Here is a 144,179-nt window from a genome sequence, read left to right on the forward strand (position 1 = left end):
TACTCATCCATTCTGGGCTGAATTCAGTCCTGGGGCTTGAATTTGGGGCCTGGAAACTCCTCATGGGCCTTTTGTGAGCAAGACTAAAACATGAACCACAGCTCTGCTTCTGGCTTTTTACTGGTTCATTGGAGATAAGAGTTTCATGGACTTCCCTATGCTGGCTGGTTTTGAACTGTGATTCTCAGATATCAGCCTCCTGAGTAGCTGGGATTATAGGTATGAACCACCACACCTGGATTCTTCCTATGTCTTTACTTGAGGAAGAGAAGTTGGGGAAAGAATAGCAGAAAACCCATCTGTGATATCTGGTGGTGTCAGTCTGATTGGCTGAAGTGCTATTTTCATTCTATCCTTCCAGAACAGAACTAGAACCTAAATAGCTGCTCTGGCTAATGAAGAAGCCTGACCCAAGTACTTGTTGGGACAATCTCAAAACTACATTACAGCCTTCCCAGGAGACTTGGATCCACAAGAGCCCCTCAATAGCCTAAACCCTGCTTTTGTTCTTGAGACTCCTATCCATAACTGTCCTCCTGCCAGACTTCTGGCAGACCAAGTGTGTCAAGAAGAAGAAACCATTAGCACTTTTCTTCAAATAATGCTCAACCCATGGAGATACTAATTCATTTTGAGATGTATCAAAACTCAAGAGGGAGTTTTCTGAAACAGGGATATTTGGTCCCCATGGTGCAGGGAGAAAGTATTGTCTCTTTTTCTTATTAGTTTCCATTTTTTTTTCTTTACACTACCTAAATTCTCCCACCACAATCTTTGGAGGAGCAAGTCTCATAGAAAGGAAGAAGGAGGGAAGGAAAGAAGGAAGGAAGGAAGAAAGGAAGGAAGGAAGGAAGGAGGGGAGGGAGGGAGGAAGGAAGGAAGGAAGGGAGGAGAGAGAAAGAAAGAGAAAGAGGAAGAGAGAAAGAGAGGAAAAGGAAGGAAGGAAGGAAAGAAAGGAAGGAAAGAGAAAGAAAGAAAGAAAGAAAGAAAGAAAGAAAGAAAGAAAGAAAGAAAGAAAGAAAGAAAGAAAGAAAGAAAGAAAGAAAGGAAGGAAGGAAGGAAGGAAGGAAGGAGAAAGAAAGAAAGAAAGAAAGAAAGAAAGAAAGAAAGAAAGAAAGAAAGAAAGGAAGGAGAGAGAAAGAAAGAAAGAAAGAAAGAAAGGAAGGAAGGAAGGAAGGAAGGAAGGAGAAAGAAAGAAAGAAAGAAAGAAAGAAAGAAAGAAAGAAAGAAAGAAAGAAAGAAAGAAAGAAAGAAAGAAAGAAAGGAAAGGAAAGGAAAGGAAAAGAAAGAAGGAAGGAAGGAATAAAAACACATTCTTGCTTTCTACTGGTCTTTGGGAAAGTGGTTGCCATGTTGAGACAGACAGACAGACAGATGGAGAGGAGCCCGAGCTGCTTAAGGTTTGCCATTGTTAATATTGGTCCCGCCAAAAGGTGGCAATGATTAGGGGATGGGATCCACAGCCCTCATCCTCCCCAACTGACCACAGGGTTGCAAATGGCATGTCTCCTGGACACTTTATGAAAACCATCCTAAGGAGCTTGTGAGAGTTTCTTCCATTTTTAAAGGGCCTGTTAACACTGAGCCACATGAAAAAATAATACTCGGGAGGGTTTTCCCTCCCTCCATAATGTGACTAACATCTGAAAGCACTCAAATTATTCTCCAATGAGGAAAACTTAAACAAGAAAATCAGCTCTCTTGGACATTGAAAGAATCTACTTGTTTTGTAATCTGTTCTTTTATTTCTCAAAGCCCTTCCATTCCAGGTCTAATTCTGATGGGGCCTTCTACCACAACCTTTTTTCTTTTTCTTTTTGTATTCAGGCTGCACACTTTGATGTGAGTATCAGTCTTATAGCTGGATGGTCACAAGTTTTTGAAGTATTTTGAAGGCAGCTTTCTACTAACTGTGGAGCCATCTCAGCTTTGCATGTCGATCCTTTGATGGAGAAAAAGTCTGACAGGATTTGGACACAGACGGTTTTGCTTACAGTTCTTCTGCCAAGCGTCTGCATCTACATTTGGCAATTTATCTATTTTTTTCCTATTTTCCTTTTTTTCTTTAATTTTTTTCCTCTTCGCTTTGATCTCTGAATGCAGTTATATCAGATTTTACTTTAGTTGTTATCTATACAAAAGAGGAGCTATTTAAAGCTAAAAAAAAGAGAGAGAGACACCAACACATCCACACAGTGGCAAAAACCTTCATATATAAAGCAGCAGAACAAATCTGACTCTAGGGTTTGAAGAAGCTACTAAACTCTCTGAGTTACCCCAGAGCCCTCATCCACAAATTGTAGTTAATCTCAACTAGAGAAAAAAAAAAAGAAAGAAAAACAACCACTTCCTCACCTTAATTGGTTCATGAGCTACATCACCAGACCACTTATATTTCTTTTTTTTTAATGATTTAATATTACCAGACAAATCCAGTTCCACTGAGTAATTGTTTTTATGTGATCATTTAAATTACTCCAGTAGGAAAATCACTCTCTTTTTTTGGTCTGTTCTGGGGCCTGAACTCTGGGCCTGGGCACTGTCCCTCAGCTCTTCAACTCAAGGCTAGCGCCCTACCACTTGAGCCACAGTGCCATTCCCGGCTTTTTCTGCTTATGTGGTGCTGACGAATCGAACTCAAGGTCTCATTCATGAGAGGCAAGCACTCTACCACTGAGCCACCTTCCCAGCCCCCACTTACATTTCTTATAACAGCTCTTTAGTCTGCTACTACCAAAAGAGTGCTGCCTAACTGAAACACCAGAAAACTCCTTAAAACTCATAAATACAAGCTGGGTTGGAAGCATATCAGTTCTGGGTTGCAAGTACATTCAGTTCTATTTCCTATGTGTTTGACCTGGGATCAGTGGCTTCATGAGCTAGGCATGGCTCCATTCTGTTTGAAATGACTTAACACAAGATGGCAGAAGCCAAACCAGCCTGTCAATGCCACTTTCAAGCTTGGTGGGGCAGGGGAGATTCACTGTTGGATGCATAGCAAAGTCCCCCTGGCAAAGGGCATGAAGGAAGAAGGAAGGGAGTGAAGAATTGGGAACTATAGTTCATTCTACCACAGTTTCTTTTAGGTCATAATGATCTGCTTTGCTCCCATATATAAACACAAAGGTATCTCTCATCTTTGTGAGGTGCCCCAAAAGCCACACCCAATCTACACTGGAGACCAGTAGGGATCTCCTTGATCAAGATATTCTTAAAATAAAAAGATGAGGGCCAGGTGCTGATGGCTCACACATGTAATCCTAGCTGAGGAGGCTGAGGTCTGAGGTTTACAGATCAAATCCAGCCTGGGCAGGAGAGTCCATGAAACCCTTATCTCCAATTAAACACCAAAAAGCCAGATGTGGAGCTGGGGCTCAAGTGGTAGAGGGCTAGCTTTGAGCAAAAAAATATCAGGGATGGTGCCCAGGCCCTGACTTCAAACCTAGGCCTGGCACAAAGATCATTCATTCATTCATTAACTTTTTTCAAATGATGAGGAATATGTTACCCTGTACACCAATGGATTATAATGAGACAGAGCTGAGGAAGAGCAATTAAAAGGAGAAGACTGGGGAGGCATTTTGGTCACTGGGCCATTGGAATTTTGAAATCCTATTATAAGAAAGTATTGGCCAGCTTTTCTACTGAAGTAGAGAACAGTCCTTTATTCAGCTCAGGCTGGACCTCTCTCCCACCTCATTGTTCTCCATGGCCCAGCTATCTACCTGAGATAATCTTTTTTTCCCCATCAGCTCTCTTGTGCACCTCTGAAGAGAATAATGGAGAATCTGAGAGGAGCTCATGTTCTTAGACTATGAGCTTAGAATCTTTAAATTCTTTTTTTATTTCAAAGTCAGTATATTTTAATCTAGAAGTTCTGCAGACATAGTTCTCTCAACCCTATCAGGTTTTGATGCATTTAGTGATGCACAATGTCATTTGCAAAAAGGCACACTTGTGCTGGGGTTCAGTGGTGCATATCTGTAATCTTAGCTATTATGTGGCTGAGATCTGAGTATAACAGGTCAAAGCCAGAATCAGCAGAAAGGTCCATAAGATTCATCTCCAATTAACCATCAAAAAGCTGTGGAGGTGGGCTAGGAAGTTGGCTTAGGGGTAGAACACTTGCCTTGCCTGCATGAAGCCTTGGGTTTGATTCCCCAGTACCACGTAAACAGAAAAGGCTAGAAGTGGTGCTGTGGCTCAAGTGGGAGAGTGCTAGCCTTGAGCAAAAGAAGCTACGGGACAGTGCCCAGGCCCTGAGTTCAAACACCAGGACTGGCAAAAAAACTGTGGAGGTGTGGTTCAAGTGATAGAGTTCCAGTCTTGATTGGGAAAACTAGAGGACAGCAGCTAAATCTTGTGTTTAAGCCCCAGTACCAACACACACACACATACACACACACACACACACACACACACACACACACACACACACACACACACACCACACACACACACACACATGCGCGTCTTTGTGAAGGATGCCCCTTTTTCTACACTTAATTGAAAGTACTTCTGTTGTATCATCAACAGTGCCTTAGCAAGCGCATGAAGTGAGCCACTTTTCTACAAGTCACTTTGCCCAAATAAATACATCTACTTTTGGCTTTGCCTTAATGAGCTTGTACTTACATTTTGTCATTTTCCTGAGGCTGTGTTAGTAGACCTTTCAAAGGCAAAACGTTTTTTTCAATTTTTACCTTTCTCTGATTGGAAATTAGAAGCAGATTTCTTTATCAATGCTAAGCTTCTGGAACTTCTAGGCTCTCTGCTGTCCTTACACAATTTGCTTGCAAGCTGGCTGCTTCGGTTCAGTGTGTCTCTCTTGCCATTGCTTTCAAAGGACCATTCATACCATCAATACTCATTCAGAACCTCCTTGTCTAGTGCCACAGCTTATCTTTTTGCCTTCTGTGTAACTAAAATGACAGTCCTACCAATTTTACTACCATATGATACAGGCATCTGTCCAGCCTCCAATAACATTGTAGCTTCTCGCACGAGAGGTACTACAGAAGCTCTGGATAAAAATATTGGCTGCATAATTCTAGAACAGAGAGGCAGTGAAGAGTTTAGAAGAATAATGAAATACACCAAGACATTTAAATCCAAGTAAATGTATAAAAACCAATATAGAAACAATAAAACTCAGGAATGGATGGGAGGCATGGTTCAGATGGTAGAGTGCTTGCCTAGAAAATGTGACAACTTGAGTTCAAGCCCCAGTACTGCCCAACAAAGAGAAGAAACTCACAGAAATTTTTCAAAATGATGCTATTTTCTTACTTACATCAAACATAGCTCAAAATATGAATAGAACACCAATGTAATGCTTGTCTGTTGGATTGTCAGTACTAGGTGATGGCTTGAATCTCTTAGCTATAATCTGAAATTGAACATCTGGCAACCCATCATTCATTTTACACACTATGTGGTCTTTTGGCCTCTATGTGGCATTCATGTCATTAACACAGTAAGCTGCCTCTGTCCCTTCCCTATTAGTCTACTTCAACTAAAGTAGCCCAAAGGCTACTGTGAGTGGTGCTCTGGTTATAAGTGTTTTGATTATAAACTCATCTTGCTGGTCATCCACTTTAATATTATTTTTTGATTAAAAAAAATTCAAGCATTTTAGTACCATACTGCTTTTGCATTGCTCGAGACTCCCAAGCAAAGAATAGATTCGGAGGTTTACTAGCACTTTTAAATGACATGATACTGTTTGAAGAGCTAACCACAAGACTGGAGTAAGTGTTCAATAGTTTCCTTCCCTTCTCTTTCCCCTTTATAGATTAGCGTTTCGTGGTCCACTGTGAACACTAATTCTTTCACTCTGCCTCCAGGTGGAACAGCTGCCTGAGTCCAGTGTGGTGAGTATTTTTAAACCTAGGGATTTTTCCATCTGTTTTGGAGTTATAGCAGCCCACATTATCCTCACTTGAGCCCTTAATGATATCGATGTGATGGAAACAAGACGTTTTAATATGTAACTACTCACAGCCTCCCTCATTCCTGTCTATGGAGACTCCACCCCTCCCCCACCACCTTAGGAATTCCTTCTTTGCCAGGCTGGCTGGTTCTTGGTATTTTTGTAATACAATATTTGGAGACAGAGAGAGCAACAGGGCCAGAAGTGCATGAAGCAAGGGAGAAGGATTTTTAGCTTTTTGGGTCAGCCTAGCCCCTGGATTCTCTCTTGTGGTGAATCCAAGTAATGAACAAAGCAGAAACGAAACAATAAAAAGTAGCTCCAATTTTAAATTCATATAAATAAGAAAGAGCTTGAGGTGGGGGCATAAGGGAGAAGGCAGAAAAGCCTTGGTAGATTGAGGTGAGGACAAGTTGGGGCGTGGGGAGATGCCTGGTCACATGTGGAGGTGGAAAAGTGTGGAAGAAATGACTTTGTTTTAAGGGGAGGTACTGGGGTTTGAAGTCAGGACCTCACACTTGCTAGGCAAGCACTCAAACGACTGAGCCACTCCTCCTGCTATTTTTGTAAAGTATTCTTGTGGTTTAAGTCATAGATTCTCTTTGATGCTGCTTGGTAAACACACACCAGATATTAAAATTCTTCATCAGTTACTGGGGGCGATTGGAGTATGTATTTCTTCAAATGGGACATTGGTGAAATGGATTCATGTGAACCAGGCATACGTATATACACATACACACAAATATTCATGCACACACACATATATACATACACACTTGATATAGTCTTTCCTAACTACAATATCATCATCATAATGGCGTATTGATTACTCACTAAAGCCAACTAAATCACTATGGTTCATCATTTCATCGAAAATATTTAGTGTAAGGTCTCCATTTGAACATATGATTCAGAAATAGTTATTATTAATAATATTACCTGTTTTGCTTTGTGTGTGTATGTGTATGTGTGTGCGTGTGTGTGTGTGTGTGTGTGTGTGTGTGTGTGTGTGTGTGCACGCGCTACGGCTTAAATTCAGTGCCTGGACATTGTCCCTAAGATTTTTTGCTCAAGGCTAGCACTCTACCATTTGAACACAACTGGCTTTTTTGGTAGGCAATTGTATATAAAAGTGTCATGAAATTTCCTTCTCGACCCAGCTTTGAACCTCAATAGCTGGGGTTACAGGCATAAGCCACTGGCACCCAGCTTGTGTTTGACTTTTTATCTGACTTCAAAGTAAGACTTGTATACATATAGAGTTCCATGGTGTTGAGATAATTAATTGATTCTCGGCCTGTTCTTCCCTTGTCTGGTCACACAGTTAGAAACTAAATTTCCCTGTCCTCCCTTGTACTGGTTGGCCACTGGACTAAGTTTGTGTCTGGGAGTAGGCAGAAGTAATTGTGCACATTCTAAGTCAGATACTTGTAAGAGAAATCTTGTTCTCTGGATTTTCTGTGCCCCTTTCTTGTGTCCTAATTGTGAGCAAGTACTGACCCGATTCCAGACTCTTAGATGGACACAGTACCATAAGAACTACAACACAAAAGCAACCCACGCTCCTATCATGCTCTGCATTTGTTAGTTGATTGCCTGACATTGTAACAAATATTGGAAGTAATCAGTTTAGAAGTAGAAAATGTTTATTTGGGTTCTCAGTTTTGTAGCTTCGTTCCTTAATTGGGTGGCTTTATTGTTTTGGGGTGTATGGTGAGACAGTTCATCATGGTGGAACTTGTCATCTCCAGGGCAGGCCACAATGAACAGAGAAAGAAGGCACACACCCAATAACCTAAAAACCTCCCATCAGGCTTTACCCTTACAGGCTCCACACCCCAGAGTGACAATAGCACCCAGCTGAGACTACTAATTCTTCACCAAAGCCCAACTGACCAGGAGAAAGCCCACTCTAGCTCATAATCTTCTTGTCTTCCTAAAAGGCAGGAAGAACACAGAGAAGTCCAAGATCCAAGGTCACTGAAAGATATCTATTTCAAGGTATAGAGAATACCCCTTCCTCCACTCCTTACCCCCTTCATCAGTGAAGGTGACAGAAGTGTGCACTATAGACAATATTAATAGACAGTTCTATTAAACACTAAGTCTATTAAACACTAAGTCTATTAAACACTATTAAAAACACTAAGTCCCTATTACATACTGAGCAATAGTCTATTTGTTGAGGATACAGGGATGTTAAACAAGAATGCTTTTTTTGATCAAGAGCTTCTGTACCTATGGAGAAAAGAAGAGAAATAAGATCATTTCCATTAGTGATAAATGACAGGAAAAAATAAGGTCAGGTACCAGTGCCTCACACCTATAATTCTAGCCCATGCAGAAAAGTCTGTGAGACTCTTATATCCAATTAACCAGCAAAGAGCCAGAAGTGGAGATGTGGCTCTAGTGGCAGAGAACCCGCCTTGAGAGAAAAAGCCAAGCAAGAAAGTGAGGTCCTGAGTTCACTGAGTGTCACTACTGACACACACACACACACACACACACACACACACACACACACAAAGACAGGGCTGGGAAGGTGGCTCAGTGGTAGAGCACTTGCCTTGCATGCCTGAGGCCCTGGGTTCGATTCCTCAGCACCACATAAGCAAAAAGGAAAAAGCCGGAAGTGGCACTGTGGCTCAAGTGGTAGAGTGCTAGCCTTGAGCTGAAGAGCTGAGGGACAGCGCCCAGGCCCAGAGTTCAAGCCCCATGACCGGACCCAAAAAAAAAAAAAAAGACAGCAGAGAGATGAAGAATGAGAAGGAAAAGGAGAAGGAAAGGAGAAGACAGAAGTAGACTAAGGAGGAGATGAAGGAAGAGAAAGAGGAGGAGGAAAAAAGGTAGCTTCTTGTGCCAGTGATATCAGCCCCAATGCCTGAAAGGATCAAAAACTTCCTTTGCAAAAGCAGAGTCAACATTCAGCAGTTCCACCTTTCACCTTTGGCTCCTGACCTTGGAGACTTGCGAGAAAAAGCACTGACCTCAGAGTGGCTGAGAGAAACAGAATGAAACCTGACCCAATATATCAGGAAGATCAGCTCCATGATCTCTGGTGCCTACCATGACTCCAGGGAAGGTAGATGTGAGACTCAGGGATCCATGCCAAACATCTGGGACCCAAGTGCCCCCAAAGTGCTCATCAACTTTTTTTCTGAAAGAATTCCATCAGAATTTTGTGCCCTCTTCATTCAGCTTACTTTTCACAGAAGGGATGGTTGGTTTATTATGTTGTATTTTAATAATGCTCTCTTTTTGAGACAAATGATTCATGTTTGCTGTCATAGGCAGATCTTAGGTGTAAATTATACACATTTGAAAATGACATACAGGGTCATATGCATATATACACAAAAGCGTGGTGTGCACCAGAGAGGAATCTCCTGGTTTTACTCATTGGAACAACTAACTTATAGTTTGACAAAGTGAATACCAGGGAATTGAAGCACGTGTTGGCTGTGGGGGAAGAGCAGGGAGGGAAGATGAATGACGAGGGGAAGGGTGGGTAAATGCAGTCATAACATTTGATGTACATATATGAAAATAGAATCAGGTAACTTGAGGGTGGGATTGGGAAAGATAGGGGAGAATGATGGGTGACATTTATCAAGATGCATCGTACCCATAAAATAGAATGTGTTGAAACCCCTTTGTACAGCTACTTACGATAACTCTAAATAGAAGAACGTTCTCTCCTTTCAACAAAATGTTCTGCAACTTGTTCATGGATCTTCCTGTTGAGTTGAGTTGTATGACTCAAGTGATTTCTCTATGCTAATCACATAGTCTATTTCTAGCTGGCTAAACATGGCATCTGTAATGATTTTTATTTCAGAATTTGTACTTTGAGTCAGCAGCCTTAGTCCATTTTAACATTGTTTGTATGGAAAAGTCAGATTCAAGCTATATCCAATTATATCACTGACAAGTAGCTCTTTTTAGAAAAAATAATATGGGAATATATATATATGTGTATATATATATATATATATATGTCTGAAAACAATGGTTTTAATACTCCTTCCCAGTGATAGGAGTAACATATAAATAGAAACTCAGGACTGTTCTCAATGACATATGATGAGAGGTTATCATCCCTGGGTTTCTATGTAATTAGTTTCTCATACAATTCACTACATTCCCAAACTGGAAGCTTAAATGCCACATATACTGGTTTATAAATGCTTCTCCTTAGAAATAGCTGTCTGAGGTTGGAAAGAAAGGGAGGGGGTGATGAAGCCCATATTTGTGAACGGAGATAGGTTATGTGTTATCCTATAAATGTTACTTCTCATTCCACAAACTGGTACCAGTCCAGATAAAAATCCACAGCCTGGCTTGATGTCACCCTGCCACTACAAAAAGTCATCCATAGTCACTGCAATAGGAAAGAAAGAAATAAGGGGCTAGCTCAGAAGTGACATGTTCCATCCATCAGCATGTGGCCAACATGATCTCCACTTAAATTCAAGACATGTTAGGAGACATAAAATGTTCACTTGTTTACAATAATTCTGAAAAGCATTCTTTTTTTTTGGGGGGGGGGTCCGGTCGTGGGGCCTGAACTCTGGGCCTGGGTGCTGTCCCTCAGCTCTTCAGCTCAAGGCTAGCACTCTACCACTTGAGCCACAGCGCCACTTCTGGCTTTTTTCTTTTTTGCTTATGTGGTGCTGAGGAATTGAACCCAGGGTCTCAGGCATGCAATGAAATGCTCTACCACTGAGCCACCTTCCCAGCTCCTTGAAAAGCATTCTATTTGAAAAAGGCTAAAATAAAATTATGAAATCATTGATCTAACAACAAATAACTATTTCAAATCTAAGATGGACCAATTTGAGTATCTGGAGCATGTAAAACTTCCATGCTTTCACAATTTCAGCAAGTTGAGGGAGAATTTCTTTTTTATTTTGTGGTACTGGGATTTGAACATGGGACCTCATGCCTACGAGGCATGTAGTCTACCATTTGTGCCCTGTTCTCAGTCAGTTTCTGTGTTAGTTATTTTCAGATAGGACCATGCATTTTTGTCCATGGCTGGCCTCAAATGGCAATCCTCCTACTTAAGGTCTCCAGTGTATCTGGGATTATGAGCTCACACCACCATGTCAAGCCTAAGAGAAATTGTTGATAATGTGTTGGTTTGTCAGAATCAAGAAAAAAAATCATCATACATATGGATGTTGAACTTAGGCAGCAATTATTTTCCATTATCCATCATACTCTGTTTTTCTTCTTCCTTTCTATAGTCAGAGCTGGAAACTCAGATCTGCATTTCTCAGATCCTTACAGTTTAGATTCTGAACCTGACCTAAATTTGACAAATAAGAGATACTCCATGTATGATCTGGTATTTGGAACTAAGATAGTGTTATTACCTATGTGTTAGTCTATGACAAAGCACCTGAAATAAACAACTTAAAAAGAAGAAAGGCTCTAGCTTATGAGTTCAGAGGTTTCAGTCCACGGTTGCTTTGCCTTGTTGCCTTTGTGTCTGAACCAAGGCAGCACATCAGAGCAGGAAATGGGTGGTGGAGAAAACCTGTTCACCTCATGGCAGCTGTAAGACAAAAAGAGAGAATTAGGGCTGGGCTTCCAATATCCAGTTATTATGTCTTTCCCAATGGCCCAACTTCCTCCCACCAGGTCCCATTCCTAAAGGTTCCCTCACCTCTGTCTAGCACCTCAAGTAACCAAGCCTTTAAAACATAGGGGCCTTTGGGAGACACTTAAGGTTTGAACCATAGCACCTTGCCTATGTTGTTTGGCTGTTTCCTCTGATGAGCTTTCCTGTGAAGACATTTCAAGTTTTTCATGCCAGCATTGACAGATTCCAGGATCCCCGCACAAACCCCATAGGTGGCAGAGTTCGAGCCATTGGTGCTGTTAGTCTGGAGGATAGGCCTTGTTAACCATAGGCCAGTCAGCACACTGTGGTGATGGCTCTGCAGATACCTCCAGGAACGAGATAGAAGCCTTTGGGGTGTTCTGCTTGGTAGCATGCTTTGCAAGTCTTCTGTGAAAACTACCAGAGTTTATTTATTTAGTTCTTCCATTTTCCTAAGATCTCAATGGTTTTATTCGCCATTTCATACGAATTCCTTGCCTGACTAAACCAGCTAGAATAGACTCTGGTAACCTTTGGCTGATCCATAGCCCACATATGGGACAATTGTAAAGAAAAAGCAATTTGTGAATCATGTCAGTAACTTACTCAAATGATCTCCCTAACATCTTGCAGCAGGATAAGAGCAACTGTTGTGGAATCCTAAGCATTTCTTATCATTTTGTGGGAACTGCTGCATTTAATAAATGAGTTGAGCCTCACGTAAGATGAGAAAGGAGGAAAACAGTATCCCAAGAAATATCACAGAGGCCGCAAGCTGTCTCTCCATCTCTTTTAAGGCAGAGAATCAGCAAATATTTCCTATAAATGGCCCGGAGAAAATATTTTAGGCTTTTAGAGCCATATGATCTCTTCTGCAACTACTTTGGTGGTAATTTTAGTGTATAGCAATTATAGCCAAGGATATTACATAAATGAATGGGTGTGATGATGTCTTAACAAAATTTCATCTATAAAGAGAGACAAGGTGGTAGGCTAAATCTGGCTTGCAGATCATAGCTTCGCTGATCCTTCTTCCTTGGTAATAGCATCTGCAAATTTAGAAGGGCACAAAGGAAGGAAAACTACATTTCCCAGGGTTCCTTGTAACTAACTGATGTGACCATGTGATTAGAAGTGATCTGTGGAATACTAGTAAAAGTCAGTTGAGCAACTCCCAGAAAGGACTACTAAAAGAATGGTAGGGATGAGGAGAAAATGTATGTCTATCTCCTGCTCCTCTTTCTACCGGTGGGATATGGGTGTAAGGATAGTGGAAGCTCCAACTACAATTTCAAATCAATTGTGATGTCAAAACAGGAAGAATTAAAGAATGTACAGACAGAGGTGTGGCTAGATTCTTGACAGCAGAAATGTCAGGTAGATTACTTGAATATGGGAAATAAACTTCTCTGTTGCTTATACCATTTCTAAATAGTCATGAATCTGAAGTATTCACAACATGAAATAAAGTAATTGTGAATTAGCCTAAAAGATGTATCAACTTGAAGTAGAAAATACAAAGTTGCATTTGATTTGTGGTATTTACAATGCCAAATTTCTGTACATAAACTTTCCTAGTAGAAAGGTACTTGGTTCTTTCATGATATAAAATGGAAAAAAATTCCATTAAAAGGAAGCAAACGAAGTGTAAATCTAGACACAAAGGGTAGATTAAAATTTATAACTGAATCGCAGGACATTTACACAGAAAGCTGCCACTGTATGCAGCATTCCAATTTATATCCCTCTTGTAGTCATGGGGTTACAGAAATAGCTTTCTTAGGCAGGTTTACAAATACAGCAAATAATAGAAGAAAAATAGTGTTTCCCTTCTATACCTCTGTCCTTATCCTTCCCTATGATGAAATCATCTCATTGAGTGCTATTTTTTTTCTAGGTTAAGAAGAGAAAGACTGAAGTAGGTTAGAGCTGAGTTCCTAACAGCCTTGCTGTTCAGAGAGTAGTCCTTCAACCATCAGCACAACCCAGAGCTTGCTGGGAATGCAGAATCTTGGGCCACACTGACTTTAATAAGATCTGACTTTAATAAGATCCCCGAGCTAATCTGCTTTGCAATTGTTTGCCACTGGCATCAAGAAACATACTGTGAGCTGCTGGTGGCTCACTCCTGTAATCTTAGCTATTCAGGGGGGCTGAGGTGTGAGAATCTATATTCAAATCCAATGAACTAGCAAAAAGCCAGAATAGAGGCATGGTTCAAGTGTTTCAAGTGGTAGAGTGCTAAAAAAAATAAAGCTGAGGGAGAGCATGAGCCTCAGTTGAAGTCCCAATACCCAGTACCAGCATAAGAGAAGCAGGGGAGGGGGTGAGGGAGGCAGATACTCTTTAACTTCTATTAGCTCTTTCAATCTCAAAAATACTCTGAACTCCTTGATAAAATTATTCTGTATTCTTAAATACCAAATACTAAACCAGAAGGGAGACTAAACGTAAGATAGATGCCTCAAAAAATTATCTCTATCGCTTTTATAGGCTCAAAGCATTCTTTTTTACTGGAAAGCACCTTAGATTAGGTTCATCTCTACTCCTGCAGATAGAGAATAAGGTTTTAGTGTCAAATCCTATCAGTAATACATCATGCCTGTAGAATCCTTTGGGGATCCTACAGAATCTATTGAACGTTGATACATAAAAAGTAATCATTTTACTCCTTGAAGCATCAAGTTTATTAACAGCCCACAATAAATTATTACATAATATCATTTTTCACTTCATACATATCTGTGTCATGAGTGCTATGAAGACAATGAAAACTAGCCAGGTGCCACTGGCTCACACCTGTAATCCTACCTACTTGGCAGCACCAAAGTTTCAGGCTGACCTGGGTAAAAAGTTTGCAAGACTCCCTCAATAGAAGAAAGTTGGCACGGGGGTATATGCCTATCTTCACACCTCTGATGTGAAGCTGAGATTAGGTAAATCAAAGTCTGGGTATACAGCAGGCAAGAAGGAGACTCTATCTCAAAAACTAACCAGAGCAAAAATGGGGTTGGAGATGGGAATTCAGCAGCAGAACATCTACTTAGTAAGTAGTAGGCCCTGAGTTCAAATCTTAGTACTGCAACATAAATAAGTAAAATTTTAAAAAGGAAGGAAATAAAACTTATATTACAAAGTACAAATCGTTTCTCTCCCAAAGTCCTACTTGCTTAACTCTGTGGAGAACTAGAAGAGAACCATGATTATAACTAAAAATGTAAAAATACAAACTTTGAAGAAATGTTTAAAATTTGTAGAATGAAAATCTTCAAATGAAATGTAAAAATCATCTCTCATCTTTGTCAAAGAATGATTTCAAGCTATTCACAGTTCCTAACATCAACTTGGGGGAAAAAAAAACTTTCATATAAAGCATAGGAATGTTAAGTAAGCTATAAAATCAATGAAATAACACCATCCTCAAGAGCACTTAAAAAATATATGAAGGAGATGGACATCCGTACTTCTGTACTCTTAGCTACTTAGAGAGAAATTTGAGGATCCTGGTTCAAAGCCAGTCCCTGGATGAAAAGTCTTGTGTGACACCATTTCTAGTTCATCAGCAAAAATGTCAGGCTGGAAACATGGCTTAAGTGATAGAGCCCCAGGGGAGAAGCAAACACAGTCAGCCCTAGGCCCAGTACCAGTAATGGCCTTGAATAGATGTAGAAAGATAGATTCTATAACGCCTCACGATCCTTTCAAGGAATCTCTGTATAAATAGTACTACTGTAAGTACCTCTCTTCCCCTCACTTTCGCCCTCCTCCCTTCCCCGCTTCCTCTCTCTCCCTCCCACTCCCTCTCCCCTCTCTTCCATTACTATCCAGCACTTCCAGCAGAGTCCTAAAGGCAACGGATCTGCAGAATCACAGACTAGAACCTCTAAAACTATGAACTAACATACACTGTTAGCAACCACAGAAATGTTGGCAACCCCACTTCCTTTTTGGAAGAAGAAACAGGCAGAAGCTTCTTGGGCCCGTTTACACTGGCAGTTTGGAATGCATTTTAATGCATTCCCATTAACTTCTTAGAATTCCTATCCTTATGTGCTTAAAACATTATTTTCCTGTCAGTTTGACACACTTGCTAGTGTCTAAATTGCAGATCTGCTTAAATGTTTGGATCAACTTTGGGAAGAGTCACCAGAGGTCTGTTGTTTGAATTGCATGATGTCTCTTTCTCTCTCTCTTTTTTTTTTTTTATGTGCAGTCCTGGGATTTGAACTCTGGGCCTTGCATTTGCAAGGCAGGTACTCTGCTAGTTGAGCCATTCCCTCAGCCCTTTTTCCTTTGGTTACTTTTCAAATAGAGTCTCATATTTTTTCTGGGCCAGCCTGAACTGCAAGAAAGCCAGAATGAGCTATACTTACCAATTCATTGAAATATAAAAACCTAAAATTAGCTGGGTGTCGGTGGCTCACACCTGTAATCCTAGCTACTCAGGAGGCTGAGATCTGAGGATCGAGGTTCAAAGCCAGCCCAGGCAGGAAACTCCATGAAACTTTTATCTCCAATAAACCACTCAGAAAACCGGAAGTGGTGCTGTGGCTCAAGTGTAGAGCACTAGACTTGAGCTGAAGAGCTGAAGGACAGCACCCAAACCCAGAGTTCAAGCCCCACAAACAACAAAAACAAAAACAAAACTAAAGTTCAATATTTGTATTGTTAGGTAATACAGAAAAATTCCCAACTCAGAGATATCTCATCTTGCTGATGGTGCAGATAAACAGTTCTAAATGTTGCTTCCCTTTCAGCCATAGCCAAGCCATTTTTTTGTGTATGATATCTCTGGGACTTGAACTTGTGACCTGGGAGCTGTCCCTCAGTTTCTTCTTTATCAAAATTTTGCTCAAGGCTAGCACTCTACCACTTGAGACATAGCTCCATTTCTGGCTTTTTGGTGGTTAATTGGAGAAAAGAGTATCATGGACTTTCCTGCCCAGGCTGACTTCTGTCATCCTCATATCTCAGCTTCCTGAATAGCTAGGATTACGTAAATGTACTTCTAGTGCCTGGTTCAAGCATTGTTCAAGAGTGAATTCTTTAATCATATGAGACTGACAGTCTGAGCTTGACAGATCACAGGTCTTTTTCTGGGCAGAGGAGCTCCTCAAATGTAATAAAAGAGATTTTTCACTTCTCAATTATTTGGCAGTACTAGAGGTGAAATCCAGAGCCTCATACAGAGTAGGCAAATGTTCTATCACTTGAGCCATACCCTGGTCAATTTGCTTTTTTTATTTTTCAATTAAAAAATTGTTATTATAAAGGTGATACACAGAGGAGTTACAGTTATATAAGTCAGGTAATGAGTGCATTTCTTTTTGGACAGTGTCATCCCCATTCCTTCCCTAACTCTCTCCCAGTTTTTCCCTCCTGTCCTCATTCACAAGTTGTATAGTTCATTTCAACAGTGTCTAGTGAGTACCACTGCTGCATTTGTTCATCCTTTGTCCCTTTGTTTCTGTGCCCTTCCTGACCCTCCAAAGAAAAAATAAACAAATAAGACAAAAAGAAAAGAAAAGAAAACCAGCAATAAAAGGGCTGGAAAGGTGGCTCAGTGGTAGAGTGCTTGCCTCTCATGCATGAGACCCTGGGTTCGATTCCTCAGTACCACATAAGCAGAAAAAGCCAGAAGTGGCACTTTGGCTCAAGTGGTAGAGCTCTAGCCTTGAGCTGAAGAGCTGAGGGACAGCGCCCAGGCCCTGAGTTCAGGCCCCTTGACTGCCCCCCCCCCCAAAAAAAAAATCAACAAAGAAAAAATCCTCTTAAATCCTCTTGTTTCAATTCCTGGAGTTTATTTTGATAAATATTTTATATGATCAGATGCACATAGGTATTGTAACTTCATATACCACCCCTAAGAATATCCTGCTTTGGTCTCACTGTGTGTGAATTTAGAGTCCTGTATAATTTATCATGTCACAGTATATTTTAGATCGAGTTTCCACATATGAAAGAAAACATTTGTGCTATTTGTGTGTTTGAGCTTGGCTTATCTCACTTGACATGATGTGTTCTAGGTCCATCCATTCCAATTTGCTTTTATTTATAAGATACAGTTTCACATACTTTGCCTCCCAAACTGGCCTTGTACTCACAGTCTTCCACCTTCCAGGAATCTGGGATTATACTACCACTATGACCAGCTTCTTGTCAATTCATTTCTTAAATTGTTTATGAAACTGCAGAACTGGCTTTACTTGTTTTATCTAAAAAAAAAAAAGTTTAGTATAAGTCAATTGATTCTGAGTTGTTCAACTTTAAACTGTGTGTGTGTGTGTGTGTGTGTGTGTGTGTGTGTGTGTGTGTGTGTAAGTCCTGGCATTTGAACTCAGGTCCTGGGTGCTGCCCCCGAGCTTTTTTGCTCAAGGCTAGTGCTTGATCAGTTGAGCCCCATCTCCACTTTAGCTTTTTTGGTTAGTAATTGCTATTCATATTAAAAATCCTCAGTTATGCCCAAAAGCTTCTTTTATAGCTAGTCTGTCCAAGCTAGAGTTGAATTCAGAGCCATATACTGAATATGGTTGTCATTTCCGATTTCATTTCTAACTCAATATCATCCCAATGTTTTCTATTACACGTAGACTTGTTGGGTGGACCTCTCCACTGACACCACAGAAGAATGTTTAATTGATCTGGAACTGTCATTTCACTTTTGTTAGCCCTTCTATTTCCTGTCAACTGCAAGTTCCATCTCAATTTGCTGGATTTCTATGAAACGCTTTGAACATAACTGAGGATTTTCAATATGTCTAGATTACAAGCTAAGCTTTTCTTACCTCAGAAAGGAGAAGGACATCCATTTAGAAAAACAGGCCACAAGATAACATCCTGGTAGAATCTCATTTTGATAAAAATTCACGTGTGTAAATTTTGTGAAAGAATAATCAAAATTGTGTTAACACAGATATACTCTGTGTGTGTGTGTGTGTGTGTGTGTGTGTGTGTGTGTGTGTGTGTGTGTGTGTGTGTGTATGCTAGTCCTGGGGATTGAATTCAGGGCTTGGGTGCTGTCCTCAGGCTCTTTTGATCAAGACTAGAACTCTACCACATGAGCCATAGTTCCACTTCCAGCTCATTTGCTGGTTAATTGTAGGCAAGTCTAGCAGACTTTTCTGCCTAGCTTAGCTTTGAACCACTCCTCATATCTCAGCTTCCCGAGTAGTTAGAATTAGAGGCATAAGCTACCAGCACCTAGCTTCATGCTTTTATATTCTATTTTTGTTTTACAGCTTTCTCATTGCACATATGTAACTTTTGTAACAATAAATGTATTCACTTATTAAGAAAGAATTGTGAGTGGAGTGTGAAAGTGCCCAAGTTTAATACAATTAGGGCTTTAGTGCTTTCTGAAACCAGCAACTGATAATTCTTGATAATCTGATAATTCTTGATTAAACAGACAATGGTTCCCACCCTGCCCCCTGTAAAATTTTTTTGTTTGTTTGTTTTTTGCTTGCTAGGCCTGGGTGCTGTCCCAGAGGTTTTTTAGTGCTCTTCCACTTGAGTAACAGCTCTATTTCCAGCTTTTTGGTGGTGAATTGGAGTTGAGTTTCACAGACTATCCTGCTGGGGCTGGCTTTGAACCATGATCCTCAGATCTCAACCACCTGAGTAGCTAGGGTTAAAGGTGTGAGCTACTGATGCTGGCCTAGGTAAAGATTTTTTAATCAATCCATTAATCTCTGGTGAAAAATTGTTCATCCCCCCTCCCAACTTTTGTCTTTTTTGGTGATACTGTTTGGGTAGGCATTATACTACCTACATCATATCCCAGCTCTTTTGGTTTGTACTTACTACACCTAGAAGTCTTCAAATCATTCTTCTGAACCTTCCTCTACCTCTCCAAGTCTGCATAGTGACTGATAGTTTTATAAGTGATCTCAACACATTATGCTGATTGCCTATCCACTCACCTGTTTCTAAACTTTAAGCTTCCTGAAAGTAAGCAGAAATTGGAAAGCATGGTTTTGTGAAAATCTAGCACAATCCCAGGAACAGAAGATATGGCTCTACATGGGCTCCTTCAGATGAAGACCTCCAAGAGGACCCAAACAAATATTTGTAACAGTCCAAGAATATGCCCTAGCCACTAAATATTCAGTCTCTACACATTGGAAAAATTAAATCAGCCATAAAGCAAATAATATCCAAAACAACCCAACAGACGACTTGGCCAAGATCTGCACAGACTTCAGGAAATCAGTGCTCCACTTGATTGGCTGATGTCCAAGGCTGGTCCTAACTCAGTTCTGTTCCCATACCTGAGCAGGAGGGAGATCAGAGTCCTAGGAATATTGGAGTAGACACTTGGGAATCCTGGTACGACACCCCCCGCCCCACCCCCGCCCCCCATCTCATTAGGAGGCGACAGTTGGGACATAATTGGCAGAGCAAGGACTGGCCAAACCAGCACTTGAATGCCTCTCCACCATCAGACTTGCTGGATTCCTGGCTTCTTCATATAGTGACTGTAGGATCTTGAGCTCAGATTCACATCTATGAAAGACAGATATTTTGTGAATTTTAAATGAAGAGACACACGAAGTCCTAGAGCTATGTCTGGCACCCTGGTGCTCCTGGTGTTCCCTTACAGTGAAGGATCTCATTACCCACCTGCTTATTCAGGGCCCTTGCTAAAATGAATTAATGGCATTCATGAATGGCACCTATGATCCTTCCTTCCTTCTTTCCTTCCTTCCTTCTTTCCTTCCCTTCCGTTTGTCCATCCTTTCTTTCCTTCCTTCTTTCACTCCCTCGTTGTTTCCTCTCATCTTTCTTCCTACCTTTCTCCGTTATTTCTCTACTCTTTGTATCCTCCCTCCCATTTCTTTCTTTTGCAGTTCTTATCTCTTTCTTTCTGGGGTGGGGGACAGGGTTTCCCTACGTAGTTCTGGCTGGCTTCCAACTAAACACTCCTACCTCAACCTCCAAATGTACCACCAAGCCAAAGCAATGTATTTCAGATACAGGCCTCCCAGTTGGCAGTCTGTCCGGTTCCTGGTCATCCTATTATTTGTACATTTCCATTTTGTCTCCTAAGCTTCAACATAAAGCGACAGTAATTTCTTCATCTTTCAAGGATGAGACTTTCAGTGAAAATCTAACTTACAATAATTTTAGAAAAAAACAAAACAAAACAAAACATAAACATAAAACATTCTCCTTCTGCCCCCTTCAGGTAATGGTGACATTTAACCATCATCGAAAAACATCTGCCTTCTGGTAGATTGCGAATGGTTTTAATCACTGCACAGATTTTGTTTCTGAAAATAAGTTAGACCACCTACTGAAACTGTTCTAATTCTTTGATCTACTTGAAACATCTCTCCAAGTGTTTCAGTGAAGTATTAAAAATCTTAAAAAATAAAAATACAGGGTCTGGGAAGGTGGCTCAGTGGTAGAGCGCTTGCCTTCCGTGCATGAAGCCCTGGGTTTGATTCCTCAGCACCACATAAGCAGAAAAAGTTGGAAGTGGCACTGTGGCTCAAGCGGTAGAGCACTAGCCTTGAACTGAAGAGCTGAAGGACAGTGCCCAGGCCCAGAGTTCAGGCCCCAGAACTGACCTAAATAAATAATAAACTTAAAAAAAATAAAATACAAGCCAGGTGCCATGGCTCATACCCATAATCCTAGCTACTTAGAAGGCTGAGATCTGAGGATTGTGGTTCAAAACCAGCTCAGACAGGGAAGTTCATAAGAATCTTACCTCCAGTTAATCACCAAAAAGCTGTAATTGAGGCTTTGGCTCAAGTGGTAGAGTACCAACTTTGAGTAAAACTGCAGGGACAGTGCTCAGGCCCTGAGTTCAAGTCCAACTACCTCACCCAAACAAATCAAAACAAAAGAACCCAACCTTTGCTCACTAGTTTACAAGAAAAATGAATTGATGATTTAAAAAAAAAAAGACTTGAAAACAAAATTTCAATGAAACCCTTTGCACCATTTGTGGTAGGCGCTGAACACTGTAAACTGTTAGAATAAAGTCAGGAATAAAGTCAGAAACCCCTTTCTGTGTAAATCTGAGTCTTGCCCTACCAACTCGTTTAGAGATGACAGCACTATAGAAGAAAAGTAGGCTAATTAGTGACATGAAGACATACAGACAAGTGCACAAAGCTGGAGGTGAGCTGTGGTTTAAGTGATAGAGTGCTAGAGCTTTGAAAAAAATGCTCAGGAACAGTGCCCACAGGATCAGCACCAAAAAACAAAACAAAACAAAAAGACTGTCAACAAACCAAGAAGCCATTGCTTGGATCTGGTTCTTTAAAGAACCAGAAGACGCACGTGCACACACATACACATACAGACAGAGCATTACAGAACACACAGGTGCCTTTGTTGTTTGGGATTGAGTGACCCAGCAGAACTCTGTACAACTTACAACCCAAACGTCTGCTCCTGTGACTAACACCATTCAAGCTTCATAGAAATGCTTCTATAGCTCATTGGTCTTCTGTGCCCAGAATCCAAGGTGATCATTTTTAAATGCAATGCTGTGTTTGCACCACGAAGAACTCTGGAGTGAACACTATTTCTGAGAGTAGAGAAGCACTCAAATCCATCAACCTGCTTCTCACAGAGAGCATGAACAATGTAGCACAACTCTGCAACTCCTGCAGCCTGGACACTTTGTAGTCCCTGGTATCGTTTTTTTCTGCTTTTTGGTACCTGCATCAAGAGGCATGTAACAAATCTTTGCAGTACTTGCAACAGTCCATCAAAGCACATTTTGTAATATTGCACCACATCACCCTTAAATCAATATGTGCATAAATCCAGACAAATTCACTCATGAAATCATGACAGATTCATGAAAATCTAGAGAGAGTATAATAGAGGAGGTGCATTTGATAAAAATGTGTTATTGTATTAATGAAGCTATAACACTGAATTCCTTTTGTTCAATTTACATATGCCAAATAAAAACAAAAACCAAAAAGAGACGGTGAAAAGAAATATGATAGTAATACCAATATATGACAATGTAAATCTGATACTTTGAAGGCAATTGTACATTGACTGCTAACATTTGAAAAACAAATCTTTAATAGACAAAATACATAATAAATTATAATTCACATCCCCTTAATTTTATTACTGATCTACACATCCTATCGCAAGATAACAAGACATTTGTGATAATAATTGAACTTATTTTTTTCTTTTTTTGTTGTTGTTGTTTGCCAGTTGTGGGGGCTGAACTCTGGGCCTGGGCGTTGTCCTTCAGCTCTTCAGCTCAAGGCTAGTGCTCTACCACTTGACCCACAGCACTACTTCTGGCTTTTTTCTTGAACTCAGGGCCTCATGCATGCAAGGCAAGCACTCTACCACTGAGCCAACTTCCCAGCCCCTTTTTTCTTTGATATTATGCCAAAAAAAATCCTAACTTTACAGTCTCTGATTTTTAGCACAATGGCTTATTTGTTAAGGTAGGACAATGGGATCTCGTGGATGTTGTGGCAGTTTAGCATGCTCACTATTTAGACCTATGGTATGGGAACATTCATTTCTTCTCTTGCTGAGGACACCATAACTGTTAGTAAAAGGCCCGACAATTCTAATGAATAAAGGCAAGACAAAATAAAAGACAAAACAACCCAAGAGAGACCCGGAGGCTGTGGGAGAAACTACTATCTCCTTAGGTTTCTCCACCAACGCTACTGGTTTGCACTCCTCTTCAGATAATAGTCACAATCATATTGTGTGTTCACCAGGAGACACCATTTTGGGATTGCTGGGTCTCTTCCAAAATAAGGATTATTTTATATTGCAAAATATGCTCTCCGGATGGAGAGAACCCTGACCATCTTCAGCAACTATATTGGCCTGTGTGTGAGTTCACACAAGAAATTAACATGGCAGATGCGCAGCCTTGGAGCCACCTCAGGGAAGCTGCATAAACCTATCCTATTCCACGTGATTCTACCTGATTCTATCTGATTCCCTCCTAGGGACGAGGCCACCTGCAGCGTAAAGAAGAAAACATTGAACTTCCTGCTGTTAAACACAAAGTTCAAAGGCACTCAACTGTGTATTTAGTTCACCTGTGCCTAGAGTAGTCGAAGTTTAAACTTCTCTATCTCTGTCCTTTCTGTGTATATTTGTTCACAGAATTGCATAGTTCGATGACTCAGCCCACAAGCTCTGGAGCCTGCCTGATTTGGATCAATGCTCAGCCCTACTGAAACTCATTTTGGGGACAATTCTATACCTAGGTGTTCTTTTCCCCCCAAAAATTAGGTACTAAGCATTTCTTACCTGAAAAGGTGGCTGTGATAATTTCATAAGTCGTGTGTACATCCAATAGTAGATGAACATATAATAAAAACTTCATGCAAAAACATACCTTTAAAAGCATCTTTAATTGTCTCCTTTTATAAGAATCTACAACAGTATCAAGGTATAGATTTCAAGTGACATTTCTACAAGTTCAAGAAGAAGTCATGCCATTTGGATATTGAAAGTCTATAGAGTCTAGACTTTATGACCTTTCAAGTACGCGATTAGTTGGTATACCACCTTTTCCTTTTTGGTTTTTGTTTGTTTATTGTGCTGGTACTAAGGCTTGAGCTCAGGGCCTGGGTGCTGATCCAGTCAAGGCTGATGCTCTACTACTTGAGCCACACCTCCACTTCCAGCTTTCTGCTTGTTAATTGGAGAGAGTTTCACAGACTTTTCTGTCCATGATGACGTCAAATTTTGAACCTTGGATCTCAGCATCCTGAAGAGTTAAAATTACAGGTGTGAGTCGCCAGTACTCAGCTCACTTTATCCCCTTCGTAAAGTAGCTAAACTAGCTTCCAAATCCTCTTTGTGGTAGACTCTGACACCATAGCACATTCAATGGAGGTCAGTTGATCACTTAGGATCACTTGATGAGTCCTTCCATCTCTGCTACTTGCTCTTCAGGTCTATGCCACAAATACTGGGATGAATGGAAATGAGTCTTTGTAAGCCTTCTGAGTCATATCACTGCTATATGCAACAAGTCTCCCTTCTACACTTCTCCAGCAGAGAAGTAGCAAAAGGAAGCAGGGTAGAATGAGGCAGGGACTAGAGAAGGAGGGAAAAAAAAAGTTCAGGCACTCACTTCAGTGCATTTACTGTTACCCTATTTTCCCCCCAACGGAAGCCCTAAAAAAACCTCTCTTAAAATTCAGAGTTTTTTGGCTCTGAACTTGAAAAAAGCCTGATGTAATAGGTGAAAATACTTTTTTTCAATCAGGCTCAGGTTTCTGAAATAATGCTCTCTCTTTGCATGTTTTCAGGAAGGATGCTGGTAATATGGTCGCAAAACCTTTAGCAGACACATAAAATGGTCGTTCTGTTGTCTTTGAGCTCCCTTGTGCATTTCCACAGATGATTTATAGATTTACTGGCTTTAAGCAATCTTTATGTCAGATACCCCGAGACATTTTAGATGAGGTATATTTGTTTTCCTGTGTTGGCTTAACAGGGTTGTAAGCCAGGCAAGGATCATGACTTTCACATCAAATCTGATCCAGTTCTTGGCACAATAATTTGTATGCAGGTGTCTTATAAATATTTATTGTTTATTGCTAAAAGAGAAAACAATAAAATAATAATTTAACTTTTGTGGGTGTCTTTTTGGGAGGAAGGGCAAAGTACTATGATTAGCCAAAAAAATAATTCTTGAAAATGAATCACCATTATCCATGATTACTAAAAGTATAAACATCAATAGTCAAATATAACATCAATATTGTGCTAGAAGGTATATTGCTAACAAGGAAAATAAGAGGAAGAGAGTGAAGGAAGAAGGAAAGGAGAAAAAGAGGGAAGGTAGTTAAGAATTAAAAGAATAAGGGCTGCGAAGTTGGCTCAGTGGTAGAGCACTTGCCTTGCATGCCTGAGACCCTGGGTTCGATTCCTCAGCACCACATAAGCAAAAAGAAAAAAGCCAGAAGTGGTGCTGTGGCTCAAGTGGTAGAGCGCTAGCCTTGAGCTGAAGAGCTCAGGGACAGTGCCCAGACCCAGAGTTCAGGCCCCATGACCAGACCCCCCCCTCAAAAAAAAGAATTAAAAGAACATAAACTATAACAATGTAAAAATACTTAGTCTGAGTCTCTAAACACATGCAACACAGTCTGAGAAGTAGAGAGAAGAAAGCACTTTTCCTTCTCTTTCTTTTTCACTTCCCTTAAGTCATGTAAAAAGCATTTTTCTCTCAAATTGTTGTGACAGTTGGTACTGGGCTTGAACTCAGGGCCTGTGCTCTCACTTGACCTTTCCACTCAAAGATTGGAGCTTTACCATGAGTGTCACAGCTCCACACTTTTGGCTTTCTTGCAGGTTAATTAGAGATAAGAGTCTTGTGGGCTGCTTTTCTTCCCTCTGGGTCTGCCTTTGACTTCAGACTCCTGAATAGCTAAGATTACAGGCATGTGCCACCAGTGCCCAGCTAAATAGCATTTTTCTGAAGTATATCTGTGGCCACCAAGATCATTTTGGTACAAGTGTGTACTATTTAAGTTGCAGGCTAAATTCCTTAATCGAGGAAGCCCTCAAAACCAGTGATTAATGGGCTGCTCATTTTTAGTCACCAATACCATCTTTCCTTGGGCAAAAGCCACCCCACTCCACTGCTTGTTTCTGTTCTTGAGATGATGATAGTTTTTTTTTTTTAACATTGTTAAACAGTTGCAAAAAGTCAAAGGAAGAATAACATGTTGTGGCAAGGGAAGAAAACATTGAATCCTTGGTGTCTGTTTAAATAAAGTTTTATTGGAATGCATCAACATTGATCCATGCACTAATAGGGGCAATGGCTGCTTTTGTTTACAGAGGCACAGTTAAATTAGTTTCTGTAGAGATTGTATAGCCTCCCACTATAGAGTAACTATATATATAGTACATAGTATGTACTATATATATACTATTTATATATAGTATATATATAGTGTGTATATATGGTAACTATATATATAGTATATATACTATAGCACTATAGTAACTATATATAGTATATATAGTAACTACATATATAGTTACTATATATATAGTATATGTGTGTATGTATATATACACTGTGTAGTATATATAGTTACTATATATAGTATGTATATACTATATATATAGTATATATAGTGTATGTGTGTGTGTGTGTATATATATATATATATATATATATATATATATATATATATATATATATACTGTGCAGTATATATAGTTACTATATAGCCCATTTACACAGCTGGTTTCTGAACCTAGTTCTATGACAGCCCTTAGCAGTATGATTCCTTCCTTGCTTTTTTTTATTGTAAAGATACTGTACAGAGGGGTTACAGTTATAAGACTAAGGCAATGAGTACATTTCCTCATGAGCATTGTTACCCCTCCTTTGTTTTTCCCCACCATCCCTTCCCTCCCCACCTCCCCAAATCCTTCTATCTGTTGTTTTTTATTGATGCATTTTGTTCTCTCAAAAGTTCTCCGTTGAAGCTCTTAACCCTTAATGCAATTGAACTTGAGAACAATTTTTAATAAGATAATTACGTTAAATGAAGTCTTAGGGTGGGACTCTAATCTGGTAGCCCCCTCCTTTATTTCTCTCTTGACATTAGCAGGAAGGAGAGGCCATGAGAAGGGAAAGCAGCCAGGTGGAAGAGAACTCTTTAGAAATCACCAACATGTTGCATATGTACATTGAGTTCTCTGATGAGCTTACTCAGATATTCTACACAGAGACAATGATAAAATTACAAAATTAAAGCAGGAAACATGCATTTGGTTAATTGAGAGCTTCACACCACTTGAAATATTGATGGAAATTAAACTTTAAAAATCTGATTACAGGGGCTGGGAAGGTGGTTCAGTAGTGGAGTGCTTGCCTTGCATGCATGAGGCCCTGGGTTCAATTCCTCAGCAGCACATAAGCAGAAAAAGCTCAAAGTGGTACTGTGGCTCAAGTGGTAGAGCTCTAGCCTTGAGCTGAAGAGCTGAGGGACAGCGCCCAGGCCCAGAGTTCAGGCTCCATGGCCGACAATAAACAAACAAACAAACAAATAAAAATCAGATTATAGCCAGTGGCTCATGAATGCAATCCCGATACTCAGGAGGCTGAGGTGTCAGGATCACCACTGGAAGCCAGCTCACAGGAGAATCTGTGAAACTCTTATCCCAATTAAACAACACAAAGCTAGAAATAGAACTATGGTTGAAGTGGTAGACATCGGCCTTGAGTGAAAAAACCAAGGGATAGTGCTCAGGCCCTGAGTTCAATCCCTAGTACTGGCACACACACACACACACACACACACACACACACACACACACACACAATCTGAAGTCCATAGAGTCCCATTAGCCTATGATGAGAAACTTTTACTATCATTATTAAAGTAGCCACTTCATAATTTTATTAGAGCCAGAATCTTACTATGGTACCCAGGCTGGTCTTGAGGAACTTCAGAATTTCAAGTGATCATCCTACCTTAGCCTCAGAAGGAGTAGGACTACAGACTCAAGCCACTGTGCCCAGTGAAGTGACTACATTTTGACATAAAGGTAATTTGTTCTTTCCAGCTATAGACTACCGTTCCAGAAATAACTCTAATTTTGTTTTGTGTTTCGTTTTGTTTGTTGGTCAGTCTTGGGGCTTGAAGTTAGGACCTGGGTGCTGTCCTTGAGCTGCTTCTGGATTTCTGATGGAGATAAGAATTTCATACTTTCCTGCCTGGGCTGGCTTTGAAAGGGGATCCTTAGATCCCAGCCTCTTGAGTAGCTAAGATTACAAGTGTAAGCCCCAGCACCCAGCAACTCTGGTATTTAAATGCACATTTGACGTTCAAATGCTCTCTAGATTCCCCTGAGAATCCCAAGAGAGAGTATTTTCATGCACCTAGTCTACTAGACTCAGCAATTGGTGCTTACTAAAGACATTTTGGTATCAAGGAAAAGTGATTATTTCAGGTCCTCTTTTAATTCCTATGAAGTAGAACAAAACAACCCGTGTGGAGCTCAGCTCTATTGCATGTGTTTTCTGCACATGTGCACGCACACACACACATTTTAAATCACAGTAAGAATATATTTGCATTTTCTTCAGGTCGAGGGTGAATTTGATGCATGCATGATCATTGCCAAAGGTTCCTGTTTTCCCTGGCTGTTTTGTAAAATCATAGTTCAGATTCCGTAGAGAATGAAGCAAGGGAAAAAATGACACTTTTACACATGTCTTGTGCTGCTATGGCAGGTTATAACTTCTTTGTTATGTGATGTGTCTAAAAATACTATGTGTAGCTTATACCCATGGTTCTAGCTACTTGGGAGGTAAGGAATGGGAGGATGGTAGTTCAAGGCTAGCCTAGGCAAAGAGTTATAGAGATTTCATCTTAATCATTAAGCTTGTGTGGCTAGTGCCTGTAATTCCAGTTATGCAGAAACGGAAACTCTACCTGAAAAATAACGCAAAAGAAAGGAAGAGTTGTAAGTATAGCTCAACTGGTAGAGCACCTGTCTGATGAGCACAAGTCCCTGAGTTCAAACCCCAATATTATGCCCTCCTCTAATTAAAAAAGAAAGAAAGAAAGGAAGGAAAGCTACATGTGGATGTATGGTATTCTGAAGAGCCTGGCTGCCCAGAAACTGCTTTCCTTCTTGAGCTGACGAAGGGTAAGTTTATTCTAGAACATTATTGAATCTGCCATTTTCTTAAGCCATTCCTAGACAAAACATTCTTATATCAATATGGACAAGTTCTGATACCAGAAACAATATAATGCTGGAAATCCTATAATATAAAATGGTGTTTTTAACAATTAAAGATTAAACTAATTAGAGTAGGTGGGTATTCTGCAATCTCACAGTCTTTCTTGACCAATCTACATATGAAGAGGAATTCATGTATAGGAGAATAATTACTTCAAGTTATGGGGAGAAAATTCTTTAATACATTCCATATGAATAAATTACTTGTCAATTGGTAAATCTTAAAGTTCAAGATAGATTTTTGTTTTACTTTACAACCTATAAGAATGAAAAAAAAAAAGAATGAGTTTCAGAAGGACTGAAGAACCACGTGAAAACAAAAACTTTAAAGTATTTAATAGAAGAAAATATAGAAAAAAGGTTTCATCTTCATAAGCAAGACAGGAAACCAAGAATCCAAAAAAGATTTTTAAAAAACTAGCATCTCAATCTATGTTTATGTTTAAACCTCCTAGAAGACAAAAAAAAAAATAGAACAGGTAAAAGGCAAGACACAGAAAAGACAAAAGATTTGCAGTATGTAAAGCACATGTGTCATATATAAGTATTCTAGATCAATAGAACATCTAATAAAGACATAAGCAACAATTCACTCAAGAAATACAAGTGGGGCTGGGAAGGTGGCTCAGTGGTAGAGCGCTTGCCTTGCATATGTGAGGCCCTGGGATTGATTCCTCGCACCACATAAGCAAAAAGAAAAAAGCTGGAAGTGGCGCTGTGGCTCAAGCAGTAGAGCACTAGCCTTGAGCTGAAGAGCTGAGGGACAGTTCCCAGGCCCAGAGTTCAGGCCCCATGACCGGACCCCCCCCCCAAAAAAAGAAATACAAGTGCCTCATAAAGGAATATGTTCTCCATGAGGCATTATTCTACTCACCCATCTGGACAAACACAAATACTGAACACGTGCAATGGGTGTGAGGAAATGCATCTATCAATGGGGGTGAAGGCTGAATGGAAGTTTGGAAGTATCTTAAAAAATTTAAATACCAAGTTTTATTCAACTCGGCAATTCTATGTAACTGTCCTTAGATAAATACTGTCCTTAGAAAAAATCCTATACAAGGAGGTTTAATAAGTTCATATTAATAAGCCAGGCACTGATGTCTCATGACTGTCATCCTAGCTACTCAGGAGGCTGAGATCTAAGGATCATGGTATAAAACTACCCTGGGCAGAAAAGTCTGTATGATGCTTATCTCCAATCAACTATCAGAAAAAAAGCCAGAAGTGAAGCTATGACTGAAGTGGTAGAGCATTAACCTTGAATCAAAAGCCCAAGGACAACACCTGAGCTCTGAGTTCAAGCCCCAGGATGGACAGAGGAAAAAAAAGTCTAAATGAGTAAGAATTGAAAAGGGAAGTATTGATGGAGAAATGATTAAACCGATGGGAGAACATTATACAATCAAAAAGAACAATCAAAAGCAGAGTTACCGTTTTTCACGGGATGAGAAAGCTTAGTTTAATACTGTGTGTGTACAGTTATATACAGTATGACCATATTTACTTAAACTCAGAAAGCAAAACTACAATTTGTTGTTTATAGTCATGTATGTGAGTGCATGGAAAACAGTCACAAGGATTTATATCCCATGGAGGGGGGGTGTATCTTGGTGGCTTTCTCTGCAAAACATGACTGAGTAGAGGTGGCCTGGATGGACTTCCATCTGTACTGTGTTTTTTTAGTTAATCTATGGAAAACATGCACTCTTATAGAAGGCCCTACTTGTGCAACTACATTAAGTTATAAGCAAAGCCTAGTGAGATAATTTTGGGTCACCCGTCCTACTAGCTTGCTTACTATGTTTCTGTGCCTTTCACTATACTCACTTTGTTGGACTTACACATTCCAGTACATATGACACTAAAAGTTAAACTGGCTAAGTGAGAAGTGATCCTGTTAATTGTCCATGAATTTATCATTGTATAACCTTTGAGCAAAAACTCACATAGTATAGCATTTTGACAGTACCTGTATATAAGCAATTACTGGGAAAGGATGTTGAAAATCACTCATTATTTTCAAACATTCTGGGACTAATATTTACTCTGAACTGTCAGGATACCTTGGTTAAAAAAATCAATATGCTAAAACTGAAACTTTGTTTTTCTTTATACTATAAAGTAAAAATAGCATGTATGCTATGCTCTAAATCAAGACAATAGATTACAATTTCTGCCAAGTGTTTTTTAACATCTTTCAAAAAACAAAAAATTACCACAATAATAACGTAAGGCAAGTTCATGGAAAACTTATTGTCTTCATTTTACACTTTAGCAAATTCAGGCTAAACCAACAGAAAGCTTACCAGAATTAGGGATCAGGTTTTTCCAACTTCATACAATATAGTATTTCATAGACTGAGACTGAAATACAGCATATGAAGTTGAGAAAAATTCAATTTAGAACAAAGGTAAATTTCGGAATAATAACAAATGTATTTGAACTGTGGGTAAAAAAGAAACTTCCCTCTTGCATTGAGGATGAAACTGGGAAAAATAAAATTTAGATCTGTCACATAATAAATGCCCATTTGGATATTAGAAGAGGATTCCTCATGCCGTGTCATTTATAAAATGGATTCTCCACTGCTTTCATTTTAAAATGCATTCTAATTATTCAACTATATATATTAGTTATCTTTTTAATATATATTAGTTATCTTTTTAATGGCTGCACATGAAAACACACTCAAGTATGCAATATTCTGACAGCAGAATATTGCAGGATTCTTTTTGCAGATTTTTTGCTTTATGTTTTATTTCAGGCTGTATGAAAATCAGCTTACATTTCAAGATATCTCCAACGTCTGAGTACATTAAAATTACTTTCAGTACTGTGAATTACTAACACAATTTATTTGTACTAGAATAATGTTTAACATAAATAGAATATTATGAAACCGCACGCATCTACATACATAGTTTGTTGTATACTACCTGGGTCATTTTATCAAAATCTGTCAGGCATGTGTGAGACAGCTGATTTCACTATGAAGTCTGGTGATGTCGTTCATAAGGGCTACAAGAGTATGGGACTCTTTCCTGCTAGGAATTGTCAGACCTGCTTCTGTTTTGAAACTCACTTAACTGAAAATCAGTGGCTAAAACTGTATGACGTGATCCTGTCTTTACAGCGAAGTCTGAAGCTTGCCCTGAACTCATCCACACTTGCAGCTCTAGACAGGAAACACAAGCGAGTTCTGCAAAGGAGAATGTGGTCACAGGATAGTCCGTGTCTGTGCGCAAAAGTGTAAAACGTGCTCTCCTTCTGTGCCCCTGCTTGGTTTGCGATCAAACAATTTGGGGAAAATAGTAGATTTAGAAATTGGAGAATATGACTAGTCCTGGAATTAACAGCGTTGAGTACATATTTTAAATCACGTCCAGATTACATATAAATAAAGTTGATTTTTTTTAAGGTGGGTCATTACTCCCAGTGCTGATCAGTCATCTTTAGAGGAGAAAAAGAACCAATGATGCTATGCGTTCAGGTTTGAGAAAATCTACTTTCGCTCTTAAAACACACACACACACACACACACAGAGAGAGAGAGAGAGAGAGAGAGAGAGAGAGAGAGAGAGAGAGAGAGAGAGAGAGAGAGAGAGAGAGAGAGAGAGAGAGAGAGAGAGAGAGAGAGAGATGAAAGGTGACAGGCAGGGCCTCAGGGCCCAGAGCAAGAGCGCTGGCGGCTTGGTGGTAGGCGCCTTGGGGATCTTCTCAATCGCCAGAAATTCTCCAGTTAACACCTAAGCCGCGCATATTTGGTGGGTAGCAAGGTATCACCCGTAAAAGACTGGGATAGAGCCTTCTCTTCTTTGGGCCCTAGATTCCCAACTCCAGATTCTCCCAAGTTCCTTCCGCTTCGGTGCATGCAGATCGCCGACCCCCCGAAGTTCCAAGGCTTCTACACGTGGATCCCCGCAGCTTTGGGAGCTTGAGGCTCGCTTGGTCCCCCATCTTTGCCTCCCCGCATCTCCATGCTGTGGAGCGAATGCAATCTCTTCTGCACTAGTGCCAATAGGTGCGTGTATGCGTGGCATTGACCGAGACCGGACCACCGAAACCCAGTGACACCCTGAAAAGAGGCTTCGGGGGATGCAAGCATCTCTAGTCCTAAGGCTCGGCCGTGGTAGTACTCTAACGCCACTCCAGCTAACCGGGAGGAAAATCTAGGGCGCGGCCCAGTGGCCTCTCCCGCCTAGCCACGCGTGGTGAGATTTCCGGCGCTCTGTTCAGCTAAGACACCGGATTTGCACGGCAGCCTCTCGGCTCCCGGAGTCGGAGCCCAGAGCTCCCGGCGGCCGTCTCCAATTTCGCCGCTAAGTGCGAAGGAAATAGCCCCGTTTGCGGGGCTAGGGTGAGGCCAAAGGATCTGGGAGCTGCGCCCGGCCGGGGAGGACTCGGCGGGGCCGGGGAGCTCTCCAGCGAGTCCCCGGCGGCGACTGCTCTGCGAGGGGGTTAACGGCAGCTCCCGGAGCCGACGGGCGCGGGCGCTTCCTCTCCTCCCGCCCGGGAACATGGATACGGCGCCGGCAGGATGTTCGCCGGCTGGGCTGGGCAGCCAGGAAACATGAGAAGGCCTGGCTATCCCTGTTCCCGGGCCCCGCACGCCCGTCTGGGTAAATAAAGCCGAGCCGCCGGCGGTGGCGACGGGGAGCGCGCAGGAGCCCGCGCGGAGAACATGCGGCGGGGATGGGAGTGCGCCTAGCCTCGGGGCGGGACAGCCAGCCGCCCAGCCGCCCGCCGCGGGCCCCGCCGCCACAGGTACGGCCCCCGCGTCGCCGCGGCCTCGGGGAGGGGTCCGCGAGACTCGCTCTGGCTTTCTGAGCGGCTTGCTTCCTCTGCCCAGTAGAGGCTTGCTTCCTCTGCTCCCCCTGGCTCTTCCTTCCCGACCCCCACCTTTTCCCGAGGTCCAGTAGGGAGACGATCGATTATTTGGCGTCCAAGGCTGGCCCGGGGCGGAGGAAAGGGGGGAGTCTACGAAGAGGCTAGGGCCGGTCCTTTGCTTTACAATTACTCATAGGCGTTGGGCGGGACGCGGAGTAGGCTCCTTGGCGCAGTTTGGAGTGAATCGGGGTAAGTCAGGGCGCACTAAAGTGAGAATAGACGCACTGGGGACCCCTCGAGGGAGTCCAGACTGGACGAAGGAACCGCGGATGACAGGGTCCCCAGCGTGCTGCAACGATCCCAAACTCTTGGACCCTTGCCACCTCCGGTCCCCGCGCTGGCCATCCCGGGAGTGTCCCCCGCCATCCGTGTAGGAGAGATCCGAGATGGCAAACCTCGCGTGACCGCGCTAGGAAAAGGATCCTAGGTCACGCAGCAGGTCGGGGCTGGGACCAGGAGAAGGAGGTCTTGTACAAGTAGAGCAAGCGCGAATGCAAATCACCGAGCGCTCTGATTTCAAAAGAAAACAAGACTATTCCACTGGGGAAGCAGGCACGGACATTTGCTTTGACACTTATCCACGTGGCTGTGGGCACACTCCGGGCACCTACCTGTCTCTGCGCGGGAGCATTCGGTCCTAGGCAGAGGTCTGAGTTTTACCATCCATTCGACTTGGAACGTCGTTTAGTCGCTGTGGCCACGACCCTAAAGGTCGCGCGTGGTCCCCGCTGCGGTGGCCGGAGGGCGTGGCCGGGGGCGTTGGCATTCGGCGGGGTGTGTGTGTGTGTGTGTGTGTGTGTGTGTGTGTGTGTGTGTGTGTGTAAGGAGGCGGTAGCCACCTGGCAAGACTGGGAGAGGAAAAACGAGCTGCCGGGTGTTTAGTAGGGAGATGGGGAGGGCCACCAGGCAGGTGCTCCACGGCCGCGCTGGGGCAGGTTCCTGACGTCCGCACGTGGCGCACGGAGGACCGCGTTTGTCGCCACTCTGGGGAAAACTGCAGGCGTTTCCAACCTGAGCAGCCGCAGTCTGCAGAGTGTGGACAGCACTGCCTCCTGCCTTAGACTTCCCATACCTTTATAAACCCTGAAATGGGACTTGAGATCGGGGCTTGCACCCGCACTGCAGAAGAGCACAACACTGCTGACACTAATCCCTGGGAACCTGGGGGGGAGGGGCGGGGAAGACCCCTTTGGACCTGCCAGGACTCTGAGAGCTCGGAAGGGGGCTGGAAGTAGATAGGATGATTGGAACAGGAATGAAGTGCATTGTACCTGTCGGCCAGTTAACTCCAGTCACCTAGTCCATTCCTAATTTTTCTTGCCGTTGCCCTAACCCGGACGCATTTAGCCCCGAAAGACTCGGGAGGTCTCAGGCAAATCATCCAGGTCTGGAAAGAAGAAGAAGAAGAAGAAGAAGAAGAAGAAGAAGAAGAAGAAGAAGAAGAAGAAGAAGAAGAAGAAGAAGAAGAAGAAGAAGAAGAAGAGGAGGAGGAGGAGGAGGAGGAGGAGGAGGAGGAGGAGGAGGAGGAGGAGGAGGAGGAGGAGGAGGAGGAGGAGGAGGAGGAGGAGAAGGAGGAGGAGGAGGAGGAGGAGGAGGAGGAGGAGGAGGAGGAGGAGGAGGGGGGGGGGGAGGAGGGGGAGGAGGGGGAGGAGGAGGAGGAAGGAAGAAGAAAAAGATCATCTCTGGAACCCCAGGACTGGGAGTCATTAATTGGGGGCTGTGGATACTCTTGTCCCTATTACCCCCAAATCTGCCCTTCCCTCCAATCGTTCCTGACGGCCCAAAGCCTTATGTTTTAATTGAAGAGCGCACGCCGGTTATTGCCTCTCGGGCTAGGCGATCTCAAGCATGCTTCTCCCGGAGACCGGGAGCTTTGTTTGGTGTTTCCCTTTGCTTCTGTGCGTAATTATTCCTGGTTGAAGTTCCAGGAGGTAGGGGGTGGGAGTTTGATCGCCTGGGCAACAAAAAGGGCAGCGATCCACCTGGGCTCTTTAGTGTGTGGATGGTGGTGTCGGTAGTGGATGGTGGTGTCGGTGGTGGATGCGGTCGACCAGGTGGGGACTAGTCGGGCGTTCCCTGGTTCGGAAGCCACGGTTCTGCTCCGCCCCTCGGCTCTGCAGCCCCGCGTCCCTGCCAAGTCCAGGGCGCGGGGGACCTGCAGGAACCTGAGCCGTGTCAGCGAGTAACGTGATGCACCTTCATCTCCTAGAACCCGAGCCCTGCCACGGAGCTCCCGGCGGCCCGGCCCCGAGGCGCTGCGGCCGCGCGGCGCATCCCCGTCAGCCCGCACCATGAACACCATCGTCTTCAACAAGCTCAGCGGCGCGGTGCTGTTTGAAGATCGGAGCGCTCAGGAGCGGGAGCGGGGCGGCCGGGCCTTTGGCGGTGTCTTAGACAGCCCCCATACCCGCCCCGAGGTGGGTATTCCCGACGGCCGGCCCCTGAAGGACAACCTGGGCCTGAGACACCGGAGGACCGGGTGAGCGCACTCTCCTGGGAGCCCTGCCCGCCTGCAGCCGATGGGTGGAGGGCGCGGGGAGCCCATGGGCACGGGGACCTGAAGGTTGGGGGTCCAGAGTGCCCGTAAAAGGTCAGATCCCCACCTCCAGGCTCACGCGTCCTCGCTTTAAGGATCTGGCTTTCTAAAACACGGGATTGGTCTCAAAGAGGCTTGTTGGGAACCGAGGGAGTTGAAACTGCCGCTAGGTGCTCCGCTACCTGAATCTTAGGTAGTTTCTTGTCCGTCCGAGCGGGATGCGTTGGAACCGGGCAGAGCGCCCTACTTGGAGATGCCCAGCTCAGGCCTCGGGAGGCGGGGAGTGGGGGCGCGGCTTCTTCTTTCTCATCAGAGACGAGACCCTGGCCGTGGCCTCACGGATCTATCTATCGGTCTGGGACTAGGGTGTTTGGAAAGGTCGGATCCCGCTCCGTGTCTGTCCTGGGCGCGCGCGCAGTTCGGCGAGGCCCGCGGCGAGCCCGGAGGGGTAGGCCGCGGACCCGCCGGCTCGGCATTCGGCTTAATAGGGTTGGGGGAGCTGGCTGAGGGGCAGGAGATCGCCAGTGGCCATCTGCCCGGGCTCCGGGAGGTAAAGGGCAGTCGGTGACCCGGTCGGTTCTGATGTGTCCTTGGGGGGAGGGGAGGGGAGGGACGGCCGTCCTGGCCGCTTCCACCTGAAAGATTGCATCAGCTGCTTGTTCTGCGGAGTAGCTGGTTTGTAAAATAGAGATTGGGTTTCGTTAAAATGCTACTGCCACTTGGTTCGGCTGGAATTGCATTTCAAAGGGTTTAAAGACACAGAAGTCCCGCAGGCAGCGGCGCAGGCGCGCCAGCTTCGGGATGCACAGGGGAGCCCGGGCGGCAGCGGGCGACACCTCCCGGAGCCTCGCGGGAGCGCAGCACCCGAGGCTTGGGCTCCAGGCTTAGGGATGCTTCAGCCACCTTCAAGTTTCCTGGATCTTTTAACTTTACCCGATGAGACAGAACTTTCATCACTTTAACTCTCGCTTCGTAGGGAAAAGGCTCCTAGTGTTTTTTTAAAGGCCTGTGCTCTGCCACAAACCTTTCCTTTGGAAAATATCCTCGTTGTCCAGAAGATGGAAGGATTAAGGCGGGGAGGGGGCAGCTGGGGTGGCTGTCATCTCTTGCTTTATTCCTGTCGTTGAGCGGGTGACCTTTCCCTGTGCACCCACAGGGTGCTACATTGGAATTCCCTGAAAGCACGTTGGAGAGGCGGCCAACCCAACCCCGCTCTGCAGACGGTGGTTGCGCGGGCTGTCAGCTGGCGCTGAAAGGCTTATAATTAACCTCGCTATCCACACCTGCAGCTTGATGAATCATTTCTTTCAAACCATTGAACTTCCCTCTCCTACAAGTTTTCAGTGACCGAGTTCATGGTATAAACCTAGCATCCTGCAGTGACTGACGACACGCAATTTCAGAGACACTTAGAAAATGATGTCCTCCCCCCCCCCCACACACACACCCAGAAACTCCGTCCTCACTGTGGTTTGTCCCAACCTCTGGCTGGTTGGGGATGGGGCGCCCTGCGGAGCTAGAAGCCCCTGGGCGGGGGGCGGCGGGGGGAAGGATGCAAGAGGGACTTGGTGATCAATCCCTCCCTTGCTCTAGATTGCAACCCCAGAAATGTGCCCTGGCGCGGAGGGTCCCGACCTTCACCCTCTAGACCATCTCTCACCCTGGCCTCCTCTTCTCCCCGTGTCCCAGGGCCCGGCAGAATGGCGGAAAGGTGAGGCACAAGAGACAGGCACTGCAAGACATGGCGCGGCCCCTCAAGCAGTGGCTTTATAAGCACCGTGACAACCCGTACCCCACCAAGACCGAGAAGATCCTCTTGGCCCTCGGCTCGCAGATGACGCTAGTGCAGGTAATCAGGAGGCCCCGCGGGCTCCCAGGCGCACTTCGTGGGGGGTGTGGTCGAACAGGTGACCCCCTCCCCCAGTCCCTGGACTGAGAGGCGAGGCCAGGAGGCTCTGGCTCGGGATGCTGGCAAGGCGCAGGTGCACAATTCTGCCCAGGGTGGGAAAAAAGTGTCCGAATTTCCTCTCATCCCTATCTGTCATTTCAATGCAGATGATCCCGCCAGGAGGAATTGCAAGTTGTGTCTTTAGGGGTGGAATGTGAAGAAGGCAGATTGTAGCTGGGGATGGGGATTCAGGAACGAGGCAGGATGGACACAGATGATAAGTCCCCGCATGGATTTCAAACTTCGGGCTACACCAGAATCGCCTGCAGAGCTTGTGAAAACACAAATAGTTCATCCCACCCCCAGAAGTCTTGATTCAGTAAATATGAAATAGGGTCAATCATGTGCATTTAACAAGTATAACAAGCTCTCAGGTAATGCTAAAGCTGCTGGCCCTGGACCTCCCTTTCAAAAAGTTAGAGAAAACTATTCCACCATAAGCCTACATTAAAGCTCAAGTACAGAATAACATTCAAAGTTACCATCATTGATAAATGGGAAGATGGAAAGGTAGGAAGGGTGTGTGTGTGTGTGTGTGTGTGTGTGTGTGTGTGTGTAGGTGTGTTCACTCACGTGTGTGCACGCGTGTTCTCACTAATTCTGGGGCTTGAACTCAAGACCTGAGTGTGGTCTAGCTTTTTTGCTCAAGGTTGGCACTCTGCCACTTGAGCCATAGGTCCACTTCTGGCTTTTTGGAGAGAAGAGAATTATAGACTTTCCTGCTCTGGCTGTCTGTTATGATCCTCTGATCTCAGCCTCATGAGTAGCTAGGGTTGTAGACATGAGCCATGGTGCACAGTAGAAGTGTTTTTTTTTTAATGCAGAAAGAACAGAAAAGGAAAGGAAAATTTAAAAAATACTATTAGCTGTAAGTAACCACAGCTCCTGTTGTGGTATTGGGCAGGAGACAGGAATCAGATCTCAAATGGTTGGGTCACATTGTCTAGTGTAGAATGATGGCACAATCTTGCTTCTTCCCTAATGAACACATACTGTATTTAACGTTTTCATGTGTGCCCATCTTGGGGTTTTAACTCAAGGTCTGGACAATGTCCCTAAGCTTTTTTGTTCAAGAATAGTGATCTATCACTTGAGCCACAGTTCCACTTATGGCTTTTTTGGTACTTAATTGGGGATAAAAGTCTCAGGACTTCTCTGCTTAGTCTTGCTCTGAATCATGATCCTTAGATCTCAGCTTCCTTGGTACCTAGAATCACAAGCTCTAACTTCTTTGATCATGATTTTATTTGATATTTTCCAATCTTGGTGATGTATATCAGTTATTATTGGCACTTTACTGATGATATAACGAAGGTAAATGGAAAGGGGAGAGGTAGGCCTGGAAATAAAAACAAATAATAATTATTATTATAATGTAATTCCCAACCTAGTGCTTTCTCCATTATACCACAGGTTCATTAATAAGTCTGGTGATATGAACTTTTATACATGTGGCAGAAGAGATAGATTTAAAAAAGAGAAGGAGCAGGGTGGGCTGGATATTTTATATATTGCAGTAGAAATTTCAGAAATATACATTACAGTTAATTGCACAAATTATTGCATTACTTATAGTAAGGAGCTTGGTTTTATATCTGCTTAACATAAAGCTATGAGTTTTGCAATGATATACCTATGTTGTTGCTAAATAAATTACTACAATTAGGAAAATTTGACATGAAAATAAATGCATAACCCTCAATTTCAGTTAAAACAGGCATGCTATTTATTTTTAACACATACTAATTTACAGGGTTATTTGAATATTTAACAATGATGTCACCAACAAAACATTACATTATTTTGGTTGATTATATGGTTTTATATTTAATGCTTGACATGTTTATACATAAAGCAAAAATTGGCATATTTTAGAACACTTAAAAATTATGGAAAGTAGCACTTCTTATGAGGAGAGACATAAATTGTGTTTTTCTTTTGGGTGGTATTGGAGTTTGAATTCAAAGCCTGGAGCTTGCTTGGCTGGCACTCTACCACCAACCTGAAATATTTAAATTTTCATGCAGTAGTTTTATTGAGCTACAAATATAAGTAGCTAACATTTCAATACAGAATTAACTTTGAGGGGCTGGGAAGGTGGCTTAGTGGTAGAGTGCTTGCCTTGCATGCATGAGGCCCTGGGTTCGATTCCTCAGCACCACATAAGCAAAAAGAATAAAATCCAGAAGTGACGCTGTGGCTCAAGTGGTAGAGTGCTAGCCTTGAGCTGAAGAGCTGAGGGACAGTGCCCAGGCCCAGAGTTCAGGCCTCATGACTGGACCCCCCCCAAAAAACCCAAACAAACAAACAAAAAAGAATTAACTTTGAATGCAAATAAGATGCTTTTGCATTTATGGCTTATTAAAGTTATTTCATTTTTCTAATTTATGTGACTTTTATTCAAACTTATTTTCTTCCTGTGACATTAGTTCTCAGAAGATAAAAACACATAAGATACCTAATTTTTAATGAGATGAAGATTATTATACTACTAATATAAAATATAATATAAATTTTACTGTAAATGAAGTTGATTTCGTAAACTTTAACATGATAAATGGAAAAAGATTTGGAATTCATATAGGATATCTAAGGCAATTACATCTAATCCAGTTATTTTCAACTAACTATGCACAATGGTATGTCTATGTAAAAAATATACATATGTTATATGTACCTATATGCACACATTTTGAAATATAGAAGTTTGTAAAAGTCAAACATAAATTAGACATCTAAAGCAAATTCTAGCTGTATGGAACATTGCATAAATTATGGAAATATTTTTTACTTCTGGGGAAAATATATAAAGCTGTGATCTAAGTAAAGCTTTTGATCCCTGGAAATTAATGAGTCAGATTCTCCCTGTGAATCAGCTTCTCCTATGGAGTCAGACTTCTAGAGCAAGCAATCGTGTGTGATGCACGGGATTTAACCCATGGCCTGGTGCTTTCCATATGGTGAACTACCCATATATATTTGTTGAGACAGTAGCTTTGTTTTGTATAATAGCAGGAAAATCACCACATAAGTTCCAGGATGCCTATCAACTGAAGAATGCTTGCACCCTGAAGTGTTCTAGTTTGAAAACCCATTATATTGTAAGGAATAGGCAGAAAATAGTTTATGTTTCATGCTGGCTGATAGTTCCATAAAACCAGACACAAGTATAGCTCATTTTAGTTTCAAAAGGTCTGAATGTATGTCATAGATCGATGTCTGTAGATAAGTAAGGATTCCTTCATTTATTTCTGTCCAGGCATTTCTTGTTGACTGCAGTATTCCTAGCTCCTATTCTTCATGGTTTAGATGAACAAGTTGTCAGTGCAACTGTTTTATTTCTCAACTGCAGTACGAAAATACTTTATATTTGGGGAATTTCTTTTACACTTAACATTTTCCTTGTGGTTATGTCTCAGATTTTGCATACAAGGTAATTTGACCTTCCTTTGCTAGAAATGGGAAGGATGGAAGCCTAGAAACAAAAAGATGGGGATTTTTTTTTATAACTTTGAAAGCTATTTTTTTCTGACAAATACAAACTCTATGGACATTAACCAACACCTTCTTTTTGTCTCCCTGGAAAATGAAACCAAGGGAAATGTTATACAGCTTTTACTTATTTCTGTTATTTGACTTGGGAGTATGTCCTAATTTATTAGAAGTATGTGTAACTCTCGTATGTATTACCAATCTGACGTTTTCTTAAAGAAATAATGAGTATTTTTAATCAAATTAACAGGGAGTTGGTTCGTGTATGTGCATACTTTGACTAATTGTGTGTACGTGCATTCATGTGTGTGTGTGTGTGTGTGTGTGTGTGCATGTGCCTGTATGTGCACACGTGTGCAGGCCCTGGGGCTTGAACTCAGGGCATGAGCACTATCCCTGAGCTTTCTTTACTCAAGACTAGTGTTCTATCACTTGAATCACAGATTTATTTCTGGCATTTTGGGTGGTTAATTGGAGAAAAAAGTCTCATGGACTTTGCTGCTCAGGCTGGCTTCAAATTGCCATTCTAAGATCTCAGCCTCCTGAGTAGCTAGGATTACAGGCATAAGCCACCAGATCCGCCTCTGCTTTGATTTTTAACTGACCAACCAACATATTCTGTTGTGCTTGATTTCTATTGACCACTGTTCAAACATTACAAACGTCAAACAAATAGAAATGACTTTGCTGTGCAATAACACACTACAGTATAAGATTGGAGCTTTGTGTTACTGCAAGATATGCAGCTTACCAAAAATTAATGACTGGAGTTAGTATTTCCTCTTCCTGTAAAAGAAACTCTAAACTACTGTGCCTTGTGCTGCTGGCCTTGTAGCTTTTGGCCAAAATGAAAGTGTTACAAGATTGCTACCCCTATGTACAGATAGCTTTGTTACATCTGAGCATTAAGTACTCCTGCTGAATAAGTACATCTTTAACAATAGCAAGGCTTCATTCATACATCTGTTAAATGTTCAACAGAGTCTCAGATGGGCTTTTAGACATTAATCCGAGTGTTATTATACTTAGTATAGAAATGAAGTAGTCAATATTTCAGCTGAATAATCCAGAATACATTTGTTAATTCTGTATATTGGAACGATGTTGGCTTATTATTTTGGATTCATTGGAAAGATGTTGGCTTATTATTTTGGATTCATTATAAATTTAACGATTGTTCTCTCAATATGATGAATGTACACACTTAGGTTTAAGTTGTATGAAAATTATCTAGTATTTCTTCCAACTTCTAGATATTTAGTAATTTAAATAGCCACCATAAAATGTACAGTTTTCAAAGCATTTAACTTGCCATTAACGTGGGGTTCTGTCTTTTGGTAAGAAGGCCTTTTTTGTACAAAATACAATTTGAAGAGAAGATGAAGGATACCTTGAAGGAATCTATAGTAGATAAAAGGGAAAACTTGAACTGGTATTTTTACCATCAGTGTGATATGGAGTTTGCATTAATCAATCAGAAAACTATGCAAAAATAAGTTATGCAAATTAATTAACCAGCGATTTGTTTGCTGCTGCTTGCTGGGTGATGTGCAAGTAGATATTAAAAGCCTCAGACTGAGGCGGAGATCTGAGGTTGCAGTTCAAAGCTAGCCTAAGCAGGAAAGTCTTGTGAGATGCTTATCTATTGTTAACCATTAAAAAGTTGGAAGTATAGCTGTGGGTAGATCACCAACCACCCATAAGCAAAAAAGCTCAGGGACAGTATTTAGATGCTGAGTTCAAGCCCCAGTACCAGCACACCAAAATTAAAATAAAAAAGCAATCAATTAATAAGTGCCTCAGACTGTATCCAGGTGTTGGGTTATACGGTACACTTTTGGCAATACAATACTGGCAATGTAGATATATTAGCAGAGTGGGTGTCAGTCTAATTTATGAAATTAGTTTAAAAATAGGCTGTGGTAGATATCAACAAACCTCTCTTGGAAAATCTCCTCATAGGTTTCTATTTTAATATGCTAAGAACTCTGAGTATATAAAACATTGAAAAGGATATGACCCCTGTTTATGAAAGGTTAATTAATCCCCTATGACATTTAAAGGTCTCCCATTTTTGTACATCACGACTGTAGTAGTCTCATGCTTTCTAGGTTAGAAGACAATTCTGTTTTCATTACATAAACATTGTTAGGCAACTTAGGTTTTACACTGTATTATTATGTGGGTACAGTGTAAGCTAGGTACACTTAAGATTAGTTAAGATTTAGCTAATTCCATCTGAATTATATGCTATTTACTCAAGGAAGCAAGAAAAAAAGACTGGGATAATATTCAATGTACATATGTGAAAATGGAGCTAAGTAATTTGAGGGGTCAAATGGGGGTTAGGAGAGATGGAGAAATGATGAAAAGGGGTGACATTGATCAAGACGCGTTGTACTCATAAACTGGCATGCTGAATTGAAACCCCTCTATACAATTACTTAGGGATAATAAAAAAAAGTGTCTTGCAGATGGGTTTCTATGAAATATGAGTAATACTGACATAGGGGAAATTGCAGCTGTCCAAGATGTGAAAGGAACAAAGACAGCATACCGCAATCTGACTGCTAGAGCAAGCAATGGCAAGAACAGAGTACCAGCCTAAGGGACTTAACACTGAGACGTGACAGCTTGAGCTGTGTTCCCAGGTTTTAGTTCTTACAGGTGGCAACAATATCAGAAACTAGTCTTGAGAATCAAAATAACCTTGCACATGCCATGCAACCTTGCTTTGTCATTGAGCTACACCTCCAGCTATTGGTTGAAAGATCTGAAGTTCAGAAACGTTAAATGACAATTATAGGTCCTGAGCGAGAATCTGAAAAAGCTCAATAATTAGTGATGAGTGCAATGGTTCACACCTGTAATCCCAACTGCTCAGAAGCAGAGGGTGGGAGGATTTCTGTTCAAGACCTACCTGGGCAAAAAAAGTTAGTGAGATCCCATCTCAATAAAAAAGCTGGTATGTTTGTAACCCCAAAGACCTGTGAAGTGCAGGAAAAAGGATCACAGTCTGAGGCTAGTTGGGGGAGCAGGTGAGGGTGGGGAGGAGAAGAAATTCAAGAATCTATTTGAAAAACAACTAAAGCAAAAAAATCTATAGCTCAAACAGTAGAGGACTTGGCCAGCAGGCCTCAGGTTCAATATCTAGTACTGAAAAGTAAGTAAATAAGTAAAATATATAAATGAATTAAAAAATCGTGTAGGCTTGTAATCCTAGCTACTCAGCAGCCTGAGATCTGGGGATTATGGTTTGAAGCCAACCTGAGTAGACAAATCTAAGAGATTTTGATCTTCAGTTAACCAGCCAAAAGCTGAAAGTGGAGGTGTGGTTTAAGTAGTAGAGCATCAAACAAGAGCATGAAGCCCTGAGTTCAAGTCCCCATTTCTGCACACACACACACACACACACACACACACACACACACAAAAGAAAAGAAAAGAAATCAAGTGATTTAATTAAAAATGATACACGCAGACTTGAATTTGATGCTTTTGGGGGGGGGTGGTCCAGTTGTGGGGCCTAAACTCTGGGCCTGGGCACTGTCCCTCAGCTCTTCAGCTCAAGGCTAGCGCTCTACCACTTGAACCACAGCGCCACTTCCAGCTTTTTGCTTATGTGGTGCTGAGGAATCAAACCCAGGGCCTCAGGCATGCAAGGCAAGCGCTCTACCACTGAGCCACCTTCCCAGCCCCTTAAGGCTGTTTTTTAAGATCCATTTAAGAGGCACAGAATGGAGGTAGAGAAGTTTAAGAGGAAAGAATAGTAAGGGGAAAACAGGAGGAAGCAACAATGCTGGATAGGAAATGTATTCATTATCTTGCTCATGTAACTGTAACCCCTCTGTACAGTATTTTCACAGTAAAAAAACTTAATTAAAAAATAAAAAGAAGAGTGGTATGAAGTTCTTGGTTAGCAATTATGTGGATTGAATGAAAGTTTTGGCCATGAATTAGAGAAATGTACTTAGGGAAGACGGGGTGCTTTGTGCCTCCATATTTAACGACTCTGTATGTATTGCAGTTATTCATAGCTGCTTGTTTACGGTGATTGTTTATGGTAGTCTTTCTAGGGGTGCAGAGGACAAAGCCACCAATACAGCAGTTACATAATAAATTATCTGTTGCATGAGTAGTCCTGTCTGCCTGTGGAGGGTGGAAAGACAGACAGAAGTCCCCCTGATCCATAGGAAGACATGCTCAGCTTGACTGGCAGAGAATCTCAGGAAGAATAAGGTTTAGGGTGGGGGAGGGGTCTGGTGAGATAGGACGGCATCACGCTCAAATGTCAACAGGACAGTTCCTATTGCTTAGGATGAATATTGATTATGTATGGGAAAACTACCATGCATTAGCCATGGGGACAAGGAAAAAGAAAATGTACTTTTGCTTTTTAAAAAAATATATAATTCACTACAATTTCATCCACTAGTTATGACTTGAATAGTGTGCATAACCCTAAAAAAGATAGAAAAAATGAAACTTCTAGTGAAAACATTGATACACAAACTAGTATAGTAATCTGAAGGGAGGGGGTAGCTTATTCTTTTCCTATGGATCCTCTGTGTGTGTGTGTGTGTGTGTGAGTGTGTGTGTGTGTGTGTGTGTGTGTGTGTGTGTGTGTGTGTGTGAGTGTGTGTGTGTGTGTGCCAGTACTGGGGCTTGAATTGAGGAGGGCCTGGTTGCTATTCCTTAGCTTATTCACTTGAGGCGAGCTTTCTTCTACTTAAGCCTAGGGTTCACGTCCAGCTTTTTGGTGATTAATTGGAGATAAGTATCTCACAAGCTGACTTCACATGGTAATCCTCAGATCTCAGCTAGGATTGAAGTAGTGAAGTAATGTAGCACCTGGCTACCTGTATGTCATCCTAACATCTCAGAGTAGCCATTCCTCAAAGCAAGCACATCACCTCGTTCTCAGAAAGTTATAGCCTGATTTTTCAAATAGTGCTTCCCTTCTCCTGGGTACACAGTTTGATACCTTAAGGCTTTTCTGTCTTCCTTATATTTGCTTACACATCCTTTTTATTATTATAATTGTTACATTAGTTATGTCTGTACTCTCTTAAGTCTCTTCCTAGACTTCTCACTAAACTTTTTTTTTAAATCATAAGGCCTCTTTATTTTTCTTCTTCCCAGATGTAGAAAGAACTCCAAAGAAATGTAGTACGTGTTTAGCATGTTGAAGGAATGAATGAATATGAAAATCTCAAGCCATTATGTTCTAAGACTAATGATCAAAGATGGAGAGAGAGGCTTACATCATTTATGAGGAAGTACTTGCATACGAGATCGTGTTTGAATATTTTCATAATGAAAAAAATACCGTTTTAGGTCTCAAATTGGTTTGCTAATGCAAGACGTCGGCTTAAGAATACTGTTCGGCAGCCAGATTTAAGCTGGGCTTTAAGAATCAAATTATATAACAAGTATGTTCAAGGGAATGCCGAGCGGCTCAGCGTAAGCAGTGACGATTCCTGCTCTGAAGGTTGGTCAAGACTTTTCTTTTGCTCTCTTTGCTTTGCCTTTGTGAGAAGGAAGTCTCCTCAGTTGCCGGCTTTAAGATGAGCCCTACAAAATATTCTAATGCCAAAACTGTCCTGTAGATTGCATGAGGTCACTCTGTTTTGACAATCCTATATTTACACCAACAGAATTACACATTATAATGCCTATCAACAGAATGACGACTGTTTCTTCTTGCTTATAAATTTATCTTGTTAGAAAAAAAAAACATTTTCTGGGGAACTCATTAACATGGAAATATGAACTGAGATTGGGAGGATTGAGGTCCAAAGCCAGTCCTGGCTGAAAGTCTGCACAAGTCCATCTCAATGGACAATGTTGTCCATTTCAGTTAGCAAATAGCTGTACTGGAAGTGTGGTTCCAGGGAGAGATTGCTAACAGAGCAAGCAAATTCATTAAGCATTAAAGCCTTAAAGATCAAACGCCAGTGCCCGAAACAAAACAAAGCAAAACAAAAAAACATAGTGAAAGATGACAGAAATTGCTGCTTTCTTTTGCCTGAAAGGTAATCTTGTTTATCAATGATAATTTTATACATTCCGTGTTCTTTGTCTGCATTTATTTTTAATGAATCCGTGTGATAACAACAATTGGGGAAAGATATGTTCAAGGACATCTTAGTGGTATATTTTTTCCCCCTTAGATGGGGAAAACCCTCCAAGAAACCACATAAAGGAAGGGGGCTACAGTACTCCTGTTCATCCTGTGATGAAAAGTGAGAGTTCAGTGATCAAAGCTGGAGGGAGGCCAGAGTCTCAGGCTACGGAGGACTACGTGTCACCTCCCAAATACAAGAGCAGCTTGCTGAACCGTTACCTTAACGACTCTTTGAGACATGTCATGGCCACAAACACTGCTATGATGGGAAAAACAAGGCAAAGAAACCATTCGGGATCATTTAGCTCCAACGAATTTGAGGAAGAATTGGTGTCGCCATCGTCATCAGAAACCGAAGGCAACTTTGTCTATCGCACAGGTAAGTCTGTGGCTTTTTGTTGTTGTTTTGCAATCACTGTGATATCCTGTATAAAGCAGGTATAAAAATCATTGGATTATTCATCCGTTGCTCATAATTCAGTGTTAAAGCTTTTGCTTTTTCTTCAAATTCTTAATATATGTATTATTTTTATTTTTTAATCATGTTTGAGTAGTTGTATAATAGTTTCATTTTTAATTGATGACATGTTAGTAGATGACAGTCATAAAGATAGCAGAGATTTCCAATGTTCATAATAATAAATATAAGCTTTAATTCTGTGTGTGTGTGTGTGAGTCCTGAGGCTTGAACTCAGGGCTGATGCATTTTTCCTGAGCTTTTGTGCTCAAGGCTAGTGTTCTACCATTTTGTGCCGTAGCTCCACTTTTTTCCTTTTTGTGGTTAATCAGAGATAAGCATCTCATAGACCTTCTTGCTTGTGCTGGCTTTGAACCATGACCCTCAGATCTCAGCTTCCTGAGTATCGAGGATTATAGGTGTAAGCCACTGGCACCCAGTTTAGGTTTTCATTCTTGATGACAACTTTTAATCATAATAACAGCAATGTTTAGAGAGGCTATATGGCCTTTACTTAATGGAATAACTTATGATGGAAGAATGTTCTGGATTCTAGCCAGTTATGCAAATACCTCATCTTTATTCCATCTTTTTTCTTACATACTTTGATGGCTAATAGTAATGCAGAGTGAAAACAAATTCACATGAGTGCCAATTTTTTTTCTGAGAGAGAAAATATAGGTCTGGCTTCAATTGCATTGGAAATTTTACTTTCATTCCTGGAAAGCAATAGCTTTGAAAATTTTACATTCACCCCAGAAATACTGACTCAGTTTCTACCTCTCTAAAACATTTTGATGGAATAGCGGGTTGGTAAAAATTCTTCTCTCTTGATTTCTGCTCCCAGGCAGATTTGCTTCAAAGAAGTACTGGAGCAGGTAGCTTTAGAATAAGGGATATGTATAACCTAAATCTGTTGTAGTCGAGGCTGGGTCCCGAAAACACCAACAAAATGAGGCTTTAATGTTAGATCTGAAAATAACGTCAGGAAGCATTCAGTCCAACTACATGGAATCATAGATAAGAAAACCCAGTCCAAGAACACATTGGAGTTACCCTTCTACTGAATGGTCCAGTGGGGCCAGTGTGGGAGGCAGGAAAAGCACCCCTCTAGGCAGCTGCGTGTGTGACTATTCTACTACAACCAATCATTAACCAGTAGCTATGATGACATTAGACACCACACAATCTATTCTATACTCCATCTCTTGATACTGAGGAACATAACAAGTAAGTGAAGAATAGAGGTTTAGGAAAGAATCTATATGTGGACTATTGAATAGAATATCCATATTATTTACCAAGATACCACATTTTCAAGTGTCTACAAATGTAATGAAGATTATTTTATCTAGACTTAGACTGAGTATCAGCACAGTCTTTGAGAATTAAATCAACCTCATTTTCTGTTTATATGTCTATTCTCTACATTATATATATTAAAAACTCCAAACAGGGCTGGGAAGGTGGCTCAGTGGTAGAGTGCTTGTCTTGCATGCATGAGGCCCTGGGTTTGAGCACCACATAAGCAGAAAAAAAGCCAGAAGTGGCGCTGTGGCTCAAGTGGTAGAGTGCTAGCCTTGAGCTGAAGAGCTGAGGGACAGCACCCAGGCCTAGAGTTCAGGCCCCACAACTGGCCAAAAAAACAAAAATACAACAAAAAACTTCAAATATTCAGAAATATAAGAAAGTCTTACTGGGTCTAGGAAGAAGTAAGAGTCATACAGGCAAGTAGAAACTACATTAACATGTAACTAAGCTGAGAGCTTAGGTCAGAACTTAGGAGTCATTCAGAGCTTTATGAATTTCTTCTCAGAGAAAGGAAAACAAACCAGGTCATTCAAATGACTGAAAGAAGAATAAAAATAAAGTTAAAACAAGGTGGAAAGGAAAGCTGAAAACAAACAACTAACTCAAAACTCGACTCTGAAAACAGTAATAAAATTAACAAGCAAAATGAACACAAATGGATGTTGGAAATAACAAAGGAGGTATTGCAACCCATGCAGTCACTAAAAATGATGTTAAAATATAAAGTAATATTAATTCACAGTATACCATATTTAAGTGTATACATGAAATTAATTGGAATTAAACACACAAATAAATTACACATTCATAATTAAGAAATATTTTAAATGACCAATCACTCAGGAAAAATTGAGTCTAAAACACATGACTTCATCGATCCACTGATTTTTAAACTTTTTCCAAATCTTTAAAGACATAATTAATTCTTGAGTTCAATGCATTTTTCTGGAACATATAGAATTACAGGAAGTTGCTCAGTTTTCATAAATGTAAATGTTATCCTAATCTCAAACAAAATTAAGATAATTTTGTGATATTATTATGAAATAATATAGTCAATATTTATGAAGTAGTAGGAAATAGAAAACAGTTCAAAATTATGGAAATGAAAGACACAATTATGGAAATATCGATGTGTTTAAATGAAAACAGCAACGTCTTCTGGGAAAAATGTAATTAATCGTAGAGCCAGGTTAACTGCCAATTGATTATTTAACAATAATTTTTCTTATAAATTTCTTGCTGTTGCAAGTGAAAACCGATCATATACCTGTAGAATATACCAGTATGTCGAGTCTTCTGAAAATGCATGCTCTTTTCAAAGGCAACAAAATATAAAGTCAGAAAGAATTAGCCTGTCTTCAGTTGATGCTTTTCAAAGTTAAATATTTTGGCTGTTTATTTTTATTAAAGCATTCCAAATGCACTTGGTCCATATTAAAGACTATTTATTTGCCAAGTTCTATTTTTAAATAAAAGCCTTTTTTTAAAGTTATGCAACCAATGAGAAAGCAACTTGGACATGCAAAATTCTGTTTGGGTTTTTTCTTTTCATGCATGTGTATAAACTTAAAAAGAACAGTCTGGATTTTTAAAAATTTTATTTTTAGAGATGGAGAATTAAGAAAGCCAATGATGGCCTAAAAATGACCTGTTAAGTTTCAGACCAAACAATGAATGAGTGTCTTGTCTTCTGGGGACACAGCGTGACAACATGTACTAGAGATGGCATGCTTTCATAAATAAGAAGATAGCAGACTTTAAGAAATACTTTCTGAGCAACTGTTATGGTTGTGTTTGGGATTCGGGCTCATGCTGAATTCCTTCAGTTCCTTCAATTTAGAACTTTCTTTCCACACCAAAATAGAAACTTTCTAACCCTGCTATTAGCTCATGCCTTTACCCTTACTGTGCTTATTAGTAGAAAGATTTTAGCTTTAAGTGTTTTAAAAGAATTATTTATTTTTTTATTTGTCAGCGTACAAGGAATTTCAGTTCAACATGTCTAATTATGAATACAAGTATCCTGATGATTTTTAAACAGAATATATCTAAGTATATATTTGTTCATATATCTTTGCTAAGATATTTTATCTATCCATTTTAGTACAAGAGTTGCTAACTAAGAGCACATTCTGTTAAATATGAAGAATTAAAAAAAAGAAAGTTGGCATGTGGAAGGATAGTGAATCATTGGATTTTGCTTCATTTATTAAATCTTTGGAGAATTATTAAATAGTAATCCTAATTGAGGGTATTATTAGGAACTGTCAGCTCAGATAAACATATTTTACTGACTTCACGTAGACCTTTCTTTTCTTCTCTGTACTCTTTGGTCTTTTCTTTCTTTCTTTTTTTTTGGGGGGGGGGTGTCTGGTCGTGGGGCCTGAACTCTGGGCCTGGGTGCTGTCCCTCAGCTCTTCAGCTCAAGGCTAGCACTCTACCACTTGAGCCACAGCGCCACTTCCGGCTTTTATTCTTTTTGCTTATGTGGTGCTGAGGAATCAAACCCAGGGCCTCAGGCATGCAAGGCAAGCACTCTACCACTGAGCCAACTTCCCAGCCCCATGTACTCTTCAGTCGTTAGCCTCATGCTAGAGTATGGTAAGCCCTCAGTCAATACTGCTTGACACATTTCTGGCAGCAGGAGTTATGATAAACATTATAGCTGATCAAAATCCCTTTGCTTCCAAATACAATTTAGGGCAGTAACACTCAAGGGATTACAGTCATTCAGTCTGTCCATTTGCACCACGTTTGATTAAATAGTAATTTTCAGATGTTTGATAGAGTGAATTTCCTTGGAAATAAACATCTAAGCCTCTGGCATCTACGTGGATCTGAGGTGTAATGTCAGGATAGGGGCTCCAATCATCATGTCTATTCTGTTCCTGTCCTTCTTCCTCATTTTCTACAAGTGAGACCATCTATGCTACTGTATAGACTGAGCCCTCACTGCAATCTTACTTAATCTGCATTTGAGTCTTTGGACCAAGTTCACTGACTCTGTAGAAGAGACAGACATTTCTAAGAAGTAAACTGATAGGGAAAAATCAAGCAGGCCTTGAAATAAAATATGTAGACTTCTACCTTTCTGCTTGGCTTGAGCATAAGTCCTCTGTGTGTGTGTGTGTGTGTGTGTGTGTGTGTGTGTGTGTGTGTGTGTGTGTGTGTGTGTGTGTGTGTGTGTGTGTGTGTGTGTGTGTGTGTGTGTGTTTTCTCAGCTAAAAAAAACAAACAACAGCTTCCAAGTAGCTGGAACTATTGTCTGCACCGGGCTGCCAGAACATAATTCACAAATGGAACTTGCTCTCTAGAGGCTGAATATTTAAACTTCATGTTGTTACACTGGCATAATTAGACACCTCTGTAGCCAACACATATAGGCAGATGGGGCTTATTTTTTGTGTTAGTATGAATTTAACAGGCTAGCTTCCCTTCTGCTTGACTGATGTCCCTGAAGAAATGGAGATTTTGAGGGAAAGAAGGAAAAGCTATTTACTTTGAACAGGGGATGCTTTGGAAACTAGGATCTGTTTGGACTGCCTGCTGTGGTAGGAGAACTAGAATGAGAGAGAGAGAGAGAGAGAGAGAGAGAGAGAGAGAGAGAGAGAGAGAGAGAGAGAGAGAGAGAGAGAGAGAGATTTGGTGTTAATAAAGAAGAAAGAACTAGGAAGTACAAAGTACATGAGGATGGAAAAGTTCAACTGCAATTTCTAATCATTCTTTACTGGCTAACGATGGCTCTCAAAGGGAGATGTTTTTGTCTTCCTCACTCTGCATTCTTCTGTAGTTCTGAATTTAAATTGGTATCAATCTAGGTGTGTTCATAATTCAACACACCATTGATCAGCAAATAGCATAGTTTCTCTGGAGAAATACACTAAACAGATGGAACAAGTACTCCTCAGGACCAGTACATTTTTGCACAGGGCATGCTCTCATTTTTATTCATTCATAGACTGTTAGGAATATTTTTTCTTTTCTTTTTTTTTGTGCCCATCCTGGGCTTGAATTCATGGCCTGGGCACTGTCACTTAGCAAATTCCCTCAAGGCTGGCATTCTACCACTTGAGCCACAACTTTGCTTCCCACTCTAGTGGTTAACTGGAGATAAGACTCTCATGAACTTTGTTGCCAGGCTGACTTTGAACCATGATCCTTACATTTCAACCTCCTGAGTAGCTAGAATTACAGACATGAATCACCATTAATTATCTGGCTTTACACATAGAATATTTGTAAGCCTCCATGCTGGAGGCTGACTACAGTCCTGAGATGTGTGATAGGCTACTCATCGGTGAAGCAGATGTGATAAACTGGAAGAAAGCTTTTAAAACACATCTTTTGTTTATTTGTTTTTGGTGGGTCTTAGGACTTGAACGCAGGGCCTCAGTGCTGTCCCTGAGTTCTTTTTCTCAAAGCTAGTGCTCTACCACTTTGAGCCACAGCACCACTTCCAGTTTTCTCCTGGTTCATGGGAGATAAAAGTCTCATGGATGGGGCTGGGAAGGTGGCTCAGTGGTAGAGCGCTTGCCTTGCTTGCATGAGGCCCTGGGTTTGATTCCTCAGCATCACATAAGCAAAAAGAAAAAAGCCGGAAGTGGTGCTGTGGCTCAAGTGGTAGAGCACTAGCCTTGAGCTGAAGAGCTGAGGGACAGCACTCAGGCCCAGAGTTCAGGCCCCACGACCGGACCCCCCCTCAACAAAAAAGTCTCATGGACTTTTCTGCCCAGGATGGCTTTGAACCTCAATCCTCAGATTTCCTCTGAGTAGCTATAATTACAGGTGTGAGCCATGGGCACCCAGTACACCTTTTGAACCAGTAAACAGTCACCTCTGATTGTCCTGTGGCGGTAATTTCAGGATTTGTGTTTGGAAATAGATTAAAGAAATCAGAAAGGCCTCAAGAGGGTCTGTGAGTCGATTGTACACACTAGGTTTCTCTTTGGGATCTTGTTGATTAGTGAGTCTACTTTGGATACTATTTTCTTATTTAGTTCCCTTTTTGATGTGTCTCTTTCTTGTTTCTTAGCAAAAAATATTATGCTTTGCCATTTTGGATTATTCTAAATATTCTTTTCCTGGCATGCAAGTAAATGTTGACACACTTTAGTAAAAAATAATAAAATCCTTTTTCATCAAGCCAGCTAGTGACATTTAAAGGACAGTTGCAAGACAATCCAATTTCTTGTCTTGTACTGACCTATCAAATGCCATCTGGGAATGAGGTGTTCCACATAAGTGAACTTTCCAGATAGAAAAAGTTTAAGCAGCCATTTAAAAATAATAGTATTTTATTTTGCTCTCCTAAATCTACCAGCTTCAACAATGCTGCTGGGATATACTTTAAAAACCATTCTAATGTCAGTCACTGGTGGCTCATGCCTGTTACCCTAACTACTCAGGAAGCTGAAATCAGAGGATCACAGTTTGAAGCTAGCCTAGGCAGTAAAGTCTATGAAGCTCTTATCGTCAATGAACCACCAAAAAGCCAGAAGTGGAGCTCTGGCTCAAGTGGTGGAGGACTGGCCTTAAGCAAAAAAGTTAATAGATAATGCCCAGACCTTGAGTACAAACCCCAGTACTTTGCTCCTGCCTCATAGTGTTTTGTAAATTCTCTTTACTCTTTCCATTCAGAACCTTTAGAATAACCCAAACTTGTCCCTAAAACTTTTGAATAAAAACCAGTCTTCTCAGTCTTCCTAATGACTTATTTCAAGGCAGTAGTCTTTTAAATGAGATGTATTAAATTTCTGCCTTGTAGGGGTGTGTTGAATTACTTGAGAAATATAAAACCTGAAGCACTACTTTGAACACTATAGGTTTTGAGTAAATAGTTGGTAGTGATGATGGTAGCAGGGCATATTTATATAGGTTTTTCTCTGAAATTGAAAGCCATGTGATTTTGACAATGACATTTACTATATGGATTTACTTGTGAAATCCAAGTGGAATTAAACCAATATTCCCACTTAATATGAAGAATTGAGAGATTTATGGCCAACAATGTGTGTGTGTGTGTGTGTGTGTGTGTGTGTGAGAGAGAGAGAGAGAGATAGAGAGAGAGAAAGAGAGAGAGAGAGAGAAAGGAAGAGAGTGAAAGAATGAGAGACAGAAAGACAGGTACGTACACACACACACACACACACACACACACACACACACACACACACACACACACACACACAACCAGAGATAGAAAAAGACAGAAAGTCAAAGACAGAGACACAGAAACAGAGACAGAGAGACAAAGAAAGAAACAGAAGGAAAAACAAAGTCAAAGTCAAAGATAGAGACACAGAAACAGAGACAAAGAGACAAAGAAAGAGAAACAGAAGGAAAAACACATGGAAAGACAAAGACAAAGAGAGAGAATATGAATATTAAAAGAGAGAGAACACAACTATTGGTAGCCTGAGCAACTGCTGGCTTTTTTTCCCCCTTTGGAAGGGGACATAAGTTTTTCACTAACTTTTCTGTTACTTGGTATCAAGTTAGAGCTTAAAAAAGCTAACTTAAAAAGCTGATTCTTTCAGCCTCAAACAAAAACATGGCTTCAAAGCACAAGGCAACTAGTTTAAGAATGTACAAGATTTGTTTTTCAGAGCTGTATTTGATCTGGGTATTTCTGTCCCCTTAAGAAAGATAGTGACACTGAGGTCATATTTGTCTGGATGTAGACAAGTTGTTGTCTGCAGTGCAGCCTCTCCCTTTGGTACTGATTTTCACTTCTTGTATGTAGCAAAAGTTCCTTGTGGCCCTAAAATAGTGTTATATTAATTTAGTTTTATAGTCCCTCTAGCACTCAATTTGGTTTCTTTCACATATTTGTAACATAAATAGTTTTTAAGTGAACAAGTTAGTGTTTTAATTAGTCTGTTCTTTAAATCATATAAGAGACTTTAATACACATGGGTATATGTTGACCTATTTTTATCAATATAATACAAAAAATACCTTAGTAAATGTAAATTTTTTAAGAAGGAAAAAGCAATTAAAAGAAAAAAAGCCCAGTGTAGATAACCTCACACTTATAATCCTAGCTACTCAGGTGGCTGAGATCTGAGAAACATAGTGAGTCTATGAGATCTTGATCTCCAATTAATCACCAAAAAGCCAGAGGTGGACCTATGACTCAAGTGGTAGAGAGCTAGCCTCGACTGAAAAAGTTAAGGGACAACATCCAGGTCCTGAGTTCAAGGCCCAATACTGGCACAAAGAAGGGGTGTAAGGGAGAGAGGATTAAACAAAATGAAGCTGAAGATAATGAAATGTTTAAGAGATCCCCAAGTGAAATTAAGTTGATTTTAAGTAAAAGAGGGAAAGTTGTGAATGGCAAGTGGAAAGATTAGCTCGATTCAATTAAAAAAAACAATCTACCAAAGAAGAAAAGATCAAATGAATAAACCAAGTGCCGGTATTTATTGCCAACCTCATCCTACTAGATAGCCTTGTCAGTGAAACTCGAAGCACAAATTTAGATCCTCTCAAAGTCTCCTGCCACATGGATTTCCAGGGTTCATGAGAGCCCTGAGATGTAGCTTTGACTCTAAGACCAGCTTCAACTGGACACTAGTGGCTCACTCCTGTAATCCTAGCTACTCAGGAGGCTGAGATCTGAGGATTGCAGTTCAAAGCCAGCCCAGGCAGGAAAGTCCATGAAACTCTTATCTCCAATTAACCACCAAAAAACAGGAAGTAGAACTGTGGCTCAAAGTGGTGGAGCGATAGCCTTGAGCAAAACACAGCTCAAGGACAGTATCCAGGTCCTGAGTTCAAGGCCTACACCTACCTGGAAAAAAAGGAAAAAGAAAAGACAAAAGGATAGCTTTTAACTGAGAATACAACTCAGTGGTGGATCACTTGTCTAGGATGTGCAAGCATCTAGGATGTGAATGAATTTTTAATCCCATCTCAGAATAGGATAAAGACTTTATAGAAATCTTATACTTTTTCTCTCTCTTTCCCATGTACGAGTAGAGATCTCAAACATTTTATATGTTTTTTCTTACAACGCTGCCTGACATTAGTCTGTGCTTCTGAAGAGTGGTGCTCTGAATTCTGGCCTTGTTACTCTACTGGTGTTCATTAGCGAGCCCAGTGCAAGTGACTTTCTCAATGCACTTCATTCTGGCAACAGCAGCCAGATGCACCGCGGTACGCTCTCACAGAAGAGCTTGCTCGTGTCACCGTATTTAAGACTGTGTCAATGTTTCCATTAAGAGACTTTTTCATTCCCTGGGGCTTCTAAATAAGTCATAAAAATTCAAGCCAAACTCAAAGCTGGCCTAAAAGAGTCCTTTTTCTTCTCTGTATAAGGGATATAAGTGTGTAACTCCTACGTTGAGTTAGGTTTGTAAATTCTTTATACACTAATGAGACCAAATAAGATCGATTGACACTTCTGTGGCCTGAGACAGAGGATGTGAGAAAACTTTTACTATGAAATGAGACCTTCTACTTAATGAACTTGAATGTGCTTTTTCTTTTCTTTTGTACTTCGCTTCCTTCTTCCTTTTTGCTCAGTTACAGTTAGTTTTCCTTTTCATTGCCTCTTCCCTACCCCTGTTGTTTCTAAAATTAAACAGGCATTTTTCTGTGTCAAAATCCATCTTGTCACTGCTAACTGGAATATTACTTGGGATAATTATGTGTTTGCCTCTAGTCCCTAATTTTGGCGCTTTTCAATTCTAGAACCTGTGTTCTTGTTTTCTATGATAAATCATTGCAGGGATAATTGTGAGCTTTGAGGAAATGAGGAAGGTAATAAACTTGTCTACCTTGCCTGATTTCTTTGAAAGAATTTGATTTTTGTCTTTTCAGTTTAAATGGAGGATGACATGTTTAACTAACAGTTGCATAATGAACCTTTTTGCCCTTTTCACTGACAGCTTTGTGCTTAATGTTTCTCAGTTCCGTTGTTCGAAGAGTGAAAAATAATGAGGGATGTTTGCAAATCCAGCAGGCAGTTTTTCAAATGTCTTTCAGTTCAATCCCTCATTTGGAAGATGAAGAAACTGCTTTATGCTCTACCAGAGGCATTGTAAAGTGAAGTGTTTTTTGGATAGAAATCACTTAATTGCTTGGAAATGTGATTCTGGTCTTCGGTACAATAAATCTAATTATTTTTTTTTCCTTGCCACATTTAAACCTTTAGTTGACTATTAAATTATTAAATCATTCATGTTGAACTTTTGAGAATTTAGGATAGGTGTTTGTGTGCATTTCTCACAATTTCTAAGCCAGTGTTTTAAGTTGCAAGATGATAGCTATGGGGTGTTTTGTCAGCATCCTTTAAATAGCATGAAATAGGATTCCTAATATTTGCCACTGGTAGCCAAAAGTCTTGGGAGTGTGTGCATGTGCACGCACACACATACATATACACGTACATATACATGTACGTGCGTGCGTGCACACAGGCATGTGTGTTAGTAGTAGTCATAATTATCATTGTAGTAGAAATAGAACACAGTTGAAAAAACACATTAGCTTTGGAAAGTGATTAAGGGGCTCATCCTCTGCCTTTGCATCCCTGGAGAGTGAAGTCCTTAGTGGGAAGTGGGTGAGATGATTTGAATTGAACAGCATCTCCAGTGGAAATCAATTTGGGGGAGAAGGATTCTTTAAACAATCCCATGCCAACTGGCTACTCATAGTCTTGAGTTTCCCCATCAGAAGTGAATTGTGCATTATCTTTTGTAACCCAGTAGGATAGTGCAAGAATTCAAGGCAAGGGGATGGTTACCTGGCAAGAGTGAGAATTCCTTAATTGTTACTGGGTCTTACATTTCTAAGTATAAAATTCCTGGACAGAGGTCATTTGGTGCCAAGTAACCTTTGCCATGATGTCTTAGCCTAGTGTAGAGCTTGATGGCTAGGCCAGAAGCGTCTTCAGCATCCACTTAACTATGGCTGTTGGAAGCCAAAGTTGAGTTATATTATTGTGCTCCATGATCTCTCTTTATTTTGGTTGAATTTGTTTGTGCTATATGTTGTGTTTATGTTAGAATTCTCTTCAGTGCTGCTAAATCTACCTGAGGTGTTGCAGGTGGGATTCATTGGTAGTATTTCCTCTGTTCAGGCATCTAATGAGAAACAAAATCAAAGTGTTGACTTCACTATCTTGTGAATTTCCTGTTTGTTAACTATGGGCACTGTAGTCTGATGTTCTTAAGAGAACATTGTCGTTTCAGAATTTCTGTACTTCATACAGGATTAGAACTATTTTTAGAACTGATTTTTCTTTTTCTGTGCTGGGACTTGAACTCAGGGCTTTGTGCTCTCAATTGGCTTTTTGGCTTACAGCTTGAGTTCTACAATTTGAGCCAGCTCTCCATTTCCAGCTTTTGTCTGGCTAATTAGACATAAGAGTCTTGAAGTTTTGTCTGCTTAGCTGTAATTATGAGGATTTTACGACCTCAGCTTCCTGAGAAGAATTTTATAGTCATGATCTACCAGCACTCAGTTTGGGACCATTTTTTATTTTTATACAGTGATGTACATCTCTTGTGGAGAGAATGTGTACACACCACACACACACACACACACACACACACACACACACACACACACACACACACACACACACATATTCATTACAAAACAAAATTTGCCTTTGATCAGTCCTCATTTAAATAAATAAAACGAGATCTTTTCCAGTAACGATTCAGAGAGGAATGTTTTGGTAACGTAAAATTAAAACACACATACACACACACACACACACACACACACACACACACAGAGTAAAATGAAACCTTTGAAACCACTGAAAGGTGTTCAGAGACAGCCATTCATAAAGTGAGATTTCCAAGAAACAGTTTGCTCTTTAAGTTTTCACCCACACAGCTGCCTGTGTGTTAAGAACTGGTTGTCCTTTAGTGGAGCCAGGTGCAGGTTGTGATGGACAAAGCTCAGTATGGCAGAGACATTTTCAAGTAAGAATGCCCTGTTCTGCCAAGACTGTCATTATGACACTGAAATGTACCCTTTTGCTAAGAGCCAAAACTCAGAGGCTACTCTTCCAGTTTCTACACTGATTTAGACAACAGATGCATTAAAAGGGCAAGTGGTATTTAGGATCATTTGTCACATGGCTTCAAGGCAAGGGGATGGTTACCTGGCAAGAGTGAGAATTCCTTAATTGTTACTGGGTCTTACATTTCTAAGTGTAAAATTCCTGGCCAGAGGTCATTTGGTGCCAAGTACCTTTGCCATGATGTCTTAGCCTAGTGTAGAGTTTGATGGCTAGGCCAGAAGCTACTTTAGCATCCACTTAACTATGGCTGTTGGAAGCCAAAGTTGAGTTATATTATTGTGCTCCATCATCTCTTTTTATTTTGGTAGCATTTGTTTGTGCTATATGTTGTGTTTATGTTAGAATTCTCTTCAGTGCTGCTAAATCTATTGAGTTCCATGAAGAAATTTTTACAACCTTGTCTGAGTGCAGTTGATTTTGTTTGGGGTTGGTTTTTTTTAATCAGTTTCCTGTATTTATTTTAATTTTAGACATTTTTTTTGCAATACTGAAGTTTTTGTTGTTGTTTTTAAATATTATTTTATTTTTATCTAGAAAATAGTTGTTTTAGACTTTTAACAAATATGCCATTAATTAAAATATTCTTATAACTCATCATGGGGCCTCCAGTTTATTAACCTCTATACGTTTTTTCACTTTTAGGAGATTTCTTTTTAATGCGTAGTTTTTTTTTTCTTCAAGTGCATTTGGAAAAGTATAAACATAAATCATCTGGAATAGTAATTCCCAGTGATCTTGAGAGGTATTTGAAGAATATTTCATGGTTACTATGATTGAAATAGTAAAATTTGGTTTATAGTTACAATAACTTTCCTCTCACTAAGAAAATAAAAAAAAGCTCAACTTTATGGTTTCATGACAATTACCAACTCCTAAATACTGTTTCTAATCCTCACTCCCTGACACACACATAGACTTGGTGCAATGCCAAGAGGAAGCTGGGGGAAGAACCAAGGGGTACCTGGTCAACGTGGGCTCTCTCATCTCACCTGTTCTTCTGCTACTTTCATCAAAAGAATAGTGTTAGAGACCCAAAGGCAGGCTCCCTTGAAGTACTGTCAGTTCAATCTATGTTTTGACTATAGTTAGATTTCTTCTACTTCAATTATGACTTAGGAAAAGATTTTGTTGAGACCACATTTTCTCTCCATTCATCTTTCTGACCTGGCAAAAACATAACCAGGCCATCCACAAGCAGTTCTAATATGGAAAGTGTAGAGAGCAATGCCTTAGGTAACGGAATCTGTGTTCAGCCAAAATGGCTACCAATCAGATCTGTGTCCCACAGCAAGTCCCATTATTAACCAGGATCTCCATTCCTTAAAGGTCTATGTCCAGACAATCTGTGACTGAGTGAAAAACACAGGAAAAGACAGAAGTCCAGGGCTTCCAGAATGTCATGGATAATTACATATCATATGATCTTTATGAGGAACAGAACCTGGATTCTAAGAAACAAGGACAATGAGAGGGGACCAGGGTAGCAGTGAACCTCCATAATAGTTCATTTCTATGTAGTTCAATCTACCTAGGGTAGGTATCAGGTGTCACAGTGGGCTAGGACACCAAAAGAAGTTAAATCTATTGTCTTGTGTTGGTGTCATTTTAGAAGATCTATCCACTGGGTGTTGGTGGCTCATACCTGTAATCCTAGCTACTCAGGAGGCTGAGATCTGAGGATCACAGTTCAAAGCCAGACCAGGCAGCAATATCTGTGAGATTCTCATCTCCAATAAACCACTCAGAAAACTGGAAGTGGTGCTATGGCTCAAGTGGTAGAGCACTAGCCTTGAGGTGAAGAGCTGAGGGGCAGCACCCAGCCCCAGAGTTCAAGCCCCATGACAGGAGGAGGAGGAGGGGGGGGAGGAGGAGGGGGGAGGAGGAGGAGGAGGACGTGGAGGAGGAGGAGGAGGAGGAGGAGGGGGAGGGGGAGGAGGAGGGGGGAGGAGGAGGGGGGGAGGGGGAGGAGGAGGGGGGAGGGGGAGGAGGAGGGGGGAGGAGGGGGGGAGGGGGAGGAGGGGGAGGAGGGGGAGGAGGAGGAGGAGGAGGAGGAGGAGGGAGGAAGAAATGGGAAAAATTGTAGCACTCGTGATCCTGAATCACTACTCTGTACTATATTACTGTGGTGGTTCTAGGGATTAAACCTAGGGCCTCACAATGCTAATCATGGGCTCTACAACTGGGCTGCTCCCCCGCCCTCTCTGCACCTCTGAATGGCTTCAAAGCCTTCTCCAGGAGTCCTCACAGAATTAGCAACCATTCCATTTCCCCTGTGTGTATTACTAACATTTACTATTTTCTGCATCCTTGAAATAGCTCTTATTCTGCTCCAGTTTTGCCCTCTACCTGCTTTGAGCTGTGCTTCTCTGTTTAAATGTTCCTACCAACATAATACCTTATGTCTTTCATCTTTCATGAAGTTCTCCACTTTTCTGATTTGGCAATGATAACTATCGTTTTCAACCCTGCTAGACATGTTTAAATTTAAAGATACATCTTGTAATTGAATGGGATTTGGAAGGAAAAATTAAGTGTGTTCAGTGCACTTCAAACATTTCACTATGGTTTTATCATAGGAAACATTTCCTTTGTTTCTGTTAGTTTTCAGTGAGAATTTGCACACATTTAAAATTATGCATAGATTCAAACGTCAAAGAATATTACAGACTTTCTGCAGGGGGAACAGAGGGAACACTTGCAAAAGTGCCTTATGATTTTTAATCTGCTTGAACATGACATTGTCATGATAGGTAAGACTTCCTAGACTACAGAGCTTGAAGTAAAGATCTAGATATAATTTAATTAAGTTTAAAAAATACCTATAAGTATAATAATACAATCTGGTGTTACTTGGCAGTTGTACATCTAATAAACATAACACTTTTGAAATGTGTCTAGAATCCCTGCAGATGCCATTTTCCTCAGTAGTCCAGCATGTGGCAGAAAATGCTAGGCACTAACTTTTCTTTTTGTCTCTCTAGAGGAAAACTTAAGTTCTTTGTTTGAGTGATTACTGGTGGGAATTTTTAAGTGAAAGCAAAGAGCTAAGAATTCCAGTCCTTTTTGCCAATCTTTCCTTCAAGTAAAATGTTCAATTAATGGAGCATTAAATATTGTATGCTTCATGGTGTTTTTATTTACCCTTTTGTACTTGGGCTACTTTTATGATTTTTAACTAGTGCTACAAATGTAGTTGATTGAAAATGTTCTTGATTGAAATCATATATAAGAATGAAAACAACACAGTGGGGGAGAAAAAGGATTTTTATCTTCCAAGCACATTAATGCAATTACATACCAAAAATTATATGTGTGATTTATTTTGCAAATGTCAAAATATATTTGCTTTTCTCTAATAACTTTCCATCTTTCTCTCCTCTTCCTTCTCTCCTCCCTCTTCTATCCCAATATAAAGTACACTTGCCTTGCTCAGAGTACTCTTGTTTAGATTTCCCTCTTGGTATGTTTGTGACTGAACTGGCTGAGTGTTATTTCCCAGGACTTACATGTCTCTGAGCATTGGTGGACTGATCACAGACAATTTTCCTTCGGAATAGATTTAATTGTCCTTTACTATCAAAATGCAGAAATTGTGTTATGGAGATGGGATTGATTGATTGATTGATTGATTGATTGATTGATTTCCACTGCTGAAGCTTGAAGTCAGGGCCAAGACACTGTCTCTTAGTTTTTATTGCTCAAGGCTGGCACTATTCTACTTGAACCATACCCTCACTCAGCTTTTTTTGTTAATTGGATATAACACTCTCACATACTTTCCTGCAGGCTAGCTTTAAACTAGGTTCCTCAGATCTTAGCTTACTGCATTGCTAGGATTACATGTATGAGCCACCAGTGCCTGGCTGCGAATAATTTTAAATAGTCCACTGTTTGTAAGATCTTTCTAAGGACCAGTAACCTCTTTTGTTGGAGCCATTAACATTTCTTTTGCTTGCAATGGATTTATTGTCATCATATTAAGTAAGATCTATTATGCAGAGTAGATATTTACCTGGATAATGTAACTAATATATAATATATTAAACATATTATCACACATAATGTATATATTTATATGTAAAAATTCTCATTCTTAGCTAATAATTGCAGCAGCATCTTCACAAGGCTTCTCCTTTATAAGTTAGGCTAACCAGAATATCTGCAACCTCAACTATTTATCACATTTTAATGTGTTATCAGTTGAAATCCTCTCAGTTATTTAAAAAATAAAATAGATTATTATTATTAGTAACTATATTTAATTTCTTTGGGACTATAGCTAATAAGGGAGAATGGGAATGTGGGAAAACTTTGCTTTTTTATTTTTGAGGGATCTTCATACTGTTTTCCATAATGGCAATAATACGTTACACTCCTATCAACAGTGCAAAAGGGTGTCTTTACACTACAGCATTGCTAATACTTACCATCGTTCATTGTTTTGGTAATAGCCAATCTGACAAGTAGAAAGTGATCTCTCATTGGAGTTTTAAATTTGTATTTATTTCATGATTAGAAATATAAAATATTTTTTCATATATCTATTGCCATTGCCATGTCTTCTTCTGAGGAATGTCTATTCAGGTATCTTTCTTTTACTTAGAGCAGGAAAACTTTGTTTTTCTTGTTATGGAGTGGTTTTGAGTCCCTTGTCTATTTTCTTGGTATGTGATTTTTTTTTTCATTTGTGAATTGAGATTTCACTCATGCATTCATTGTTTCCTTGATTGAACAGAAGCTACTTTTATTTGATATGGTCCCATTTGTCTGTTTCTTGTGTTTAATCTTGTGCTTTCAGTGTCCAGTCCAGTAGTCACTGCCTTGGCCAGTGTCACCACGCTTCTCCGCTATATTTTCTTCTAGTAGTTTTATTGTTTCAGGTCTTACATATGTCTTTGGTTTTCTTTTCCAATGATCCTACGTACCTTTGTTGGGTACAGCAAGCTTTCCACTTATTCATTCTTAAGAAATATTAAAGTGCACTAAATAGGACAAGAAAAATGCTAGAAGGCCAGTCTCAGATCATGGTAGGTACACTGTCAGGAGTGTGTTCAGGAGTAGGAAATGTGATACAGTGTTTTCTTCATTCAATAACAATTTCTCAACCATAACTGGTGACTGTAGCTACAAATCAGAGATCAGGTTTTTAAAAAAAAATTTTATTGTCAGCGGGCGCTGGTGGCTCACGCCTGTAATCCTAGCTACTCAGGAGGCTGAGATCTGAGGATCGCGGTTCAAAGCCAGCCCGGGCAGGAAAGACCGTGAGACTCCTATCTCCAATAAACCACCAGAAAACCGGAAGTGGCGCTGTAGCTCAAGTGGTAGAGTGCTCGCCTTGAGCTGAAGAGCTGAGGGACAGCACCAAGGCCCAGAGTTCAAGCCCCACGACCGACAAAAAAAAAAAAAATTATTGTCAAGGTGATATACAGAGGGGTTACAGTTACATAAATAAAGTAGTGAGTGCATTCATTGTCGAACTTACTACCCCCTCCCTCATTTTTCTTTTCTTGGGACTTGAACTCTGGGCCTGGGCGCTGTCCCTCAGCTCTTCAGCTCAAGGCGAGCACTCTACCACTTGAGCCACTTCCAGTTTTCTAGTGGTTTATTGGAGATAAGAGTCTCACAGACTTTCCTTGCCCAGGCTGGCTTTGAACCATGATCCTCAGATTTCAGCCTCCTGAGTAGCTAGGATGACAGGCGTGAGCCACCGGTACCCAGCCTCCTCCCTCATTTTTCTCCCATATTTTTCTTTTCCCAAGCTTGAAAAATGTGACAAACAACAGTAGTTTATCTTTCTATAGGGTCTTCTCACCTCCTTTTCTAAGCCTCCTTTTTCTTGCCCCACAAAAGAACCTGGTTCCTTAGTCTTGGTTCACTTCAACCCATGTCAGGAGGTCGTTTGAGCCTCTGGCATTGATGGTTGGCCCTGTTGTGGTCCTATACTGCAGGCTCTTACCTCAGATAACAATGAAGCATGGAAACAGCAGTGTTAACCTAGTTTACACTGGGGCATATTAATGACAAACGTAGCTGAGGATTTTTGAGCCCTCTAGAGCTGCACGCAGCCCTGAGCTTCCTACACACATTTCCCTATTTCATCCTTTTCTGACTCTATGATGGAGGTGCCATCTTGAGCACCCTTATTTTGCAGAGGGTACTATACCAATCTCCAAGGGACCAGCAGTATGATAGGATGTCACGCCCCGTAGCTATTCTGAGCATCCTCACCTTTCTTCATTGAAGATTAGAAGCAGAAGTATAGCTCCCCATCTTTGGTAAAGACCCTCCACTTCAAATTTACTTCATTCTGCCTTTACTTTCCTAAAAAAATATCCTGTCATAGCTCCCACGTGGGTATTTGCATCTGCTCGTGATGTAAGACCAGCCTTATCTGGAGGACATGCCAGTGGCGATCTCCATCACTGGGACTCTGGGGACCTGCAGCAGAGCCAGAGTTCAAAACTGTGAGGATGACCTGCAAAACCAGTCAGGAGACCTGCCTTGACCTAGGGAGCTAGGGTGGCAGGCCCTTCACTTGGGAGGCTGATCCTTTGCAAGGGGCAGTGAGTCTGTTGAGAAAGAGGGCTGCAGTCAGATTCCTTCAGGAGGCAGAGGGAGGGAGAGGAGAGGCTATGCCTGGAGCCTGAGGTTGTGGCTCTACTGATTTTCCTTCTTACAGAATTGACTTAAGATTTCTACTTCATGTGCCTCTATAAATCCACAGTAAACCAGACACTGGTGGCTCATGCCTATCATCCTAGCCATGCAAGAGAGTGAGATCTGGAGGATCTTAATTCTAGGCCTGGGGAGAAAAGTCTGTGAGACTTCATCACCTTCAAAATAACTAGCTAAAAGCCAAACAGGAGGCAAGGCTCAAGTGGTAAAGTACCAGCTGAGAACATAAGTGAGAGCAAGGTCCCGAGTTCAAATTTCAGTGCCACCGAAAGTACAAGGGAGAAAAATTAAAGGAATCCACAAGACACATAAAGATTTGCGGAAGAGATGTATTCCAAAAACATGATTTAGAATGAATCAAATTTTACAGACTGAGTTTCAAACATAATCCTGCAGTGTGTCCTGGCGTTGAAATGTTATCGCAGTTTCTGCGTTTTATAAGTTTAGATTCTAAGATATTGGGGGTGTTTCTTAAATTTAGGGCAAACCGATGCTAAAAACTGTCTTTTATTAGATTTATCATTGTTTCAGCAGTAACACCTATTAAAATATTCCATCTCACTTCCAAAATGTAACTGAAATCACTGGAAAATAGAATACTCAGTGGACAACTAAGACTAGCGTAGTTTGAAAGCCACAGAAGCTTTGTCTTTGTGTGTGCTTTGTGTACCCTCTCAATTTTTCCTCTTCCTGTACCAATGAAGATTACTACATTAAGAGAAGAATGAATTTCGTTTTAATTCAAATGATTTCTCCAACCCTGGGACATCATAATATTCCTTTCAAACAACTTTCACTCTTCATCTATAATGAAAGCCAAAGTTTTAATTTTAAAAGCTTGTCCTTGAACTAAAATAACATGGAACATTTTAAAACATGGCTCCAAGCTGCTGTAGATACATTTTATTTAAACCACAGAGACTGCAGTTGGATTTCCCAATGGCAGACAGGCTACAAATTATAACTGTAGCAGAACTGACTGAATTTCTGGAGGTTAAAGTATCAGCAAGTCTGGTTGTTTTTTTGGAGTTCTTCCTCCCTTTTGGGCTCTACCCATGAATGACTTAATTCCTGCATAAGATCAATTATCATGCCCATTGCCATACAGAGAGGAATTCAATGAAGCTCTTTTTCCTGTGCACAGATTTTTGTGCTTACAGACAGAGAAGAAAATAGGTTAAGAAAAGGTCCCTCCAGAGCAGTTGTAAAATGAGGTTAGAACACAGTGAAACTCCAAAAGTTGGAATGTAAGATAAAAATGTCAATTGAAAGTAGAATGTCATTGTTTATCATGGCACTCAACGGAAACAGTATCTGTGATCGAACTGTAAAAGTATTTTTACGAAAGTTCATTTTTGTACTTACTATTCTGGTATTAGATGAGCAAATGGAATGCCAGATTAGCTCTAATAATATATTAGACTGTGTTGTACTGCATACTGAAGAGTACATGAACAGCTGTTATTTTATTTGATTCTCATTACAGAGCTATGAGGTAAAAATAAGGATAATTATTCCTACTTTCTGCAGGGTAGAAGGGAGCAACCTGCTGTGGCACAGTTAACCTAGTGGCAGGGCCAGAAAGAGAAGATCAAGTTTCTCAGCTGCTGGTTTAGACTCTTTCCACTGGATTTTTACAGTGCTTTCCATCCCAAAGAAGTGCACTTAACATAAAAGAAATTATTTGCTGAGTAGAAATTTCTGGAAGAGTAAATTCTTAACTTTTTTGGAGTTGTGTTTCCTTTTGTATGTGGACTGCTTTAAACATTGGATACAAAAAAAAAAAAAAAACCTTTGGAGCTAAGGTCTCGTGGCTCATGCCTGTAATCCTAGCTAACCAAGAGGCTGAGATCTGAGGATTACCATGTAAAGCCAGCCCAGGCAGAAAAGCCTTGGAAACTCTTTGTCTCTCATTAACCAGCAAAAAGCTGGAAGTGGAACTGTGGCTCCAGTGGTAGAGCATCAGCTTCTAGGGAAAAGGCCAAGTAAGAGAATTAGGCACCAAAGTCAAGGCCCCGGTATTGGTTAAAAAAAGAAAAAAAGACATTTTGGCTTCAGAAAAAATATACAACGATCTCCCTCCAACCTCCAAACTGATGTGTCAACCAGATGATAATGAGGGTATATCTCAGCCTTTACATCTAAGCAGGATTTCCTCACACAGATTAGCCAATGTTGTGAATGCTGAGCACTGCTGATCCCTTCGGGCTGGGTCATCACACATAGGGTGCTACGCTGGGGCACTGGTGGCTCCTGCCTGTAATTCTAGCCACTCAGAATGCTGAGATCTGAGGATGGCAGTTCAAAGCCAACCTGAGCAGGAAAGTCCCCAAGAGACTCTTATCTCCAATTAATCCCCAGAAAACCAAATGTGGAGCTGTGGCTCAAAGTGGTAAAGCACTAACCTTAATCAAGAAAGCTCAGAGAGGCTGGGAAGGTGGCTCAGTGGTAGAGTGCTTGCCTTGCATGCATGAGGCCCTGGGTTCGATTCCTCAGCACCACATAAGCAAAAAAGAAAAAAGCCAGAAGTGGCACTGTGGCAAAAGTGGTAGAGCACTAGCCTTGAGCTGAAGAGCTGAGGGACAGTGCCCAGACCCAGAGTTCAGGCCCCACAACCGGACCCCCCCCCTCAAAAATAAAGAAAGAAAGCTCAGAGGCAGTGCCCAGGACCTGCATTCAAGCCCCATTGCCGACTAAATAAATAAATAAATAAATAAGGTACTGTGCACTTTCCAGTGCTTATTCCCTTTATTTATTGCATGGTCATTGTGTACAGTGGGCTCTTGGTCTGCCTGATGTGAACTTAGATAGGAGATACATTCCTTCTTCAAAAGCCAGAAAGCACATGGGTCTAGTGGACTGGAGGGAAAGTTCAGAGGGAAAGAAAGAGGGAGGGTTTCCATCACAGCCTTGTATAAGACTTTGTATATCACATTAGTTGTCCTTATTGTTCCTTTGTTTGTTCATCCATCCATCCATCCATCCATCCATTCGTTTAGTCATTCATACTGGAATCAGATCTAGGGTCTTGTGCATTCTGCGGGCATGCTCTGCCACAGAGCTCCACCCATCCTTGTTTTCAAGTGTCCTGTGGTCCTCTCCAATGAGATTCTTCCCTGCCTACTCCATCCCATGGGGGGCCCCACCTCACAAAATATCACTAGTTCTACTCTTCCCCTTTCCCCTCCTTCTCCCCCACCTCCTAATCCTCTCTTGCCTCAAACTCTCCCCTTCTAGGCAGTGAAGTACAATTCAGTGCTGTCCACATTTTCTTCCAGGCCAAACTTTGTAGCTCACACCATCCACCAAGATGCTACGTGAACCTAAGAGTCTTGTAGTTCATGACCTTCACTGTCCCATAAGGCATTTGTCAATTGGCATTTGCCAATTGGTGCCTGTTTGTTTTTCTAAAATCGAGCCCCATCTTCTGTCCCTCAATGCAGAAGCCCATTTGGAAATAGTGTTGCAATCTGTTGGGGTGCATGTTCATTTAAGACTTTATCAGGATTCTTTGGAGCAGAATTGATGATCATATTAAGCAGTACTAATGGGCCTCACAACCGTATTGTTCTTTATTTATTGAGAAGTATGGGATTTGTCCGTTCTTATCCTGGAAGTCTACAAGCAAGGCACACAAAGGAGGAAGCTATGTTGACATGGTGTTGCCTTAGTAAAATCAAGGACTATTTCCTTCTCCTATTAATGTGGAAACTTAAGGTGGCGAGCTGGTAAGATGGCAAATCAAGTTACTCTGAATCTGAAACAAGTGCTTCCTTTAAGCCAGGATTTAAAATAGTACATAAATCTGAGTCAATTCCTAGCTCATCTGTAAGCTAGCAGGCTCACTACCCTGAGTTCAAACTCTCATACCACAGAAGCAATCAATATTTATATATAATTTTAGTTGTCATTTCTTCCATTTGTACTTCTTAATATAATTACATGTATTCATATTCCAGTGTCTAGATTTTAAGTAACAGGGCCTCCAAGTTTTCTTCTATTATTTCTGTGATCTCAATATCTACCTTAACTGTTCAGGGCACTTGCAATATTTCTTAGTTATAGTCAAATAGACCATGATTAAATATCTAACTTTGTTTTCTGTATAGTTTCCCAGATATTCTTACACCATTATTGATAGGTCTTCTTTCTTCCAGGGTAGAAATACCGTATTTTAAATTGAGTCTTCATTGTCTTTCCATTTTCCTCTATTTTTCTATATTTTTCTTCTTCTTTTTATTCCTGCTCCAGTCCTGCATTGTTTTTTTAACTGCTGAGACTTCAGACATTGTTTATGGTTTGGCTTCCCCACCCACAACCATTTTTTCTTTAGAGTTCTAGCTATTCCTCCTTGTTTATTTTTTCATATTAATTTTAGACAGCCCCAGTTTATTTATTTATTTTTGTTGGTCGTGGAGCTTGAACTCTGGGCCTGGGTGCTGTCCTGAGCTCTTCAGCTCAAGGTGAGTGCTCTACCCCTTGAGCCACAGCACCACTCCATATTAATTTTAGACCAACATGTTTACTTAAAACAATAGAACCCTTTAGTTTTTATTGGAATGGTATGATGTTTATGAGTTAATTACAGAAAAATAGATGGTTTTGGATGTACAACCATCTCATCCAAAAACATAATAGGTCTACTCATGTCCTTTATTAGTGATATTTTAAGATGTTCTAAATTGGTCTTGCACATTTCTTGTTAATTTTTCTAGGGCATTTTATCTCATTCTTATAGTGGTGTTACAAGTAGAGTCCTTTTTCCTAGTGCTTTTCCATTTGAGCCAGAACTCCAGTCCTGCATTTTTGCTGATTAATTGGAGATGGAATATCTTCTGCCCAGTCTGGCCTCAAACTATGGTCCTCAAGTCTCTGCCTCTTGAGGAGTTAAGATCACAAGCATGAGTCACCAGCACCTAATTCCATCATATTTGCTAGCTAATTTTATAGAGAGAGCCACTGTATATTAATCTTCTCCTCTGTACTATGTTTGCCTATCATTTTGATAGTTTATTTCTTTGTGTTTTCTAGTAATGTAATCATATTATTTGCAGAGTGATCATTTTATCATTTTTCTTTCAACAGCATTTTTCCCCATCCTATTGAATTGCATTTCGCCTCTCCTAACCTTAGCAACACATTTCTAGTATTTTCCTATTACATAAGATGCTGGCCTCTGGTTTCAGTCACTACTCACTGAGATTATAGTTTTAGACTTTTAAAGAACTGGGTTACTTTTTTTTTTGCTTTACCACTTACTATCTGAGAAACATGAGGCATATCATCTAACTTTTCTGGTTTATTTCAAAATCTATAAAATGAGGAAGATAAAAATAACTATTTTGAAAGCCAAGAGCTGATGGCTCATGCCTGTAATCCTCACTACTAAGAAGACAGAGATTTGAAGATCAAGGTTTGAAGGCAACCTGAGCAGACAAATCTGAGAAACTCTTATCTCCAATTAACCAGCAGTGGAAGTGTAGCTCAAGTGGTAGACCACCAACCAGCCTTGAATCAAAAAGCTAAGAGACTCTGAGTTCCAGCCGCAGAATCTGCACATGTCTGTAAAAATAAGTACTTCCATTGCTGTTGTAAAATTCAAATATGACAAAGTCTTCAGGCCTCAACACGATATAAATATTCTGTGTCTCCCTTTATTTCCTCCTACAGAAAGTACTCCCTCATCACTCTCTTTTAGGAATTATAAAAACTGGAGTTCCCTTTGTTGGCTTGGAGTCTTTTTATAATTCCATTCACAACAACAGTTTCTACATTTACTCCAAGGTTGGAAAGAAAAAGTGTTTTTTGAACGATGAGCAAATTCTTTTGCTGACATTTGACCAAAATGTATTCCAAACCTGAAGCTTTTTGGAAGGCTAAGAAAATGTTGGTCACCTTCTTGTTTAAAAAAAAAGTGAAATAAAAAATGTTTCTGTACCTCAGAGCTTCCTGACTGAGCTGGGAGTGAATGCACTCGACGGGTTGTTATTTTGTGGTGGTTCAGTTCTGGGAAAAATGAAACCAGAAAAATATAGGAAATTTGTCCAGATTTTTTTTGGTTGGGAAAACTTTCTTTTTTTGTTTGTTGCTTCATACACACACACGCACATGCACACGCACACGCGCACACACACACACACACACACACACACACAGGTTAACAGTAAGAAAGCCATAAAGTTTGATTTGACTACAGATTGACTAATACTAGCCGGTGATCCATGCACGTTTTCTTTGAGTTAAATTGGTTGTTCCAGGGAATAGACTCATGTCTTGAGCTTGCATGGCTCTCCCTTTCTGTTAGACACAATACTGCATGATAGCCTTGAGCCAAATGGAAAATAATTGCCGACAGTAGGACCTTGTGTTCCTTTTTAAAAGTGAATTTCCAGAACTACTTTCTGTTCAGAGTTCTGTTTCTTGGTCCAATCTGATAAGATGTGCAAATTTACTTTTCCTTCATAAGAAACCACCCAGCAAGTGTCTCCACTCCCTTAGAGGACTCCGTTAGCTCCTTGGGGTTTCATGTATCCATTGCCTCCTGTATGCCTGTCATGCAACCATGTTGCTGGAAAAGTAAAACGCGTGTTCATTTGTTTGCCCCTTGTTTCAACTCCTAACACCTCTCACATTCCTCCTGCAGACTGCCCAGGCCCAGAGGCATGCTGGAGAAGTGAGCTTTCCCTTTCACTGGCAGGAGCAACCTTTGCACTTGGCTCACAGCCTGGTGATGGTAGTGGAGATGCCTATGGCGCCCCCTGTGGCTGGGTCTCAGAAGAGAACTTCATACACACTTCCTCATTTTCCTGGATTCAGTCCTAGGACTATACTTTCTTTGTTTTTCCTGCCTTTCTGTAGTTATATGAATTTTCTACTCAATATGGCAGATTGGGAGCACAAGGCATATGGATCCCTGTCGCCCCTTTCACTGCTCTCCCCCATTCTGAGACTACATTTTGGAATCTGCTCTTCCTGGGATGATGGTGGATCCATTCTGCATTAAAAGTCACTGAGGCCTTGATGTATTCTCTCATGGAGACTGATATGGGAAGGGTGCACATGTTATAGATTTGTTTGATGATCTTAAAGACCTGCACATTTGAAAACACATTCCTTCTTTTACACACACACACACATACATCTGATGTTTTTTATGCTTACATATTTTGATATATGTAAAATCATTTATAGATTCCATAGTCTTATAAACTAATATTTATGCAAACCCATCTTTTGTGAATTTCAGTGTAGAAGCTGCATAAGGGAAATGAGTAGGAATGGGCCCAGAGATACGGACTCGTCCTGAAAAATCCTTATATGAAATGTAAGCAATGCCAGGCCAGGCACTGGTGTCTCACACCTGCAATCCTAGCTACTCATGTGGCTGAGATATGAGCATCACAGTTTGAAGCCAGCCTAGGCAGACAAATCCATCAGATTCTTACTTCCAGTTAACCACCAACATAGAAGAAAATGCTAAGGGACAGTTCCTAGGCTCTAGGCTCTGACTTCTAGTCCTAGTATGGGCACACACACACACATATATTTATGTAGAAATTGAAGGGATGGATAGAGAGGGGAGAGATGAACAGAGAACAATGAAGTATAGCATTGATCAAGATTCATTGTACTGATAAATTGACATGTTGATTGAAATCTTTTCGTACAATTACTTAGAGATGTATAAAATAACTAATAATTATACATACATATATAATAGTATGTTATATAACAGTAACAATGCTTTTGCTTATGTTGGCTTCATTCATAGAGTGCTTCAAAGCAAAATCAGTAAGTTGGCATTAAAGTCAAGCTAGAAATGCTCTGATGAATCATTCAGGGGCTCGGCCCTTTAGACACCATCTGGCTTACTAGTGGATTGTGACCTAACACAGTGTGTGGCTTCCTCACCAGACCACCACTCCCCACTCTCCATAGAGGGCTTCAACTTTTAGTCAATCCAGTGTTACAGCAGGACTCAGAAGAAAAGATTTTTACTTCCAATGGGGAGAAACTGGTTATAAGTGCATGAATTCAAATGACAGGAAATGATAGTCATTTGATCAGCTTTGGAGGACAGGGACCCAGTGCTCTCTTTAGGCACCACTGTGAGCTCAGCTCACAGTGAAAAATCTGCTGATTGATTGGCTTCTTGATTGCTCATTGGGGAAAGGTACTTTTACCATTAGAACAATCTCAGTTTGGAGAGGAAAGCATGTGTATCTTCTGTTGTGCAAATATAACAGCAAGCAACATAAATATGATGGGCCAGAATGAATTCCTAGCTAATTAGGAACAGATTCAACCCGGTAGAAATGGTTTATGTTACTCTAAAAGCAATATTTTACATTTAGTATGAGATATAGTGGTAAGACACACAGTTTTTGCTTTCTACCCATAGTGTAAACATATTTCCAAGACGTCGTCTCTGGAAATAATTTACTTAACTCTATATTTTTATATGCCTGTTCTGTTCTAGAGCCTTGTTGCCACATTGATGGAAAAGTTATTTTCTTTAAGTGACAGTTTGTTTACAGAAATTCCTTGAAATTCTTGATGGTTATTGAAAAGATTGAAACAAATGTGGCCTGTTGTAGACCTCTTTGGCACCTTCTCGAGTGGCCCCATACTTCATGGGCAAACCACCTCCCATCTGCAAAGGTCATAGAGACAGCTCCCTTTGTAAAAATGAGATATTTATGTTTCCATCCTCCAAACATATTGTGAATCATTTTGGTGTTTTAGGTTGAGGGTGCATCGTAAATTATTCCAAAATTATGGGGGCCAAATGTCATCCTCTCCAAAAGTTTGTGTAATATCTATTTATCTGTGGGCAGATGCCTGCTCTGGATAATCAGAGGCAGACTTTGTCAAGTTAGGTCTGAGTAAACACAGCTGATCATAAGCAAGTTGGACTACAAGGATTTTTTTTGAGCTTTGCCAATGGCATGTGACCTTGGAGAATTCTGATTTTTTTTAAACTACAGCCTGCTTTCAATGGAAAAAAAAGAACTCTTTTTGCTTCAGTTTAATGAGTGATGATTAGGAGCTTGTTATGTTCTAATTTTTAGGTCCACGACAAATGAAAAGCATGCATGCATCCAACAAAAAGCCAGTCCTCTGGGAGAATAATTCTGGTGTTCAGAAGCTGAATATAAACTAGGTAAATGAGGGTAGAAGCCAACAAATTAGAGTTTCTCTCTAAAAGGAAAGCCCCTTTTTTGTTTCTTTGTGTTTTTTGTCTTGGTGCCATGACAAGAGTTTCACATTGTGGTTCCAAGTGAACTTTATTCTGTCAGGAGCATCTGTCCTCACTAGGAAGGGAACTTTATGTGGTTGTTAATGTAGGGGGAAAAAACCCCTTTTGGTTTTTAATATAAATTCCGATTCATAATTTTACACTTTCTACAAATCCCTTTCTAGTTCTTCTTAAAAGATATGTATATATCTTTTAGTCACCTAAGAATTTCTTCTTTTCACCTAGAAAGTAATCCAATTTTCAAAAATGTAAAAGCCTTTTGGAGCTAAAGTTTCTATTAAATATTTCAGTCAAGAAGTGGGACTCTGGCCGGGCGCTGGTGGCTCACGCCTGTAATCTTAGCTACTCAGGAGGCTGAGATCTGAGGATCATGGTTCAAAGCCAGCCCAAGCAGGAGAGACCGTGAGACTCCTATCTCCAATAAACCACCAGAAAACAGGAAGTGGTGCTGCAGCTCAAGTGGTAGAGCGCTCGCCTTGAGCTGAAGAGCTGAGGGACAGCGCCCAGGCCCAGAGTTCAAGCCCCACGACCGACAAAACAAACAAAAAAAGTGGGACTCTGAGGGAGAACTTGAGTAAAAGGAGCCCTAGTAAGGGGCTGGGAAGGTGGCTCAGTGGTAGAGCACTTGCTTTGCATGCATGAGACCCTGGGTTCGATTCCTCAGCACCACATAAGCAAAAAGAAAAAAAAAAACAAATAAAAGGAGCATTAGTGGAGCTTTGCCCTGAGACCTGTAGCTTTTCAATGTCCTGTTGACTAGCTATCCGCCAGACATGTCACCTGCTCCCTCTACTCCTTCACTTAGAGGATGCTTCTTTCCTTTTATTTCTTGAGGATAAATGAAAGATGCATTAAGAGTGTGTGACCAATAAAGATTTTTAAAAATTGATCTTTCAACCTGTTGGTATTTATCCAGGCACCAGTGGCTCCCACTGTCGGCCTAGCCAATCAGGAGGCTGAGATCTCAGGATCACAGTTTGAAGCTAGCCTGGATAGAAAAATCCCTGTGAGACTCCTCTCTCCAATTAATCACTCAAAACCCTGAAGTGACACTGTGGTTCAAGTGATAGAGCACTGGCCTTGAGCACAGAGGCTCAGGGAAAACACCCAGTCCCTGAGTTCAAGTCCCACAACTGACCCCAAAAAATAGATGTTGGTATTTTACACATTCTTTTTTTAAAAAATCACATTTTGAATAATACTAGCTAGTTATAAGGACAATGTTTAGCACAATGTTCCAAGATATTATTCTGCAGTTAGATTCATATAAAACTAGGTATTTGTTTTCCTATACCTAGTTTTTGTGCTGGTACTGGGACTTGAAGTCAGGGTCTGGGTGCTATTTCATAGCTCCACTTCTGGCTTTTTGGTGGTTAACTGGAATAAGTGTCATGGATCTGTCTGCCACTGTCAAACAGGGGTCTTCAAATCTTAGTGTCCTAAGTAGCTAGGATTAAAGGAATAAGCCACTGGTGTCCAATATCTATCTCCTCTTAGAAGTAACTGAATTTACACATTGGGAGAATGATTTCAGCAGGAAATATTAAATAATTTCCAAATATGTTACTTAAAAGAAAAGAGTGCTACAGCTTATCTTTTATATTAAGACCTGCCTTGAATGATGCATTGACATCCATGCTTGAAGATCAAGACTCTTAGAACTTTTAATATCAAACATTTTAGGTTGTTTCTGCCAATAGAAAATTCATCCTTATTTCTTTCCTTTTTGACCTAGAGAATAATGTTCCATCCAACCATTCTATAGTTTCCTGAGAAACTCAGAGATTCCCACTTCTGGCTTCAACTTCATCTAGTCATTCTACAAGTCTGTCTCCCTCATAGCTCTCCAAGTATTGCCTTTCCACTGGTGCTGTTTCCTTATCCCAGATTCCTCAGTGCTCCTGTGGGGTCCTATGATGATCCTCCTAACTTCTCTGACTAATCTCATGCTAGGGTAAGAGGAGTCTTCCTGACCTCTGAGTCTGATCCTTCAACATCCTTTCGTGGCTCCCTGTACCTTTCAAGATCCTATTCTTTATCTTGTACACAAAGCCCCAGACCCCCTGTGTCTGGCTATTGCTAGTCCCTCTTGGTTCATACAAGGCCCTGAACATCCATAATTCACTTCAGCTACACCAGAAAGAGATTCCCCAATGGTGCCATTGTACCCAGAGCTCTCACTCTCTGCTATCTTCTTCACCTTGGTGACTTTGCTCATCAATTTGGATCTCAGGCATGTGTTTTCCCATTCTTCTGTATCTTAGTACTTGGATAATGAAAGTTCCTCTCAGGCATATGGGCCTGTATGGAAAGGATTTCTTGGTGTTGGAAGTTCTATATCACTGACCCAAGGGTACCATCTTCTTTGGAACATTTTTCATGACTGCTGTCCTGTGATCCTGCTATTGCTCCATTATCTCTAGGCTTCCATAGCTTTTACTAAAAGGATCTGTTGTTACTCGCTTGCCAAGTTGGGAACTCCTTTGGGATGAGGTCCTTTTGTAATTATTTCTAATACCTGTCATACTGGCTAGTATGTCACATGCATTTGAAAAATATTTATTGAATAAGCCAGTGAACCAATGAAGACATACCCGAAGACTACAGAGAGAAGAGCAACTGCTTTGCACTTCAGAAGACTTGCCTTCTAGTCCTAGCCCTGTTCTATCCTGATGTCTTGCCTTAGGCCTGTTAATCAACTTTCCTGAGTCCCATTTTCCACATTATAAAATGAAGACTGCGTTGAAAATGATGTAAATGTGCACAAGAAGTGAAATGGCCACACCTGTAATCCTAGCTACTCAGGAGAGTAAGAGATGAAGAGTATGATTAGAAGCCAGCTTAGACAGAAAAGTTCATAAGACTCATGTCCAAAAATCCAGAAGTATAGCTGTGATCAATTGGTAGTATGCCAACTTTGAGGGGGAAAAAAAATCCAGACAAGAGTGGGAAGCCATAGTTCAAGCCCCAGAACCTGCACCAAAATAAATAAATGAGTTAGATTGCGTCTTTACAACTTTCAAAATGCTTCCTTAATTAAGGTATCCTGTGCCTAAATTATACAAAAACAATAGAGAGGCAAAAATAGCACAAAGTAGAGGTTCCCTGTGTCACTCAGAAAACAGTCATTTAACTTTCACTTGGGTAAATTCAGACCAATTGTAAAGTTATAATTCTCTCCCAAAGCATCCGGCATTTAAAGATGGCTAAAAGAAGTCAAGTATTTCTCTCTTTCAACAAAGGAAACTTGGAATTGCCAGTCTATTTGTTAAGTATTGAGAATATTCAAAATAATGTATATGTTCAACAGTCTGGATACCAAGTACACTGGCTTGGGATGAAGCAGTGATACAATTTAAAGTCTTGTCAGTATGTTTAACCAGCTAACTAGCCTCTTGTAAAAGACATGTATGTAGTTCTTTAGGTTTTCATTTTTAAAAATCCTAGAAAAGCAGACTTAAAAATTGGGAAATTTCTAAAAGTGTTTCTCCAAGTTCAGATGAGATACTCTTTTGTTTTGTTTGGTGAGATTTTTGTTGTTGTTTTGTTGAGACAACATCTTGCTATGTAACCCAAGCCAGTCTTGAACTTATGATCTCACTAGGGGGTGCAGCTCAATGGTAGAGAGTTTGACTAACATGCACAAGACACTGGGTTCAATCCTTAGGACAATAATAATAATAATAACTATTATTATTATTATTATAACTATTATTATTATTATCAAAAGGAAAAGAAAAGAATGACAAAAAGTAAACTGCTTTAGTATAACTGTATGATTAAATAACATGTTCAAGCTGATAGTATGATGACTGTTAGATGCACCAACCATTAAGCCCATGATAGCAGATTAGCAACTGACATATGCCTGGAATGCTTTAGTATGCTGATTCTCCCTGTTGCTTTAGATTTCATCCTGATGTGTTCCATATTATGACTACTAACCAACTTGAATGACCTTCTCCAAGCTGTTGCAAAAACGAAGCTTCCACAATTATGCAGTTTTGCCCTTTTGAGAATTTTCCACACTAGAGAATCATAGACATAACATGGCTTAAGCAATTCAAATACAAAGTCTATTTTGAATTGTTGTGTTCCTTGCTATCTGTTCTATTTCAAGGTAAGCTTTCAATGGACATCAAAAGTTTGTTATCTCTCTTAAAACAAGTCTGTAATTGTAGGAGCATTATAGTTGCTATTTGTTATTACTGATGCTTGCTGCCCTTCAACAATCATTTCTAAGTTTTGCAACTGATGTCATTATTTGCAACGCTTTTATCTATTTCACATATTAAAAAAATGAGGAGACCTAGAGAGACTGAATGACTTACCCCAGCCACATCTACATAAGTAGTAGAGTTGGGATTCAGAGCCCAGACTCTATGACCCAAATTCTGTTCTCTTCCTAGTGTTGGAAGAACCAAGTGTAATGAAGTACTCCCACCCTCTGAAATTTATGGCTTAGCATAAAGGGATGTGTCCAATTAAAGATAAACTACAAAGAGACTGGAAGCCCATCAGAAAGCAGCTTTAGGAATTTGAGTGACTAATTGACATTCTCTTTTTCGGGGCCCGAATAACTACAAATGTTGGTGTGGAATTTCAATTTATCGTAACACACACAGATTCCCAGTTCTAAAGTACAATAGTCTCCTCCTTATTCATGAAGGATGTGTTCCAAGACTTTCCAGGAGATGCTTGCAGCTACAGATCTAAATATACCATGGTTTTCTCTATATGTGTATACTTATGGTGAAAGTTTGGTGTAGCGGTTAACTAAGAATCAAACGGGTATCATTAAAGAATATGATATAATGAAAGTCTGCCATCCAAGTAAGAACCAAGCCTGACCCTACTTAGTTTCCAAGATTAGACAAGTTGTAGTGTGTTCAGGATGGTACAGCTACAGACTATACGATAATAAAAGTAACACTATCCTTTACAACACCTTTTACAACACACTTCCTCTCAACCCTGCAGGAAGCACTTTAGGATTGCTCTTTGGCACATTAGAATGGCCATAATTGGCATTGTTAAGTAAAATAAGGGCAACTGGGCATACGTCCTGGGATATGTGATGGTCTGACGACCATCATGTCCAAGGAGGTAGAGACAGACTTCATCACATGACTCACAATGCAGTGTAAAACTTATAAACTGCTTCTTTCTGGAATTTTCCAGTTTGTATTTTTAGACTAACATAGACAGTGGGTAATGAGACCTATGGAACACCTAAAGGGAGAGGAAGGAAAACTGTAACCCTATGATAGTTGCTTTCAACACCAATCCTATTTAACTCCCACTTCTTAGTTCTTTACTCTTTTGGGGGGGGGAGAAGTGGGGCATGTATCTTCCTATCCAAGTAGGAGTCTATTATTAAATTGCCTAGTAAACTGTCTCCAGGAGAGACTTTCATAAAATAAACCTGAAGTAAGCTGAACATCAGCCAGGTAACATGTCTTGCTATGCAGAGTGTAGACAACAGGAGAAAGGGTTTTGGGTGGACAGCCTCATGGAGGGTTTCTCCTCAGGCCTCTCCTTGTTGCATGCTGAGGGCAATGCCATCACACGTAGTCCTGAGGCCCAGAACCGTGGTTCACTCGGGGGCTTCTTGGGGGCTTTGTGAGGTCTGGTGTCTGCTTCCCTGTGGGTGGCCTGGGAAGGAGCATCTCTCCTCCTGCAGATGCCTTCAGCTCTCTTGTGTCTCTCAGACCCGTGTCTAAACTGTCTACATCATAAGAGTGACCAGGCCCTAGCCTGCTGGATGCTGACAAAATGGGACGGGCTGGACACACATCTGAAATAATAGAGGGTCATGGCTAGTGAGAATGTTCCCAGGTACACTGACCCTTACTACCTTATGGGGTTTATTTGAGAAGATCTTCTTCCCCTGAACCCAGTGCTGGCCCACACAAGCCCCTCTTGCTTCTATCTACTGAGTGATGGTACCACTAGAATTAGTTATTCTAGAAGGGAGGAAAATGGCTATGTGCCTGTACTTCTATGACAAAAATATGCAGTCTGCTTACTGCAGTGTATGAAAGCCAGACTCTTTCTGTGCAACACTTTGATTCAAAACAGTAGCTATGATCTGTTCTGCATTGCCTATTTACTGTCTGTTTCTGGATGTCTAGGGAGAATTTGGGATTGGAAAAATTTAATTTTCATTTAAAAAGTTTTCAGTTTATTAATTTGGGGGGGCCAGTATTGGGGCTTGAACTCAGGGCCTTAACTTTTTCAATGAAGGCTGTCATTCTATCACTTGAGCCACAGTGCCGCTTCCAGCTCTTTTTATGGCTAATTGGGGGGTAAGAGTCTTACAAACTTTTCTATCCTGGCTGGCTACAAGCTTGATGCTCAGATCTCAGCCTCCTGAGTAACTAGGATTACAGGTGTAGGCCGCTGGTGCCCAGGTCAGGAAATACAATGTTTAAACTACTTTTGAGTAGGTACAAAATATGCACCATCACCAGACCCAGAATGAGGGAAAAGTTGAATCTGGTTTGTCCTGGAAATGCAATTTTTCTTTCTTTTTTGAATAACTAACTCTCTTTTCTCTCTCTGTGTCTCTCTCTCACACACACATACATTTTTATTTTAACTTTGTTCAGATTGCATTTTTAGTGGTTGTTTTTTTTTGGGGGGGTCCAGTCGTGGGGCCTGAACTCTGGGCCTGGGCGCTGTCCCTCAGCTCTTCAGCTCAAGGCTAGCACTCTACCACTTGGGCCACAGCGCCACTTCTGGCTTTTTTCTTTTTGCTTATGTGGTGCTGAGGAATTGAACCCAGGGCCTCATGCATGCAAGGCAAGCGCTCTACCACTGAGCCACCTTCCCAGCCCTAGTGGTTGTTTTTAAAAGCATACTTAAATTTCTCCTAAAGTCATCAAAATATATGATAAAACATAGAAAAGATAAAGAGTAGCACAAGATTAGTTTTAGTTTAGAAAAAAGAATAGCTGCCTTGTTCCTTTTTCTCGATCAGTAAATCAAATGTGTTTCTTTTATTTTTAAGTATCTTGTTTACTTATAATAAGATATGGTATCTAAAACACAATATGGCATCTTCTTAGAATTTAAATGTATTTTGATTGTGTGAACTCGTCATTCTTTCCTATCTAAATTTCCAGGAAATGACTTTGTAAGAACTGATCTGAATATTCTATTTATTCTTATTTACTGGAAATCCTTGTGCTTTCATGGTGATTTTGTTATCTAAAATCTTAAGCATGCTTGCTTTCTCTCTCTCCCTGTCTTTACCATTTCTTTGATTCATGTTTAAGTTCTATACATTGAATGTCTTTTAGCAATAACAAAATTGTCCTCCTCAGTATTAGACTTCTGAAAGCTGCAGTGTGGAGTTTTCTTGCTTTAGACTGGCCACGTGTGGTTTTTGGTAGACCACTAGATCCTTGCACAGAGTTGCTATGCATGTTCTCATTGAGGACTGAGCTTAGGTCCATGTATCAACTGACAGCCTGACAGGACTCATCCTTAGATGTCAGCTTCTGTCCTTGGAACCAATAGGTGGCTTTGGAAGGGTCACTGTTAACAATTTGGTCCTTGTGTTGTCATGTTTTGTGCTGATATACTAGAATATCACAGGCTGGGTAATTTATATAGGAAAGACTTTTATTTCTCATGGTTCTGGAGGCAGGAAAGTCCACAGAAGGAAAGTCTGAAGGACTTCAGGCTACATTACCCCCTGGCAGAAGTCTGAAGGGCAAGAGGGCACCAGAGAGTTGGAAAGATGGGACTGAACTCAGGTTTTTGTTTTTAAGATCAGAGCTCACACCAACATGAACAAATCCACTCCTGAGATGTAGGCATTAGTCCACATAGAAGTATGCAGAGCTCTCCTAATGTCCCAACCTACCAACACTTTTATGTTGGGCCGCAGGCACAAGGTAGCTGCCATCATCCATGTGGTACAGGTGCCATCAGAATCCACTCAACAGCCCAGATAGGAACCTCTCAGCCCACTTTGCAATTCAATCCAATATCCAAACTCCTGTGCTTCATTTCAGTTTCTTTTGGTCTTGATGATTGCCTTGTAGTTTTCCTAGAAACTCTGCTTCTTTATCCCTAGTCCTCTTTAGAGACGAACCAGCTCCAACTTCTGAGGCAGAAATAGTGAATTATAAATAACTGTGTTTGCAAAATGTTATCACTGAATTGGTGTGCAATAAAACCATGCTCTGTTCTTTTGGAGGCAACATGAATAAAACATTTTACCAAAAGCTTGGAGAAACCTAAGTTTACTTTAGTGTATAAAAGCTTATTATCCTATCCAAGAAAGAAATTCTATTTTAGGTTGAATAATTCATTTTTGATGACCCCTTGTGGATTATTATTTGTCACCTTATTTTCCCAAAGGAAAGATAAAAACAACAAAACAGAAGACTTACAAAAATAAAAGGCTCCACCACCACAGCAATGTAGAGGTCGGCCAACATGTTTTAATTTCCAAGCAGAAAACACAGATCTTATAACAGTATATTATTACCATGGCTGTGCCAATGAGGAAAATGAGGGAAGCTGATTTTTAAGTTTTCTGTAACACAGTGAAAATCTGGATGATTTTGTTCTGAAGTTTGTGTTACTAATGACTCTTCCTGAGTCCTATATCCTAGCACATTAAAAATTGTAATAATTTGGCAAAAGTAATGAAAGGAAAGTTCCATGTTTTACCTCTAATGGTCATTTTTAGTATTATTATATCTATGTGTGGTAATTCTGGGGGTTGATCTCTGGCTACAAAGATGCTCTACTACTTGAGCTATGCCTCTGGGCCTTGTATTGCCTTAGTTATTTTTTGAATAATCTCATATTTTTGCATAGGCCAGCTTGAACCATGATCTTCATACCTGGCTAATATGAAGCATAAAGTAGCACATTCAAATATTTCTTTTTTAAGTTTTAAATATATATTTTTTTTATTGTGAAGATACTGTACAGAGGGGTTACAGTTACACGAGCAAGGTAATGAGTCCATTTCCTATCAAGCATTGTTAGTTACCCCCTCCTTTGTTTTTCCCCTACCATCTCTTTCCTCCCTACCTTCTTGAGATGGTGTCTTTTTGAACTATTTGCCTGGACTGGCCTTGAACTACAATCTTCCTAGTCTCTGCCTCTCAAATAGTTGGGATTCCAGGTGTGAGCCACTGTACCCCACTAACAAGAAGTATTTTGGAAACTAAGTTACCTGTTGCTAAATAATAGGCTCTTACATTTAAAAAAAAAAAAGTTAAACCCTAGCCACACTTTGGTTGCTCAGACCATAATCTTAACTATTCAGGAGGTTGAAGTCAGCCTGGGCAGGAATGTCTATGAAACTCCAGCTCCAAACTAACCACTGAAAAACTGAGCTGGAGGCATGGTTTAATTGGTAGAGTGCTACCCTATTAAGTATAAGTCCCTGAGTTCAAACCTTGATACTGAAAAACATTATATCCACTATACCTACAGAGGCAGAAACAAGAACTTGGTATATTATATTACTTAAAACTAAGTCAACCCTTATGGAATACTAGGAATTCAAGAACATGTTTTCTTTTTAAATTTTTTATTGTTATGTTATTTTTAAGTAATTGTACTAAAGAGCTACCATTTCATAAGTCAAGTAATGTGTACATTTATTTTTGTTTGAACAATGTTACCCCTTCCTTCTCTTTCTCCTATTTTCCCCCTCCCATCCATAGCCACAAGTTCCATAGTTCATCTTTTCATAGTGTATATTGAATACAATGACTGCCTTCACTCACCCATTCTCCTTCTATTCTTGTGCTCAGCTTTTCCTACTTCCCCCCAGAAAAAGGACAACAAAGAAAAAAAAAGCATGCTTTCAATTTTTAGCAACTTTTTTACACAACCAAGAAATACTTGCAATACAACAGTTAAGAAAAGATCTAGGAATCCCTGCTTTTTTTTTTTTAATAAAAAGCCATCCACTCCTATCAGTTTTTCCCCTTTGCCCCTGTATCACAGCCACAGCAAGGCTCCTAAACCACTTAATAATCAGAGATGCCATCCAGAGGCCGACCCTTTGAAGAAATTCCCCCATGAGTTCTCTTTTCTTTCAGCAGTATCCCATGGAAATAGGTTGGAGCCTTAAGGTACCAGAGGAGAAATGTGTCATACTTTGACCTTGGTTCCTCCACGGAACTGGAACCAGCTCCTCTCCAGGGTTTCTTCACTTGTGGAATGCAGAGGCCATAGGTCCACCTCTGTGCTGGGTTATGTTCCTGGAGCTTGCCATTTATTACCTCATCCTTCACACTCCAGGTCTAGGGAGAAGGTTGGGATTCCTGTTACCCCATGTTGTAGGAGAACCACCCATACAGTGTTTTACAGAAGTTGCATATGATCACTTACTTATTGAGTCCATTTGTCTCTTTACTTGTGGGTTCTACTTCAAATCCTGTGCCATGAGTAAACTATTTATTGCAGGTGATTTGTGCTTGATGCAATATTTGTATTAACCATACCCCCAAAATATCAGCTTGTTAAGTTTAAGCAACTTACTCCCTACTTCTTTATCCAAAAACCTCTTTTATTGTATACTCAGATATGAAGACTGCTCTATCTGCCACTGGAATTTAATAATGCATATTTTATATAAATTTATTTTTAAATAGATGCATAGATATTTAACATATATTTATGGGGTGCCATGGGATAATAATTATGTATTGAGGATCATAAATGTATTTTATATCTTTTTTGTGCCAATATTAGGGCTTGACCACAGTGACTAGGCATTGTCCTTTAGTTCTTTCAGTCAAGGCTAATGCTCTACCACTTGAGCCACAGCTCCACTTCTGGCTTTTTGGTAGTTTATTGAAGATAAGAGTCTCATGGACTATACTGTCCAGGCTGGCTTCAAACAGTGATCTTTAGATCTCAGCATCCTGATAGCTAATATTACAGGTGGGAACCACCAGCACCTGACTTTGTAAATGTATTTTAATTTAACTTTATTTTAACTGGTATATAGTGCATGAAATGGCACGTATCAAGGAGTTTCATGCAGGGACTGTATGATTTTGTTTTGGGGGTTTTTTTGGTGCCAGTCCTGGGACATAACCTTGTGGTGTCCATGAGTTTCTTTGTGCAAAGCTAGCTCTCTCCCGCTTGAGCCACAGCTCCACTTCTGGCCTTTTGATGGTTAATTGGAGATGAGTCTCATGGATTTTCCTGTTCTGTCTGGCTACAAGCCATGATCCTCAGATCTCAGCCTCCTGAGTGGCTAGGATTACAGGTGTGAGCCACTGGTACCCAGCTATGACAGCATATTTTACAAATGAATAAAAGGATGTCACTTCATTTAGAAGCAGTAGCTGTCCCCAGGTATTCTGCTGTGGCTTCCTGTGCCAGAGCTGGTCCTCCAGGTTAGGGAATCTACCACTGGGTACACAGGAGTGGCTCTAATTTTTTTTTAAAAAGTCCATGAGATTCTTTATTTCCAATTTACCATCAAAAAGCCAGAAATGGAGCTGTGGCTCAAGGGGTAGAGAGCTAACCTTTAGTGAACAAGCTACAAAACAGCCCGTGCCATGCTCTGAATTCAAGTCCCAGTTCCAGCACACAACATTTTTTAAAAAAGGGAAAAAGAAAGGTGGGAACAGAGACTACTGACATACCAAGTAGAATTTTGAGGCTCACGTCTATGAAGAACATTAGAACATATTTGAAATATAGCAGAAGGATAGATGACAGTGTTCATCTTATATCTAAAATGTCTTTTTACTCTTGTAATAAATACAGCAGTTGAAATGAGAGTATATTACCCATTGGCTAATCATCTGAAAGAGTCGAGATATTTATGAATATCCTTTTTTTAAAAAATGTGGTGTTAAACCTGTCTGACTGCATTAACAACAGAAACAACAGAAACAATCTCCTAGGCTAAAATATGACTCCTGGAGCTGGTAATGTGAAGAATTTTGAGTAGTCTATAACATAATAGCAACATAGGCCAAATCAAAGACACTCTGCAGTTCACATAGCAGAGGAGAGTAAGATTTTTGATGGTTTTTCAGAGATACTGAAGCGTTCAAAAATACACAATGAGCTCGACTTTCCAGCCCATCTCTAGATTATTATTCATGCACATTTTTCCATTTAAAAATCTTTGTTGTTTTTGTTGAAGAAAGTCATAGTAGTGCTTTGTAGCATAACACCATTCAGCTGTGTGTTTATTACACAGCTCAGCCCTTCTAGAAGTGTCCCACCATAAAGTTCATCTTGGGAGACAGGGCCCTTGTATGATTGAGGAGTGTGCAGGGTGGAGATCAATCTTAGCATGTTGGGACATAATTATAGTGTAGCCACAATCAGAGTAAGTGCATCTGGGTTTCAGAACAGTGCCCAACATGCACGTGAAACAGAATGTTTTTATAGACAATTACTTCTCTGTACAATGCACAGACACACAGAAGTTATTTGTGCATAAGCTAGGAAGTCATTTTCTGAGACTTTGGCTGGACACTTGGCTTTCAGGGATGAAGCATTTGAGGAAAAGATCTCAAATATTCCCCTTGAGAAAACAAAGCAACAAAATCCACCCGACACTTGAGGGTAGCAGATATTCTTTAATGTGGATCCCAGTGTTCTTTGTCTTGGCATACCGTGGGACTTTGGCACAGAAGAGTATCAAGAAGGCTATTTTACTTGAAGATGACAGAGTTTACACACTTAATCCATTAATCCGAGTTGATGGTCTTTGCCCAGAGCTAAGTATTTTGTCCTTACATAATCGTTTTCATATTAATTCTCTAAGCAATGCTAATTTTCCTGGTGACTCTGTTCAACCCTATTGAGCAGATGTAGAAAAATGAAGAGGTAGGAGGTTAATTTTTTTAAGGCAAGGATTTATGTGGTTTTAAGGACTCTAACTCTCTTCTAACATTTTGCAAATATTAAACCATGTGATCCTAACTACCTCATAACTCATTGCCTCCAGGTAGTAGGTGACAAAGTACAGAAAAATCAGAGACAGCCAGACACTGGTGGCTCACACCTCTAATCCTAGTTACTCAGGAGGCTGAGATCTGAGGATCACTGTTCAAAGCCAATTTGGGCAGAAAAGTCCCCAAGACTCTTGTCTCTAATTAACCAGCAAAACACCAAAAGTGCAGGTGTGTGTGGCTCAAGTGGTAGAGTGCCAGCCTTGTGACCAGGTCACAAGTTCAAGCTCTATGACAAGCACACATGTGCACATGCGCACACACATACACATGTCACATAGATATCCAGCAGCTGTTCAACCTTCCCAGAGTTAGTGGAGAATAGAGGTCTGGTTGATGCTGCCTTGTTTGAGAATCCCAGCTGCGCCCACTGAATTTACTGCCTCTGTGACTCACTGAAGGCTACCCTCATGGTTAATATGAAGAGCCAAGAATAGAACAGAGAGTTCTTTACACCTCAGACCCATTGTCTGGTCACCCACCCACCCACACCTTCCTCTATGGACTTGGGGTGGGGAGAGGGTGGTGGCATGTGGAGCCTTTGAGCTCGCAAAGGGACTACATTGGAAGAAGGGACTCTGCAGGATAATGAAGCCTTCAGAATACCTAATATAATTAGTGGGAAAGACTGAAAGTGAATCAAAACATTATCATTGGGTGCTACTCTGTTATCCTAAGAAGTTTCTTTTATGTTACAAATCCCACCTCCTGTACTTTCAGTGCAGCAGCCCAAATGGATGGGTCCAAAGAGCCATGCATGCTACCAGCACAGAGACAATAGAGAATTAAGAAGGAGCCACAAGCTCCTAATACCCTAACCTAAGGAGGACCGGTTATCAAGGTTGTAGATCCATGATGCATAAGGAACCAAACAGCCCTACCCACAAGCACTGGTACTCCTGCAATCAGAAAGATGCTCTGCATTCTTGATGCTGATGGCTGCATAACTGTATTCTGTATGCTCCTCAACAGGAAGCTCTTAACCATTGGTCCAACAAAGAGGGGTGTGGCTTCTAAGTATAATTTTCTGGCATGAGCTAGAGGGGCGAGTGCAGACAGACAGGCAGATGAAGGTGGGATTCCACCAGATCCACACATCTGGGCGTCATTAGCCACGGTGAGGGCCAGCCCACATGAGAGGTGGCGGGAAGGGAAAACAGCTCTGGCCAGCTGGTGACAACCATGGCTAGAGGAAACACTGGCTGCATTTTTGGAAAAGATTTTTCTTCAAACTCTGAAACGATTTTGGAAGCCACTTACTCCTTCTTCCCGGGATGAATAATTTAGCGAGTATATGGCAAGAGGACCAAAAGAAGAAGAAAAAAAGGAAAAACCTAGAGCCATCCATAATATGAGTACAGGTTATATTTTATCATTCTTACTAAGCTTCTAAAGCTTCCCCCATTCCTATGCTTACAAAACCCAAGCTAACAATTCTTCCCTAAGCAGTCACCTTTACAGACACTAAGCTTTATCTGTGGCTTCTTCCTGTCAGACCAGAATTTTAAGGTAGAACTCACTTTTGGTCAAGGGAACCATTAGAAGCAATTTGCTCACCCACAGATAAGTGTGGCAGATGACCAGATTTTTTTGTTTTTTCTTTCTTTCTTTTCCCCTGTGTGTGTGTGTGTGAGTGTGTGTGTGTGTGTGTGTGTGTGTGTGTGTGTGTGTGTGAAAGAGAGAGAGGGAGAGAGAGAGAGAGAGAGGGGGGGGGGGGGAGAGAGAGAGAGAGAGAGAGGGAGAGGGAAAGGGAGAGAGAGAATTCAGGGCCTGGGAACTATCTTTGAGCTAACATTCTACCACTTGAGCCACAGCTCCACTTCCAGATTTTTGTTTTGTTTTTGTTTTGTTGCTATTTAATTGGAGATAAATATCTCATGTACTTTCCTGCTCAGGCTGGTTTTGAACTGTGAGTCTCAAATCTCAGCCCACTAAGTTGTTAGGATTACTACTAGAACCCTGCTGTTTTTTTAAATTATTATTATTATTATTTTAACCTCCTTTTTTTTTTACTGTTATCCCTAGAATAATTTGTCCATTTAAAAATGATAGCAACTTTAGAATGATCAATTCATTTACATTTGATTAACCATTCAAAATCTTTTATCACCAGCCAGGCAATGGTGATCCATATTTGTAATCTTAGGGATCCAGGAAGCTGAGATATGGAGGATCAAAGTTGGAGGCCAGTCTAAGAAGAAAAGGCTGCTAGAGTCCATCTTCACAATAACCAGCAAAAAGCATGGTTGAAGGCCTAGCTCAAATGGTACAGCACCAGTCTCATTAGCATAAGGCCTTGAGTTCAAACTCCAGTATGGCAAACAAAACAAAGCAAAACTAAACAAACTATTGCCTAAAGAGAATCATGATAAAAATGTCATCTAAAAGTGATTGAATCCTAACTGTCCAGGAGTTACCTTGCAGTAAATTATTCTGAGCTAATGGAGTGTGATTACAGGGAAATCATTTCAAGAAACATGTCTCTGAAGTACATGGAAATGCCTGAGGATTTTTAGATGCCCTGTTGTGTAATCTCACAGATGAGCTCATAAGGAGGACCAAAACAACTTTCATTTTTTTGTGGGTCTCTATGGTGTAAAATCCTAGCAAAAGTATAGAAAGGAGGCTGAGTAAGCTGTTTTTCTTTTTTTGGCAGTACTGTGGGTTGAATTAAGGCTGTTATACTTGCTAGGCCCCACTGTTAGACCTTTTGCTTTTTAAGTTTGTTTTTCTGAAGTTTTTGCTCAGCTGGCCTCAGACTGGAGTCTTCTACCTCTACCTCCTCCAGAAGCTGGGATAACAGGCTTGGACCACCACACCTAGCTCCAATAGATTTCGAATAGATTATCATTCACAGCAATTCTGTGTGAATGATGCATTTGGCTTCATCATGACCTTGGTGGGTGCTTTATCCATAGAGATTGTGTAAATAATGGAAGTCTATGGTTAAAAATGTGACCTTCAGTGCTGGCTGACCTGGAGCTGAGTCTTACAGTCTGTGTCCAGTATTTGAGTCCTGTGTGAGTTCTGGACCTTCTAAGCCACAGTGTCAGTTGTAGACTAGATTGGCGTGCCAGCTCACACAATTACCACTTGTAGAGCTCTTGGCATAGTGCCTGGCATAGGCCTGAACATCCAATAAATGTTAGCAATAGTTATTCTACAGCCAACCCCTTCTCCTAGCATCCCTGTTCTCCACACTCCAGTCTAAATTGGATGGAGGTAGATATTGAATTCTTTAGGTTCTATTTCACAGAAGAAACACACACACACACACACACACACACACACACACAATATTGCCATATCAGAGAAATCCTAACAGTAGTTGTTGTTGTCATTGTGATACTGAGTTTCAAACTCAGGACCTCACACTTGCTAGACAAGTGTTCTACTGCTTGAGCCACTCTCCATCCCTTTTAGTTTATTTTTCATTCTAGCATCTCAAGCTATTGTCCAAGAACAGCCTTAGTCAAGATCTTCATACCTGCACTTCACACATAATTGGAACCACAGATGTGCATCACCATGCCTGGCCTATTTAGCTTGTTTTGTTACAATGAGGACTCAATAACATTTTACTCACACTGATCTTCAACTAGTGTCTTTCTGTGTTCATCACCTGAGTATATGTGATTACAGGCATAAGCCACTTGTATCGAGCCCCTCACAGTAGATTGTATAAATGGAAGTCCAGTGAGACAAAAAGAATGCAGATTGTAAGACAAATACAGAAACAATTCATTAAAAATGTGTGTACTGGGCTGGGAAGGTGGCTCAGTGGTAGAGTGCTTGCCTCACATGCCTGAGGCCCTGGGTTTGATCCCTCAGCACCCCATAAACAGAAAAGGCCAGAAATGGCACTGTGGTTCAAGTGGTAGAGCGCTAGCCTTGAGCTGAAGAGCTGAGGGACAGCCCCCAGGCCCAGAGTTCAAGACCTACAACCAACCAAAAAAATGTGTGTACTACTTACTTTGGAGGTAATATATGCCAGTGTTCATATTAGCTGTTGGTAATGTTCTTTTTTTTTTTTTTTACACATTTTCCAAAATGCACCTGTCTTACTTCTTATTAGAGAAAACCTGCAGATGCTATTTTGAAAAAGGAAAGAAAGGCTGGGGACTCTTGCCTGTAATCTGAGCTATTTAGAAGACTGAAATCTGAGGATCAAGATTTGAAGCCAGTTTGGGCAGGAACAGTCATGAGACTCTGTCTCCAGTTAAACAACAGCCACAAAACAAGCTGGAAGTGGAGCTGTGTGGCTAAAGTGGTAAAGCACCAGCCTTGAGCAAAACAGCTCAGGGATAGTGGCATCAGAACCAGTCTGTGGCATGTGGGCAAAGCAGCCAGTTCTCCTGCTAGACAGAAGTAGCGACCTGGGGAGCAGGGAGCCCAGGGACCATGTGATACATTTAGGAAGACGCTGAACAATTAGAGCTATAGGTATTCTGTAATCCTCCGTGATGTTTGACATCTGCCCTACTCCCAGGAATCTTGCTCTTTTCATCATTAGTTTCAAAGTAGATAGATAATTGGATAATGAAAAAAAAACTGATCTGTTGTCCCAATGCTCCATGTTACTTGGATCCAGAAATACAGTAAACCCTAGCTGGCCACACCTGCTGTCCCCAGTAATAGTCCCCAGATGGGTCACATGTGCAGAAGTGTAGTGTTGGGATCTCAGGCTTGATAAAAGGGTGGGGAACCTTTTGACTGTCCAGGACCACTGGGTATTTATAACATCATTTGCAGGCTATACAAAATTATCAATGCAGGCCAGCCACTATGGGCAGCAGAGGAGAAGCAAATGAGAAGCATCAGTGTCTGTCCTGTCATGTACCAAGTGATGGCCCACTGGGGGTTCCCTCCTGCTCATAGCTCCACACTTTCAGTGTCTCCACAAGAGCATCCTGCCAGGCCCAATGGGTGCTGAGAACCTCTTCTTTAATAATCATAGAAAAGAAACGAGTGGAGTCCATTTCTCACATTCTGATTCAAGTGATCTATCCTTCCTCTCAGCAGTACCACTTCCCTAATGATTTCCCATTCATTTACCTTCCTCTCCCAGGTCTCCAAAGTTTCCTGTTTTCCAACTACTTACTCTCTCTATTTTAATTTAGGGAAACATGTATTATATGACTTTCAGAGTTTTTAATGGAAAAAAATATTCATAGGCTAATCTTATTTACATTTTAGTGCAGTGAGTGCTATTTTATAGAACACTTTAAAAATCCCAACTTTAGGGTTCACTTAAAATTTGAAAAATTTAAATTAAAAAAAAAAGCTCGGACCAAAAAAAAAAAGGTTCAGCTACATTTTCTCTTTTTTCAGGACAACAGATGTTACTTCATGAACAGCTACTAGAATGCATGTGCTCGATTCTAAATGGAATTTTTATCAAAGTTGGAGGAACTTTGGCCCACAAAACTATTGGACTAACAACACATCTTGAGTTGCCTCCCCAAACTGTGTTTTTTGTACAATTGTTTTTCAAGTCTTACAAGGAAACAGGCCAACACTGAGAGGAGCCCCACTTTTTAAATTTCGGCATGGTTTGGGGGTTTACAGCATCCAAAATTTTCTTAACTATACCCCCCACCTCTCCCTCCTTCCCTCCCTCCCACCCTCCTTCCCTCCCTCCCACCCTCCTTCCCTCCTTTTCTTTTTCTGGTCTTAAAACATTCTTTTGGCTGCTCTGACAAGTTATTCTTGCCAACCAGTTGCTTTTATGGTAATTGACAGCATAGCTGGCTTTTGGAACTTAGGAGCCAAGAAGGCATTTTAGCTTAGACTTGGGGAGATTGTGCCAAGCTACTTGTAGGGCAAGAGATACAAATGAGCAAGTGTGTGGGGATCAGACCCTAAGTCACTGGGTGCTAATGAACTTCAACCTGATGGTCTACAAACCAGAACTAGCACAGACTCACGGAGGCTGGCTGTATTTCAGCAGCATTCTGAATCTTTTTCTTTCCCCTGTTTCTGGAGCACCTGGTGCCATTCCTGGACGGGAGTTGGTGAGATCACCCCATTTTCAGTGGGCAGAAGTGGCCTGGGCCCAGATAACAGGGACAATAGCCTCACTACTCTTTCAATAATGACTCAAGGCTGCAAAGACACAAGATGGCCGAACTAGAAAAAGAATCAGTCAGTTTTTTACTTCAAAGAAAAAGAGCATGAGAAAAAAAATATTATAATATTTAGAACTACTCCTTAACATAATGAATGGATTGTAAGTTTTCTCAATTGCCTTCAAATGATATCAGTTGTCTAAAATAGCTAGGATGCATCCCAGAATATATCTCAGCGTAATGAATTTAAAAATACGTCCCCCAGACTACCAGGTCTTGTGTATCTATTAGCTACTTGCCAATTCATCTGGGAAGTAGAACTCAGTACTCTGTAGAAGGCGGCTTTGAGATGCTTGATATCCTTAGAGACACGGGGCAGCCCACCAGTAATAGCAACAGAGAAACTGGGCTCTTCTTGTGGGTACATGCATGCACCAATATGAGGGCTTGAACTCAGGGCCTTGTGCTCTGACTTGGCTTTTCCTCTCAAGGTGAAAACCACTTAGGCCACACCTTGACTTCTGGCTTTTAGCAACTGCTTTACTAGAGATAAGAATCTCATAGACTTTTATGCCTGAACTAATTCTGAGCCACCTCTTGAACTAAGATTATAGACATAAGCTATTAGCACTTGGCCATAATAATACTTTCTAATTTACTTCTGAACTCCAACCACCTTGGACACGGAGAAACTCCAGATTGGTTTAAAATACTGAAAATTGACATTTGTGATGTGGTTTTAACACTGACTATGAGTAGAGATCCAAGAGGCTTCTATTCTTTGGCAATTTTTATGAAGGCTTTCTCTCTGTCTTCGGACCCTAATCCATACCTGTGACACCAAGTGAGCCCATCTACCTTCATATGAAACCAAAATTTCCATCTTCTAAATACCGCCCGGGACATTGTCAAGATTTGTGAAACTAATTTAGATGACCAAAATGGGGATTAGAGCTTGGGTTTTTACACTTCAAAGTTATTTTCATAGGCACCAAAGGGTAAAACACATATACCCCCAAGAATAAGCAGAATGTTATAATTTCGCAGTTGGCTGCAGTAAACTTGTTTCTTGGTGGCACAAGTTCAAGGTGTTGGCCCCAGGGAGTGCCAGCACATATGAGACTGCAGAACACACAACTTCTGGCCTCCTCTGAAACAAGAAGTGCTCCCTGGGCCTGCACAGGACCCCTTCCGATGCATGCTCCATGCAGTGATATCATTTCCAGATTCCGTGTCCCATTACATATTTGATAGCCACCGGCTACCTTTGGAGTTAACTCTCCTTGAGCTCCTGATTCTAAGACCTTGTATATAGGAGCCAACTTTGCTTGTGAAACAGAGTACAGTTACATGACTTTACTAAATGATGTCTTGTTATTTCCCTAATGTTACCGGAGCTTCATGGAACTTCTGCTTTTGCCAAATCTTTCTTTTGAATAAATATCTCCATAACCTATTGTTTCACTTTGGCAGTAGGGTTATTGCAATTTGTGGGCCGAATTGGGAAAAGGCTGAAATATTCTCTCTCTCTCTCTCTCTCTCTCTCTCTCTCTCTCTCTCTCTCTCTCTCTCTCTCTCTCTCTCTCTCTCTCTCTCTCTGTATCTCTCTCTGTATCTCTCTCTTTGTCTCTGTCTTTCTGACCCTGTTTCTATCTCTCTCTCCCTCTCTTCCTGAAAAGTCTCCAACAAACCCTCCCCTAGACAAGGACTTTGATTTGTTCACTGTGCTGGTGATTACTGAGTAAAGATGTATCAGTTCTAGGAGTAAACAGGGAATGGAGTGTGGGTTCCAGAAACGTGCTAACACGGGCCAAGTCCCTAGGTCTCAGTAAGTTACAACACAAATAGAGCCTTTGAATAGAGCCTGGCACACAGGATGGTCAAGATAATATAAACTAAAACTCAGTATTACTTTCTCCCATGTACCTGAGTAGGTTTATAACCCCATATTATCAAAAGCAACAGAGGCACAGTTGACCATGTGAGCCAACCTCATGGGACCCAAAGATTCAGCAGCTGACAAGGCTCCAAACAGCGACTATCCTAATGTTCACAGAGCCTATGTCCCCCTCATCCTCAGGATCCCTGAAATCTCAAACAAAGCTGCCTCTCATCAATGAATGAACACTGAAGGAACTCACCTTGCTATTCGTCATAACAACCTTGTCATTTGTTTACTAAGTACATTGCACTCAGAGTGAACCTTTGTCATCTTGCTTAACTCAGGATATATTAGTAGATGTTCTCTATTTTTGTTTTCACAAATGGCATGGAGACTTAGCTACCTGGCCCTCAAGGTTATAGAGTTCTGTTCTGTTCTTTTTTTTTTTTTAAGAGGTGAAGAGTTTAATAGAGACACAGAGAAAGTGCACTATTAAGGGAAACAGCAGACTCCAGCTAGATGGCTCAAATGTCAAGATAAATGAGAGGAGGAGGACACACACACACACACACACACACACACACACACACACACACACACACACACACAGAGGGAAGGAGAGAAAGAGAAGAGAAAGAAAGAGACAGAGACAGAAAAATATTTCCTGCTCCCCATGCAGGAAATGGCAGCTAAAGAAATCAGTAGGTGTTATTTCTCTTGTCCATCTCTGCCCTGAGAAATCCTGCTCTAAATTGTGAAATAAGAGTCAGGCAGAGGGGCTGGGAAGCTGGCTCAGTGGTAGAGTGCATGCCTTGCATGCCAGAGGCCCTGGGTTCGATTCCTCAGCACCACATAAGCAAAAAGAAAAAAAAGCCGGAAGTGGCGCTGTGGCTCAAGTGGTAGAGCGCTAGCCTTGAGCTGAAAAGCTGAGGGACAGCGCCCAGGCCCAGAGTTCAGGCCCCACAACCGGACCCAAAAAAAAAAAAAAAAGAGTCAGGCAGAAATATGGCTGAGAAAGAACATGACTTGGATATTATTTTTCAAAATCACATCTTGACACACTGAGTTAAAAGGGTGACTCAGAAGAATCTTGTTGACCCCAGTCCCCTGCAGTCCACAAAAAAATGAAAAACCTCACTCTGACCATCCAAGGCCATGAGCTCCAGAAGTAAATGACACACTAACCCAGTTTCCTAAGACTGACCATCTCATGTCCACAGCCCTCTATAAACCTGAGGTCTTGGCATCTCCCGGGCAGGTCTGCCCATACCTCTGTCTAGGGAATACATGTTTATCTTTTCTTGTTTTGTATTAATAAATCTTCTCCTGCTTTCATTATCTCTCTGTCCATCCTTGAATTCTTCATCTAAGATCTTCTGTTCTGAAAGTGAGCCAAATCCAGTAACAGACAGACTATGTTATAGAACAATTATATTATAGTCCAGGAATATTGATAAGTAATGATTCTTTTGTCATGTCTCTTCCAGTTCTAGATTGACTTAGAGCTCAAACTTAGGAAATGAAGATGCATTGCCTAGCATTGCAGAGAAAATGAAGAAGCATTGTAAATATTGAGTTGGGGGAAAGAAAAATGAGAAGACAGAGACCAAGACCATGTTAAAAAGCTGAAAAATAAGAAGAGCTTAGAGTCGATACTATGTTCTACATGGTCTCCCTATGCACCACAATATCTCATTCTATAGCTCCCAGATGCTTGCTGTTATGGACAATTGTGACCATAGTGGCTTAAGCACTAGGAAGATTCAGAGTCTCCTGAGCTGATGGGAGTCCCTGCCATACTCTTCTGCCTTTCAGCCTTGCCATCCCTCTTCACCCCATATGCAGCCCTCCTTCCAGTGTCAATTTTGGTGTTCCTCAGACCATATTCCAATCAAAGAAGCCATTTTCACCTTGCTCACTCTTTTCTTCCTTCCTTCCTTCCTTCCCTCCCTCCTTCCTTCCTTCCTTCCCTCCCTCCCTCCCTCCCTCCCTCCCTTCCTTCCCTCCTTCCTTCCCTCCTTCCCTCCCTCCCTCCCTCCCTCCCTCCCTCCCTCCCTCCCTCTCTCCCTTCCTTCCTTCCTTCCTTCTTTCCTTCCTTCGTTCCTTCCTTCGTTCCTTCGTTCGTTCGTTCCTTCCTTCCTTCCTGCCTTCTGTCTTTTCCCCCCTCTCTCTTTCTTTGTGTGTTTGGGAGGTGTTCATGTTCTGAGTAAGAGAGCAAATGTTACCAAGCCAGCATACTCCCCAACTTCCTACCACAGCAGCACCAGGAGTGTTCAAACACTTTTGGAGATGGAGGACTGGTACTTGCTTATTCTGATGCTCCTGATTTCTGAGTTCCTGTGAGTTTACTCATCTGCTAACTAACCAGAGGCAACTAACAACTAATCATTTGCCAGTCCTGCTTTTCTGAAATCACAGAATGTTGAGCTGTAGATATCCTCAGAATCTTCATGGAAAATTCTACCTGAAGGACTCAAATTCCAGACCTAATGATACATTGTAATCTGTTCAACGTTACACAGCAGAAGAACAGCAGGACAAGATTAAGCACAGTCAGCATCTTCTCTCTAGATACTGACTTCCTATGAAGAGGCTCCACTGCTGTGTATCACCCAAAGCTACCCGTGGTGGGGGTGGGGTGGTGCATATGCTAGTACTGGGGCTTGAACTCAAGGCCTGAGCTCTGTCACTGAGCTTTTTTACTCAAGGCCAACAACACTCTACCACTTGAGCCACAGTTCTGCTTCTTGTTTCGGGGTAGCTAATTGGAGATAAGAATGTCCTGGAATTTTTTGCTTTGATGAACTGCACTCTTCAGATCTCAGCTTCATGAGTAGCTTTTATTTATTATCTGTTTTCATCTTAATTCTTTTTTGTGGGGGTCTGGTCGTGGGTGCTGTCCCTTAGCTCTTCAGCTCAAGTCTAGCACTCTACCACGTGAGCCACAGCGCCACTTCCGGCTTTTTTCTTTTTCCTTATATGGTGCTGAGGAATCGAACCCAGGGCCTCATAGATGCAAGGCAAGCACTCTACCACTGAGCCACCTTCCCAGCCCTTCATCTTAATTCTCTCTCTCTTTTTGAGTCTTAATTCAGGATGCAGAAATAAGCTAAATAAGCTACTTGTCCTTTTTTGAAAACAAGAGCTGGAGACATGGTTCAGGTGGTAGAATACCATCTGTGAGCAAGAAAGCCAGGTGAATATGCAATTCTGAGTTCATGACCTGGTACTGGCTAAGACAGACAGAGAGAGAGAGAGAGAGAGAGAGAGAGAGAGAGAGAGAGAGAGAGAGAGAGAGAGAGAGAGAGAGAGTAGTAATTGATTATTTGCTTCTCTTCACAGACACTCTGGAAAATGGACCCAGTAAGGGTGAAAGGTGAGCAAAACCTTTTTTGTTTACCATTCATACATTGCAAGGGTGCCATCTTGAGTGCAAACTGTAGTGAGTTTGATCGTTTTCTGTCTGTTTTGCTTAAATCCAGTGCAGCTCACAGAAAGGGACCGAGCAAAGATGACACATACTGGAGGGAGATCAACGCCGCCATGGCCTTAACAAATCTTGCACAAGGAAAAGACAAACTGCAGGGAACAGCGAGCTGCATCATCCAGAAGTCTTCGCACATAGCTGAAGTAAAGACGGTCAAAGTGCCACTCACACAGCAGTTTTAAACATCCATCCAACCATTGTGTTCCGTGTCTGTGTGTTTTGCATACGTCCTCCTCCTAAGAGCCGAAGCAGGAGTGAAATCAACTCCCTTTCAAACCTCTTATTTTTAATTATCCTAAATATCTATCACGTAGTTGCTTCTCCAAAAAGACATAAATTATAAAAAAAGAACTTATTTTAATCAAAAATATTAACTTATTTTATGTTACTCAAACTATGCATAAAAACACGTCTGCATTGCCATTACAGTAAGTGCCTTGCTTTCTGAGGGGAAAACAAACAATCAGACAAACATATGCTTTAACGTGGGCACAGTGCAAACAGCTGTGCCTCAAAATGTCAGTTCCCTGTGTTTATCAGTCTGTGGGCACCGCTGCAGACAGGACTAAGCGTTGCCGGACTGAACTGAGGATTGCTCGAAGCCATTGAAATGTATTCAGTCATTCACATGCTACAACTTGGAAATCTGGTCAGCCCATATGAAACGTTCTTTGAAAAGGACGACTACAGGATTGAAAGTTGTTCATTGTGCTGTTCGGAGCCAGGGTGGAAATTTTGTGCATGTATTTTTGTCTGTGTATCTGACGTTGCAAACCCAAATGAAAGGTGCAGTGATCCTTACAGTGTATACATTTAAGATTCCTTCAAAACTACTTTAAAATTGTAGTGCGCGTATTGTCATCAGGAAAAAAAAAAAAAAACTGGTGAAACATGGCTTGAAGGCAGCACCAGGCTCTCTAGAACTAATTTAGATTTTCTTTCTCTGAAGCTTTTTTTTTTAAGTTTACTGTATAAATGGCTGAAAATGTTCCTGTGTAAAACTAAACCTACAGTTTGGCTTGAGAGCATAATCCTGTTTGCATTAAGAGTTCAGTGTTTTTCTGTGATGGAAACTTTTCTCATATGAAATGACTAAAATGGTTTTTATTTGGTTCATTTCAAATTACAATTGCTGATAGACAATTTGTATTGCAATGAGAACAAGACAACGTAGGAAATGGATCCCTCTAGGATAATCCATCTACATACATAAAATTGACTTTTTTAAAAATTTGAAACATATGGAAAACAAAACATTGAACCCTCTCTGAATTTTGCCAAGTAAAGGATATTTAAGTAAAAATTAAATGAAATCATGCATTAAAGAAAGAACATTTTGTTTCTAAATTAAACTACCATTGAGTGAGAATAATCAATATCAAGAAAGAAGAGTATCTTTTTCAGTCTAACAATAATATTCTAATCAACTTGGGAAGACTTTAAACTTAAATAAACAGTGGGGACGCCAAATACGCCAGAGTGTGTATGCAGCTGAGACATGGATTGGACGATATTGTGGGATTTTTTTTCTGGGTAGTAATCTATTTTGTAGGGTTTTTTTTTTTTAACTGGAAAGCATTTGTGTGTATGTGTATGAACAAGAGCCAATAGTGCAGCCATATGGTGACATTTTTCTTTATTTTGCAAAAATGCTTTTAAAACCAAAGGCTGCTCTGTCTGTGCTACAAACAGCAACAGTCTTGATCTAAACTGTAGGACACTTTTTCCTGTAACATAGCATTTGGGGGACTGGGTTTATTTAGTGTAATGAAGATAATTTGATATAAAAATATTTTGTATAGATAATTTTTTACTTTTGTTTTTTGAATTGCAGTTTGCAATAACAGTAAGTTCAAAGCAAAGTATGTAAGTTATGACTGTATGAGCAGATGATGTACTGAGCTCTTTTGGTTTATGTCTTTCCGTAGTTAGAGATGCATGATGAAGACATTGGAGTTGTTACAAGACAATTTTGCCAAAATGTGAGCATGTCAATGAAAACTAAAGACAAAAATACTTCATTCTTCCTCATACTATTATAAGTTATTCTGGTATTGAATGTTTTAATAAAAGTGTTTTTTGTTTTAACATATTTCAGATAGATGAGTGAGTGCTGGTGGTATTTTATCTGAATTAGTTATGATTCACTTTTTTGCCATCTCTTTTTTTTTTTTAAGTCAGACTTGTTTTGTGTTCTAAACTATAGATACAAGATCAGAGGTGTCTCAGGTGATAGAGAGTCAGCCAGTGAGCAAAAGTGACAGACACTGAGTATGCATGCAGATCTTGGAACACAAAAAGGGGAGGAAAAGAAAAAAAGAAAAAAAAAGAAACAGCAGATACCAGGCCAGTATCACATGGCTAGCTTCCTGATTTCATTAAAATACCAAACCTCGGAGTCTAATCTCTAAGAACATTGAAAAGATTTCATAATTAGCACCTCCCTGGCAATATCTGCAATTGCAATTACTTTATAATTTAATTTACTTTTGCTGCTTTCATACTTTTGGGGAATAAAAGTCCCCTCAGTCTTTCATTCCAAAGACTCTTGCACAACGTTGAGTCAACAGCTGAGACTCCGAGTCATAATTTATACGGTAGAGAAATGGGATTACCTCTCTTCTTTATTTTGCCATATTGTAATCATTTTAGTAAAATGAATAACTGCCAGGAATTCTTGACAGATTTAAAATAAAAGTTAATCTCTAGACCTCAGTGATCACATGAATTCTGTTTTCCTTTGCAAGTTGACCAGGGGGAGGAATCACTGTTAGGCCCAAATCCTCTTTTGCTTTGTAAAGAATATGATGTGCGTTGCTACCTTGGTAGTTAGAATTTTACCCCATGAGACTATCAACCCACCTCTGAAAACCCAAACAAGAGAGTGTGATTGTAATTATTGAAATACATCATTTAAAGAGGAGCATTGTTCAGTCCATTCCTTCTTTGAGTAGGGAACACATAAACATTCCCACACGTGTGCTCTGAAGCCGGGAAGATCTCTGTTTGAGTCGTAACTCTGTCCCTCCCTCCTGCAAGCTGTGACTTGGCCACTAGTCTCTCATTTCTTTTTTTTCTTTTTTTTTTTTTTTTGGTCGGTCGTGGGGCTTGAACTCTGGGCCTGGGCGCTGTCCCTCAGCTCTTCAGCTCAAGGCGAGCACTCTACCGCTTGAGCCACAGTGCCACTTCCGGTTTTCTAGTGGTTTATCGGAGATAAGAGTCTCACGGACTTTCCTGCCCCGGCTAGCTTTAAACCACGATCCTCAGATCTCAGCCTCCTGAGTAGCTAGGATTACAGGCGTGAGTCACTGGAGCCCGGCTAGTCTCTCATTTCTTTATCTACTAGGTAGGAAGTAATACATCTTGTCACATTTGCTGGAAATTTGAGGAAATGGACAGCTTATAAGATGTCTACTACAGTGCCAGATAGAAAATAGCTGCTCAATAAATGGAAGACACAATCACCCAATTTTATAATAAGAAAATAGGCATGGAAATGAGACATAAATAGCAGAAGAGAAGGCTCTGGGGATGGGAAAATATCTGACATGGAAGACAACAGGGAAATGGTGAAAGGTATTATCAGAGTTAAAGACCTTCAAGGAAGATGAGTTCTTATATTCACTTTGAGCTTTCTTCATAAAGCTCAAAAGAGAGCAAAGGTAAGTAGGGACTGATGTGCCCATAGAAAACACTAGGTGTGCAGCAGCTTCCTTCACTTGGATAAAACAAGAATCCTTTTTCCCTCTATTTGGCCAACTCCGCACTGTGTAAAAGGACTAAGAAGAGCTCTGGCTACTGCCTGTATTCCTTGCCTGTTCCATGCAGCAACCTTTAGCCAACAATGCTAACAGCCAATGGTCTGCCCTTTAACTCATGCAGCTCAGTGACATCCCATCATATAAATAAACTCAGAGTGAAAGAGGCCTGCTAGCCTCTTCTATTGAACATGTAGCTTGGCCAGAGGGGGTACATGTAAAACCTTCCACTTACTGGTACCTCCTGGCTTTTCCACTTTCCTTCGTAGTGACTCAGGAATGATCATCATCTTTTAAGCCCAGCATTGGCATGGATAAAATCCCTGGGATTTCCCTACTCCGAAAGCCAGTTGTGGGGTAGTGAGACAGAAATATGCTTTGCAAACTTCATAGAGCTCCCTGTATGACTGGTGATGGTGATGATTGTTCCAGCTAAGCCCCAAGGGCCTGACTCCTATATTTTCAGGCACTATAAATTGTGCTTTCCATGAAGTGCTTCATCAGATCCATATTATGGCCTGTCATCTTTGCGTCTTTCCAAATGTAAGGCTCTGTGATCAGACTTTTCAGGACTGATTGTCATGCTGCAAAAACTGAATACAACCTCACCATGTTCTAGGATCCAGACCCCTATTTTACAGATGGACAAAAAAAGTTAATTTGCCAAATACACGCAATAACCATGAAATGTGTGTGTGTGTGTGTGTGTGTGTGTGTGTGTGTGTGTGTGTGTGTGTGTGTGTGTGTTGTCCTAGGGCTTGAATGCAGAGCCTTGGCACTGTCCTTGAGCTTTTCTGCTCAAGGGTAGTGCTCTACCACTTTAAGCCACAGCACCACTTCTGGTTTTCTGGTGATTAATTGGAGATAAGAGTCTTACAGTTTCCTGCTTGGCAGGCTATGAACCAAGATCCTTAGATCTCAGCCTCCTTAGAAGCTAGAATTACAGGCATGAGCCACCAGCACCCAGTAGGGATTTCTTAATTAGTGACATTGAACATTTCCTTCATATGTTAGTTGATCATTCTTAGATTTGTGATGTTGTTGTTGGATATGGGGCTGGAACTCAGGTCCTGGATGCTGTCTCTGTGCTTTTTTGCTCAAGGCTAATGTTCTACAATTTTGTGCCACAGCTCCACTTCTGGTTCCTTGATAGTTAAGTGGAGAAAAGATTCTCAAGAACTTTCCTGTCCATGCTAACTTCATCACTACTATCCTTAGATCTCAACCTCCTAAGTAGCTATGATTACAGACTTGAACCACCAGTGTCGGGGTTAGATCTTATTTTGAGAAACATCAACTAAGGTTTGTTTTTTTTTTTGCCTGTTTTTAAATGGAATTGTTTGTATTTTTTCTTTTGTGGAGTGGAGTTCCTTATATATTCTGGATATTAACCTCCTATTGGATAGAGTTGGCAAATATTTTCTCCATTCAGTAATTCTTTTCTTCACTCAGTTAATTGGTTTCTGTGGAAGTGATTTTTAGTCTGTTATAATTTAATTTCATTATTTTTGCTTGTCACCTGAACCTTGGGGGTTGTATCCAAGAAATAATTCTTAGCCAGCCAATGTCATAAAATGTTTATATGATGCTTTTTCTTCTAATAGTTTCTAGTTTGGGTTTTACATTTAATTCTCTCATCTATTATTTTTTATTTTTTGGGTCCGGTCGTGGGGCCTGAACTCTGGGCCTGGGCACTGTCCCTCAGCTCTTCAGCCCAAGGTTAGCACTCTACCACTTGAGCCACAGCACCACTTCCGGCTTTTTTTTCTGTTTATGTGGTGCTGAGGAATCGAACCCAGGGCCTCATGCATGCAAGGCAAGCACTCTACCACTTTCCCAGTCCCTGTCTCATCTATTTTTAGTTGATTTCTGTACATGACCAGAGATAGAATGATTAGTATTCTTGACTTTAAACAAAATGTTAAACTTAGGGTTTTATAATATCCTAGATTTGACTTGTTAACTGTAAGAAAAACAATGAAAATTCCTGGGTCCTTTTTCTCCAAGGTCACTGTCCCACTTCCCAAGATAATAGTGGCCATCAATACCTTTTATATACAGTGCAAGTACAACCTTTTACCTGTGTGTGTGTGTGTGTGTGTGTGTGTGTGTGTGTGTGTGTGTGTTACTAAGAATTAAATTCAGGGCCATATACTTATTAGGCAAGGGTTCTACCACTTGAGCCACAACCCAAATCCTTTTGACTTTAGTTTGTTTTCTAGATAAGATCTTGTGGTTTTGCTTCAGCTAGCCTTGAACCACAAACCTACCTCCACCTCTCACAGAGCTAGGATTACAGGAGTGCCCCATATACCACACTCAATACACCATGTACCACACACTTGTACCTGCTCAGCTTTCACTCACTACTATATACTACTCAACAACTTCTTTCTTGTACATACATGTCTTTATCAGTGTGTGTGTGTGTGTGTGTGTGTGTGTGTGTGTGTGTGTGTGTGTGTGTGCACGCGCACGCGTGTGCTTACTTAATGCATAAGATCTTACTTGGGGGCTATTATAATTTTTTTTTTTTTAGAAAATACCCATTGGTATTTCTGCTTTAAAACTGGTGCAACTCAATGTTCTATTTTACATTGAGAAACAAGTGTGTATCACTTTACTGGTTTCTTCAAGAGAATTTTGTTTAAGAAAATCCCAGTGCTGCTGATTCATGCCTATAATCCTAGTTACTCCGGAGGCTGAGATCCGAGGATCGTGGTTCACAGCCATCCTGGGAAGGAAATTTCCTCCAATAAAGTACTTAGAAAAAGAAGCCAGAAGTGGAGCTGTGGCTCAAGTGGTAGAGTGCCAGCTTTGAGCAAGAGAAGTCAGGGACAGTGCCCAGGACTTGAGTTTAAGCTCCAGGACCAGAACAACAACAAAAACAACTAAAAGGTCAGTTGCACTCATGTGGTTGGTTTACGTTGAGGAATATTGTCATAAACACTCTCTGAAAGAACATTCTAGAATAAATAAATCTTCAGCCAGGTAGTCTTTTATGGACTAGATACTCAGAGTGGTATTAAAGTGTCATGACAGGCCCATTACATTTTTAGATAAATATTCCCAAATTACCATTTTCTACCAGTTTATACTTTCAGTCAAAACATTGATCATTATTAAATTGTTTAAGATTTGACAACATGAGGTAAAAGCAATCCTATCATTTTTCATTTTTGTTGTATTTATCACTGTGTCAGCAGTGTCTTTTTTTGTTGCTGTTGTTTGTTTATGGGGCTTGAACTCTGGGCCTGGGCATTGTCCCTCAGCTCTTCAGCTCTACCACTTGAGCCACAGCTCCACTTCCGGTTTTTTGGTGGTTGTTGGAGGTAAGAGTCTCATGGACATTCTTGCCCAGGCTGGCTTTGAACCGTGATCCTCAGATCTCAGCCTCCAGATTAGCTAGGATTACAGTCGTGAGCCACCGGCGCCTGGCAGCAATGTGTCTTTTCAGTGAATTAGTTGTGCTTTTTCTCTTTTTACTTTTCATTGTCTGTGATTCACATGTAAGTTCTTTTGTGCCTTACCTATAAATATTGTAACTATTCCCAGTTAATTTTATTCTTCCCACATTTTCATTAGCATTCATTCATCAAACAAGGATGCTTCTTTGTGACGTGTCCAGACGTACAGATTGACCAGACTCACTTCCTCTGTCATTTTCCCTCATCCACTCTCTCCTCACCCCATACCAGTTTCAATAATCTCATTGGTCCTCTATCCCACATGTACACAAAACATAGGGACCACACACACCCTCTCTTTCACCCTCTCTACTTCTACTAGTATTCGTACCCCAGACAGGACCTGTTCTACATTCCTGTCATTCTTTTTTTAGTATATATTAATTGTTCAAAGGAGTTTTACTGTCATATTTCACACATGCACATACCATATTTTAAGACTCAACCCCTCATTCTTCCTTTCCCCATCCCCACCATTCCTGATTATTCAACAGCTTTCAGTAAAAATCATTTTAAAATTTACTTAGAGTCCTTTCAATATCTGAAACACTTTAAAAGTCCTGGGTGCATACACAGAATTGGTACAGCAGGGTACTACATAGATTTGCTCCTTGTGGAAACAGAGGAGCAGAGTAGTTTAGAGCTCAATCTGGGGCTGAGGTCAAATCATCTCCCTTCTGCTACTGGTTCTGCAACGTAGGTATGACACTTGACCAATCAATGCCTCAGTACACTTATTTGAAGTACAAACCATATCTGGGCACTGATGGCTCAGGCCTATAGCCCTCGCTACTCAAGATGCTGAGATCTGAGGATTGAAGAGTAAAACTAGCCTAGGCAGGAAAGTCTGTAAGACTCTTATCTCCAATGAACCACCAAAAAGCTGAAAAGTGGAATTATGGCTTAAGTAGTAGGGTGCTTGCCTTGGGCAAAAAAGCTTAGGGATAGATCCTAGAAGCTGAGTTCAAGCCCCAGGACTGGTAAAAAAAAAAAAAAAAAAAAAAAAAAAAAAAAAAAAGAGGCAGGGGGGATATAGACCATAATACCATTTTCTTATTATTGTATGAATTAAATTTTAATATTTTGAAAGCACTCACAATAGGACCAGTATATACTTAGTACCAAGATTGCAAAAAGATCTGCATATGTTTTCTATCATTAGTTTTCTGGCTTATTTTTGTATGTTTAAACCTTAATATACTGGGAATGTATTTTGCATAAAAAGTAAGCTGGGCATCTGGCTCTCCCTCAAACACTACCCCCTGCCAAAGGAAACCTATTTTATTGTCTCAAAACTCTACTAATCAACTAATCTAAACATTTGCTTCGAACCTATTTATTTGGTCTATATAATCCTTTCTTATATTTTTTTTCCTCAAGGTTTCCCAGGCTCTTTCTTCATATTAACTTTTAGTGACATACACAGTAAGTGGAAACAACCATATTATTTCAAGTAATGAAGACTTACGGATTTCTGATATTTATACTCTTGTGGTATTGCTACAGCCCTATAATACCCTATAGTACTCCTAGTAATTCTAGAACAATATTTAATGATAGAGTTAGTAGTGAGTCCTCCTATATCCTTTCTTATATCAACAGAATCACTTCTAATAGTTAAGTATTTATGTAATAATGTATGGTATATATATTCTTTTTTAATTTTAAGAAATTATGCTTTTTGGATTTGTTTTGATATTTTTTCTAGAGGTTGGAGGCATGGCTCAGATGATAGGGCAGCTGCCAATGAGTGTAAAGCATCAGATAGCGAGTTTGAGTCCTGGTCTAGGACCAAAGGGGGGGGGAAAGAAATTTTATTCTAAACGGATGTTGAATGCTTTTCTAAGCCTTTATAAATTGTTAAATAAAAAAATCACAAAGAGAAACTAACAACTTTTTAACAAAGTGAACATAATTGTGCAGCACCTGGACCAAAAATAATAAGAGTATTATAATTAATATTTTTAAACTCCCAAAAGTAAACTCTCTGATCTCTATCTATCTTGAAATTAAATAAACATAATTCTCGTGTTACATGGGTAAATCTGCTCCTTTGTTCAATACTGAGTCCGTGAGGTTCATCTATCTTGTTGAGCATCATGCCAATTCATTCTTTTTCATGGCTAAATACAGTGCTATTGTCAAGTGATTATATCACAAATTGCCTGTGTTCTGTTGATAGGCATATGGGACTTTTTTTCTGTTTACTTTCAGAACATTTTTACATATTCCTTTCTGATAAAAATATGTATGAATGTCTGCTTAGGTTGGAGTTTTTGAACTAATTTCTCTTTCAGTGGATACCCCAAGTAATTTTCCTTAGTGGAAACACCAGTTTTCATTTCCACTAAAAGAAACTGAGAGATTTTGCTGCTCCAATACACTTGTCACTTTGGGGAATTTAACTTGAAATGTTATCGCTATTGTGATAGGTTTTCAAGGTATCTTATGGGTTGAGTTTTTGTTTTTAGTATCAAAATGAAATAATATTTATTCTATATAGTAGTATTATTTAACATAATAGTCATAGTTTATTGACTTTTAATTTATGGGTTCATACATAACGGCTGTGTGGGTATTATGGCAGTTAGTGTTTAGGTTTTCTGCCATTTTTTTTCAGTCATGGGGCTTGACCTCTGGGCCTGGGCACTGTCCCTCAGCTCTTCAGCTCAAGGCAAGTGTTCTGCCACTTGAGCCACAGCATCATTTCCAGTTTTCTGGTGGTTAATTGGAGATAAGAGTCTCACGGATTTTCCTGCCCTGGCTGGCTTTGAATCGTGATCCTCAGATCTCAGCCTCCTGAGTAGCTAGGATTACAGGCATGAGCCACCGGCACCCGGCTTCTGCCAATTTTTATATAGAATTATCTTTCTTGTCTGATGAAGTGTTCTGTAATATACTCTGGATATGAGGACTTTGTCATAGGTGGACATACATGTGTGTGCACGCATGCATGTTCACGCACAAGGTTTGTCTGGCATAATGCTGTTCAAAATGACCAAGAAGCTACTTAAAGATTATGTATGTGTATGTATATATAATAATAAAATAAAACATAAAAACGATTAAGGAGGAATCACACTGCTGTCTGTAGTCTGCCCAGTCCAAATGGCACCATTGAATAAACAGTGTTGCAAATCACATTCTTCCAGGAAGAAGAAAACTTATATAAAGCTGCCATCAGATTTCCCTAAATGCATTTGTTGACTCACTTGTCTGTTTATTGTCAAGTTGTCCTAATTGCCCCCGATGTCTCTATGGCACTAGAATTGCCCGCTCTGGTTATTGAATTCGTCATCCCTCTGGCTGCTCAGTCAGGACTACTCAGGGAGTGTTCAAGACTTTCTTCATCTGGACACCTGGGTTCATCTTGGACGGTGGAAATCTTGTGAGTTAAGCTGTGGGGAGGATGGAACAGATACTTTCAGTCCTGTGGTAGACCAGCTGATAAGCTGCCATCCCTTACCAAGGCATCCTGATGCTCAGCAGCTGGAGAAGTAGCAAGGCCTCAGCCAGGTTCATTGGCCCACAGCAATTGGAGGGTCCACATGCCACACTGTCAGGCACTGTGGAGAGCTTTGTATTTTCACAAGCCAGCCCTCTTTAAACACTTAAAAGCACAGGTTCACCTCAGGATACTCTTAAGTTCTAGTCTGGACTAGTCCCGTCCCTCTCATTCTTCCCCTCCCTTTCATTTCCCTCCTTTTCTTCCCACCGTCTTCTTCCCAATTCCTTCCCCCTCCTTCCTCTCTTCCCCTTCTTCTCTCCCTTTGCATATATTACTTTGCTTGATGATATTTTCAGGGATAGAAGACTGCAATCCATATATCTCTATTTATTCCAGAGCAGGTGTGCATTTGAGAAAAGTAGCAAGCTCCTGTTTCTTATCAGATTTGCTCTGGTTATGAATGTCCCTCTCCTGGCCAAGTCTTCCAGGCAGGCACTGAAGCAACTCACACATTATTTCTTTGTTCAACTGACTCAGGTCAGCAATTACAAACTAAATTGCTCATTTTACCAGTGACTCACTTTTAGTCTATTTCTTTCTAGGAGAAAGAAGTCATTCAGTGCTGATTCCTCTTTAGTCTTATCAAACTACACTCTCATGAGGATTTACCCTCTTCCTGTAGTCTGCTTACAACCAAGTCTTTGTCTTTCTAAGGAAGGGTTGTTCTGCGGATGATTTTGAGTTTTTGTTTCATTGAATGTTGCAGCTAACCATAGCCTTCTGAACTTGTAGAGAGATGCTCGTGAACTCCTACATTACTTTCTAAGTTGTTCAAAATTCCACATCTAACATATATTCTTTGTTGGGTCCAAACCAAGTTTCATCAAAGAGAGAACTTTGCTGGATATTCTTCTTCTTCTTTTCCTCCTCCTCCTCCTCCTCCTCCTCCTCCTCCTCCTCCTCCTCCTCCTCCTCCTCCTCCTCCTCCTCCTCCTCCTCCTCCTCCTCCTCCTCCTCTTCTTCCTCCTCTTCCTCCTTCTTTTCCTCCTCCTTCCCCTTCCTCCTCTTTTTTATTTTTGCCAGTATTGAGTTATCAATCACCTTTCTTGCTCTTAGGTGGCACTCTACTACTTGAACTATGCCCCTAGTCAGAGTTTTTCTGGTTATTTGGAGCTATAGTCTAAAGTAATTTTCTACCCAGGTTGGATTTAAACAACAATCTTCCATCTCAGGTTTCTGAGTGGCTCAGGTGGGAACCACTCTCACCCAACATTTTTCTTCTTCTTGGTGCTCATGTGTATTGGGAGAACCACGCACAAGAGGTCTAAGTGCGGTGCCATCTGTTGCAGTGCCAGGGGAAATGACACTCTGAGTCTTCTTCTTTATTATGGAACTACACAGTCATGTTTCGGTCCTTTTATTTTTAACCTTTGTTTTCTTACCTTCACTAGTCTCCTACAACTCTCTGACATTTTCTGTCTCTCTGTCATGTTTTACTATTTATTTGACTTGGCAATATCACGTTCCCTCAATGATTTTCTGATTCAAGTAGCTTCAGACTCGACATGAAGTAGGTCAGGAGAGCCCTAGAGGTCAGTAATGCTCAGTGTAGCTATGCGGAAGCGATAACTTCTAATTCCTGTCACTTTCTCACAGGTAGTTAAGCTTCAGTGTGTGCTGTAAAATCTCCTCAACCAACATTTATCACCATAACCTTAACTCCCTCTGCCTTTTGGATATCAGAACTCCCCACAGGACTGTCAACTTAACCATAACTACCTAATGTCTGCCAAACCTCTCTTTATGAGCCGCTATTGCAAGTTTAGCTATTTAAGACTCATTTTTAAGAAATTTTTATTGGTACTTCATGGCATTTGCTTGATTTACAGTGCTGTAAATAACCACAAATTAGGAAAATTGCTTTTCCTTTAAGGTATAGGCAAAGTTAAAAATGGATACTGAGCCACCTTTCTTTATGTAGTTAAAATCCCTTTTGGGTCATTCTTCATTGCTTGGGATGAGTAAGTTAAATGAGGTCAGTTCCCAAGGAGGTCAAAGACTTCATGGAAAGAAAGAATGGGTTCATTAAGCTGGGAGCTCTGTGCTACCCCCAAACTATAACTCCTCTAATCCTAAAACCTGCATTACAATGATGATTTCTGACATCTCATCAAAAATTCAAGGTTGCAAAGATATTTAAAATAAGAAGCTGGGCACTGGTGGCTCACAACTTGTAATCCTGACTCCACAGGAGGCTGAGATCTGAGGATTTTAGTTTGAAAGTAGCCCTCAGTGGGAAAGTTTGTGAGACTTTGATATTCAATTAACCACACACACACACACTCAAAAGCTGGAAGTGGAAGTGTGGCTCAAATAGTAGAGTACCAATCTTGACCAAAATCAAAGCTCTGGGACAGCACCCAGACCCTGAGTTCAAGCCCCAGGACTGGTGCGTGCACATGCACATGTACACTCACACACACACACATGCATGCACACACATACACACACATCATTAGGAAGGAAAAGTACTACTTAAAAATCCCACCATTATATATCATGCTTTCCAAAGCCAAACCCATGGAAAGCTTTGAGTTTATCCACTGTCTAGAATGTTCCACACTTACTGTCATTGACCAATGGAGAAACAGCTTCTACTTTGAGACTCGTGAAGGTCTTTTATTATATATATATTTTTTTAATTGTAAAGATACTGTACAGAGGGGTTACAGTTACATGAGCAAGGTAATGAGTACATTTCCTATCGAGCATTGTTATCTCCTTCTTTGTTTTTCCCCCATCATCCCTTTCCTTCCCACCTCCTCAACTCCTCGCCCCCAAAGTTGTAAAGTTCATTTTCAATATAGTGTCTTGAACATCTCATTGTTACAATGGGTCATCCTGTATCCTTATTTCAGCATGTTGTTATTTCCCTTCCTTTCCCCAAATTAGAAAAATGTATATACAAGATGCAGGGCACCGGAATCAAATGCAGTGAAACAGGGGTTATACCACGGGGGAAGAACATAAAAAAGAAACAAAAAATTACACAGTATAAGTACATTAAAGACAACAGCAACAAAGATAAAACCTCTTGTGTCCTTATCTTGGGGTTCATTTCACTTAGCATCATCTTATATGGTCATGTACATAGCTTTAGACCTTTTCTGCTTGTCTCAGACTAGTTATTGCAGATAAGGAAAACCATGGGACCTATGTTTCTTTGGGCCTGGCTTTCTTCACTTAATATGATTTTTTCCAAGTCTTCCCATTTCCTAACAAATGGGGTGGTGTCATTCTTTCTGATGGAGACATAGGATTCATATATATATATATATATATATATATATATATATATATATATATATATATATACATATATATATATATATATATATATATATACATATATATATATATATATATACCACATTTTCTTGATCCATTCATCTACTGAGGGGCATTTGGGTTGGTTCCATATCTTAGCTATGGTGAAAAAGGTTACAACAAACATAGCTGTGCTGGTAGATTTAATACGGTGAAGGCCTTTTAGAACAGAACCAGTGGATAAAATCTCACCCCACAGGGAAAAGCCCTGAAACCAATGGAGCTGTCAGTTTCCTGGGATGCATCTGTCCTTAAAATTATCACCATGCTCAAGATTCTGCAATCACATTCACTTGCTTTTCTGTCATTGTTATTCTGCAGGGATATTTCACCCTTAAGCACCATGCTTTGATTTACCTTCCTCACGCCTGACTCCTTCTTCTTTTCTCCCCTTTCTCCTCTTTATGGAGCTGTAGGATAATTTGTTTCCAAGTCAAATCAGAGCTTTTTGTTTTGACTACAAAACAAACAAAAACCTTCAAAAAGCAAAGCTAAGAGTCTAGGAATAAATTTCTTTATGAAAACTTCAATTTGTTTACCATATTAATGTTACCCTATAGCATGAAATTGACTAGGTTGTGTTGGATTCTGTACAATGTTACTGTTCAATCAGGAAGGGTTAGGTTGCACCCACATTGGTAGGCAGATGGAAAGGCAGTATGGTTTCCTAAGCTAACCTTGAAAATGATGCTCAAAACCCACTAAAAGGAAACTAGAACCAAAACATGAACCTAGATAGGTGTGCTAGGATAGCATTTTCATCTCTGTGATAAATATCTAAGAGAAACAATTTAGGAGACGGAATTATTTCTTTTGGTTTAGAGTTTCAGAGTGTTCAGTTCACCTGGCTCCATTATTCTGGGTATAAAACAAGATAGGATGTCATGGCCATGAGCTTTAAGGAGAAAAATTGCTTACCTTACAGTGGTTGGGAAGCAGAGAAGTAATGCGAAGGGTCCAGAGCTAAGAATGGTTCACCCTCAATGACTCACTTCCTCTAGCCAGACTCCATCCTCCACAATTCTCCCACCTCCCAGTAATCTAGACCAGTGTTGAAGATAAACCCATTGAGTCCTCTCTGTAAATGCATTCACAGACACATTCAGAAGTGTGTTTTGCAAATCTCCCAGATATCAGTCTAGTCCAGTTGGTCTAACAATTAGCCCTTACACTAGGTGCAAGAGAACACTGCACCACTCTAATCTACACGTCATAGGGGACCATCCCAGAATGGTGAGTGTAAAATGGTGGGTGCTTTCAAAGTGCAAGTCTCAAAATAAGGTCAGATTTGTTGCAGGGTGGCGTGGGGCTATGACCTCTAGACCACAAGCTCTACCTGGAAGTGGACTGCAACTATTTTAATCATTTTTACATTTATCTTGTCATCTGTACTTAGGGCATTGGGCTCACAGAGACAAGGAAGGAATCTCTTCTCTAAGGTGTCTGTCTGAGCGTCTTGGCATTACAATGGACTCCCAAGTTCAGCCTGGCCCTATAGAGAAGGAACTGTGAGAAGAACAGAATTAGAGAAGGCTGTTCTTGTGCTCATTTAAAAATGTATGGACATTTTTTTAATTAGGTAAGTTGATGCTTCCTTTCTCGTTTCTTGTGTAATTCACTTAGTCATCCAATTCTTCCTTTCCAGAAACTCTGCCATCCGTCATTACTCTTTGCTCAATAGAATTAATTCAGTTTAAGAAAAAAAATCAGGTGCTATCCTAACTAGCAATTGCTCAGCTGTCTCTCTGTCTGTTTCTTTTAAGACACCACACACACACACACAAACACACACACACACACACACACACACACTCACGCAAGTGGGGTATAGTACCACCAGATGGTGCAATACTTCAACTTTGCTTTTAAAATCAGTAGTTAAAAGCCTTGACCAATTGAAATCAAAATGAACTGAGATGATATTTTTAAATATACATCCTCAGGACATGTCCTAAATCTGCTCAGTAAAGTCTCTGAGACTAAGAGACAGGACATGCCTGTGGGTGATATAAATACCATACAGAGGGGTTACAATTACATGGGCAAGATAGTGAGTACATTTCTTTCTTTTTTTTTTTTTTTTTTTTTTGATCCGGTCGTGGGGCCTGAACTCTGGGCCTGGGCACTGTCCCTCAGCTCTTCAGCTCAAGGCTAGCGCTCTACCACTTGAGCCATAGCACCACTTCCGGGGTTTTTCTTTTTGCTTATGTGGTGCTGAGGAATCGAACCCAGGGCCTCAGGCATGCAAGGCAAGCACTCTACCACTGAGCCACCTTCCCAGCCCCCTAGTGAGTACATTTCTTATCAAGCATTGTTGCCTCCTCCTTTGTTTCCCCTTCCCATCCCTTCCCCTCTCCACCCTTCCTCCCCTCCCCCCCCCCCGTCCCCCCCCCCCCACCTGTGGTGTTAATAGTTCTTAGGTATATATGAGTAGCAACTAACTGTTTTTTTTTTCATTCCTGATACAAATTCTGACATGCATTCACATTTTGCCTATCATTCAATTATTAGTTCTTTAATCAAAGGTTCCTTAGCTTTACAATAGAGTTCCAACTTATATTTACTAAAATAAAGAATTGCTTCCTGGGGCTGGGAAGGTGGCTCAGTGGTAGAGTGCTTACTTCGCATGCATGAGGCCCTGGGTTTGATTCCTCAGCACTACAAAAGCAGAAAAAGCCAGAAGTGGCGCTGTGGCTCAAGTGGTAGAGCACTAGTCTTGAGCTGAAAAGCTAAGGGACAGCGCTCAGGCCCAGAGTTCACGACTGACCAAAAAAAAAAAAAGAATTGTTTACAAAGACAACCACCTCAATAATGTTCTCTCATAATATTATCTAGCTTCTTTCTTCTAGAAAAAGGTGTATGTGTGTGTGTGGGGAGGGGGGGGTGTTAGACCTGAGACTTGAACTTAGGGCCTAGGTGCTATACTTGAACTCTTTTGTTCAAGGCTAGAATTCTACCACTTGAGCCACAGTTCCACTCCCAGTTCTTTTGGTAGTTTATTGAGGTAAGCGTCTCAATGAACTTTCCTGTACAAGCCAGCTTCAAATCATGATCCTCCTATCTCAGCCTCCTGAGTAGCTAGGATTACAAGTGTGAGCCACCATGCTTGGCAACACTGGGACAAATTTTTAGCCAGAAATTACTCTGTCTACAGAAAGTAGAATAGTTTTAAGAGAAACCGGCTCAGGACTGGAAGGCCAGCTAGGGGGAGGAGGTGACCCTGGTAAGGTGAAAGATAGAGGCATTCCAGATTGGATAGTGAAAGGATTATGAGGGAGAATTGGGGGGTTCAGGAGAAATGAAGCACTCTGAGGTTGACATCAGATGTGAGATGATTGGAGAGAAGTAGCCAGGACAATACTAATGTGACCAGAGGAATGAGAAAAAAGAACAGGGGCACAGATAATGAATGAAAACCAGGTCAGTCCATTGATAGGAGGGCTCAGAGTTCCTTCTTAACTTTGACGAGAGTGGTTAATTTTAGATATCAACTTGACTGAATTAAGGAACTGCTAAAATAAATAAGGGAATCATTCCTTCTGGGGGTGTCTGTGAGGGTCTTTTCAGGCAAGACTGATATATGGGTCAGTTGCTGAATGAAGAAGATCTGCCCTCTTCTGTGGAGGAGGTACTGTTAGTCAGCTGAGGACTCTCATTGCCCATCCCTCCCTCCCTCCTTCAATCCTTTCTTCCCCCCCTCCCCTTGGCCAGAAACTCTTCTCTTACCCTTAGACATCAGAATCCAAGATTCCCTGACTTTTGGACTCCAGGACTTATATGACCAGCCCCTAGTTTCTCAGACTTTCAGTGACTGACCTCATTGGCTTCCTGTGTCTGAGGCCATCTGACTTGGACCAGTCACTTGCCAGGATCCCATGTTCTCCAAATAGCAGACAGCTCATCATAGGGATTCTCAGCTTTCATCATCACATGGACCATTTCTCCTAGTAAATCATCTCTCAATGTAACCTAATAAGGAAATATAATAACATGAATTTCCTATTAGTCTCTCCAGAGTTTAAGCCCCAATACGTATGCACATTCACTACTACTACTACCACTACCACTACCACTACTACTACTACTACTACTACCAGATTTAAAAAGAAATCTTTCCCAATGGAGTTTCTAAGATTATGACTAGGCACAAGGTTGGCTTCAGAGTTGGAGATTGTGATTGGCTATGTTTCCTAGTGACCCCTTAGTGTTACAGGTCAGAGGTCACCTATGATCAGGAGACAGATTTATACTCACAAAGAAAACACAGGAGCACCAGCCTTCTAGCTCCATAGTCCTTTGGCAGCTGGCTGGCTCTTCAGGAAACTCTGCTTACCATCACCCAGCAGGCCAAACAAGACTCTCCCTGAGCAAATATGGCCAAGTCAGGGACAAAGGATGAGTGTGCTATCAAAAAACTCTCCAGAGAGCCTCCAAGTTACTCTGAGTCTTTTCATAAGGAATCTATCCTATTCCTCAGAGAGGCCTTGTAAATTACCTTTAAAATAACCGCTTTCCTTCAAGCTGTGAATACTAAGGAAGCTGTCTCACAAATATTTTTTAAACCAACTTCAAACAGCATAGCCTTAGGCAACCTCATTGGTGGAGTGTTGGTTCCTCCTGGGAAGAGCAGCCAGGCTGTCCGACAGGGGTGTATGCTCAGGCTCAATATGACTGCTTTCCTGGAAACAAACAATGGTGGGAATTCTCCATGCTCTTGAATACGTGAAATACCCCAGCTCTGTTTTATCAAAACATATACTAGAAGAAAAGTAATGGTAAGGTGAAGATGGGTTTACTACTAGAATTCCATTCTTTGTTTAGGAAGTAATTGTTGAACTGAGCACCAGTGGCGCATGCCTTAGAATCCTATCTACTCAGGAGGCTGAGATCTGAAGGATCACAATATGTGATCCGAGTCTCCATCTCCAATAAATGGCTTAAGTGGTAGAGCAGCAGCTGAACAAGTAAGCTGATTGGGCTCAAGGTCTTGAATTTGAAGCCCAGTACCATCAAAAAATGTAATTATTGAGCAGTTACTAAATGCTAGTTACTGTTAGAGGTGATAGATATGAAGTGGTACCCCAGGATCACACAATTTCACTTCCATTTACTCTTGCCCCCTACAGATCCAAAGATAAAAAGGAATGAAGGTACCTTGCTAATGTAATCTAAAAAGATTTGTCAGGAAGTCATGGGTTTTGAGCTGTCAGACTCGGGCTAGAGAATGACACAGGATAAGGCACAACAACAAAGAACCTTATGTTTATTGCCAGGTGTAGTGGCTCATGCCTGTAATCCCAGCCCCTTAGGAGGCTGAGATTCAAGGTTGTGGTTCAAAGGCAGCCAGGGCAGGAAAATTTGTGAGATTCTTATCTCTAATTAAACACCAAAAAATTCAGAAGTAGAGCTTGACTCAAGTGGTAGAACACCAGCCTTGAGCACAAAAGCTCGGGGATAGCACCCAGGTCCTGAGCCTAAGCTCCAGAACCAGCATGCACAAGAAAAGAAGAGCCTATGTTTATATTTCAGGCTGGTCCCTAGCACAGAGATTTATAATTTTAAAAAGCAAGACAAAAAGAAAACCTGAAAAACAGCAAACTCTAGGGAGGGAGTCAAATCTGATTTGCAGAGCCACTCTACATGATCAAATTCAAATGACCACCTTTAATCACCAGCTGCATATAATCCCAAGGCATCCAAAGAAACTGGAGAGCATGGCCCATTCAAAGAAAAAAAAAGGTAAGATGACAGAAAATGAGGAAGACCACATGGTGAACTTACTAGACAAACATTTTTATTTCTTTTTTTATTATTATTAAGTTTTTTTTTAATTGTGAAAATACTGTACAGAGGGGTTACAATTACATGGGCAACATGTAATTGTAGCCCCTCTGTACAGTATGTTCTCAAATAAAATAAAATACAATTTAAAAAAAAAACAAAAACAAAAAAAAAAAACAATTACATGGGCAAGATAATGAGTACATTTCTTATCAAGCATTGTAGCCTCCTCCTTTGTTACTCCTTCCCATCCCATCCTCCTCCCCCCCTCTCACCCAACCCTCCTCCCCCCCCCCCCCCACCAAAGTTGTAAAGTTCGTTTTCCACATAAGGACTTGTACATCTCATTGTTGCAATGGGTCCACCTGTATCCCTATTTAAACGATTTGTTTTTTCCCTTCCCCTCCACAAATTATAATAAAATCAAATACAGTATGTCCCTCCCATGGGAGGGACATACAAAGCAACAAAGAAATAATCTTATAAATGTGTTAGAAACAATCAATGAAAGAAAAAAACATTTGAATACATATCTTAGGGTTCATTTCCCTAACGTCAACTTATCTTACCTTTTCTGCTTGACTCAGACATATACTAGTTATTGCAAATAAGGGAAACCATGGGACCTATGTTTCTTTGGGCTTGGCTTACTTCACTTCATAGAATTTTTTCCAAGCCTTTCCATTTCCTAACAAATGGGGCAATGTCATTCTTTCTGATGGAGGCATAGAATTCCATTGTGTATATATACCACATCTTCTTGATCCATTCATCTACTGAGGGGCATCTAGGTTGGTTCCATGTCTTAGCTATGGTAAAAAAAAAAAAATGCTGCAATAAACATAGTTGTACTGGTAGCTTGAGTATGGTCTTGTTTGTGATCATTTGGGTAAATGCCCAAAAGTGGGATTGCTGGGCCATAGGGGAGCTCTATGTGGAGTCTTTTGAGGAACCTCCATACTATTTTCCAAACTGGTTGAACAAGTTTACACTCCCACCAACAATGCAGTAGCGTTCCCTTCTGTCCACATCCCCTCCAGCATCTGTTGTTATTAGAGTTCTTGATTATAGCCATTCTAACTGGGGTGAGGTGGAATCTCAATGTTGTTTTGATTTGCATTTCTTTTATGGCTAGAGAGGTTGAGCATTTTTTCATTTGTCTATTGGCCATCTTTCTTTCCTCTTCAGAGAAGTTTCTCTTTAAATCTTTAGCCCACTTATTTATTGGGCAGTTGTTTCTTTGAAGATTTGTTGTTGGGGGATTTAATTTTTTGAGTTCCAAGTATATTTTAGATATGAGACCCTTGTCCATTGTATGGCTAGTGAAGATCTTCTCCCAATCCGTAGGCTTTCTATTGATCTTGCTAGCTATGTCCTTTGCCATGCAGAAGCTTTGCAATTTCATGCAATCCCATTTGTCCAACCTTTCTTTGATTTGTTGTGTTTCTGGGTCTCTATTAAGAAAATTTTGGCCTGTGCCAAGGAGACCTAGGGTTTCTCCTATTCCATCCTGTAATGTTTTCAGAGTGTCTGCTTTGAGTTCAAGGTCTTTGATTCATTTGGAGTTGATTCTGGTGCAGGGTGATATATAAGGATCTAGTTTTAGTTTTCTTCCATTCTATTTTTTAGCTCTCTTATCGAAGATTAGATGGCTATAGGTCTGTAGGTTCATTTCTGGGTTTCCAATTCTATTCCATTGATCCTGAGGTCTGTTCTTGTGCCATTACCAAGTCATTTTGATTACTATGGCTTTGTAGTAGAGTTTGAAATTTGGTATTGATATTCCTCCAGCATTGTTCTTTCTGTTGAGGAGCATTTTTTGCTATTCGGGTCTTTTATTGTTCCATATGAATTTTTGGATAGCCTCTTCTATTTCCTTGAAGAATGAGGTTGGAATATTGATAGGTATCGCATTGAATTTATAGATAGCCTTGGGAAGTATTGCCATTTTCACGATGTTGATCTTTCCAATCCAGGAGCATGGGAGTTTTTGCCACTTTCTATGTTCTGTTTTGATTTCCTTTTTCAAGTTTTTTTTTTTGGGGGGGGAGTCCGGTCATGGGGCCTGAACTCTGGGCCTGGGCGCTGTCCCTCAGCTCTTCAGCTCAAGACTAGCACTCTACCACTTGAGCCACAGCACCACTTCCGGCTTTTTTCTTTTTGCTTATGTGGTGCTGAGGAATCAAACTCAGGGCCTCAGGCTTGCAAGGCAAGCACTCTACCACTGAGCCACCTTCCCAGCCCTCCTTTTTTAAGTTTTTAAAGTTTTCATCATAGAGGTCCTTCACTTCTTTGGTTAAGTTAATTCCTAGGTATTTTGTTTTTTGTGGGGCTATTACGAAAGGAGTTGCTTTCCTAATTTCAGCCTCACTTTCTCAAAAAAGAAAAGCCATTGCTTTTTGAGAGTTAATTTTATACCCTGCTACTTTGCCAAAGTTTCAAATCAGCTTGAGTAATTTGGGAGTGGAGTCTATGGGATTCTTTAAATACAAGATCATGTCATCTGCAAAGAGGGAGAGTTTTATTTCTTCTTTCCCTATTTGGACCCCCTTTATGTCTGCATCTTGTCTTATTGCTGTAGCTAGGCATTCTAATACTAGATTGAAGAGAAGTGGAGAGAGTGGACATCCTTGTCTCGTTCCTAAGAGGAAATGGTTTTAGTTTTTCACCATTATGTATAATGCTGCTGTAGGTTTAGACAAACATTTTCAAAAATGTCCCAAAGTGCAAAGTAAGAGATGAACAGGGTGAAGAAAATGATGCATGTACAACATGCAACTATCAGTAAGAGACAGAAAGCTAGGTGCCTGTGGCTCACACCCATCAATGTTACTACTTGAGGTAAAGTGTGGGAGGATCATGAACCCACCTCAATTAGAAAAGCTGGGCATGGTGGTGCATGCCTGTTATCCCAGCTGAGACAAGAATTATAAAAAGTAAAATCACAGCTAACCCAGAAAGAAACGGAGATGACCCCTACCCACTGCCATCAAAATATAACCAGAGGAACAAGAGCTATGAATTGGACTCAGGGCCTTGCATTTGCTGACTAAGCACTCTACCACTTGAGACACTGTCCTTGTCCTTTTTTCCATTAGCTATTGTTTTTCTGGCTCTCCCACCTTTTGCCTTAGTCCTGCCTCAGTCCACCATCCCCTTGCCCACATCTCCTACACAGCTGTGATTACAGCTCTATGAATCATAATCCGATTATCTGTTGAGATGGAGTCTTGCAAACTTTTTGCTGGTCAGGCCTTCAGTAGCTAACCTCCTAATGTTGCTCCTCATGAAGACACCATACTTGATGTTCATATCACCCTTCCTAAGTACTTTCTTCATTGCACTTCTGAGACAACACCTTGGAACCTAGTTCCCCAACTTTAGGCCTTTAAAAAAATTGTCATTTTTTATTTACAAACACTCCTTGATTGACTATAAACTTTTTTTCAGTTTCCAATTCCATCAGTTAGAATGGTAACTCCCTGGTCTGTGTCAATGATCCAAGCCAGTATTAGCTCATCTATATAAATTCCAACTGAATATCTCATTTGGATGTCTCACTAAATTAATATCTAAAACTAGTTCTTGATGCTCTGTCTAAACCCGCTCAATCTACCATCTTCCCTGTCTCAGTTGAGGACAATTCTATCCTGACTGAACCCTAGAATCGTCTTTGATTCCTCCAATTCACTTTATCTTCCATCCAAGAGGTTAGCATATCATCCCAGCTTTTCCCTAACGTAAGCCACAGTCCTGTTTCTCACCAACCCCACTGCTGCCGTCCAGAAGTAATCCTTCATCCTTGGTGCTCTACATGACAAAGCTTCACAACTTGTCTTTGCTCTTCCCCTGTCTTCAGTCTGTTCTCCAAGCAGAAGCCAAAGTTAGCTTGATTGATCTAAAGTCACCTTAGGTCCCTCTCTCTGCTTAAATCCCTCCAGTAGCATCCCACCTCCCATAAAGAAAAAGCCCAAGTGTTCAAGTATGGCCTCATGATCCTACGAGATCTTCTCCATGCCCCGTCCCCTATAACTGTCCTGAAATAATCTCACGCTGCTGTGTATGTGGGTATGTGTTTGTGTGTGTGTGTGTGTGTGTGTGTGTGTGAGAGAGAGAGAGAGAGACAGAGAGAGAGAGAGAGAGAGAGAGAGAGAGAGAGAGAGAGAGAGAGAGAGAGAGAGAGAGAGATGTTAATTGTAAACACAGGTCTCACAGATTTTCCTGCCTGGGCTGGCTTTGAACCACTATCCTCAGAGCTCAGCCTCCTGAGTAGCTAGGATTACAATCATGAGCCACCAGTGCCTGGCTGGGTTGTATTTTAAAGTGATCTTTTCCAATGAATTTGTTTTACTGTATTGGGATTCAGGGACTCTGTGATGAACAACATGCAGCAGAGAGGAGGTCCAGAGGAAAGAAGAGGAGACTGGGACATGGAGTGAAAATGGTAGTGCAGAGCCAAGGGAAAAGCCAGGGAGAATGGCTGAGAGTGATAACAACCTTTGGCTCTCTTGGCAGAAGCCAAATGTAAGTGGAATACTCTTGGCCTGCCTTCAGCACATACGTTTTGATTCAAAGAACTACGCTGCTGAAAAATAGAGATGAATTCAGTTCCAACATTCAGTTAGACAGGGGGAAAATTGCCAGGAAATGTGGAGGGAACGACACTTAGAGTGCATAGCCAGTCATCCCAGATCCTCTCTCTCTGGGGCTCTTCCAGGCAGTATTCACCACAGAAATCGCTGCCAATCCCAGAAACCTCTTTCTCGCTCCCTCTTAGCTCCTGGTCCACATGCTCTCCATGGCTGATGTCCTGATCTCTCTGTTTCTGTCTCTGTCTCTGTCTCTGTCTCTGTGTCTCTCTTTGTCTCTCTCTCTGTCTCTCTTTCTCTGTCTTGCTCTCTCTCTCCCTGTCCATCCTCTTGCCCCCTCCACCTGTCTTTCTCATAAATATTCGTACCCCTTTCAATGCAAATCCCACGTCCTGGCTTGTCCACTGGTCCCTGCCTGTCCACTTTGCCTGTATCACACCACAGCTTGCTTCTGTATGAGACACCAGGCTCTTAAGCTGACAAAGCCAGAATTATCTTTAGAGACACAGAGAGCTACAGGAAGGGGGTTGTGACCACAGAACATGAATATAATTTTCTTCCCCCCGTCACAGTAGAATCAAGTCTCTTATCCCTCTCTGGATTTCAAGGGTCTTAGAATATCTCATTTCAGAAGGAGGAGGAGGAAGAGCCCTTGGGAAAGACAGACACACTGGTGAAGAGACAAACCCCTCTCTTAGACTAAGGGAGTCCTGCCAATGAGCTCAAAGGCCAGAATTTCTTTTTGACCGTCCATGCCGCAAGATGTAAATGAATCTATTTACTCAGCAAAAATATTTCCTTATTACATTTTGAGTAATTTCCCATTGAAAACAAACAGTGCATGTCAGGAAAAGAAAAAAAAAAGAAAAAGAGAAAAGAGAGCCAAGCATCCTTGAGGCCGACGAGGCTTAAAATGGGCCCAGCTCAGTCATTCTCCCATTCTCCATCCTCTTTCAAGAGAAAAAAAGGCAGGCAAGTTTATTTTTATTTTTGTCCTTCTATTTTGATTTGCCAAAATGGTACTGCTCAACTGAGCTTGGAAAAATAAATCAATAAAAGCAAACACCTTGGTTTAGGGTGAATCAGAACACAGGCCCTGGGAAAGAGCTCAGCTGGCAAATGTTTGCATGACTATATCTCATCTTCTGATGAGGGAAAGGCCTGGCCCAGGTTCTTCACCTTGAATTAATGTGGAATACCCACCTCAATTCAGCAGGCCAATTTAAGAACTCAATGGAGCCCTGAAAATTATGTCACCTTCCTTGTTGCAATAATCATTAGCTCAATTTCTGTTGGGGGGAGGGGGGAAGAGTTCTGTGTATGCAGGTACTGGGGCTTGAACTCAGGGCCTGGGTGCTGTCCTTTAGTTTTTTTTACTCAAGGCTGGTACTCAAATCCTTGAGCCATACCTCTACTTCTAGCTTTTTAGTTGTTAATTGGAGATACGAGTCTCATGGCTTGAACTGCCATATTCCATTCTTAGCCTTTTGAGTAGCTAGGACTACAGATGGGAACCTCTGGAGCACTACTTCATTAACTTCATTCTTTAATTCTTTGATGGCCCCTTATTTTCCTACTGTTGTAAAATGCCACATTTATCTTTTGAGGCTACCTAGTTCATTCAATTCTGTTCTATTGACTTCTACTTTGTGCTGGATATATGTGTGTGTGTGTGTGTGTGTGTGTGTGTGTGTGTGTGTGTGTGTGTGTGTGTGTGTGTGTGTGTGTGTGTGTGTGTGTGTGTGTGTGTGTGTGTGTGTAATGATATATAATGTATAATTTTTATATACATGTTATGTACTACATATGATTTCTCTTGCTAATTATCTTTAAGTAGTGGTACCAAGGGGATTTGATTCAACATGTCAGTTTATGAGTACAATGCATCTTTTTTTTTTTTTTTTTTGGTTGTGGGGCCTGAAATCTGGGCCTGGGCTCTGGCCCCCAGTTCTTCAGCTGTAGACCAGCGCTCTACTCCTTGAGCCTAAGCCCCACTTCCGGCTTTTTCTGCTTATGTGGTGCTGAGGAATCGAACCCAGGGCCTCGTGCATACAAGGCAAGCACTCTACCACTGAGCTACCTTCCCAGCGCCGAAGTACAATGCATCTTGATCGATCTCTCCCCTTTCCATAGTTCTCTCCCCCACCTCTTCCAACCCTACCCATCCTCTCAAGTCACATTATTATTTCTAAGATCCCCAAGGGGGGATACCTCCACTTACTTGGATCCCACTGAGAGCCATGTGCTTGGTCTCTTAGAGCCCAAGTGTCTGTCAAGAAAGGTTGAGGTCAATCTGTTCATTGGGTCCAGCCACTTTCCCTCCAAAAAACCAATAAATCCTCTATTAGAAAGTTTATTCCTGCTGTTAATATTCTGGGACTTGATCCACATGGAAGAATACGTCTCCCTGGAGGATATCAACGATCATCTGACCCCTCTGCCTTTACCATATCACCTGTTACACACTTTCTGGTATGCTGTGGCACCTAAAGTCCACAAATCATAAATGTACAATTGACTGAGTTTTTACTGATTTGTACACCTGGACGTACCCAACTCTTGACTCTAATTATAGAACCTTTTCAGGACCCTATCAGTTTTTCAGGAACAGTTTTTAAGATCAGCCTTCAAGGCTCTATGCTATTTTCTAAGTAGAATGCTTGTTTTATATAAACCAAGTAAATAGGGAAGCAGACTTTGCTGTTGCAGATTTATTTGATCATTTCAATAGGAATTTGGAAAGGGAGAGGAAATTACCTGCTTTCTTAACTGCAGGGTAATTCACCTGCATCTTGAACTACCAATCCACTCATTAACTTTTACCCAAGCAAGATCTCCTACTAAAACTCATTGCTGAAATTATTTGAGGTCCAAGTTTTCAACTATAAATCCATTCTTCCATCTCCAATCCTACCTAATTTATTCTATCTTTCCCCCACTTACCTTGCTAATACAATTAAGCTACTATCCCTTCTTTTTGCCTAGTAAAAGTGAATTATAGGAATAATATCCCACTATTATTCAAATTTATTTGAATAAGTAAAATATTCAAATTTATTTGACTATTCCCCCAAGTCTGTTTTTATTTTAAAATGCCTACAAACCGTATAACACAGACTTTATTCCTAAAACTCTGTTTAAAATTGATTCTTTTTGGTAAATTAAATGCACCAGCAGCCCTGTTATTTAAAGGAAGTTTTCAGTGAGTCCATTTTGCAAAGGAAAGGGTTTTTTTTTGCAATATGAATAAAATCTTCTTCCAACCCCTTCCCACCTCCTTTTCCCTATAACAACAATAACAAAAAAATCTGTTTTAGAAATTTGGATTTCTAATAGCAAATGGAGCTTACTCGATTTCATTTAAAACCAAATATAAATATTTACAGATTCTGCAACACGGCCTTCTCCTATCCACATAAATAACTATGCATTTTCTCAATTTGAGATCTTACTGTTTCTTTTTCACTAGTTTTCCTTTCTTATTTCTTTATCCCCATTCCAGACTGTGCTGATATTCAGAGCCTAAATGACATGTAAGAAACATCAAAGAGAAATAGTGTTTTGTTTTGTTTTTCTCTGTAAATGTTGCAAGCTTCTTCATTTTTCCTTCTGGGTTTAAAATTCCTTTAACTTGGGTTGACTTCAGTTAATGTTATTCCTGGACTCTGAGAGATAAAGCAATCACAGGAAGTAATATGTGTGGACCCTTAGGTCTTCTATTTGTTGTGCTTTAATCCATGAAACAGACAGTCTAAAAAAAAATCAATTTGTTTGCTGAAGTTGAACTTTCTGGCAAATCCCCCTAGTCCAAGCAAATATATTTTCCAGCTCAGGATTTTTCTGCAAGGTTCTTTTATCCCACTTTACTCTTGATGTTGTTAATAATGGCAGCAATTATGAGGGCAAAGGTTCCAAAAATGAGAAAACCTAGCAGTGCAAGATAAGCTTTTGCCAGTTGTCCAAGAAACACAAAAAAGCATGTTATTGAGCCGAGCTTCTGCTCATTAAAGGAACCCTCTTCTGATGATTAGGGTGGAGTGCTCAGGAGACTTCATGCTGAAGTAATTAGTGGAATTCTTGATTATTTTCTGACAAGTTCAATAGAGAGTTGTTTGGTTACTTTCTACAATCACAACACATGGAAAACACATGTGGCGGTGACTAGAGTTCTACTTTCGAGGTGTTGAGAAAATATTTTCTGAAACGTAATTCACAAGCCTGTAACATTCCCCAACCCTCCTTCTCTTCCTTCTCTAGCTGTAGCAAGAGCTGGGTTCCTGGAAGCAGATCGCAAGCTTCCAGAAGAGTGCCAGATTTAGATCTTAGAAGGCAGTCCCCGAATAACGAGTGAACAGTGAATAAATAACACCATCATATCCCTGTGAGTTCTCCTCATCCTGAGAAATCTCAGACATTTAAACTCAACCACCAGCCTCCTCCCTGACTAGCTCTGTCTTTACTTTGGACTAATACAATCATCTTAAAAAACTCTTTCTTGCCTCTAGGGTTGCTTTCTTCAAAAACATTTTCTTACTGTGGCCAATGTGATCTCCCTAAAATGTAAATTTCATCACCTATCTTCCCTTCTCAAAGAACCTCAGTGGCTTCTTGGGATTAAGCTCCAAATGTCTGGTATAGATACATTCTTCTGACGAGTCACAACCAAGTGTGAAAGAGGAAAGGGGTCATTATTAGCCTGGGACTATAGTTATGAGCAGTGATGATCTCAAGGCATATCCGACTTATAGCGACCCAGGGCACAAATCAACATACAGCCCCCAAAAGCTATGTGCTAAAAGGTTGTTCCTTACATTGTGTCATGTTGGGGAATCATGGCTTCTTTGGGAGGTGGAGCCTAATGGGAAGAAGCTAAGTCATGGGGGCATGCCCTGGAAGGGAATAGCGGGATCCTGCCCTCTTCCTCTGCTTCTCAGACCAAACCTGTGAAAGGAAACAAAACAAACCCTTTCCTCCTTTTAAATTGATTTTCCCAGATATTTTGCCACAGCAACAAACAGCTGCTGAACACACTCTGCTTTCCTGTTTTCACACACTCTCACTGCCTTGATTTCTATTCTCTACCTACACAACTGTGCACTACTGTGTGAGGTACCTGTTTAAGCCTGTATTTAAGGATACTACATCTGAGCTCTTGAAATCAAGCCAGATGCTCCCCTGGAGAGCTTTCCCATTTACTGTGTTTATATTTATCTTACTTCTTTCCCTACTTTGTGTCAGTGCTATACTTTGTGAGAGCTGAGATCCTGTTTGGCTCTCAATAGATATCAGTGAATTTGGAATTTAGAAATTGAGACCAGGAGAGATTTGGGGAAGTAGTATTTGAGCAGAGACCTGAAGCCTGGTTGGCATCAATGGATCTGAGGGAAGATACAGGCCAAGCCTGGGGAACAAAGCTGCGACCACTAGTGACAGGTGCAAGGTCCCCAGCACATTACCAAATGGGAGACTTGAGATCATTTCACTCTAAAGTCCAGCACAGCAAGAAAAATCACTGATACCTTTAGTGACTGAAAAAAGAAAAACTTAATTTAAAATTCAGTAAGTAGCCAAACTGGGATAACTCATGCCCATAATCCTAACAACTCAGGAGACTGAGATCTAAGGATCACAGCTTGAAGCCAGCCCAGGAATATAGATCCAAAGGGATTGCCAATTTATCCTCAAAAAAGCCAGAAGTGATGGCATGGCTTATTGATAAAGTTTCAGCCTTGGAGTCGTTGGAGGAGTCTAGTGAGCGTATGAGGCCCTGAATTCAACATCAGCATGAAAGAAAATGATAAAAAAAAAAAAACATAAAATATGAAATAAACTAAAAACAAAGGCAAGAAGTTAAGTTCTGGGAGGGAACATCAATAACACCTTTGGAATACTGCTAATATTGGCTCCTGATTCCACAAAGGTGTTCAGGAAGGAAGAAAATTCTATGCATATTACAACAAGTTTCACAATAAAATCACCAATTCCTCTTGAAACCTCTTTTCCAAACTGGACAAGTGGAGCCTCCAGAGGGCATTAAGTATAAGTAGTTCTGTTGTCCATCCTTCCCCTATGATAGCTTGAGTCTGGAAAACCAGCCGTGGGCATAGAAGTGTCTGAAAATCGCCAACACTTCAAGACAGTGAGTAAATAAGAATGAGCCAGCTTATTCATTGCTGAGGTACAAGCTTAATTCTTTTAAGAGACGCTTTCATTTTTGTTAATTGCGCATATGTTTCCAATGAAAAAATTTCCAATGTGTATTTGAGCTCACCACCCTCTGGGGAATATTCACAAACATGCCTCAATACATCCTGTGTGTGTGCATTAGTATTCAGTCTAAAACCCACACAGACAGACATGCATATTTATGGTGCGTGTCTCTGCTCAGGGGACCCGTAGCCCTCTTCCCCAGCCCAATGACCCTCATTTCCATTTCTGTTTTCTTGGAGGTTGACAAGATGTCTGGGATCTTCCATGAGGGAGGGGTTGGGAGGACCCATCCCCATGTTTTTCAAATGACACAAGCTGCTGACATCCAGTGGCTGTTTGGCTTCATTACAGATGTGTATCTGTCTTAACTTTGGCTGGGCCCAATACTTGTTGGAAGGAAGCTCTGACCAGTTCTACTCCCCCCCAAGTCTCCTTCCCCCCCCAGAGGGTGAGGGCTGCTGCTTCTTTGACAGAAAAAGTTCTGCCTTGCCTGGAATGTTCTATGCTGTCAGGCTGCGGGACAAGTGGAGAGCCCAACACTGAATATTGAATGCTCAGACAGACAGGACAGAGCCTGGTCTTAAACTGGGCCTTCTGTGTCTCCCTCTCTCCTTCCTCCTCCTTCCTGTCCCCTGCTCACCACCCACTTCCTGTACCTGAAAGACCTAATGGGGAGTCATTTCCTGACAGAAAACTGCAATTGTGAAACAGAAGCTATTTTCAAAGAACTCAGCTCTGTGTTTTATTATTTTTCCAGGGAAAACAGGTTTTGCCTTGGCCAGGCCTGGGTGCCACAGTAGGATATGACTTGTGACAGCTCTGAAATGCATTCAGAACAGTAAACACTGAGTAGGCCGCAACACCCTAATTTAAACCGGGGGCAGGCTGTGTTTACCAGTGCATGGCCTTCGAGAGCGCAAGTGGCCTCACTTCAGAGGGAGTCATTCCTTTTCAATCCGACACTGGGGGGAGCGGGGGGGGGGGGGGGAGAGACAGAGAGAGAGAGACAGAGAGAGAGACAGAGAGAGAGAGAGAGAAGGAAAAAGTTTGGTTTCAATATGTGCAATTGGTTCCCCTGGGGGGAAACTTTAATTCTTGTCAAATGTTTAGGGAGAAAGCAAGTGGAAGCTTTCCACATTTGCAGATGTATCCCCTGGCACTTGGGCTCCCCACTGGCTGTGCTTACTAAGGGATGAGGTGCTTCTGGAAGGTTCCAGCCCTAGACTGGCCTGGAAAAGAGGAAACAAGCCATCTGACAAGATGACAGCCACAGTGAACAAGATGTGCCTCATCTGGCTAGCAAGAGGGACAGGGAAGCAGGGACCAGGAGAAGGGGAGCAGAGACTTGCATTGCCCCTTTCCAAGAAGGTCAGAAGCAGAGAGGGATACATCTGAGTGAATTCCTCCCATAAAGGTGCTTTTTACCTCTTTTCCTTTGGCTGGCAGGCTCTGCAGGCCCTGGGCCTCTGCGGATAGAAGGCAGGCCAGGCCAGGCCAGGCAGGGAGACCTTGAACCCCAGGAAGGGGGACAGAGCACAGTGCACTCCATTGATCCTGCCAGTCTGCAGAAATGGAGCCTGAGCGTCTTAAATCCAGTGCCCTTGGGAGAGAAGTCAGAAAGTCTAATTATAGCAGGCGACGTTGAGCTGTGTTTTGAAGAGGAAGGGGAGACTCCGTGAGGAGAGTTGGCAACGCCAGCAATGCCAAGGAAGCGCTACAGACATCTTCCCTACAAAGAAAAAAAAAAAAGAGGGAAAAAAAAGAAGTCGTTACAGTTAGGTAAATATTCTGTAGATAAACAAAGGCATGACAGCCTCAGTGTTTTCAGTGAGTGGAGGGTTGAAAGAGATCTTGTAAGATTTTCTTTCTAAACTGCAGGCTGAATCCGGAGTCCTTTGAAGGATACAACTGTGGACACAGCTCCTAGCGCTCAGCTAGCTTTGTCTAGCTTAGGTGTCCCGACTGACCACTCTTCCTAGGGCACTTTTTACACCCATTGCCCTGCTCTCTAGGCTGAGATTTCTCCCCCCCCCCATCTTTCCCATCATGCCCCATCACCCACTGTCTTCATTCTGCATGTAACTCTGGTCTTCCTAGCATGGCATGCACCACGGCCAAAGCAGTCATCTGTCTGTGTTCCTCACCTCTGAATCCTGTGTGCCCTTCCTGAGACGGGCACATGGTGGGTGCTTAGGTACACTTTGCTGAATGGATGAATAAATGAGCCCTTCTGCTGGATGATAATAAATCATGTTAGAAAAGGCAATGAGAAAAAGAAGAAGTAGAGGTTTTTAAAACCTTACCAGGTCTAATTTAGATTGGTATGATTTACATCTAAATAGCTTTAAAACTACTTCCTCTGGGCTGGGAAGATGGCTCAGTGGTAGAGCGCATGCTTTGCATGCATAAGGCCCTGGGTTCGATTCCTCAGCACCACATAAGCAAAAAGAAAAAAGCCAGAAGTGGTGCTGTGGTTCAAGTGGTAGAGCGCTAGCCTTGAGCTGAAGAGCTGAGGGACAGCGCCCAGGCCCAGAGTTCAGGCTCCACGACCGGACCCCCCCCAAAAAAAAAACTACTTCCTCCCTTTTCTCTTACCCTTCCTTCTTTCTTTTCTTCTTCCTCCCTTCTTTCCTTCTTTCTGCATAAAAGCTGTGCATAGTAATGAATTATAGCAACGTTTCAATCTAGGTACACATGTATATATTCAAATCATGGCAAACAGATTTATCTAAACATTTCCCATGTCTGTACGACGAAATGGTCAAGATCGTTTATTCTCACTGTCTGAATTGGTCTGCACGTTGTGGTTATTATCTGTATCACCCCACCGTACAGCAGCGCACCAACCTTCCCTCTCTCTCTGTCCCTGCTGCGTTCCCCAGCCTCTTGAGGTCACTTTCTATACTAGCTTAAAGCTACCTGGCTGGGGAACAGCCGGGACCTCTGGTGTGTGGCAGGGATGTCCCTTTGCCCATGTTTACTAACACCCTCACCCCAATTCCCTTGTGGTAGAGAGGGCTAAGGGTGTACCTCAGAGGTACCTGGTACCTCTGTACCAGGCAGAGCATTTGTCTGGCGTATGCAAAGCTCTGGCTTCTACCCACAGCACCTCCAGGCGAGCTACAGAGAGCCCACAACTAGTGGAGGAGTTATCTTTGAGGGCAGCCTAAGGAGACCTGAGGAAGTGAGTCACATAGGTTCTTTGATGGTCCACAAAAGACACCGTGGTACTTTGAACTAAGACCAAAGACATTTTACAAGAAAAAAAAATAACAGTACTTTCTCCAGAATACTACAAGCTATAACAGATGGACCTAATAAGAATACCGGTTCCCAAGCAAGCCCACGTGGATGCTACATCAGAACATCAAAGTCCAGGGCTTGAACTACTGGGCAGCCATTAAGGAAGTTCCATAGTCCGCTTCTGGGAGTTCTGAGGAAAGGTGACCTCTCCGCTTAAATGACTTACAAGGCTCCCCTCAGCCTTTTGATTCTAAGTCAATGTTTTTCAATCCTTTTCCTCCCTCGGTCTTGGCCAGTACACACATCGTTAGGTTGCTGATTTTTCTTTGTGAATCACTCATAGGACAAGCAATTGCTCTGCCATGTCATAAAATATCTTTCCACCTAAGGTCACAAAAGGATTTGTTGTGAACACACAGATTCCTAATCTGTTCTTTTCTTGCCAGAAGTCCCAGAAATGGTCAGTAAGAGTCAGAGAAAGGAGGAGAAAAGTGGGTAGGGATTTCTATTGTTTAAGGCCACAAGCCTACTCTGGGCAGGTCTGATCATTCTGTCTGGCTAAAATGTTCTATTTTGTACCTTGTGGGGCTGTTGAAGAAGGCAGAAGGGAGATTTATAACAACAGTTGTTCATTCCAACCCAACTGGCTTGGCACAGGGAGAAGCTATGTGTTTTAGAACAGCTTTTCGACATTCCTGCATGAGCTGAAATGCATGAAAATGTCAGTTTGGAACCAACCAGATGTTGTTGTCCAGGAAGAAATAGATGACCCAAAGGAGACTGACGATAAGTTTGGGGGATAAGAGAGGAAAATAGTACTGGAGAGGGCTCATGGCTTTCTCCATAGCTCCAAAGCCACCTCTCACCATGATTAGCCTATTTGTGCTGAAGCCAAACTCCATTTAGCATTTTCTTCCCAGGGATTCTAGTGTTCTGACTTCCACTGGAAGCTGTGGAGGAGGATCAATCGGTGGCTGGGGCAGTAACAGCTTGTGGCATGAAGCTGCATGAAGCTAATAGAATAGGTTGCAGAATGTGTTAAAAAAAAAAAATATAGAGGACTGGCAGAGGGCGGGGGAGGGGGAGCTGTTTCTCAGCCACAGATTTTTATCATTTTTTGGAGATAATCTCATCTACCAAATGAGGGGCTTACGACCAATTACCCGTAGTGACTTTTCTAGCCACCCCTGGCTTCAGTGACTTTGATTCTTCTTCCTTACAAATTAGATAAAACACTGAAATAGATAGGGAGAAAAAAATAACTTCTTTATAATCAGTGATTGGAAATGGCTGATGTTACTTTCTTTATAAATTTATTTTATTTTTAAATTTGTTAACTTTAAGTAGTGGTGCAAAAAGGGTTCACTTTAGCATGTCAATTCCTGCATGCAATGCATCTTGATCAATGCCATCTCTTTCCTCAATCTCCCCCACAGAAATTACTTTCAAAACATTTTTGTTTTCTGGTTTTTTTGTAAGTGTATGTCAGTCCTAGGGCTTGAACTCAGGGCCTGGACAGTGTCCCTGAGCTTCAGTGCTTTATCAGTTAAGCACAGCTCTACTTCCAGCTTTTTGGCATTTAATTGGTGCTATGCCATCTCATGGATTTTCCTACCTAAGCTGGCTTTGAACTGCAGTCCTCAACCCTCAGCCTCCTGAGTAGCTAAGATTACATTCATGAGCCACCAGTACCCAGCATAAGGGGACACTTTCTAATTTGAAAATCATAATCGTTGCAGTTAATTTGTTGAATTAAACCTATGACCAATGACAATAAACACATATTTTTTTCCCCAAAACAGTTCCATTTTGAAGATTCTGAGCCACCTTCTTAGTTGTGAATTCTGTTAAGAATTGTTGTGAATTCTGTGAAGAAACTATGGTCAAGAACTTAAATATCTAGTGGGGAAATGAAGAGAAGCAAAATAGTAAAGACATGTTCATGTGACTGTTTCTTGCTTGGAGTATAAAATTTCCTTGTATCTTTCAGGATGAGTCTTGTTTGAGCCCCAAGAGGAAGCAAGGCCCTAAAGTTGTACACCTCCTGCCTTCTGGCACTCTAGATCATCTGGGGCTTCCTCACTATGTCTAAGAGGCTGAGGTGCACCAACTAGCACACTAATGCAACAGCCAAGAGCCCAGGGCTCTGAGCATCCTTACTGATGCTCTATGGTACTCCAGCAGCTACTACAACTTCCACTCTGGCTATCCATTTGCTCTGCTTTCCCAAATCTGGTTTGGTTCTGGGGCCTTTGAAAAAAGGATATGATTGAGTTTGAGGTGGACAGAAAGAATGGATGCTGCTTGTTCTCTTTCATTTGGGCCACAGGCCATGTTCACTTGACCCCCACAGCCACACATCCACCTCCAGTTCTGCCTCTTACCCGCTGATCCACAGCTTCTCATGTAGCTCCCCGTGCTTTCCAACTGCTACCAGCACCTGGGTGATTTGTTTAACATTGCTCTTGTAAAGTTGCTGCCTCTCCTAGAGCCCCGTCAGCATGCCTCCTTCTTCTTCAGAGACAGCCAAGAGAAACTATTAAAAAATGTGTTTGAAATTACACATTCCCCAGTCTCCTTGACAGAGGAGCTTTTGCAAAGCTCGTTAAGAGAGCTGGAGAAAATTCCACAGCACATTTCTGGGGTTTATGGTTATTATTTTGCATGTGCTGCTGAGCTAATAGAATATGACTTTGGATATCCATGATCCAAGAGGGAGGGGAAAAATGGCTGCCTAAATCTCAAGGCTTTAACACTGGAACAGCCAACGTGGCTACCATTTTGGCCATTCACCTTCACTCGCTGGACTTGCAGACTTAGCGAAAGAAAATGAGATCCAAGAGGACAAAGACAAAGAGGAAAGGAAGAAATTAAACGGTATTTGGGAAACATTCCTCGCCACCCTTCCCCTCCCCATCTGTCTCTCCTTGCTTCTCCTCTCTTCTTTCTTGTCTTTTCAAATATTGGATGGGCTGAACTCAGCTTATTTTACAGCTTTTCTCTGACTCCATAAAACTAAACTGCATCAGCTCTGGACACTGAGCATTAAAAATAATGTCCACAAGGAGCCTTGCTAAGTGGAAGCAGTGCATTCAGTTCAATTTTCTCCTCCGGTTACCATCAATGACCTCCAGATCTCTCAATGTCTTACATAACCTTCCAGTAAGCAAAGCCAGTACTGTGTTGCTTCTGTTGCAAAGAATGCTGCCCTTGACCTTCGCCCTTTCTGTGCTAGCTTGACAATGGGGGACCCAGACTCCCTCCATCAGGATCCATACATGGAAACTGCAGACACAGACCTCATGTGCTTGCTTTTCTCCAGAAGAATCTGCAGGCCTGCCTACTCAGCAGCTGAATATACCAAGTAGGAGTGAAGGTTCTCTACCACTTTGTGGAAACCGATCTTTTGCTATAAAAACAATAAAGTCCAGTGACGTCCCTGTGGAGCAAAATGTGAAACAACCCCATTTGACCTTGGGCCATGTATATAAGTTTAACAAGAAAAAGCTCAAACATGCTGGGTATGGCTAACGAGAAACATGCACTGAGAAACATGGCATGTGGGAGAACTTCAGGAGTAAAATTTTGAATGCATTGAAAATATACCTAGAAATTTCTGAGACAGAGTGTAGGCTTTAACCTATTGTTAAATATATATTGTTAAATCATTTCAATTTGAAGTGTCATTACAAAGTCATCTTTGAAAGGATGGACGCTAGGTTTTTTTTTTTTTAATGCTGACTCAAATTCTTTTGGTCTAAACAAACTGGAGGAGGAAGAAAATATTATTATTCTAGTAAAGCCAATGTGTTTTTTTATATAAAATACATATTAAAGATTTTACAGGACATTATACCACTAACACTAGGGATTAAACTTAGGGCTTTATCACTTGAGCTAGGCCTCTAGCCCCTTTTTGAATTGGTTATTGTTATTATCATTATTATTAGTGGGGGGTGCGCACGCACATGTACACCAATACTAGGGCTTGAACTCAGGAATTAGGCCCTGTTCCTTAGTGTTTTCTGCTCAAGGATAGTTCTTTACCACTTGAGCCACAGTTCCATTTTTCAGATTTTTGCTGGAAATGAACCATCTCAGGGTCTTTTCTACTCAGGCTGGCTTTGATCATTATCCTTAGGTCTGAGCCTCCTGAGTAGCTAAGACTACAGGCATGAAGCACATGAATCACCTTGGTTCTTTTTAAGGTAGGGTCTTTCTTTATGCTTCATGCTCAGCTGCCCTTGGCTAAAATCCTCCTATTTGTGCTTCCTCTTGTTGCATAAGATGGCAGGCAAATGCCATTGTGCCCAACCATTGTGCTTCCTTTGTAGCTGGGATAACAGCCCAACACACTCACCATTGGGACAGATGGTGACTCTCTGGCCCTGGTTTTAATCTCTCGATCTCTGCCTCCTGACTAGCGAGGAGTATAAACAAGTTTATTACTCTGCAAAATTTTTAGCACATAGGTGAAAGTACTTAAAAAACAATTTCCAAAATTAATTCCTAAACTATATCCATCTATCTGAAAAGACTTCATTTCCACAACTCTATCATAAGCTGTTGGTTTATCTCGATATTTTTGTTCCATTTCAAGTTTTAACCTAAAGGACTAACCTTTTCTGACCAGACCTCCTTTAGGAATTATGTCTTTTGTTTGTGAGAACTGCTGCCTATGACATGAGTCTTCTGTACCTGGAAATTTGAGCTTTGCTATTCAATATTGACTTGAGTATATATTCAAGGAATAGTTCAAAGGTCCTAGACTTTGAACAGAGGAGGGAGCACATCACATTAACCTTATAGCCCTTAGGAGGGACAGAGCTGTTTTTATATAAGAGACATTTGACTTGGGGCCCTCAGCCCCTGAGAGCTTGGGGTGTCTGATCATGACACAAGACTTGGCTTAGATATAGCACTCTAGTGCTTTGTCTTCTGCCCAACTGGACTATGTTGTTTGACAAAGTATGACTGTGGAAAACCAATGAACAATTTCTGCATCCAGTGTAACAATTAGAATTTGAACTGTTGGTTCAGTGTCAGACTAACAGTGTGTGTGTGTGTGTGTGTGTGTGTGTGTGTGTGTGTGTGTGTGTGTGTGTGGTGTTAGTGGTGATATTGGGACTTGAACTCAGGACCTGTCATTGTCCCATAGTTTGTTCACTCAAGTCTGGGGCTATACTATTTGCCTAGCTCCACTTTTGGCTTTTTGCTGGTCAGTTGAAAGTAAAAGTCTCTTGGGCTTTCCTGATCAGGCTGGCTTTGAAATATGATCTTCAGATCTCAGCTTCTTGAGTAGTTAGGATCACAGATGTGCCCCACTAAGACTAACATTTTATAACTTGCCCATAAGAAAAATGTCTGTGGGCTGGGAAGGTAGCTCAGTGGTAGAGCGCTTGCCTTGCATACCTGAGGCCCTGGGTTCGATTCCTCAGCACCACATAAGCAAAAAGAAAAAAGCCAGAAGTGGCATTGTGGCTCAAGTGGTAAAGTGCTAGCCTTGAGCTGAAGAGCTGAGGGACAGCGCCCAGGCCCAGAGTTCAGGCCCCAAGACCGGACCCCCCGCAAAAAAAAAAAAGAAAAAGAAAGAAAAATATCTGTAAGCCAAGTTCTGGTGGCTTATACCTGTAATCCTAGCTATTCAAGAGGCTGAGATCTGAGAATTGCAGTTCAGAGCCAGCAGGAAAATCCATGAGACTCTTTTTTTTTTTTTTTTTGTCAGTCCTGGGGCTTGAACTCCAGGCCTGGGCAATGTCCCTGAGCTTCTTTTTCAAGCTAGCACTTTACCACTTGAGCCACAGAGCAACTTCTAGCTTTTTTTTTTAAATTTAATTTTATTTTATTTGTGAACATACTGTACAGAGGAGTTACAATTACATGGGCAGGATAATGCGTACATTTCTTACCAAGCATTGCAGCCTCCTCCTTTGTTTACCCTTCACATCCCTTCCCAGCCTCCCCCCTCCCCCCCATCCCAATCCTATTCCTTCCCCCCCTCCCCCCCCAACTTCTAGCTTTTTCTGTTTCTGTGGTACTGAGGAATCAAACCCAGGGCTTCACATACGCTAAGCAAGCACTCTACCACTGAGCCACATTCCCAGCCCAATCCATGAGACTTTTATCTCCAATAAACTACTCAAAAAAGTGTAGAGTGCTAGTTTTGAGCAAAAGAAGATCAGGGACAGCACCCAGGCCCAGAGTTCAAGCCTCAGGAAAGAAAGAAAGAAAGAAAGAAAGAAAGAAAGAAAGAAAGAAAGAAAGAAAGAAAGAAAGAAAGAAAGAAAGAAAGAAAGAAAGAAAGAAAGAAAGAAAGAAGAAAAGAAAAGATGTCCATAATTCAGGACAGGAAGTCTTTTGCTTGAAATGCACAAGCCATCCAGGCAGGAAGGCAAGAATGGTCACTTTTCAGCCTCATTCACCTCTGTGTGGAGACACAGCTGTAAAGACCATTTCCAACAACTGCAAAGCCAGAAGTCAGGAACCAAGGATTTTCCCAGGTTGGGGCATCCAACATCTCAAGCAACTTTTATATTTCCAAGCTTCATTTGCTTCTCCTGCTTTCAATGCAAATGTACTCCGAGAAACACAAGGTGCTCAGGTTCTGCAAAGCAAAGGAAATAAGAGTATGTCGAGACAGTCTCTAGACTAAGAGAAAGAATTTGCAAGCCACACAACCAAAAAGAAGTTAATAACCAGACTATAAAAGGAGTGTAAGCACCTAAATAACAAGAAAACCAAACAATAACTAAATAACATATTAAGAAATAGGCAAGCAGCTGGGCACTGGTGGCTCACGCCTGTAATCCTCGCTACTCAGGAGGCTGAGATCTGAGGATCACAGTTCAAAGCCAGCCCAGGCAGGAAATCTATGAGACTCTTATCTCCAATTAACCAGCAGAAAACCAGAAGTGATGCTGTGACTCAAGTGGTAGAATACTCACCTTGAGCTGAAATGCTCAAGGACAGCACCCAGGCCCAGAGTTCAAGACCCATGACCGACAGAAAAAAAAAAAGAAAAGAAAAAAAAATTGGCGAGACACTTGAATAGACATTTCACAAAGGAAGACATATAAATGGCCAACAGGTAGATATTTAACCTTTAGGAAATAAAAAAAACACTGATATATTTCACAGCCTTCAGAATGACTTTTATAAAAAGATGAAAGTTAACACTTTATAAGGGAGCCCTTATATATTGCTGGTGACAAAATTATAGCAGCCATTATGAAAATTGTACAGAAATCCATCCAAAACTTAAAAATAGAATCATTATACGATCCAGCAATACCATGTCTGAGTATGTACCAAACAGATTTAGAATCAGTTTGTTGAAGAGATATTTGCACTCCACATTCTTTTAGCATTATTTACAATAGCAAGTAACAGGATTAATAGAGACATCTACTTGCACTGAACAGATAGAGAAAATAGGGTACAACAGATTATCATTCAGCCATAAAAGCAAAGGAAATTCTGCCCTTTGTGATAAAATGGATGTGACTGAAGAATATCACACTAAGTAAAATAATCTAGGCACAGAAAGACAAATTCACACATTCTCAACTTCTGCATGGGACACAACATAGAAAATCAGAGAGTAGAAAAGTGATAAGAATGAGGAGCTGATATTCAACATACACAAAATCCAAGTCAAAGGGGTAGAAATACAGAATATGGGCTTCATATAAATATATCTGTTGTCAATATAATGAATCTAGTTAGTAATAGAACACTGTATGTTTTGAATTGCTAAGAGAGTAATTCCAAGTGTTCTTCCAAATGTTGGTTATTTGAGGTGATTCATAAGTTAGACAGCTTTATGTAATTATTCTACACTATATTCATAAATCATAGCATTGCTTTCTCTGCCAGAAATATACACCATTATCAGATGTCTACTTACAATAAAAATTAAAACTGAACAGATGCCAAGGAACTTGCTGCCCTTTGAACCACTCTTGTGGTTCAAAGGAGCTGATTTAAATGAAGAAATTTCCATTGAAATACACATACTTTCTCAGAAAAAGCAAGTTCTGCTTGGGAGAACCTGGCTGGGTTCTAATCCTCACTGTTAAACATAATAAAAAGATCTAAATACGTGAGAAAGATAATCTGTGTGTGTGTGTGTGTGTGTGTGTGTGTGTGTGTGTGTGTGTGTGTGTGTGTGTGTGTGTGTGTGTGTGTGTGTTCTGGTACAGAGACGAACTCACAGCCTCCGTGCTTGCTTAGCTTTTTCCCTCTAGGCTGACGTTCTACCACTTGAACCCCATCTCCACTTTCAGCTTGTACTGGTTCATTGGAGATAAAGTGAAGTAAGCCAGGCCCAAAAAAACATAGGTCCTATGGTTTCCCTTATTTGCAATATCTAGTATATGTGTAGGACAAGTAGAAAAGGTCAAAAACTACATACATATGACCAGATAAGATGAAGCTAAGCGAAATGAACCCCAAGATAGGGACACAAGTGGTTTTTTTCTTTCTTGCTATTGTTTCTAACATATTTATAAGGTACCATGTGATTTTTTTGTTGCTTTGTATGTTCCTCCCCCACAGTATAACCTCTGTTTTCACTGTATTTGCTGTTGGTATAATTTGGGGAGGGGAAGGGAAAAAACAAAATGTTTAAATAGGGATACAGGCTGACCCATTGCAACAATGAGATATAGAAGACACTATGTTGAAAAACGAACTTTACAATTTAGGCGGGGGGGGGGAGGAGTGTAGTTGTGGAGGTGGGAAGGAAGGGATGGTAAGGGAAAAACAAAGGAGGAGGCAACAATACTTGATAGGAAATGTACTCATTATCTTATTCATGTAACTGTAACCCCTCTGTACAGTATTTTCACAATAAAAACTATTTTTAAAA

The 144,179-nt window shown here is 40.9% G+C and overlaps 1 protein-coding gene across 3 annotated transcripts; it reads left to right on the forward strand.

Annotated features, from left to right (window-relative positions):
- The first annotated feature begins 33,972 nt into the window (after positions 1-33,972).
- Mkx (mohawk homeobox) lies at positions 33,973-103,821 on the forward strand. 3 transcript variants are annotated; one of them, XM_069998208.1, is made up of 7 exons: positions 33,973-34,053; positions 36,386-36,655; positions 38,402-38,561; positions 47,490-47,643; positions 48,326-48,658; positions 101,283-101,316; positions 101,423-103,821. In XM_069998208.1, exons 2-7 carry the CDS (start codon positions 36,468-36,470, stop codon positions 101,607-101,609), a joined length of 1,056 nt encoding a protein of 351 aa, XP_069854309.1. In that variant the 5' UTR covers positions 33,973-34,053; positions 36,386-36,467; the 3' UTR covers positions 101,610-103,821. The 3 variants fall into 3 exon arrangements, with proteins under 3 accessions (XP_069854309.1, XP_069854308.1, XP_069854310.1); XM_069998207.1 differs by lacking the exon at positions 33,973-34,053 and having other exon boundaries at positions 36,261-36,655; XM_069998209.1 differs by lacking the exon at positions 33,973-34,053 and having other exon boundaries at positions 36,261-36,655; positions 101,428-101,545.
- The last annotated feature ends 40,358 nt before the right edge of the window (positions 103,822-144,179 follow it).

Source organism: Dipodomys merriami, unplaced genomic scaffold (assembly GCF_024711535.1).
Source record: "Dipodomys merriami isolate MVZ:Mamm:240054 unplaced genomic scaffold, mDipMer1.0.p SCAF_51, whole genome shotgun sequence".
Taxonomy (NCBI): domain Eukaryota; kingdom Metazoa; phylum Chordata; class Mammalia; order Rodentia; family Heteromyidae; genus Dipodomys; species Dipodomys merriami.

Coding starts and splice junctions, on each gene's coding strand:
- Mkx (XM_069998208.1), top strand. CDS start 36,468: ATGAACACCATCGTCTTCAACAAGCTCAGCGGCGCGGTGCTGTTTGAA. Junction 38,562..47,489: donor CGCAGATGACGCTAGTGCAG/GTAATCAGGAGG, acceptor ATACCGTTTTAG/GTCTCAAATTGGTTTGCTAA. Junction 47,644..48,325: donor TGACGATTCCTGCTCTGAAG/GTTGGTCAAGAC, acceptor TTTCCCCCTTAG/ATGGGGAAAACCCTCCAAGA.